The 117,235-nt window shown below is 45.7% G+C and overlaps 3 protein-coding genes across 10 annotated transcripts; all 3 read left to right on the forward strand.

Moving 5' to 3' along the window:
* The first annotated feature begins 1,452 nt into the window (after positions 1-1,452).
* SPATC1L (spermatogenesis and centriole associated 1 like) lies at positions 1,453-16,973 on the forward strand. 5 transcript variants are annotated; one of them, XM_067469946.1, is made up of 6 exons: positions 1,518-1,582; positions 3,461-3,602; positions 7,883-8,146; positions 10,761-11,099; positions 14,223-14,374; positions 16,361-16,973. In XM_067469946.1, exons 2-6 carry the CDS (start codon positions 3,584-3,586, stop codon positions 16,685-16,687), a joined length of 1,101 nt encoding a protein of 366 aa, XP_067326047.1. In that variant the 5' UTR covers positions 1,518-1,582; positions 3,461-3,583; the 3' UTR covers positions 16,688-16,973. The 5 variants fall into 5 exon arrangements, with proteins under 5 accessions (XP_067326041.1, XP_067326047.1, XP_067326036.1 ...); XM_067469935.1 differs by lacking the exon at positions 3,461-3,602 and adding an exon at positions 3,230-3,429 and having other exon boundaries at positions 1,522-1,582; XM_067469950.1 differs by having other exon boundaries at positions 1,544-1,582; positions 3,464-3,602.
* Positions 16,974-18,222: 1,249 nt separating this feature from the next.
* On the forward strand, positions 18,223-66,943 carry FTCD (formimidoyltransferase cyclodeaminase). 2 transcript variants are annotated; one of them, XM_060783541.2, is made up of 16 exons: positions 18,223-18,360; positions 20,211-20,394; positions 23,960-24,088; positions 25,444-25,532; positions 26,504-26,683; positions 29,277-29,414; positions 30,137-30,268; positions 32,658-32,719; positions 33,166-33,295; positions 34,092-34,253; positions 35,260-35,303; positions 37,258-37,396; positions 38,724-38,819; positions 63,472-63,511; positions 65,520-65,797; positions 66,834-66,943. In XM_060783541.2, the coding sequence occupies exons 1-15, from the start codon at positions 18,307-18,309 to the stop codon at positions 65,768-65,770; spliced, it is 1,830 nt and encodes a 609-aa protein (XP_060639524.2). In that variant the 5' UTR covers positions 18,223-18,306; the 3' UTR covers positions 65,771-65,797; positions 66,834-66,943. The 2 variants fall into 2 exon arrangements, with proteins under 2 accessions (XP_060639524.2, XP_060639532.2); XM_060783549.2 differs by lacking the exons at positions 63,472-63,511; positions 65,520-65,797; positions 66,834-66,943 and adding an exon at positions 40,423-41,148.
* A 4,491-nt stretch (positions 66,944-71,434) lies between these two features.
* On the forward strand, positions 71,435-103,627 carry COPS8 (COP9 signalosome subunit 8). 3 transcript variants are annotated; one of them, XM_060783514.2, is made up of 8 exons: positions 71,436-71,607; positions 81,162-81,232; positions 81,660-81,708; positions 84,178-84,310; positions 89,008-89,115; positions 92,876-92,938; positions 97,032-97,073; positions 102,339-103,627. In XM_060783514.2, exons 1-8 carry the CDS (start codon positions 71,521-71,523, stop codon positions 102,416-102,418), a joined length of 633 nt encoding a protein of 210 aa, XP_060639497.1. In that variant the 5' UTR covers positions 71,436-71,520; the 3' UTR covers positions 102,419-103,627. The 3 variants fall into 3 exon arrangements, with proteins under 3 accessions (XP_060639513.1, XP_060639497.1, XP_060639505.1); XM_060783522.2 differs by lacking the exon at positions 71,436-71,607 and adding an exon at positions 71,849-72,058; XM_060783530.2 differs by lacking the exon at positions 89,008-89,115 and having other exon boundaries at positions 71,435-71,607.
* The last annotated feature ends 13,608 nt before the right edge of the window (positions 103,628-117,235 follow it).

Here is a 117,235-nt window from a genome sequence, read left to right on the forward strand (position 1 = left end):
CTGCGCCCGCCGCCTTCGGGGGACGCCAGAGGCGACTGGGAGGCCCCCTCCATGGCTGAGGCCTTCTCCGCTCGCCTCCTGCGCCCGCCGCCTTCGGGGGACGCCAGAGGCGACTGGGAGGCCCCCTCCATGGCTGAGGCCTTCTCCGCTCGCCTCCTGCACCCTCCGCCTTCGGGGGACGCGAGAGGCGACTGGGAGGCCCCCTCCATGGCTGAGGCCTTCTCCGCTCGCCTCCTGCGCCCGCCGCCTTCGGGGGACGCCAGAGGCGACTGGGAGGCCCCCTCCATGGCTGAGGCCTTCTCCGCTCGCCTCCTGCGCCCGCCGCCTTCGGGGGACGCGAGAGGCGACTGGGAGGCCCCCTCCATGGCTGAGGCCTTCTCCGCTCGCCTCCTGCGCCCTCCGCCTTCGGGGGACGCCAGAGGCGACTGGGAGGCCCCCTCCATGGCTGAGGCCTTCTCCGCTCGCCTCCTGCGCCCGCCGCCTTCGGGGGACGCCAGAGGCGACTGGGAGGCCCCCTCCATGGCTGAGGCCTTCTCCGCTCGCCTCCTGCGCCCGCCGCCTTCGGGGGACGCCAGAGGCGACTGGGAGGCCCCCTCCATGGCTGAGGCCTTCTCCGCTCGCCTCCTGCGCCCGCCGCCTTCGGGGGACGCCAGAGGCGACTGGGAGGCCCCCTCCATGGCTGAGGCCTTCTCCGCTCGCCTCCTGCGCCCGCCGCCTTCGGGGGACGCCAGAGGCGACTGGGAGGCCCCCTCCATGGCTGAGGCCTTCTCCGCTCGCCTCCTGCACCCTCCGCCTTCGGGGGACGCGAGAGGCGACTGGGAGGCCCCCTCCATGGCTGAGGCCTTCTCCGCTCGCCTCCTGCGCCCGCCGCCTTCGGGGGACGCCAGAGGCGACTGGGAGGCCCCCTCCATGGCTGAGGCCTTCTCCGCTCGCCTCCTGCACCCTCCGCCTTCGGGGGACGCGAGAGGCGACTGGGAGGCCCCCTCCATGGCTGAGGCCTTCTCCGCTCGCCTCCTGCGCCCGCCGCCTTCGGGGGACGCCAGAGGCGACTGGGAGGCCCCCTCCATGGCTGAGGCCTTCTCCGCTCGCCTCCTGCGCCCGCCGCCTTCGGGGGACGCGAGAGGCGACTGGGAGGCCCCCTCCATGGCTGAGGCCTTCTCCGCTCGCCTCCTGCGCCCTCCGCCTTCGGGGGACGCGAGAGGCGACTGGGAGGCCCCCTCCATGGCTGAGGCCTTCTCCGCTCGCCTCCTGCGCCCGCCGCCTTCGGAGGACGCGAGAGGCGACTGGGAGGCCCCCTCCATGGCTGAGGCCATGAAAGAGGCCTTCCCCGCTCGCCTCCTGCGCCCTCCGCCGTCGGAGGACGCGAGGGGCGACTGGGAGGCCCCTTGCATGGCTGACGCCTTCTCCGCTCGCCTCCTGCGCCCTCCGCCTTCGGGGGACGCGAGAGGCGACTGGTAGGCCCCCTCCATGGCTGAGGCCTTCTCCGCTCGCCTCCTGCGCCCTCGAGCCTGTGAAGGGGCGAGGGTCTCCCAGCCGTCTTTCCCCTGTCCAGGCAGCAAAGAAGGCTCTTCAGAAACTGAAGGTAGGACAAATCTAATCTTTTGTTAATACCTCCCCCAAATCCCTCCAATATTTTCTGTGGGTCATGGAAGTCCTATATGCCAAGTTTGGTTCAATTCTATTGTTGGTGTAGTTCAGAATGCTCTTTGGTGCCTGGTGAACTATAATTCACACAATTGCAATTCCCAAATGTCAGGGTCTTTTTTTCCCAACCCCTCCAGTATTTTCCGTGGGCCATGAAAGTCCTGTATGCCAAGTTTGGTTCAATTCTATTGTTGGTGTAGTTCAGAATGCTCTTTGGTGCCTGGTGAACTATAATTCACACAAGTGCAATTCCCAAAAAGTCAGAGCTGAATCGGTTGGCGGTAATTCCAATCCCTTCATCCATTGTCCATACTCCCCCAATCATACTGTTTTTATCATTAATCACTATGCTTTAATTATGTTCAATTTGTAACAATGGAAATACATTCTGCATATCAGATGTTTACATTACAATTCATAACAGTACAGTTATGACGTAGCAACAAAAATATGGTTGGGGGTCACCACAACATGAGGAACTATATTAGGGGTCATGGCATTAGGAAGGTTGAGAACCACTGGTCTAGAGGCATTTTCTCCTGACGTTTCGCCTGCATCTATGGCAAGGATCCTTAGAGATAGTGAACTCTGTTGGAAGTAGGAAAATGGGTTTATATATCTGTGGAATGACCAGGGTGTGACAAAGGACTTTTGTATGCTGGAACTAGGTGTGAATGTTTCAACTGACCACCTTGATTAGCATTTAATGGCTTGGAAGTGCCTGGGGGAATCTTTTGTTGAGAGGTGATTTGATGTGCCTGATTGTTTACTCTCTGTTGTTTTGCTGTTGTAATTTTAGAGGTTTTTTTAGTACTGGTAGCCAGATTTTGTTCATTTTAATGGTTTCTTCCTTTCTGTTGAAATTGTCCACATGCTTGTGGATTTCAGTGGCCTCTCTGTGTAGTCTGACATGGTGGTTGTGAGAGTGGTCCAGCATTTCTGTGCTCTCAAATAAAATGCCATGTCCAGGTTGGTTCATCAGGTGCTCTGCTATGGCTGACTTCTCTGGTTGAAGGAGTCTGCAGTGCCTTTCTTGTTCCTTGATTCGTGTTTGGCCAATGCTGCTGCGTTTGGTGGTCCCTATGTAGACTTATCCACAGCTGCATGGTACACAGTAGACTCCTGCAGAAGTGAGAGGGTCCCTCTTGTCCTTTGCTGAACGTAGCATTTGTTGGATTTTCTTGGTGGGTCTGTAGATAGTTTGTATGTTGTGTTTCCTCATCAGCTTCCCTATGCGGTCAGTGGTTCCTTTGATGTATGGCAAGAACACTTTTCCTCTGGGTGGATCTTCATCTCTACTCTCGTGTCTTGTTCTTGGTCGTGCAGCTCTTCTGATGTCTGAGGTGGAGTATCCATTGGTCTGTAGAGCCCAGTTGAGGTGGTTCAGTTCATCTTGCTCAACTTAAATCACCCTGGCAGAGTGATTGAAGTTGAGCGGCAGCATTCTCTTAAGTGTTCTGGTGACCTCATAATGTTGTAGAAACATTCTAATCTGGCTGAGTTTTCTGTGAGCCTTTAAAAGCACTGGGACAAGTGACCTGTCCAGCTAAGGTCCTCTCTTAAATATTGACCCTTCCTCACCAAGGAGGAAGAAAAGAATGTCTGGGGAGAGAGAGTGGTTGAAAAGAATTCAGGAAGAAAATGCACACCTGAAAAATCAGATCAGGCTGTTTAAAGAAAACTACGAATTACGCTTATTGTTGGGTCAGCAGGGCAACCATGTCCAGTCATCAGCACCTCAGAATCCTTCTGTGTATCCCGAACCCGGTTCAGTGTTAAAAGGAGGTGAGAAGTAACCCTTTTGATTTTCTCAAAGCAGTACCTATCAAGCTTTCAATGAAGAATTTAAAAGCCAAAGAATATAGAAATGGCGGCAGTGCCATTGGTGCCACTTGTCTATAGTCAAGGTTCAAACCAATGGCCCACACGTATGAGTTGAATGCTACAATGCCTAGGAAGTAAGTCCCATCAATCAACATACATTGGTTGGGCTGTGAATAATCTGAGGGATCATTGCTCACTTTTGGCGTTATGATTTGAAACGATCTTAAAGTTTGGATATTTAATAAAACAATAATGTTTATGAAATTAAATTTCAATAAAATAATGACATCACAACTGTGAAAGCAAAGAAAACAAAATACACACAGGATTAAAACACAGAAAACAGATACAGGGCATAGGGTTACAGCCTGTGCTGGATGGGGTCGCACTCCCCCTGAAAGCGCAGGTTCGCAGCTTGGGTGTGATCCTGGATTCATCGCTGAGCCTGCGGTGACCAGGGGAGCATTTGCACAGCTAAGGCTCGTGCACCAGCTGCGCCCGTACCTTGGGAAGTCTGACTTGGCCATGGTAGTCCACGCTCTGGTTACATCCCGTTTAGACTACTGCAACGCTCTCTACGTGGGGTTGCCTTTGAAGATGGCCCGGAAGCTTCAATTAGTCCAACGTGCGGCAGCCATGTTACTTACAGGAGCGGGACGCAGGGAGCACACAACCCCCTTGTTGTACCAGCTCCACTGGCTGCCGATTTGCTACCGGGCCTATTTCAAGGTGCTGGCGTTGGCCTATAAAGCCTTAAACGGTTCCGGCCCAAGATACCTATCCGACCGCATCTCGACCTACGAGCCCACCAGGACTTATCTTCCGGGGAGGCCCTGCTCTCGATCCCGCCTGCTTCACAAGCACGGCTGGCGGGGACGAGAGATAGGGCCTTCTCGGTGGTGGTCCCTCGGCTGTGGAACACCCTTCCCCTGGACAGGCTCCTTCCCTGTTGATATTCCGCAGAAAATTAAAAACCTGGTTGTTCAAGAAGGCGTTCGAACAAGAAGTGCAATGATTGGTAATGACTATAGGAATGGAATAACGGAAATGATATGGGATTGTGGTTTGGACGATGAGACGACGCTGAATGGTTTCGTAGTAATGACAATGTTTTGTATAATGCTTTTTGTAGAATGTTTTTTGCATAATGGTTCAAGAATTGTTTTTATACTGTGTTTTGTATTTTGTTCTTCCCATGTTGTACACCGCTGTGAGTCGCCCTTGGGCTGAGAACAGCGGTATAGAAGCAAAGTAAATAATAAATAAATAAATACAAATACTTACACAATTTGGGGGGGGGGGAGAATAAAAAAGAGCACTTTTGTACTAGTGATAGTTGAACGATTTAGCATTAATTTTGTGCATTCTTTTAATTTCTCCAACTCTTAATTGTTAGAGTTATTTACAAAACCCATAAAAGTCATTCTATTTGTATTCTATCTCAAATATACAAGAAATAACAGGATAATTAATCTATCAATTTCTGCTATCTCAAATATTTTTGTTTACAATTATTTGTTGAGGGGATCTTTGTATCTTTTCTACAACTGTGCACCAAAAGTTTATATGACCATATATTGAGGATTTTGATTTTGAGTGTTTTTTTTTAATTCTCTATAGATTTACTTTCAGAATTTCTTTGGTTTAATGTATTGTCGAAGGCTTCACTGGGTTGTTGTAGGTTTTTTCGAGCTATATGGCCATGTTCTAGAGGCATTCTCTCCTGACGTTTCGCCTGCATCTATGGCAAGCATCCTCAGAGGTGGTGAGGTCTGTTGGAACTAGGAAAAGGGGTTTATATATCTGTGGAATGACCAGAGAGGGGCAAAGGACTCTTGTCTGTTGGAGCTAGGTGTGAATGTTTCAGCTGACCACCTTGATTAGCATTTGAGGCCTGGCAGTTGTTTGGTGTGGCTTTTTAGTGCCTGGAGCAATCTTTTGTTGAGAGGTGATTAGACAAGAGTCCTTTGTCCCACCCTCAGTGGCGACTCAACCCATTACGCAAAGTAAGCATTAGGAGTATTGTTGATTTTGCCCAGGGGCGCTCTTGAGGCACTCTTGGGGAAAAATAGACCTTGACATATGTGAGTTGTAGTTACTGGGATGTATACTGATTAGGTTATTAGGTAATAAGCACAGTTAAGGCATAAATGTATAGCCTCAAACATTTATGCCTTAACTGTGCTTATTACCTAATAACTATGGTGATTGCCAATGGGATTTTGGCCTGCATCAATAGGAGCATAGTGTATAGATCTAGGAAAGTAATGCTATCCCTCTATTCCGCTTTGGTTAGACCACACCTGGAATATTGTGTCCACTTCTGGGCACCACAGTTCAAGAGAGATATTGACAAGCTGGAATGTGTCCAGAGGAGGGTGACTAAAATGATCAAGGGTCTGGAGAACAAGCCCTATGAGGAGCGGCTTAAGAAGCTGGGCATGTTTAGCCAGAAGAAGAGAAGGCTGAGAGGAGATATGATAGCCATGTGTAAATATGTGAGAAGAAGTCACAGGGAGGAGGGAGCAAGCTTGTTTTCTGCTTCCTTGGACACTAGGACGCGGAACAATGGCTTCAAACTACAAGAGAGGAGATTCCATCTGAACATGAGGAAGAACTTCCTGACTGTGAGAGCCATTCAGCAGTGGAACTCTCTGCCCCAGAGTGTGGTGGAGGTTCCTTCTTTGGAAGCTTTTAAACAGAGGCTGGATGGCCATCTGTCAGGGGTGATTTGAATGCAATATTCCTGCTTCTTGGCAGGGGGTTGGACTGGATGGCCCATGAGGTCTCTTCCAACTCTTTGATTCTATGATTCTATACAATCAAAGAGCATTCTGAACTCCACCAATAATTGAATTGAACCAAATATGGCACACAGAACTCCCACGACAAACAGAAAATATATAACAGTGATTGGTTGGAGGTGGGGGGAGGGGGTTCCAAAATACTGTTTGCTTACCGTTGAAAATTACCTATGGCCGCCTCTGCCCACCCTGGTCATTCCACAGATATGTAAACCCATTTTCCTAGTTCCAACAGACCTCACTACCTCTGAGGATGCTTGCCATAGATGCAGGTGAAACGTCAGGAGAGAATGCCTCTAGAACATGGCCATATAGCCCGAAAAAAACCTACAACAACCCAGTTCTTTGGTTTATTTTTTTGGTTTTCCTGGTTTTGGCATTTCCAGCAAACATTATCTATCTTTATTAATGTTGCTGGCAAAATTAAATATCTTTTTATTAAATATCTTTTTATTGAAAAAAATAGAATGGGTGTCACTTTTTCTAAAAACAAGATTTCAGGTTGCATTTAAACTGTCAAATTAATGCAATTTGACATTACTTTATCTGCCTTGACTGAGGCCGTCATCACATGAGGTCTAGGCTTCATTCTAGGATGCTTTCTAGACGGAACCAGGACGCCAGAGGCCATCACATAACACAGGACTACTTCTGGTGGGGCTCCATCCTGGCTTCTCTCCTGGGATGTAGCCCAGAGAACATGGGAGGCTTCCTGTGTTCTTATTTGGTAAGCCAGGGAAAGCATGGGGGGGGGGGGGGAGCCGGGCAGCAACGGTTTCCTCCGTGGGATGGGTAATGGGGCAATGCAGGCAATTGCAGAGTGCGAGGAAACGGTTTTTCCCCTTGCCAAACACAATTGCCCTGCTGCCCTAAGGATGCACCTACTGTGATGAGATCCACTATGCTATTGAATTCTGGGACTTGGCAGAGAAGTCTAAAGACCTTGTAAAACTACCGTTCACATTAAATAAGGCAGAGTTCCACAGCACTGAGCCATGGTGTCAAACTGCATTGATTCTACAGTATTTACCCATCATCAGATTTCTTTGGGTTCCTTTTATGGATTGATGCCTGTTGGAAATATTTAATAGTAATAAATGTTAGTGTACCTTTTCAAATGTCAATGAATAATTTAAACAGTATGAAATAATTGTTCCATAGATTCTGCTAGATTCTAGTCTATTTTAACTGTCTGTACGCCCCATTCTTTTCCAAAATTCTATCCTGGTTATATTTCACCTGGTCTTGTCCAGCATTATTTTTAAAATTTTAACTATGGTCTTGTCCAGCATTATTTTTAAAATTTTAACTATTACATTTGGCCCAGCCATTGGTTTTTAAATGTTATTGTGTTATTGACGGTGTTTACTGCCTATTTTTTGTTTATGAGCTTTATTTTATTGTTTTGTATTATTGCTGTTGTTGTTTTTTGCTGATGTATTGTGGGCTCAGCCTCATGTAAGCCGCACCGAGTCCCTTGGGGAGATGGTATCAGGGTATAAATAAAGTTTTATATTGTTATTATTATTATTATTATTATTATTATTAAATAAGCTAAACACAATTCCTAGCTGTAGCTGGTGACACTGTTATTTTTGTTGTTGCTATAGCACAGTATTTTGGAAGAGATCATTTAAATTACTCTCCACACATCATCTCCAAAGATACCACAGTTCTGCCCAGTCCCAGTGCCCAGACAGAGGTGAAGCGGCTCCACAATGACTCCCTCTTTTTTCATCCCAGAAGTGGGGAGAAGAAAGCCACATACTTGTCAAGCATGTCATGCTCAACCATAGCAAGAAAACAGATTGAAGAACCAGCAGAGCTTTCTGCACTCAAGAAGGCTTGGCTCACAGATGGGGATTTTCCTGGAGGTGAGAAAGCTAACAATTCATTCCCAGTCCTCTTGCATTCTTGTTGCCTCTTGCTTTTGGCTATTGCTTATCTTGGTTCATTATGTGCAGAAAGGGCCAATTTGAATCATAGCAACCCATGTTGTTTATACTACATGGGTTTGTACCCTGAGTCGCCTTCGGGCTGATATGGGCAGGATAGAAATAATGTAAATAAATAAATAAATACTACCAGCAGTCTGCAAAACTTACCATTTGTGTTTATGGCTAAAGCATCTCAGGACAAGTCTACACAAATAGGTGGACTCACTGTGCTGGCAGTTTCCGTAATATATAGTGATTTTATTTATTTTATTTATTTATTATTCGAACGTATATACCGCCACTCCCCTGGGGCTCGGAGCGGCTTACAAAAACAGGCTAAAATCTAACACAATTTAAAAACAATTTAAAACAATTTAAAACAGCAATATTAAAAGTCAAAGGTCTGTCGGATCAGATATGTCTTACATGCCCTGCGGAAAGCTGATAAGTCCCGCAAGGCACGGACTTCAGGTGGCAGAGTATTCCAGAGTGATGGTGCCACTGCTGTGAAGGCTCTGCGTCTGGTTGCTGTTAGACGCAAGGTCTTGACATTGGGAATTTCCAATAGATCTTGGTCCTCAGAACGGAGGGATCTCTGGGGTTGGTAGGGGGTGAGGCAGTCCCTCAGATACATCGGCCCCAGACCATGCAAGGCCTTAAAGGTGAGTACCATCACTTTGAAAGTGATCCGGTGCTCAATTGGTAACCAATGCAGCTGCAGTAAGATTGGTGTTATGTGGCATCTCATCGGAATTCCCGCAAGAAACCGAGCAGCTGCATTTTGTATCAACTTGAGCTTCCGGATCGCCGACAGAGGAAGGCCAATGTAGAGGGCGTTACAGTAGTCCAGTCTTGAGATGACCGTAGCCTGGATCACCGTAGCTAGGTTGTCCCTGGACTGGTAGGGAGCCAGCTGTCTAGTCTGCCGCAAATGAAAAAAGGCAGTTCTGCTAACGGTGGAGATCTGGGCCTCCATCGTCAGCAGAGGGTCCAAAAGGACTCCCAGACTCTTTACCAGTGATGACGGGCGTAGCGCCTCGCCATCCAGGGTAGGCAGCTAGATATCCTCACTGCCCGGTTGACCCAGCCATAGGATCTCCGTCTTTGCTGGATTCACCCTCAACCTGCTGGCACGCAGCCATCCAGTAACGGCCTCGAGGCAGTGATGGAAACAATCGGGTACAGAGTCCGGTCGGCCTTCCATCTTCAGCACCAGCTGAGTGTCATCGGCGTACTGGTAACACTCAAGCCCAAAATCTCGAACCAGCTGAGCAAGTGGTCGCATATAGATGTTAAACAACAGAGGGGAGAAAATGGCCCCCTGAGGAACCCCACAAGATAGAGGGGACCTCTCAGAGACCAGGCCTCCCCTCTCCTCTCGCTGTCCACGGTTGTGAAGAAAGGAGGACAGCCAATTTAAAGCTGTCTGTCTGACTCCAGCAGCAGCAAGGCGGTGGGTCAAGAGATTGTGGTCGACTGTGTCAAATGCTGCTGTGAGATCCAATAACACAAGCAGCGCTGACCCGCCCTGGTCAAGCTGGCATCGAAGGTTATCCGTGATGGAGACCAGCACAATCTCTGTCCCGTGCCCCATTGACCGTTCCAGATTTTCTTGCTTTAATTTGGCTTTGCTCCATTTTAGTGCTAGGGAATCACCCTATATGCAGGTGTTCTTCCCCTGGAGACGGAGGAAGAATGGTGATGTATGTATGCATGATCAAGGGTGAATGTATGTGAATGATTAGTAGATATGGTAAAATTCCAATGTAGCTGTAATTTTTTTGTGCATCCAATGTAGTCATAGAGAATCTATATGTCTAATGTTGTTCTTTGTGTAAAACTGTAAAAGTTGTTCTGATATACCCTCCCTAACTGAAATTGCAATAAAAATAATCTTTTTTTTTTTAAAAAAAGTATTATTGACATAGGCAGTCCCCAAGTTACAAACATCCAACTTACAAATGGCTCATTGTTAAGAACAGGGGTGAGACAACAGGAAGTGAGAGAAATCTGCCCCCTAGGAAGAGAAACTCACTCCTGAAAGACTTATGGGGAAAAGGTGTCTCCGCTGAAGCTTTCTCACCAATCCTTGCTTCCCAATTTTTCAGAATCCAATTATCACAGGGGGCTTTATCAGGCACCTGCTTTCTTGGTGTCTTCTGTCATCTCCAGAATTCTGGGAAATGTAGTTTTGGGTGGGGCCTTTGGTATTCTCAGCTAGAGATGTTCTCATCTTCCCAAATTACATTTTCCAGAGTTCTGCAGGAACTAAAATATGCAAGAGAGTCAAGCGTAGCTGTGCAAAATCAAACATCATAATTAAAATAACAAATAATGTGAAATCATGTAAAATCAAATAATCAAGTACGGATAGATAAAGCTATTAGCAAATTATTTATTACCTTGGCCAAAGCCTATATAGTCTGCTCACAGAGGCAAGGAGGACTCTGTGATGATCTTGTATGTTACTTATGGGTACATTTGGTCATGTGTGAGGTTCTGCCAGATGTTTGTCTTGCTGAAATTCATCAAATATTCTCTGTTGTTATAGCTCACAACAAAGCTGGACGAACACTTGGTTCAAAAGACCTGCTAAATCACTCACCATCATGGCAAGAAGAGCTAGCTTCCTCAAAAGCGACCAACATATCAACCAAAGAGGATGCCCTCACACAGAGTTCATTTCCTGATGATCTTAAAATATGCAAAGGAGGTTCCTCCTCAAGGATTTCTGAAAGACAGTCTTATCATCTGTTCAGCACTGCCCAGGACTCTAGTGTAGATAAAACACAGCCAGAATCACAAGAGTTGTCTAGGAAGAAGAAAGTTTCTTTTTCGGATGGGCCTGATTCAGACAAGTTAAGGAAGTTCCATACATTCTACTTAAATGGTAATGTTAAGATGTTGCTGAATGTGAAAACCCTGTGATAAATGGAAAGCATTTCTTCTGTAATAAGGGATCTCAAAGAAATCATTTTGGTACGCTTACTGTGTGGGAAAAACTGTCTTGTCCTGTAGATTCCTGTACAAAATTGTCAGTGTCAACACAAGTGAAGATGGCCAAACCTCTGTTTCACACAGGGGGGCTACAATTACAACTTCCTGAGAGTTTTGTTTTTCCTCATCAAAAGCCAAGCAGGAATGAAGGTCAGAGAATTAGTGCTCTATAATGTGCTGAGAATGGTAAACCCTGGTTTCCATAGTCATAATTCAACACTCAAGCCACTACAGCATATTGGCTACCTATGGGCTGTCTAATTCAACAATCTGCCTTCTCTGGGTGTAGGTTTAGGGCTGTTAGGGTCCAGTCACCAAATAATTTCTCTGATTTCCTATTTTGACGGCTGATATTAGTAACACAGGGTGCTACGTTGTTGGAGAACAAGAATCCTTTCCCGCTGAAATGCCAGTTATTATAGAATTCAGGTTCCCATGAAAGCAAGACTCTACTCAAGTAGGGCACATGTTCATTCGTTCAGTCGTTTCCGACTCTTTGTGACTTCATGGACCAGTCCACGCCAGAGCTCCCTGTCGGTCGTCACCACCCCCAGCTCCTTCAAAGTCAATCCAGTCACTTCAAGGATACCATCCATCCATCTTGCCCTTGGTCGGCCCCTCTTCCTTTTTCCTTTCATTTCCCCCAGCATAATTGTCTTCTCTAAGCTTTCCTTTCTTCTCATGATGTGGACAAAGTAGTTCATCTTGGCCTCTACTATCCTTCCCTCCAGTGAGCAGTCAGGCTTTATTTCTTCAAGTATGGACTGGTTGGATCTTCTCGCAGTCCAAGGCACTCTCAGCACTTTCCTCCAACACCATAGTTCGAAAGCATCTCTCTTCCTTCGCTCAGCCTTCCCTATGGTCCAGCTCTCACATCCGTAGGTGACTACGGGGAATACCATTGCTTTGACTATGCAGATCTTTGTTGCCAGTGTGATGTCTCTACTCTTCACTATTTTATCGAGATTGGTCATTGCTCTCCTCCCAAGAAGTAAACGTCTTCTGATTTCCTGGCTGCAGTCTGCATCTGCAGTAATCTTTGCGCCTAGAAATACAAAGTCTGTCACTGCCTCCACATTTTCTCCCTCTATTTTCCAGTTGTCAATCATTCTTGTTGCCATAATCTTGGTTTTTTTATGTTTAACTGCAACCCAGCTTTTGCGTTTTCTTCTTTCACCTTGATTAGAAGGCTCCTCAGTTCCTCCTCGCTTTTGGCCATCAAAGTGGTTTCATCTGCATATCTAAGGTTGTTAATGTTTCTTCCAGCAATTTTCACCCCAGCCTTGCATTTGTCAAGACCCGCACATTGCATGATGTGTTCTGCATACACAACCCTGCCGTACACCTTTCCCAGTCTGTTGTTCCATGGTCAGTTCTTACTGTTGCTACTTGGTCCTTATATAGATTACACAGGAGAGAGATAAGGTGATTTGGTATGCCCATACTACCAAGAACTTGCCACAATTTATTATGGCACATGTGACATACTAAAGACCTCTTAATACGTGCCATTGGAATCACCACTCCTTTTAGAGATTATGCATGGTTTCCAGACCCTTTTTCGTTTTAGTTGCCCTTCTCTGGACATGTTCCAGCATGTCAATATCCCGCTTGAATTGTGTTGCCCAGAACTGGACACAGTATAGTTATCTTCTATTTTGTCATTTTCCTTGAACAAGTCCCCATAGGAAAAATGACATTGTGTTCTTAGGACTATGTTCTTAAGATATTTCGCAGTGTTTTATTAACTTCTATTATTATTATTATTATTATTATTATTATTATTATTATCTTTATTTGTACCCGGCTAGCATCTCCCGAAGGACTCGGTGTGGCTTACAAAGGCCAAGGCCTCAAAACACAACATAACAATACAAAACCTAAAGCAAATTAAAACAATTAAAGCAATATTAAACAACGAGCAATAAACAATACATCAAGACACAATAAAACTGGGCCGGGCCAGAGTAATGGGTACAGAATTAAAAGTGCTGATGTGACAGGTGATATGTAAGGATTATAGGGTAAGTGCAGTGTGCAGCAATCTTAATTCTAATAAAATGCTTCTGGGACTTGTTGGAGTTTTCCTATTCTGGAAAGGCACATCGGAATAGCCAGGTCTTCAAGTTCTTTCTAAAGACTGCCAATGTAGGGGCCTTCTACAAAGGGTTCTGCAGATGTATTGCCCTAAGGATCACTTTACATCTATAATGGATCTGTTTTGGGTACAATAAAAAAGTTGGCATGGAGCTGTTATAAAGATGAGCAAAAACTATTGGAAATGAAATTCATTTCATTTCAGATATGTCTATTTGAATACTAAAATCAAATCTAAATATAGAATCATACTCTTGAAAGGGCTTCGTGGACCATCTAGTCCGTAATCTGTCTCCCACCGAGGTCACTGTAGGAAACCACAGCTAAAGCATTCCCGAAAAATGACCATTTAACTTCTGTTTAGAGACCTTCAAAGAAGTAAAAGCTACCAGCCTCCAAAGCAGTTCATTCCATTGCCAAATACTGTTTACCATCAATACTCTTCCAAATGTTTAGATGGAAGTAGCCACAAACTCCATTTTCTACGTTGTGTTTGTGCTTTCAAATCATTTGTTTACTTAAGGCAACACTATGAATTTCATAGGGCTTTCTTGGGTAATGAATACTCAGAGGTGGTTTTGCCAGTTACTTCTTCTGAGATATAGCCTATAGCACCTGGTATTTGTTGGTGGTCACTTATCCAAACTCTAATCAGAACTGCCCCTGCTCAGCTTCTGAGATCAGATGGAATCTAATTACTTCAAGGTTTTAAGCTGATAATACATCTCTTCAGATATTTAAGGATGGCAGATCCTGCATTTGGAACATCTGAGCAGAGCAGTTAATTGCCAGGGCTCATGGAGGTTTCTCATTCAAAAGTTTGCCATCAATCAAACTTGACTTTGTCGCAAATAACTATAATATTATTTTCTTCTCCAAGCTAAATATGATCTATTTCTATTTCTTCTGCTCCCAACAGATATAGAAATTGCTGAAAACAGTAAGAGAAATGGTCGCATAGTGGGAGAGATTGCCTTTCAATTAGACAGGCGTATCCTTGCACACGTGTTTCCTGGCATCACACGACTCTATGGATTCACAGTATCTAATATTCCTGAGAAGATCAAACAGGTAAGTGACAGACTTAGTCCTGCAATTCAAAGATAAATGTGTCAAAACAATTCCTTCATTGAAGCTGAGAAATTTAGGTGGTAAAGCAGCTACCTAAAGCCTTCAATATACTATTTGTTGATATTAATGCTTTCTTCAGGGTCTTCCTTACAGTGTTGTTAACAAAGTTGTAATGTATAATCTTTGAAGTGCTCAGTGCACTTTGCTATGGGGAGTAAACCTCCATGTAAATGAGAAAGTCAGAGCATTTTTGTCTAGGGCTGAATGAGATAAATTGATGCAAATTTCGCTCAACTGCCACTTAGTTCACTATATGCAAGATGAACTATATGCCAAAATAATGTTGTTTTATCAGGAAAAAGAAAAACCCAAACATGCCTGCAGCATCAAGCAAAATGTTTAACAGGGCCTAGAGTGACCAATGCATTGCCTATGGGAAACCCACCAGGAAGGCATGAGAGCAATCCCGGTTGTGTTCTTCAGCAGCTGGGACAAGACTGCCTCTTGTCCCAGCTTGGACAAAATTTGTATAGTAGCCACAGACAGCCTTAACCATTATAAATGTATGTAATTCCCTTTTAAGGTTGTCTGGCCATCAGTATATTTTGGGGTGCCAAATTATACAATATTAATACCTGTATTTAATTCAAGTGTTAATAAACAGTGAAAATCTCAGTCTCTCTACTTTCTCCACATTTCCCATAATTGTATATACCCTGAAATTCTGTAATTTTAGATTTAGGGATCCTTTTATTGTAATTTTGAGCACTCTTTGAGCCATGGTCTGATTGACTTTCCCATTCAATCTACTTTTCATCAGTCTAGTCCAGTGGTTGCCAACCTTTGATCCTATAGGTGTTTTGGACTTCAACTCCCAGAAATCCCAGCCAGCTTACCAGTTGTTAGGAATTCAGGAAACTGAATCCCAAAACACCTGGAGAGCCAAATGTTGAGCACCACTGGACTAGACTGATCTAGTCAGTTCCACTTTTGGCGTCAATCCTGTGTCCCAGAGTGGTGTTCCATCAGAAGTTGAACATAGTAAATGATAGTGCTGGGATCCAGTTAGCACAGCTAGTTCTTAGAAACGTTTCTGAGGTTTTGTACATGTTTGTTCACTACCCAAGTAAAATATACACCTCCAGATAAAGAACTACCATGTTAATGAAGTAGAAATAATGAAACTGAATAGCATTATGAGATATGCTAATGCTGTCTACCAAATATGCATGTACCAAAAATGTGATCCCCTAATTGGTGATGTAGCTGTGATGCTTCACCTTTTCTGTACAAATGCTTGGCCCTTTGTTTTGTTCAGCATGTTTGTCTGTTTTGTAGCTTTGAGACCCCAGCCACCTTTTTTGTTGTAGCTAAAATAAACAGTTGTGACCTCCTACTAGGTGTTCTTATCTGGCTAGAGTACTCTGAGGACTAAACCCCATTTTTATGAATGACAAATTAGCAATTTTGTTGATTTGATAGCATGGTGCTCACTCATCTCTAATGGGTTCAACAACACTTTTATTATGCTGGTTTGTAGTTCACTATTGCATTCTGGTTCTCTTCCGTTCTGGCTGGCACATTACCCACTGTTTTAGGGGACAATTATATAAAATATTTAGTAATTGTACTTGTTTGGCATGACCTGATTATGAGGAAAATCAGGTCTACCTACTACTATTAAAAATTGTTCTTAGTGTCTCTGGAATTTAATTCTCTATCTCTAGGCCACCTCCACAGATGTTTCCCATGTATGAAATTACTATGAGGGCTTAGTATTGACAATGCGGAAAAATCAGCTTCTGGGGAGGATTCTACTTAGATTCTGACAATGTCCTTTATAAGGACATTGCAGCACCCAAACTGCTATAGAGGAGGAAAATGACATGTTTCTTCTACTGCTCTTCTTTGTGCTAAATGTAAGTTAGTCATAGGAGCATTCCCATAAATTACTAACAGTGGGGGGGCACATTTGAAAATCCCCAGGTCTCCATGAAATCTCTAGATGGCTCTGTGGATGAGAAAAAGTATCGAACCTTGACCCAGCGCTACCTAGACCTGACTGCCCGCCTGGAGAAGATGGGCTATCAGGTAGATATTCACCCGGTGTTTAGCGAATTCCTCATCAACACCTATGGCATCCTAAAGCAAAGGCCCGACCTGAGCTCCAATCCCCTACACAACAGCCCTGCGGACCTTAGGAAGGTGGTGATTGACATTGTTCCACCAAAATTCCTTGGAGATACCTTGCTACTGCTGAACTGTTTGTGTGAACTTTCTAAAGAAGACAACAAGGCCCTCTTTGCTTGGTAGTGCCCTTCTGTAACAATTGCTCTCAGATATCAAATAGAAGGGATACACAGACACAGCATATATGTAATAAAAGGATAACTGCTAAAAATGGGCACGGAATAGTGTGTACGATTTTGTGTTGGACTGTTTCTAGCTGATTGGTTTATTGGAAAATTTACTGTTTTCTAAAGTGATAACTGTATTTTTATATTTGAATTGTTGCTAGCTGCTACAAGCTGCCTGGCTTGATGGTGGTACTTAATGGTGAAATGTCAGTATAAGTGAAATAAAATTAATCGTAATAAAATAGTCCTAATTTTACAAAAAGTCAGATTGAATGCTGTATCATATTCTTTTTTTTAAAAAAAAAGGAAAGAGAGAGGCCTCCTGGCCATCTTTCTCTCATCCCACTGAGATAACAATATTTCAGCAGTTCATGCAAACTTGAACTCAAATCCCACTGCTGTTCCTGATTACAGTTTGGTAAGTCAATAGTTGGAATTAATATTGGTTGTATCTGCACCATTGTATTGCCTGTTCATGCTCCTTTTCTTTCACAGAATTAATCTCCCAAGGAGCTTTTATTGTGGGACAATCTGATCTGCTTCTCTCTTTTTTGTGTGAGGGCATGGCCCTTCTAACTGCTATATTTCACTGAATATATGACAGGTGTTGTGTGTCTTATGATGACATGACAAGTTCTGCTTCCTCATCCTGAAGCTCTCTTCTCCTATTTTTATTACTTGTGGTTATGCTTTGTCATTGGAAAAAAAAAGCTGTGTTTAGCAGTGCTAAGCATAATACTTATAGTTTCATTGGCCTTTTCTGGAGCCCCTGGTGGCACAATTGGCTAAACCCTTGTGCCGGCAGGACTGCTGACCAACTGAGGGTTGAGCTCCCTCTGTCGGTTCCAGCTCTCCATGCAGGGATATGAGAGAAGCCTCCTACAAGGATGGTAAAACATCAATCATCCGGGCATACCCTGGGCAACGTCCTTATAGACTGCCAATTCTCTCACACCAGAAGCAACTTGCAGTTTCTCAAGTCGCTCCTTACACGAAAAAAATTAGCCTTTCCAGGTTCTAGACCCAAATTATTCATGTTGTTTCCTCCAAAAACACTTTATTTCCTTCATAACATTTGGCATCTAACATCATCACTCAACAGGCTCTACATATAATTGATAATATATTAACTACACTGGTGCCCTCTACCTAAGCATTACGAAGATCTTCCTTATGGAAAGAGCTGTTCAATCATGGAATATACACGGCCTCAGAGTGTAGTTGAGCCTTTTTCTCTGGACATTTTTTAATAGAAGCTGGATGGCCATCTGTTGGAAGTGCTTTAATTATATGTTCCTGCACAACGTTGAATTACATGGCCCTTGTGCACTCTTCCAACTCTGTGATTCTATCATTCTAAAAACAAGTAAAACAGACACAGTCCAAAGGGCCATTCTGGTGAAGAAAGTTTGGGGTAGTTAATGAAAAACCCTGGTAACTGAGAAAGGTTGCTGGCCGTAAACCTGACCTCCTTCCATTTTCCAGCTTACTGTTCTCTATGAGTAGGGCAGAGGGGGAAATATCAAAGAATCCCACAAATCTAACCAGGAACAAGGGAGAATCCCAGACTAAATCATGTCAAAATTAGTGGAGTGTGTCCCCAATTTTTCCGAAGGAAACAACAAAGAGGTAAGTTCTGAATTATTTTCTATATAATGAGATACAACATCTTTATTAATGACTTAGACGAAGGGTTAGAAGGCAGGATCATCAAGTTTGCAGATGACACCAAATTGGGAGGGATAGCCATTACTCCAGAGGACAGGAGCGGGATTCAAAACGATCTTGAGAGATTAGAGAGATGGGACAAACGAACAAAATGAAGTTCAACAGGGACAAATGCAAGATACTCCACTTAGGCTGAAAAAATGAAATGCAAAGGTCTATAATTTTTTGGATCTTTTGTGTCAGCTCACAGCAGCCGGGTTTAATGATGACACAAGACCTCCTTCAGTTATCAACAAAGAACTTTACTGGTAGATGCATAGACATAGGAAAAGCCGAGATTGTCCAGCTACGGCTGGCAACCCCTTATATACACACCCAATTATTTGAAGTGTGGATTCCCGCCGAACTCAAAACCCCGCGTAAATCTTCCCGCCACTAGGCAACTGCCTCTCCCCAAGGTCACCAGCTGCACGGTCCTTATCAGGGCGAAGCGTCAGGACTCTAGTTTTCGGCGCCAAAGCCCAGGCTCCGGAAACTGGATCCTGACACTTTTGTGCACCTTTTTTGTAGATAGGGATAATTATTACGAGTTTCCAACCTGTAGGTATATTAGCAGCGTTATTTATATGATTACATAGACCTGCTATTAGGGGGGCCCACCAGTCAGGGTTGGATTTAAATAGTTCTGGTGGTAAGAAATCTTCTCCAGGAGCTTTGTTATTTAGGCTTTTAATTATGCTCTTTATTTCCTGGACAGTTGTTGGGGGCCAGTCTGGCAGCTTTTCGGGACTGTCTATACTAGGGGTGACATGATTCTTTGGAGGTGATGAAGGGGCAAACAGTTGTAGATAATAGCTCTCCCAATTAGCTGCTGGGATAGGGGCATCATAGTAAATCTTCCATGCATAGATAAACACTTGTGAACAAAGTTTCTCCAGTAGCCCCTGTTCCAATGCAAACAAATATCAGCATGGTTAAAGTACAACAATACCCATTATCCAGTATAAATATTACAAGCATGTACAAACAAAGAATAAACATGGGCAGGACTCTAGTTCTTGAGACCTAGAGAGGTTCAACTGACACCCACCTTGCTCTCTGCAGGCAGGTGAAGTTTCAAACCTTTATATTCTGTTAATTTTTGACTATATCTTCATCTGCTGTACACCCCCTCTAGTTCTGAATTGGAAAAAAGGCCTACAACACCAACTTTGGCAGCAACTTGGTTATTCAAACAATACGATCATGTCTGTAAAGCTGTGCTCCTTAGTAACTGCATGCTCTCTCTAAATAAAGGGAAAAGTTTGCTCCCATTTGGACCAATGTAGAATGAACCAAGACTGAATAATGTATTGTCGAAGGCTTTCATGGCCGGAATCACTGGTTTGTTGTAGGTTTTTCCGGGCTATATGGCCATGTTCTAGAGGCATTTTCTCCTGATGTTTCGCCTGCATCTATGGCAAGCATCCTCAGAGGTGGTGAGGTCTGTTGGAAGTAGGAAAATAGGTTTATATATCTGTGTCCTTTGTCCCACCCTGGTCATTCCACAGATATATAAACCCATTTTCCTACTTCCAACAGACCTCACTACCTCTGAGGATGCTTGCCATAGATGCAGGCGAAACGTCAGGAGAAAATGCCTCTAGAATATGGCCATATAGCCCGGAAAAACCTACAACAACCCAAGACTGAATAGTAAGCATGACCTTTTCATCAGTTTACAGCTTTCCAATTTAAAGTCATTGATTTGCAATTTTTTAGCACTGAGGTCAATCTGTTTCAGACCATCTAACAGCTGTCCTTTTGAGCAGGTGATAGATGAGATTGGCAGGGCCATCTCCCAGACTGAGGGCTGTGTGCTCCTGGATGTGGATGCAGGTCCTTCCACCAATCGAACAGTTTATACCTTTGTGGGAAGCCCTGAAGAAATCATTGAAGGTGCGCTGAATGCAGCCAGGAGAGCTTTTGAACTCATTGACATGGCAAAACATACAGGTAATTGCAACAAGATGAAAGGAACCGTCAGAGAACAGAAGAACCAAACAAGGCTTTTATGGCATATTATAGGAATACTATACAGTCTTTCTACTTTCTAAACAGTTCATTTGGCCCTTGATGTGGTACAATCTTTTAAGAGAGAGTCAATATTTGGAAAGTCCTGAGATTTTTGAATTTGAGGCTCGAGTTTTGGCAGTTGGGATTTGTCAGTTGGGAGTTAGGTAGACGGTTGGTGTTCACAGTTGGATAGTGCTAGATAGGAGAACTGGGTTAATCTTTTGTAGTATTCAAGGGCTAGAGGAACTAGCCAGGAATAGTCAGTGGGAACAGGACCTTGCTTATGGTCTGTTTCTTTTATTCCTGAGGAAGGCTAGGCCAAGATTGTTTGGCTAGATTCCAGAAATGGGAATTTGGTTTGGAATTATCATCAGAGATTAGTTTCCTGAGGTAATCTCCTGTTTGTTAACTCTAGATTTGAACCCAGTACCCGTCTAAGAATTGTACATCAAATGTAACCAAAAGCTTTTGTGCCATTAACTTACAGAAACCATTACACAGTTGTACCAGAAGAGTTTAAGCCTGTCAAATAAACATTTTATTATAGTTAACACTTTACAACAGCCTGTGTGTGAACGTCATTGGTATTTAAACCCTCTGAAGAAAATAAACACTATCATAACACAGAAGTGTGTTACTAAGTATCCTCTCCACACATATAATTCAGCCTGAATATTAAACCATAAGGTGGCAGCGTACTCAATTGAAGAAGCCTTTTAAAAACCTCTCAGTTTAGACGTCATTCAAATATATCTATACACAGTTATATCTTTCCCTGTTTTATCAATTTCCTCCTGTGATCCTTAGTGTGAAGTTCCTTATAACTGCTGGTAGCTTGTTCCTTCTACCTGGTAAAAGAAGCTCCTTGGTGAGTGGCTTCGTTATATATATATGCAGCCTTGTTGCAAATCATTGCACAGACTCAACCATGAGCACTGGTTGGCTCTCCAGTCTAGCAAATGTCGTCAGGCTGTGGTAAGGATAATATAACTCCCAGTTCACTAGTCTGACAAGTGAAATGAGAAGATGTTGATATGTGTTCCATTCTTCTGTAATTCTGAGACTCTTGGCCACATATAAACTTAATGTTGTCAACATGGCTAGAGGATGTGTGACCCTCCAAATGTTTCAGATGTCAGTTTTCATCAGCTGTAGCCCATTCCCAGACAATGCTGGGAGTGTTACATAGAAATCAATGGGGGGAAACTGGATAGGGGATGCTTCTCCTTGTGGAATGAGGTAGGAGGGAAGTCAGCAATACTGGGTGTGGGGCAATGGGTTCCTCATGCCCCCCACTGGACATTGCCATATTTGCCATGATGCATGGCAATTCTGGCAGCCAGTATGATAAGGGATGGGAACACAGGTCTGGTGGAATTTGTAAATGTGTGCTGATGCACCAGTTCAAAATCGGTCAACTGGCTTCTGATGTCTAAATTGCATATTTTACAAATTATTGCAAAAATTTAGCTTGCAGCTAGCAGATGATGTTTTAGTAAGACTTGTTACTTTTTGCTGTCAGAGATTGGTCTTTAACCTGGTGATCATCACAATAAAACTTGAAGGTCAAAATTCTTATACAGACATGAAATCTTGAAGGTAGGGTATCCAGTGAATTTGAAATCAAGCTTCTGATATGAAAATTCCAGCAATATATGTATGATTATATTAAATTTGTGGGGTGAGCAGGGGGAGCTTTTGAATCCCAAATAACACAACATACTCTTGCTATATTTTAATATTAACAAGGGTGAATGTGCATTCATTTGATCTTGTTTTTAATCTTTAAATGGGTATTTAGGACAAGGCTCTAAAATATATGTAGAGAGGAATAAAGGTCCAGGACACACACATATTTATTTATTTATTTACTTCATTTCTCTCCCTGCAAGAGACTCAAGGCAGCTTACAACTCCGGCAAAATTCAATGCCACCTAAAATATGATGATAAAACATATCCCATCAACTAAACAATTTAAACACTTGAACAAATGAAACCATATAACAACAGACTAAACCGATTAAACCATATACATAGCATAATTCCATTCATCCATAATCCTTGTTCATGATCCTTATTCAGATTGTGTTGAATTCTGTAGTATCTTATTCTTCAAACACCTGTGTACAGAGCCAGGTCTTTAGCTTTTTTCTAAAAACCTGAAGAGATGGGGCCTGCCTCATGTCACTGGGGAGGGAGTTCCATGGTCGAGGGGCCACCACTGAGAAAGCCCTGTCTCCGGTCCCCACCAATCACACTTGCAAAGGGGGTGGGACCAAGAGCAGGGGCTCCCGAGCTAGTTGGGTCATGAGGGGAGGTGCGTTTAGACTGGTAAGTTGGACCAGAACCGTTTAAGGCTTTATAGGCCAAGGCCAGCACTTTGAATTGGGCTCGGTAGCAGACTGGTAGCCAGTGGAACTGATGCAACAGAGGGATTGTATGCTCTTTATACACTGCTCCAGTAAGGAATCTGGCTGTTCAATTGAGTGGGGTCAGTGATGGGTCTTGCCTTCTTGTAAGGAGGCATTAACCACTACTTTCATGCACTCCGTCAAATCCCTTCTTGCTTCCTTTATCAGCCAGGATGGGCAGGGGTCCAGGATGCATGTGGTTGTCCTTGCCTCTCCAAGGATCTTGTCCACATCCTCGGACTGCACAAATTGAAAGGAATCCATTAAAACCTGACAATCAAGTGCTTGTGCTACATCTTCAGAGTCTGCCATTAACATGGCATCCAGGTTGGAATGGATCAGAGCAACTTTGTCCACAAAATAAAATAAAATAATAGAAAGCAGTTTTGTTAGGAAATGATTTTAGGAATGGGAAGTATACTTACATACTTTATTTCCATACAGGCCAAGATTGCCAAGAGCACACTCAGTCTTGTCTGCTAGTCTTGCCAGATTTTTTAAAATAGCAGGACAGGACAGCTATCCTTGTTTTCAGCTGAAAAGAGGCCACTACACATATGGCAGTCTATAACTCTTTCCTGAACTTTCACAAGAATGTGTGTGTTCTCACAATACTTCCATGCACCCATGGGATAAAATCTCTTATGGGTCTTGGAACTTTTGTGAGAACTCTCCACCACAGCAGATTTGAAGCAAGTACTAGTTACTGTAACCTAGGCCTGGAGGACAAAGAGCAGGATGGGTTCTCAAAGGATTATCCACAGCATCCAGTGTGTAAACTATTTTGCTGTCTACAAAATACTTATAGGGCCAGCCTGTTGCAAACATGGGTGGTACTTGCTCTTATCTCACTCAGTCAAAAATGCTGCTTTTAAACCTACTAAAACAAATATATTCAGTTTAACCAGTCATTATTTGCAGAGATGTCATTGACCTTGGATGTTAGCTTGGTCTTCAAACATTATTTATGAAACATGTGGAAATTTAGTTTTCTCTACATTTTAGCTTTTCTTTTCTACAACTGTCCCTTTGACCTCTCTCTCTCTCTCCTGATTTTACTGACAATTTCAGAAGCTGTGTTTTCTCGCCCTAGGTGAGCACCCCCGAATGGGTGCCCTGGATGTCTGCCCATTTGTCCCAGTGAAAAATGTCACTATGGAAGAATGCATTCACTGTGCCAATCTCTTTGGAAAACGCTTAGCAGATGAATTGAGTGTGCCAGGTAAGTTGATCATCACCAAAGAGGAAGGACCTTGAATCTGAAAGCCACCCTATACAATGGTATTGTTACCCTATACAGTGATATTGTTGTTTATTCGTTCAGTTGCTTCCGACCCTTCATGACCCATGGACCATCCCCTGCCAGAGCTCCCTGTCGGCCATTGTCACTCCTAGTTTGAGTAGCAGTCCCCTAGCTTGCTTCTGCGGGGTTGTGTGAACAGGGCTAGTGAATTTGCAGGAGCAACAGGCATTAAGAGCTGTCAGAGCTCTTTCATGAATGCCCTGAGCTAATAGTACTCCAGCAGGGAAGGAATATGGCCACTGACCAATTTGTTCCACCTGGTTTCCAGTCCTCATCGCCTACTTTCTGTAGGTTGCTGCCCATACTGCCTAAACACCCTAAAAGCCAAGGTAAGGGATTCATTACACCATGTCATAGGGTTTCCTTAGGTAAGAAATACTTAGACTTGGTGATGCCAGTTCCTTCCTCTGGGATATAACTTAACAGTTTCTGGGAATTTTTGGCAGTCTCTCATCTAAGTACTAAACAGAAGTGACCCTGCCTAGCTTCCAAAATCAGACAGATCTGGTCTGTTCTTTTCCTTAAGGAAGGCTAGTTCAGGTTTTGGCTAGTTTCCTAAGGGGGATTTTTGTGGGAGTTACTTTCAGAGATTCATTTCCTGAAGTAATTTTCTGTGTGGAAACTTTAAGACTTGTAACCCAGAAGTTTTTAAGATCTCTTCTCAAACATAACCACAAACTTTGTATGCCAGATTTTTACTGAAACCATCAAGCATTTGTACCTGAAATATCTAAGTCTGTTCAATAAAAGTTCTTGTTATTTTTACTAACTTATACCAGCCTCAGTGTGAAAACCTTTGTGGTAAAAGGGTTATTCAAGTCAGTTTTTTACCAGCCTCTAAGAAAACTAGAGTAACACAGAGTGTGTTACTGAACAACCTCTCAATAGTAACACAGCCTATTCTTTAGTAATATGGTGGCAGCGGAAACCTTTTAAAAAATCCTTTTAAGTCTCTCAGTGCCAGTGGTTCCCAGTTCCTAGCTTTTAAATATACAGTTGGTTTCAACAACTATTTCTCCCTCTATATTTTTGATGAGCTATTCTGGAGTGGTGTCATTGTTATAATTTGGTAGGTTGCTGTGTGGTTGTTATAATTTTAATGAAGCAGTACTGGGACTTTTATTATCGAATAGCTTTTCCTACTTTTCCCCACGGATCATTATAATTTTGATCTTTATACATGGCATCTTGAAAGTACAAACTCACTCACTCAGGTTGCAGTCCAGAAGCCTAGGTCTCACGGTGCATTTCTGTAAGCTGCCCTTTCTTTGCAGTGTACCTCTATGGAAAAGCAGCTCGGAAGGAGAGTCGGCGGTCCTTACCAGCCATCCGAGTAGGAGAGTATGAGGCCCTCACTGTGAAAGTAAGACCTTTAATATTGTTATTATAGTATTTTTGCAGCTCTGAGAAGATGTGCTATAGCTTTGATATTATTGTTATTATTACTATTATGTTTATTTATACCCTGCTTTTTCTTTCCACAAGGAAACTCAAAGTGGTATAGGTGTATTCAAAACCATACTGTCCAGATATGGCAGGGACAGTTTGAATGAATCCTATGTCTTCCCACTTTTAAGTTGTTTATAAAATATAGAAATTTCTTTTTCCTCCTCCCAATTTCACCTTTGTTTCATTGTTGCAAGCTGGGTTCAAATTGCAAATGTGTGGTCAATTAACTCAGCAAAGTGGAGTGGAAAGAAGAGGGCAAAATTGGGAAATACAAATTGCTGAAGTCTCTTCTAGCTTGTGTGTTCTTCTTCATTCACCAAGATGGCTGCCCTATGATGTTGCTTGGCCAGACATGTCCCTGTTTTCATTGGTGAAAAGTTTGAGGATGTGCGGAAGGGAAATTTGGATATTTTACTGGACTTGCCTCCAGGTTGTATAAGACCAGGATAATTGAATGAACACTTCCAACACTTTGTGCTCTGTTTGGTTGTTGTACCCGTTACTTAAAGGAATGACAAATTCTGTAGTGAGCCGATTTCACCTTAATTTGGTTACAGAGGCACGAGGGCCTGGTCTGGATTAACTTTCCTCCCGACCCACATGTTTAAAAATATATCTTTCATGGGGACTTCAAAGAGAAGGAAAGTCTGCTAATGTGCAGAGAAAGGAAAATTGCGCCCTCTTGCCATAATATTTCTGGAAAATGAAAACCCAAAAAGCTTGAAAGATGTTGCATATCATTGTTTGACTTTCTGGGTTATTTCAGTGTTAAATGCTATTGAAAACCAGCTATTTTACTCTGGCGTCCTTTTAACACAGGTGTAATATTCTTCATGTCACTAGAATTAAGCCATTCTTCTCTTTTTCTTCTCCGTTATCCTCAAGCTCCAAAAAGCAGAATGGACTCCTGATTTTGGCCCCGCAAGCTTTGTTCCAAGATGGGGAGCAACAGTGACAGGGGCACGGATGTTCCTCATAGCATATAACATCAATTTGCTGTGCACAAAGGAGCTGGCACACCGGATTGCCTTGAACATTCGAGAGCAGGGCCGTGCCAAAGACCAGGTATTCCAGCACATAGGGAAGAAATAACTTGTGCCTCTCTCCTGCCTCACTCCCTTTTAAAACCTTCAAAACAGAGGCCTAGGCATGCAGGATCTACTTTGGAGCTTGGTTTCACTATGGCCCCATCTACACTGCCATATAATGCCATTTGAAGTTGCAGTGTATCAATTTAAAATTAAGGAATTTTATAACTCAGAAATTTGTTTTCTCTACCAGAACTGAATTGAATTCCCAATCTTTTCATAAATAACCTGGTTACTTCCTGCCCCATGTTTTTCTTTGTTTTGTCTGTGCAATTTCCAGAGAATATATATTGTTAAACAACTGTGAAGTCAAACATGATGCCCCCCCCCCCCATAAGAGATAGTAACTTATAGTTTTGCTAAGGGCAAGGACACCAGACTGGATAATAAGGGTTAAGCCTTGGTCAAATTGGTGTGTATCATTTAATCAAGGCTTTATGTATTTGACTTTTTCCATCTGAGACACACCTGGGCTCCTGATGGTCCCCATTTCACAAACAAGGGACTCTCTTTCCCCCTCATGGATATATTTCCCTTTATGGATCTTCCTATGAATAATATGAACTATGGACGCTGGGGGAGGGTAGTTGGGTTTACTCTATGTATTATGATTTTTTATATTTTCATATTTTCTCCTGTATTTCTATATTTCCCCCTCATGTATCTGACCTTGTCCTGACCCTTTTTCCCCCTTCCCCTCTCCTTGAGGAAATTACATAAGGAAGTTGCCCTGCCTCTGAAAAAAGCAATCAGCGATCATGAAAGCCTCTTATCTTAGGACATTGCTTGCATGGAAAATATCAAAGAATTATCTTTCTTGACTTCGGAGTCGGGCCATCTTTTGCTTGGCAAACTTTTAATCATATAACAATGGGGAAAAGATGACCTTCGAAAAGTCCTTCTTCCCCCAACCCGTTTTTCTTTCAAATCTCTCCACTAAAGACATTCACCAAAGCCTCACCCTTTGTGCCCTATCTGATCACAAGAGGAAAATCCAGATTAAGTAATCAATGCTTATTGCAGACCCATCTCAAGACAATAACCTTGGTTTTTCTGGCAGGCCAGTTCCGGACTCGTTAAGCCTCCAGGACATTAAACTCCATAATCCACTCAAGAATGCATTGTATCCCTTTGTCCCGCCTCCCTTCCTTCTGATTCGCTGGAGCGTCGAGGTGACAGGAGCCTCCTGATTGGCTCTGGCACACTGCGGAAGCCCTGTGATTGGCCCTGATGCATGGGGGACGGCCAAGCCTCCTCCCAGCTTCTCTTTGCTTACCAATGTAGCGACCCCTCTTTGGTGGGGCCGCAGGGTCTCTCCTCCTGGGGTAGACCCCTCTAAAGTTCCTATCGACTTCAACTAGAAATTGGACATCCTTGCTAATATATTATGTATGTGCTTTTTCAGAACATGGCAACCTCATGATTCTGAGGGACACTTTAAATTTCATTATATAGGATTTGTGTCTCCTTAGTAGCATCTGGGTGTCCTGCAAAGCCAGGCCATTCCATGCCCAGGCTGAAGGAACTTTACAATTCCTTTGACTTCAAAGTGCCATTGTCCTTCAGGCTTGTTCTTTGGTACTCTTTTATCATCATAATGAGGATAATAATCCATGAGTGCATATGCCATGATAAACTTTAAAATTTTAAGGAGTGGCAGGATTCTTCATTAGTAACATCATTATTATTATTATTATTATTATTATTATTAAACTTTATTTGTACCCCGCTAGCATCTCCCAAAGGACTCGATGCGGCTTACAAAGGCCAAGGCTTCAACACACAGTATAACAATACAAAACCAATACAAAACATTGCACTAAATTTACATTATTATATTTTGAACAGATGCTGAAGATGCTCAGTGTAATTAAACTATTTTGGGAGCCTTGTAGGATCTCCTCATGCTTAACAGGCTGTTGGTGGCTGGGTTGAAGACACAGCCTTGGGCTTATACAGGATGAGGCAGCATAACTTCCTTTTTTCAAAACTTAATAAAACCCATTGTTTGAATCAGAATTTTTAATTTTTTTTTATAATGTAGGCGCATACCTAAAGTTTTGTTTTACGTAGTTTTGAAGCTCAAAGGTAGGTGACGTCCCCCATTCTCCATACACTGAGTAAACCGATTTCTGGCGTTTGTCATGACTCTTGCCAGCATAGCAGTCGTTATGTTGGCAATTTCTTCCTGGATGTTGGTCTTCAAATCTTGTAGGGTCCTTGGACAGTTCACAGAAACACGGGATTTCAAAAAAACCCCATAGAAAAAAATCACAAGGGGCCAAATCTGGAGAGCAGGCCGACCACTCCAAATCCGCTCGAAAAGTAGGCCTCAATGGCAAAAGCATGCTCTTCACTGTTCCAACTAATGATGGCGACTGAAATGTGTCAGGACAAAATGTTATACTCCCGCCTCTCGAACGAGACCACTAGCGCTCCACTACGTCTTCAACTGACTGAATGGTGCGCATTTTAAAAAAGGAAGTTATGCTGCCTCACCCTGTATTTGTTGGCATTCATAGCTGTATGTGTACTTGGTTGAAACAGTTATGTCTCGTTGTCCTTTGTAGCCTGGTCGGTTGAAGCAGGTGCAAGGCATGGGATGGTACTTGGATGAAGAAAATATTGCCCAAGTCTCTACAAATCTGTTGGATTTTGAAACCACTCCCCTTCATGTGGTATATGAAGAGGTTTGCAATGATGCCAAGGTGAGTTGTAGAACGGAAGTGATAATCAATTAATCAAAAAATTCTTAGCTCTTTGGATCAAAGCAGGGAACAACAACAAATAACACATCATATTTGTTAAAAGAGTATATAAAACCAATACAAGTTGAACATCTCTTATCTGGAAGTCTGAATCCTCAAATCCTTCAAAATTCAAAATTATTCACATAGGTAACTGAGCTATATTTTGATGGTTCAGTGTACACAAACATTTGGTTCATATGGAAACATTTTAATCTGGAAACTAGTTTTAATATATATTTTAAACTAATTTAATTTATATGAATGTATTTATTATATGTGTTATAACATGTTTGGCACTGAACTGTTGCCTGTTTGAAAGCTGTTCTGAGTCCCTCCTCGGAGGTCGAGAAGGATGGGGGAAATAATAAATATATACAGGCTATGTGTATAGGATGGACATTCTATTAAATATGAAGATGAAACATAAATGAAGTATATCATTTTGAGCCTTGGGTTCCATCCCCAAGATATCACGTTATGTATGTATATGCAAATATAAGTATTCCATTATGTCTCATTTCTTCCAGGAAGTTATTTGCCCCTAGTAATAGGTTTTTAAATCCCTGAAGTGGCTCATATGGATTTACTTGGAGTAGAAGTGATCCCATTAGGACTTGCTGGACTCCAAATGAATGTTTTGCCATATCTTCATTGTTATGAAGTTCCCATTTTCCTTCTAGGATCTCAATCTGCCTGTGGTGGGATCTCAGCTAGTGGGTCTGATCCCCAAAAAGGCCATGTTGGATGCAGCAGAATTTTATATTAAGAAAGACAATCTTTTCATCCTAGAGGAGGATCATAAAATCAGACTGGTAACTTTTCATCATTCATTGATAATCATTTTTTGGGAGACTGAAATAACTAGAATGTGGATCCATTGCATATGTCATGATTGTGATACAATTGCCACAACTGTAACTGCCCCTAAGAACTATTATACTGGGTATCAGCCACACAGAGACAAGGAAGTCCATTCTACAGGCAGCTGGGGCATAAGCAGATGAAATTTTTACCCCTCTCTCACCAGTCGGCAAAGGTGAAAACCTTTGCTGACTGGTGAGAGAGGGGTAAAAGTTTCATCTGCTTATGCCCCAACTGCCTGTAGAATGGACTTCCTTGTCTCTGTGTGGCTGATACCCAGTATGATCAGACTTTGTGGTAGCAGACTTGCTGGCTGGGAGGAAAAAGGTGAGCTTTCATGCACCGACATCTCAGTTGCATGGAGAACAGACTCCTCACCTTTCTATATGCCTGATGTGCAGGCTGAAAAAACTTCTTAGCTTTGCAGCTAAGTTACTAGTTACATAGCTAAGTAGCATATGTAGAATTTTGGCCAATGTCTGAGATATAAAGGCAGTCCCTGAGTTACAAACATCCAATTTACATGTAACTCCTAGTTACAATAGGGGTTAGACAACAGGAAGTGAGATGAAATTCTTACAGAGACAGAAAGTGCAGTGACATCTTCTGAACAGGGGTACAGATAGCAAAATAAACAGCACAGTTAACCCTCCCCTATGCTATCCAAAGCTTACTCTTTTTTTTGGCTGGAGTCATATTAAAAATGTACTTGTTCTAACTTCCATACAAATTCAACTTAATAACAAACTTACAGAACCTATCTTGTTTGTAACCAGGAGACTGCCTATAATATGGATATTTTCTGCTTACAGATTGAATAGGTCTCCCTCACTTTGTTTTTAGAGTTTGAGTGTTTGTGTGGCCTCATATCACTCCAATTAAAAACATTAGAAAATGAGAAATGGACATAATGTGCAAAGTTGGGAATGTGGATATCAAGGGGAGAATGTAATAGGAGAGGATGTTGAAATGGAAAGAAAGCATGCCTACACCACAGCTTAACCAGGCCTCAAGTGGGAAAAAAGAGAAAAGTGTGGGTTCTGAATAGTGCTACAACAAGGCTCAAAACCCCAAGATATTTATGGCATAACCATTACATTGTATAAAATACCAAAACAGAAACATTTACCAAACGGGAATCCTACATAAAGATAGGCAGGAGTGGGCTGAAAAAATTGTCTGGGAAATAGGATAGTTTCAAATCTCTTTCTGCATTAATTGTACAAAGTACAGTGTTTTGTACAAAATGAAAAAAATTGGTGACATGTGCCAATTTAGCCCAATTTTAGCCTTGAGCTGGCTGGCTCCAATCACATAATGCTGCCATGGGTCTGTGGGTGAAGGAGGTTGGAGTCAGTGCATACCACTTCCAGGGCAACATGGGAGGGCTCCAGTGTTGTCATTGGAATCCGGGGGGGGGGGGAGCCACACACTCCATGCGCTCATGCTTCCCCCATCTGATCGCCCTTAGTTGGAGCCAGGCTATGTGGGGTATAGATGTGGTAGAACTGAGTGATAGAACTGAGTACCCAGGATGGCAGATGCTGTTGAACACCAGGTCTGTCAATGGAAAGATAGCTATCATCTGGGACTTAATTCTGGATGAGCATGCAGACCTGGTGTGCACCCTGGTTGGGTGAAGCTGGTGGAGTTAATCTTACCCAGCTTTGCCCACTAGGCTTCTCTGTACAGCACCAACCGAGATCTGGGGGGGGGGCAGGGAGAAGGGGTCACAGTGGTCTATAAGGATTCCATCCCTCTGAGCAGGTGCTCCATCCAGCAGTCAACCATTTTTGAAAGTGTCCACTAGAGGGTAGGAGACCAGGACAGAATAGGGATTCTGCTAGTGTACCGACCACCCTGCTGCACTACAGTCTCCCTACCTGAGCTAGCCAGAATGGTCTCGGACCTGGTATTGGAGTCCCAATGGCTCATTGTGCTGGGGGACTTCAATATTCACTCTGAGCCCACGCTGTCAGGAGCGGCTCAGGACTGCCTACCTGTGTGACCGCATCTCCGTATATGAACCCACACATTCCCTCCGTTCATCTGGAGAGGCCCTGCTTGCGATCAGGCTTTTGGAAACTAGGGCAATGCAGTATTCTGAATTGAAACTCTGTGCAATTTGACCTCAGAATGGACTCAGATCATGAACTTTGGATAGTGTGTTTTTAACTTCAAATCTGTTTTAACTCAATTTAATATGTTGCAATTTTTAGGTAATTGTGGTTGAGGCATGATGTATGTCCCACTGTAAGCCGCCTTGAGTCCCCCTTTATGAGATAGAGAAGGTGTGGGGTATAACTATGGCAAATAAATAAATAAATTTTTTGTCCTCAGGTAATCAACCGATTGGGATTAGACTCTTTGTCTCCATTCAATCCCAAGGAGCGCATAATTGAGTATGTCTTATTTTGTCTTTTAAAAATGGTTTTATTTATTTATTTATTTTCTGGGCTTGTTTGCTCTCATACCCTTCAACTAGAACAGAGTTAAGGCATCAGTCTTAAGGAACCACTTTTTCTGGGTCGTTTGCCCTCAACACCCTTCCAATGAAGCTGAGTTAAGGTACCCTTTTAAAAAACTTATTTCAGTGGGAGCCACACCAGCTAAAGGGGCATTCACCATTGTTAAATATATATATAAATTACCTCCTCAGTTCTAAAGATTATGACGGAAAAAAGGATTTTATACTGCCCATCTCGGCTCCTCCCCCCATGATGATGTCATCGCTTTATTTACAAACAGATGAGAGGGATTCAATCACATGTTAAATTGGGTGTTGTTACATATTCTAGTGTGCACGCATCCAGAAGTGGTCTCTCTGTATCCCCTTTTTCTTCTGAAGGTACATGGTGGAGGACAACAGAGAAAGCGGCAGCCTGATGTCTTTACCTCTCTGCACCTTTGTGGAGAAAGTTGGAGCAAGATCAGCTGCTCCTGGAGGAGGATCAGTCTCAGCAGCCATGGCTTCTTTGGTACATAGTCACTTGGGTCTTTTGATCTTGGAGAATCCCTCCTAAACACATTGCCCCACAAATCTTCCTTTGGGTTCTAGATCTAGCTCCGTGCCACCTAAGTGATTGTTGTTTTTTCAAAATGGTTTTCCAGTCTTTACACATGAATCCTAAAGTCCACAGACCAATAGAGGATAATTTGCACCTATTTAATTTTACACCTAAAGGCTGATAGTGGCATATGTTGGTGTTACCAGTGTATGCCATGTGAACCAGTATATAGCAATGTATATCATTTTGGGGGTCTTGCAGAAGGCATACCTCTTCATGCAATGATTTCCTTACACAAAGTTTTACAGCACATTTAGTGGCTAGGATGGCATGCGGATAGCATTCATATGTAACTCCACAGCTGGGGAAAAAGAACAGTATTGTCCTCCAGGCTTTCAGCCTAAGCTGGCAGAAGCATTGGCTTAATAGTACTGTGCTGGTTGAGCTTCATTTTCCATCAGAAAATGGGCTCTCTGCCTTAGTTGACAGCTATTTGATCTCAGAAATGTACCTACAAGAGAGTCTTAGGAAATGGCCATTTCTTTTCACCCTTCCATACAACCCCAAACAAACCACTCACGTTCTTGGCCCCTGGGTTGAGTTCAGAGAAGAAGATCTGTGTACTTCAGATTCCCAGGAAAGGATCCTCTCTCCGGATTTATTCTTCAGGAACATAATTGGGTAGCTTTATTACATCTGTAAGGATGCATAAATAGTGGCTAAATAATATTGAAGGAGTTTTAATGTATAGTGTGTCTTCTTCTAGGGGGCAGCACTGGGCCTCATGGTGGGGTTGATGACATATGGGAAACGCCAGTTTGAAGCACTGGACCCAGTTATGAGGAAGCTCATACCTCCATTTCACCAGGCCATGAAGGAGCTGGTAGTCATGGTGGACACTGATGCTTCAGCTTTTAGTGGCTACATGGTGAGTAAGATTTAAAAACATGTTGCATTTCTCTTTATGTCTTTTCTTAGCTTTCCTGTCACCTTTTTGTCTGGTTTGCACAAAAAGGCAAAAGTAGTAGCAATTAATGTCAGAATTTAACATAATTTTTAGGAGAGTATGTATTGATTGAAAATGTGCAAGATATGTACTAGGGATAGGAAGGGATTGACATACAGTATGGCCTCCCATATCTGTGGGACTGTCTGACCAACTATGTTTTCTTTAGGCATTTTCTGGGTCCCCCCGTGTGATGCCATGGTATTATTGAGCCAAAGGTCATTCATAGTTTTGCTTAACTATTATTGAGCCAAAGGTCATTCATAGTTTTGCTTAATATTTTGCTTAAATATTATTGCACCGGGATTGTGGCGCAGCTGGCTGAGTGTCAGCTGCATTAAGATCACTCTGACCAAAAGGTCATGAGTTCGAAGCCAGCCCGGGCTGGAGTGGGTGTCCAGCCATTGTGTAGCCCGTTGTCGACCTTTGCAACCTGAAAGACAGTTGCATCTGTCAAGTAGGAAAATAAGGGACCACCTTGTGTGGGAGGCTAAATTTAACTAATTTATGAGGCCATAAAGAAAGAAGACTCCGGGGAATGTGGAATGCGGAAGAACTTCATCGGTGTCGTTGATGGACGATGAAAAGCAGCAGCTCCCCTGGCGGCCAGAAAAAAAAAAGTTACATAACCTTTGTCTGTTAAATGTTGTTTGTCAAACTGGCATTGAATGTTTGCCATATATGTGTTTACTGTAATCCGCCCTGAGTCCCCTGCGGGGTGAGAAGGGCGGAATATAAGAACTGTAAATAAATAAATAAATAAATAAATAAATAAGTAAAGTCTGGGATCCAGAGGCATAGTTTGCACCCAAATTCACAGAGGTGGCTGTGTTTAGATTTAAGAAACAGGCAGAGGGAAAGATTTTTGGACTGGGGATCTCACAGTCCTGATGACTACTGAATTGCATATTTTTCTTCATTTTCATAGGCTGCTATGAAGCTTCCTAAGACAACACCTGAGGAGAAAGAAAGGTACATATCAATATATTTTTGACATTATTTTGTAAAGGTCCTATCTACACAGCAAACAATACTGTTTGCATCAAGAATGAGAGCTGGATAACTATGCTTTGAGTCTGAGAAACCACAGCATTTATTTCCAGCATTCATATATAAAAATCAGTAGTGGAGGGAGTGACCTGTGCAGATTGCTGACCCCTTTTAAATTCATTATCCCCTGGTTTCTGGCATTAGCCAGACAAATTGAGACTCCGGCCCCAGTTGTGTCAAAAACTGGTAAGTGTTCCTCAGCAGCCATCCTCCCCTCATTCTGGGCCCTATAATAATATAATAATAACTTCATTTTTATTCCCCACCTCCAGCTCCCTGAAGGGACTTGGGGCGGCTTACCCAACAGAACATAGCACATTAAAATGCACAGCAACAAAATAATAACAAAAAACAATATAACAAAATAGAAACAACAATATTAAGCAATATATAAAGCAAACATCATCCACTGGTCTTCCCTATTATGTCTTACAACTGCTGGTTGTGATGGGTGATGATTATTGGACTATTTAACTATTGTAGTTGCAGCGACACAGATCCAATTAGAAAACCACAAAAATATGCCATCACCTTCACCCAGGATATTACTGAGAGAGGCAAAAAACACGTCGGGTGCCTGACCACAGAGAAAGGATGAAGGTTGCCATTTGCCTGGTGAAAAAAGATGGGTGGCCGGGCCACAGGTCCTATATAAGTCATCTTGTGAGATGAAATGTCTCACTAGATTATTGTCCAAGTCTTGCTGGTCCAGAATGCCCATGAGACGTGGTCTACTCATGAGTCTTGGAAGGACTCCAACAACAGCAGCCATGCACCACTGTTCTCTTCATTTGACAAACTGAGCTAGCAACTTGGTTGGGGCTGATACTGATTCACTCACTGTAAAGAAGCCCCCAGGAGGGGGGATTTATATCATTTTGACCATCATGGTTTCATTCTGTAATGTACATGTGAACACCTGTTCAGATAACAAAAACCCTCAAAAGCAGTGGTTCTCAACCTGATGTTATTGGGAAACTCTATAAACTAATTTATTGTCTCTCACATAAGTTTGATTAGGAAAGGAATAAGAAATACCTTTATTTTGTTGGGAAAGGAACCTCAATGCTGATAGCAATTTTGCTAGAGGGATTTTTGCTGTAGGTTGCCACCATGAATTTATTAGTCTTTGAGAGCCAGCAGGGTTTAGGAGTTTAAGTGTTGACCTAGAACAGGGGTCCTCAAAGTAAGGCCCGGGGGCTGGATATGGCCCTCCAAGGTCATTTACCCGGCCCTCGTTCCGGGTCAACCTAAGTCTGAAATGATTTGAAAGCACGCAGCAACAACAACAATCCTATTACATCAGCCAAAAGCAGGCCCACACTTCCCATTAAAATACTAATAAGTTTATATTTGTTAAAATTGTTCATTTTAATTATTGTATTGTTTTTAAGTGATTTTTGCACAACAAATAAGATAATGTGCAGTGTGCACAGGAATTCATTCATGTTTTTTTTTTCAAATGATAATCCGGCCCTCCAACAGTTTGAGGGACTGTGACCTGGCCCTCTGTTTAAAAAGCTTGTGGACCCCTGACCTAGGACTTTAGGTCAAATCCGTGCTTAGCAATGGAAACCCACTGAGTAACCTTGGGCAAATCATACTGTTTTAGCCCTATTATAGGAAGAAAATAGCAGGCCTCCTTTGAAGAAATCTTGCAAAAATAACACTAGGAGAAGTGTCACCATTGGTGAAAGTCAACTTGGTTGAGCTACATAGAGCTACATTAAGGGCCTCCAAGACTCTTTGCTTTTGTTACAATATACTGATGTACAGACCCCTCTTGTTGCCCTTATGTATGATGTACAGACCCCTCTTGTTGCCCTTATGTATGTCATCCAGTAATATTTTCCCCTTTTTTATTCCTTGTCTTTAGACGCACAGCAGCCATGCAGTTGGGACTGAAAAATGCAGTTGGTGTCCCCTTCTCATTGGCAGAAAAAGTTCATTCCTTATGGCCATTCTTAAGAGAAATAGCTCAGTATGGAAATTTAGCCTGCCAATCAGATATTCAGGTACACTAAAGATTTTATGGATGCACAGGTTATGAAAAGATCCAGTCTGAAAAGAAGGGCTTGTAGCAGCAAGGACAGCTAGATTGAACTGTGTGTGTGTGTGTGTGGAGGGGATATCTATGTGTGGGCGGTGGGGAGGTTGCATGTCATACACTGCATAGAGTGGATATTTGCGTAGAAGAAATGGGCTACAAATCCCTGTTTAGTCCCATAGGTTAGTGGATGATTTTGTATGCATCTCCTACGCCAGAGCTTTCCAAACTCTGTGTCATGACACTTCAGTATGTCGCTGCAGTGTGTAGATGTGTCACACAGACATAACGAGAAATTTCAGAAATCTTGGAAATATATGGTGTGTTATTATCTTACAAATCGTATATTTTTAAAAATATTAATGAAAAATGTTTATATGTTGTATCCCCATACATTTTGTTATTACAATTTATATATATATGTCCGTATCACTTTTAAGACATTGCTTTAACCTCTGGTTTTCCAGTAAAACTGAATTACTGTATCACAAAGTGATGCATGCCTAAAAAGTGTGTCATCGGCATCAAATATTTGGAAAGCTATATCCTAGACAAATGTAATTCTTAGGTTTGTTCTAATATTAAATAACATAACTAGTATATAGCATTGACAACTGCCTTAGTTGGCAGAGACCTCATGGGCCATCCAGTCTAACCCTCCTGCCATGCAGGAAAAAAACACAATCAAACCATTATAATAATATATATAATAATAAAATAATATATAATAGTAACAAAAATAATAAAGTTAAATTATAAATGTAACAATAATAAATAGACTAAAATAATAAATATGGTAGTAGTAATAATAATGACAGAGTAAAATAATAAATAACCTTGAGTATAAGCCAAGGGGGGTTTTTTTAGCCTTAAAAAAGGGCTGAAAAACTAGGCTTATACTCGAGTATAAGGGTTAGGATTAGGGTTAGTCCTTTTGATGAAGCCCAAAATCCCATTGGCTTTTTTAGCAGCTGAAAATGGCAGACGACTGGAATTCTAGGGTGGGGGTAAGATTCTTGTTTGGTTTTAGTGTGCTGCTTCTAAAGAGCAGACTCCTGCTATATATATAGAACAAAAAGGAAGGGCCAAATAACTGGCTTCAAACCAGTTATAAAACTAACTGGAGTTGAATGGAATAGAACATAATAAAACATAAATAATTTTTGACTTAACTCCAAAATGCAGTTATAGAGAACTGGTGTTTTCTTATTAGTTTTTCCTGGTTGCGATCATCAACAGTTGTTTGAAATAGAACTCATGGGGACATATACCCTTTTCTTATTCTTTGTGTGTAGGTGGCGGCTAAAGCTTTAGAAGCTAGTGTGTTTGGGGCCTATTTCAACGTTGTTACCAACCTGAAAGATATAACAGATGAAGGCTTTAAGAAGCAGGTAAGATGTGCTAAAACACAACACGCCAACAGCACTTTTCTTGAGAATACCAAAACTTCAAGACTCCACAGTGATGGCAAAAAAGAAATGAAATAAAAAAAACACAGCATGGATTTGGTGAACATGGGTTTGGTGAACAAGCTGATGTGTTTTTTTATTCCTGGTATGTTTGGCTTAATGAAGAGAGAGAGCAGGAGAGGGAGGGAGGCTGGAATGAGTTCAGTATGAAAAAAAGGATGCTTCTGCCTCTTCACTTTGTGCTTCCTTGCCGCAACTTTGTGTTCTTACCATTTTGAAGTTGATTGTTCCATGTGAATGCACATTTAGACATTATGTGTTATTTATAACGTACACTTTCTTATTCAAAAACACGTAATCAAAATGGGGAGGCGGATTTGAGGTACCAGAACAGATTAATAGCATTTCAGTGGGAAAATTTACTTTGAGATAAAAGTGTTTTTAATTTAAGAGCTGGCCACGGAACAAACTAAACTCTTTAGTCAAGGTATCACTGCAGTTCAAGAGGTAAGGTATACTCGCCAAAAATTTAAAAATGAGGACCTTTTATTCCCACTTTGGAGATTTCTAGTCTGAAATTAAGCTGCTCATTTTCTGCCCCCTTCCTGCATTACTAGATTGAGAAGCTATCCTAGGTGTTCACTCTTAGTTGCCACACCTTCCTTTGTTTTAGGTGTGGCAAAGTGAGATAACAGCAAGTCCCGGACAATGGGAGACCTCAACTCGGTGACTCAAACACATAGGTATTGTTGGCTCATAGCCAGAAGATACAGGTGTTCTCACTCACTTTAAAAGCTCCATTACTTCTCAAAAGTATTGTTCTTCTTGGAAACAAAGGCAAAATTCGTGGCTGTCAGAATACAGCCCTTTTCCTTAACAAGAAACATTTGCTCCCGGTGGCGCAGTGGGTTAAAGCACTGAGCTGCTGAGCTTGTTGATCAAAAGGTCGCAGGTTTGATCCTGGGGAGCGGCGTGAGCTTCCGCTGTCAGCCCTAGCTTCTGCCAACCTAGCAGTTCGAAAACATGCAAATGTGAGTAGATCAATAGGTACTGCTCTGGTGGGAAGGTAACAGCACTCCATGCAGTCATGCCAGCCACATGACCTTGGAGGTGTCTACGGACAACGCTGGCTCTTCGGCTTAGAAATGGAGATGAGCACCACACCCCAGAGTCAGACATGACTGGACTTAATGTCAGGGGACTACCTTTACCTTTACCTTGGAAGTAAATATTATATATTTATTATATACATGCTGTAATCTGATTTCATTACCAGCAAAGGGGGTGAGCACACACATAACTTTTGCACCTCCCCATCTTTGGTGAATCAATTAATCAAACAAATAAAAACAAAAACAAATCTTATCTATCTCTTGGCCTACACAAGCTGATTGTACCTTGAAGTTCAGCCCAAGGTCAGGTGGACAGGATGCGAGGGGAGCAGCATTTAATGAGCAGCAAAGCACAATTTTGGTTTTATTCCACATTCCACAGAAAAAGAAAGAGAAGTAAGAAGCTTTTCCTTTGGGCTACCCTCCTATATCAGGTTTAGGACTAAAGTGTATTATTAAACTGTTTTGTGCAGGTGCAGGAGAAAGTCTCTCGCTTCCTGGAGGAGTCCAAGAAAAGTTCAGCATTCGTGCTAGAACAACTGGAGAAGCGGACAATGTGAATGTTTGTGCTGGCACCTGCTTATCTGAGCATGTGCAATCCTGATTTGCAAAGCGCATAAGCATCATTTCTTATCTGTCTTTCCTAAAACTGTAGGAGTTTGTTTACATATACAGGGTTCGGTGGGCAACAGTGTGCTATATGGTGAATATTGTACCGTTAATGTAGTGCTAAGGGTTTGATTTCTGATTTTGGTTACTACTATGAACTGCAGTGGCCTCATTCTGACCACCAAGGTAACAGAACAATTCAAGTGTCTGTGACTCACTGCTTAATATGTTTTATAACTTCTATTAAAATGTAGGCTCCTATATGAAAAAGTAGCTGGGTCTCATCCTCTTTCAATCAAATTCCTCATGCTTATATAGCATGTTCAATGTATTAGGGAATAATCAGAATGCCAGGCACATTTGAAAGGTTTTATTGTAAGTCATTTTAAGTATTGTGTCTTCTAAATAATAATGGTTATGAAAACTCTGACTGCGTTTTTTTTGCTTTGTACTGTGGTAGTTATTGAATTTGTGAATAACTGTACCAATAACTTTGAGGTCTGTCTCTCCCTAGTTTTATTCATATCTCTCTTCCTGAATGTGATAACAGCAAATATAGAATAAGGCAATAAAGGGGGAATGCCTTAAGAGACCCAGAACTGTCTTTGTTCATTGATGGAAGATCTGCATGGCCCCAAGAAAAGATGTCTCAGAGTCAAATGTGTCCAAGGCAGGTGCTCCAGGGAGTGGCTGTTTTCGCAGCCCAACATTATCGCATGTAGCAACTGCATTTATTGATTATGCAACCACTGTAGTTAATTTTACTGTATTTACTCAGGTATTGAGCTATCAACACTTAGTTCAGTAGACTCTCCTTTCACACGTGCAATTTCACTCCTCTTATAACTATACTGGGCAGCTTAACCTGGTGTAAATATGTCCCAAAACAGCCCCAGATCCATCATCATACCAAATTCAGTTCCACTGTTCTTCTACTCCAGTACAGTGGTCCACAACTCACCTCCTCTCTCTTGCTGCCACTCCTAGCCTACCATGGTGCTCCAAGATGTTGTATGAGCATCTCTGCTGACATCAGAGCGGTTTGCTGTGTAACCAGCATGCCCTTCTTGGTTATGTGAGTGCCTTATTCTGAGATTGGCAGAGCCACCAATGCAACCAGAAAGGAGGAGGGAGGTTCTGCCCCCTTCCTTCGTGGTGGTCATGTGTGCACCCCATTCTGATATCAAGAGTGGTGCCTCCAATGACCCAGATCTTGCACAGCTCTCTTTGGCTGACCATGAGGAGTGGTACCAGCTACAATCCAGTCCGTTTCCAATCCAGTTGATGAGTGCAAGGGGAAATGATTTGTTGGTGTCCAGTCTGGATTGATCAGAATTAGACCTGGCTCTGCTGTCCAGATTCCCCAGAATTCAGGGGACAACTGGGAGTTTTCACCAAACTACAGATTCTCCCCCAAATGACAAAGTCATTTTAAAGCAAAATAACCCAGGATACTCCAAAGATATAGCTTGCATCTTAAAGACAGCCTAGCTACCATTCTTGGTTATTCTCTCTTGTTGTTGTTGCCCATGTAGAAAATCCCCTGATCTGTTTGTACAGGGTGGTATCTTGGAGAATTGCTATCTAGACTTTCATTGGAAGAGTGGGGGCAATGTATTGTCAAAGACTTTCATTGCTAGAATATGGCCCGGAAAGGCCCGGAAACCACACAACACCCTGGTGGGGGCAATTTTCACGGATTCTTCCCCACCTTGTTTTACATCCATCCCCCTGAAGGGAAAATAGAGTGGGGGATAATAGAGCACCTAATATCATCTTCCGCTTACAGAAGTTTCTCTTGGGTGGAATTCTGGTGAAGGGAGATGCTCCTCTTACCAATTGAGCATTAATATGGATTCCTTCCATTGGATTTTGCCCTCTAGTACTGGACTGGGGCAGCTTGACTGGCAAGAAGGTGGCTTGAAAACCATAAATTGCCCATCCTTTGCTAAGCGTATCTTTCAGATTTCAGGAAGACGGATGAATCCGGGATTTGCAGTGATCCCATGCCATTGGCTTCTAGGATGCTATTCCCTGAGGAAAGGCAAGGGGTTTTTGTGTAGTCAAAAATTTAAAAGCAACCTATCTGGAAATGAAAGATAATTCAGATTTGATTTTAATTGGATACTCTAGCTGGAAAGGAGTACCTTGTGTCCAGGACATCAGAACCAAATTTTGTTGCCCTGGACTATCTTCTGCCAAATACAGGAACACTTGCCTCAACATTTTAACCCTGCTCTTATATAGGTTTATTTTTAATTTTGAGACACATCACATAATGGATTCGTTTATCAGTGAAAAAGACTCAGTACTAAGTTGGAAGACAGAGAGTCTGTCTTCCCAACAGTCTAGCTATGCAATGGTATTTCCCCAATCTCTCTCCCAACACAAGTGTGAAAATAATTATAGTTCACCAGGCACCAAAGAGCATTCTGAACTACACCAACAATAGAATTGAACAAAACTTGGCATGACTTCCATGACCCACAGAAAATATTGGAGGGATTTGGGGGAGGTATTAACAAAAGATTAGATTTGTCCTACCTTCAGTTTCTGAAGAGCCTTCTTTGCTGCCTGGACAGGGGAAAGACGGCTGGGAGACAGGCTGGAGGGCGCAGGAGGCGAGCGGGGAAGGCCTCCTTCATGGCTGCAGCCATGGAGGGGGCCTCCCAGTCGCCTCCCGCGTCCTCCGAAACCGGAGGGCGCGGGAGGCGAGCGGAGAAGGCCTCAGCCATGGAGGGGGCCTCCCAGTCGCCTCCCGCGTCCTCCGAAACCGGAGGGCGCGGGAGGCGAGCGGAGAAGGCCTCAGCCATGGAGGGGGCCTCCCAGGCGCCTCTCGCGTCCTCCGAAACCGGAGGGCGCGGGAGGCGAGCGGGAAGGGCCTCAGCCATGGAGGGGGCCTCCCAGGCGCCTCTCGCGTACTCCGAAACCGGAGGGCGCGGGAGGCGAGCGGAGAAGGCCTCAGCCATGGAGGGGGCCTCCCAGTCGCCTCTCATGTCCTCCGAAACCGGAGGGCGCGGGAGGCGAGCGGAGAAGGCCTCAGCCATGGAGGGGGCCTCCCAGTCGCCTCTCGCGTCCTCCGAAACCGGAGGGCGCGGGAGGCGAGCGGGAAGGGCCTCAGCCATGGAGGGGGCCTCCCAGGCGCCTCTCGCGTACTCCGAAACCGGAGGGCGCGGGAGGCGAGCGGAGAAGGCCTCAGCCATGGAGGGGGCCTCCCAGTCGCCTCTCATGTCCTCCGAAACCGGAGGGCGCGGGAGGCGAGCGGAGAAGGCCTCAGCCATGGAGGGGGCCTCCCAGTCGCCTCTCGCGTCCTCCGAAACCGGAGGGCGCGGGAGGCGAGCGGGAAGGGCCTCAGCCATGGAGGGGGCCTCCCAGGCGCCTCTCGCGTACTCCGAAACCGGAGGGCGCGGGAGGCGAGCGGAGAAGGCCTCAGCCATGGAGGGGGCCTCCCAGTCGCCTCTCATGTCCTCCGAAACCGGAGGGCGCGGGAGGCGAGCGGAGAAGGCCTCAGCCATGGAGGGGGCCTCCCAGTCGCCTCTCGCGTCCTCCGAAACCGGAGGGCGCGGGAGGCGAGCGGAGAAGGCCTCAGCCATGGAGGGGGCCTCCCAGTCGCCTCTCATGTCCTCCGAAACCGGAGGGCGCGGGAGGCGAGCGGAGAAGGCCTCAGCCATGGAGGGGGCCTCCCAGTCGCCTCTCATGTCCTCCGAAACCGGAGGGCGCGGGAGGCGAGCGGGAAGGGCCTCAGCCATGGAGGGGGCCTCCCAGTCGCCTCTCGCGTCCTCCGAAACCGGAGGGCGCGGGAGGCGAGCGGGAAGGGCCTCAGCCATGGAAGGGGCCTCCCAGTCGCCTCTCGCGTACTCCGAAACCGGAGGGCGCGGGAGGCGAGCGGAGAAGGCCTCAGCCATGGAAGGGGCCTCCCAGGCGCCTCTCGCGTCCTCCGAAACCGGAGGGCGCGGGAGGCGAGCGGAGAAGGCCTCAGCCATGGAGGGGGCCTCCCAGGCGCCTCTCGCGTACTCCGAAACCGGAGGGCGCGGGAGGCGAGCGGAGAAGGCCTCAGCCATGGAGGGGGCCTCCCAGGCGCCTCTCGCGTACTCCGAAACCGGAGGGCGCGGGAGGCGAGCGGAGAAGGCCTCAGCCATGGAGGGGGCCTCCCAGGCGCCTCTCGCGTACTCCGAAACCGGAGGGCGCGGGAGGCGAGCGGAGAAGGCCTCAGCCATGGAGGGGGCCTCCCAGGCGCCTCTCGCGTACTCCGAAACCGGAGGGCGCGGGAGGCGAGCGGAGAAGGCCTCAGCCATGGAGGGGGCCTCCCAGTCGCCTCTCGCGTACTCCGAAACCGGAGGGCGCGGGAGGCGAGCGGAGAAGGCCTCAGCCATGGAGGGGGCCTCCCAGTCGCCTCTCGCGTACTCCGAAACAGGAGGGCGCGGGAGGCGAGCGGAGAAGGCCTCAGCCATGGAGGGGGCCTCCCAGTCGCCTCTCGCGTACTCCGAAACCGGAGGGCGCGGGAGGCGAGCGGGGAGGGCCTGAGCCATGGAGGGGGCCTCCCAGTCGCCTCTCGCGTACTCCGAAACCGGAGGGCGCGGGAGGCGAGCGGGGAAGGCCTGAGCCATGGAAGGGGCCTCCCAGTCGCCTCTCGCGTACTCCGAAACCGGAGGGCGCGGGAGGCGAGCGGGGAAGGCCTCAGCCATGGAAGGGGCCTCCCAGTCGCCTCTCACGTCCTCCGAAACCGGAGGGCGCGGGAGGCGAGCGGGGAAGGCCTCAGCCATGGAAGGGGCCTCCCAGTCGCCTCTCACGTCCTCCGAAACCGGAGGGCGCGGGAGGCGAGCGGGGAAGGCCTCAGCCATGGAAGGGGCCTCCCAGGCGCCTCTCGCGTCCTCCGAAACCGGAGGGCGCGGGAGGCGAGCGGGGAAGGCCTCAGCCATGGAAGGGGCCTCCCAGGCGCCTCTCGCGTCCTCCGAAACCGGAGGGCGCGGGAGGCGAGCGGGAAGGGCCTCAGCCATGGAGGGGGCCTCCCAGTCGCCTCTCGCGTCCTCCGAAACCGGAGGGCGCGGGAGGCGAGCGGGAAGGGCCTCAGCCATGGAAGGGGCCTCCCAGGCGCCTCTCGCGTCCTCCGAAACCGGAGGGCGCGGGAGGCGAGCGGGGAAGGCCTCAGCCATGGAAGGGGCCTCCCAGGCGCCTCTCGCGTCCTCCGAAACCGGAGGGCGCGGGAGGCGAGCGGGAAGGGCCTCAGCCATGGAGGGGGCCTCCCAGTCGCCTCTCGCGTCCTCCGAAACCGGAGGGCGCGGGAGGCGAGCGGGAAGGGCCTCAGCCATGGAGGGGGCCTCCCAGGCGCCTCTCGCGTACTCCGAAACCGGAGGGCGCGGGAGGCGAGCGGGGAAGGCCTCAGCCATGGAAGGGGCCTCCCAGGCGCCTCTCGCGTACTCCGAAACCGGAGGGCGCGGGAGGCGAGCGGAGAAGGCCTCAGCCATGGAGGGGGCCTCCCAGGCGCCTCTCGCGTACTCCGAAACCGGAGGGCGCGGGAGGCGAGCGGGAAGGGCCTCAGCCATGGAGGGGGCCTCCCAGTCACCTCTCGCGTCCTCCGAAACCGGAGGGCGCGGGAGGCGAGCGGAGAAGGCCTCAGCCATGGAGGGGGCCTCCCAGTCGCCTCTCGCGTACTCCGAAACCGGAGGGCGCGGGAGGCGAGCGGGGAAGGCCTCAGCCATGGAAGGGGCCTCCCAGTCGCCTCTCGCGTCCTCCGAAACCGGAGGGCGCGGGAGGCGAGCGGGGAAGGCCTCAGCCATGGAAGGGGCCTCCCAGGCGCCTCTCGCGTCCTCCGAAACCGGAGGGCGCGGGAGGCGAGCGGGGAAGGCCTCAGCCATGGAAGGGGCCTCCCAGGCGCCTCTCGCGTACTCCGAAACCGGAGGGCGCGGGAGGCGAGCGGAGAAGGCCTCAGCCATGGAGGGGGCCTCCCAGGCGCCTCTCGCGTACTCCGAAACCGGAGGGCGCGGGAGGCGAGCGGGAAGGGCCTCAGCCATGGAGGGGGCCTCCCAGTCACCTCTCGCGTCCTCCGAAACCGGAGGGCGCGGGAGGCGAGCGGAGAAGGCCTCAGCCATGGAGGGGGCCTCCCAGTCGCCTCTCGCGTACTCCGAAACCGGAGGGCGCGGGAGGCGAGCGGGGAAGGCCTCAGCCATGGAAGGGGCCTCCCAGGCGCCTCTCGCGTCCTCCGAAACCGGAGGTCGCGGGAGGCGAGCGGGGAAGGCCTCAGCCATGGAGGGGGCCTCCCAGTCGCCTCTCATGTCCTCCGAAACCGGAGGGCGCGGGAGGCGAGCGGAGAAGGCCTCAGCCATGGAAGGGGCCTCCCAGTCGCCTCTCATGTCCTCCGAAACCGGAGGGCGCGGGAGGCGAGCGGGGAAGGCCTCAGCCATGGAAGGGGCCTCCCAGGCGCCTCTCGCGTCCTCCGAAACCGGAGGGCGCGGGAGGCGAGCGGGAAGGGCCTCAGCCATGGAGGGGGCCTCCCAGGCGCCTCTCGCGTACTCCGAAACCGGAGGGCGCGGGAGGCGAGCGGGGAAGGCCTCAGCCATGGAAGGGGCCTCCCAGGCGCCTCTCGCGTACTCCGAAACCGGAGGGCGCGGGAGGCGAGCGGAGAAGGCCTCAGCCATGGAGGGGGCCTCCCAGGCGCCTCTCGCGTACTCCGAAACCGGAGGGCGCGGGAGGCGAGCGGGAAGGGCCTCAGCCATGGAGGGGGCCTCCCAGTCACCTCTCGCGTCCTCCGAAACCGGAGGGCGCGGGAGGCGAGCGGAGAAGGCCTCAGCCATGGAGGGGGCCTCCCAGTCGCCTCTCATGTCCTCCGAAACCGGAGGGCGCGGGAGGCGAGCGGGGAAGGCCTCAGCCATGGAGGGGGCCTCCCAGTCGCCTCTCATGTCCTCCGAAACCGGAGGGCGCGGGAGGCGAGCGGAGAAGGCCTCAGCCATGGAAGGGGCCTCCCAGTCGCCTCTCGCGTCCTCCGAAACCGGAGGGCGCGGGAGGCGAGCGGGAAGGGCCTCAGCCATGGAGGGGGCCTCCCAGGCGCCTCTCGCGTCCTCCGAAACCGGAGGGCGCGGGAGGCGAGCGGGGAAGGCCTCAGCCATGGAGGGGGCCTCCCAGTCGCCTCTCATGTCCTCCGAAACCGGAGGGCGCGGGAGGCGAGCGGGGAAGGCCTCAGCCATGGAGGGGGCCTCCCAGTCGCCTCTCGCGTCCTCCGAAACCGGAGGGCGCGGGAGGCGAGCGGGGAAGGCCTCAGCCATGGAGGGGGCCTCCCAGTCGCCTCTCATGTCCTCCGAAACCGGAGGGCGCGGGAGGCGAGCGGGGAAGGCCTCAGCCATGGAGGGGGCCTCCCAGTCGCCTCTCGCGTCCTCCGAAACCGGAGGGCGCGGGAGGCGAGCGGGAAGGGCCTCAGCCATGCAGGGGGCCTCCCAGGCGCCTCTCGCGTACTCCGAAACCGGAGGGCGCGGGAGGCGAGCGGGGAAGGCCTCAGCCATGGAAGGGGCCTCCCAGGCGCCTCTCGCGTACTCCGAAACCGGAGGGCGCGGGAGGCGAGCGGAGAAGGCCTCAGCCATGGAGGGGGCCTCCCAGTCGCCTCTCATGTCCTCCGAAACCGGAGGGCGCGGGAGGCGAGCGGGAAGGGCCTCAGCCATGGAGGGGGCCTCCCAGGCGCCTCTCGCGTACTCCGAAACCGGAGGGCGCGGGAGGCGAGCGGGGAAGGCCTCAGCCATGGAAGGGGCCTCCCAAGCGCCTCTCGCGTACTCCGAAACCGGAGGGCGCGGGAGGCGAGCGGAGAAGGCCTCAGCCATGGAGGGGGCCTCCCAGGCGCCTCTCGCGTACTCCGAAACCGGAGGGCGCGGGAGGCGAGCGGGAAGGGCCTCAGCCATGGAGGGGGCCTCCCAGTCACCTCTCGCGTCCTCCGAAACCGGAGGGCGCGGGAGGCGAGCGGAGAAGGCCTCAGCCATGGAGGGGGCCTCCCAGTCGCCTCTCATGTCCTCCGAAACCGGAGGGCGCGGGAGGCGAGCGGGGAAGGCCTCAGCCATGGAGGGGGCCTCCCAGTCGCCTCTCATGTCCTCCGAAACCGGAGGGCGCGGGAGGCGAGCGGAGAAGGCCTCAGCCATGGAAGGGGCCTCCCAGTCGCCTCTCGCGTCCTCCGAAACCGGAGGGCGCGGGAGGCGAGCGGGAAGGGCCTCAGCCATGGAGGGGGCCTCCCAGGCGCCTCTCGCGTCCTCCGAAACCGGAGGGCGCGGGAGGCGAGCGGGGAAGGCCTCAGCCATGGAGGGGGCCTCCCAGTCGCCTCTCGCGTCCTCCGAAACCGGAGGGCGCGGGAGGCGAGCGGGGAAGGCCTCAGCCATGGAAGGGGCCTCCCAGTCGCCTCTCGCGTCCTCCGAAGCCGGAGGGCGCGGGAGGCGAGCGGGAAGGGCCTCAGCCATGGAGGGGGCCTCCCAGGCGCCTCTCGCGTCCTCCGAAACCGGAGGGCGCGGGAGGCGAGCGGGAAGGGCCTCAGCCATGGAGGGGCCCTCCCAGTCGCCTCTCGCGTCCTCCGAAACCGGAGGGCGCGGGAGGCGAGCGGAGAAGGCCTCAGCCATGGAGGGGGCCTCCCAGTCGCCTCTCGCGTACTCCGAAACCGGAGGGCGCGGGAGGCGAGCGGAGAAGGCCTCAGCCATGGAGGGGGCCTCCCAGTCGCCTCTCGCGTACTCCGAAACCGGAGGGCGCGGGAGGCGAGCGGAGAAGGCCTCAGCCATGGAGGGGGCCTCCCAGTCGCCTCTCATGTCCTCCGAAACCGGAGGGCGCGGGAGGCGAGCGGAGAAGGCCTCAGCCATGGAGGGGGCCTCCCAGTCGCCTCTCGCGTACTCCGAAACCGGAGGGCGCGGGAGGCGAGCGGAGAAGGCCTCAGCCATGGAGGGGGCCTCCCAGTCGCCTCTCGCGTACTCCGAAACCGGAGGGCGCGGGAGGCGAGCGGGAAGGGCCTCAGCCATGGAGGGGGCCTCCCAGTCGCCTCTCGCGTCCTCCGAAACCGGAGGGCGCGGGAGGCGAGCGGGAAGGGCCTCAGCCATGGAGGGGGCCTCCCAGTCGCCTCTCGCGTACTCCGAAACCGGAGGGCGCGGGAGGCGAGCGGAGAAGGCCTCAGCCATGGAGGGGGCCTCCCAGTCGCCTCTCGCGTACTCCGAAACCGGAGGGCGCGGGAGGCGAGCGGAGAAGGGCCTCAGCCATGGAGGGGGCCTCCCAGGCGCCTCTCGCGTACTCCGAAACCGGAGGGCGCGGGAGGCGAGCGGAGAAGGCCTCAGCCATGGAGGGGGCCTCCCAGGCGCCTCTCATGTCCTCCGAAACCGGAGGGCGCGGGAGGCGAGCGGGGAAGGCCTCAGCCATGGAGGGGGCCTCCCAGTCGCCTCTCATGTCCTCCGAAACCGGAGGGCGCGGGAGGCGAGCGGAGAAGGCCTCAGCCATGGAAGGGGCCTCCCAGTCGCCTCTCGCGTCCTCCGAAACCGGAGGGCGCGGGAGGCGAGCGGGAAGGGCCTCAGCCATGGAGGGGGCCTCCCAGGCGCCTCTCGCGTCCTCCGAAACCGGAGGGCGCGGGAGGCGAGCGGGGAAGGCCTCAGCCATGGAGGGGGCCTCCCAGTCGCCTCTCATGTCCTCCGAAACCGGAGGGCGCGGGAGGCGAGCGGGGAAGGCCTCAGCCATGGAGGGGGCCTCCCAGTCGCCTCTCGCGTCCTCCGAAACCGGAGGGCGCGGGAGGCGAGCGGGAAGGGCCTCAGCCATGCAGGGGGCCTCCCAGGCGCCTCTCGCGTACTCCGAAACCGGAGGGCGCGGGAGGCGAGCGGGGAAGGCCTCAGCCATGGAAGGGGCCTCCCAGGCGCCTCTCGCGTACTCCGAAACCGGAGGGCGCGGGAGGCGAGCGGAGAAGGCCTCAGCCATGGAGGGGGCCTCCCAGTCGCCTCTCATGTCCTCCGAAACCGGAGGGCGCGGGAGGCGAGCGGGAAGGGCCTCAGCCATGGAGGGGGCCTCCCAGGCGCCTCTCGCGTACTCCGAAACCGGAGGGCGCGGGAGGCGAGCGGGGAAGGCCTCAGCCATGGAAGGGGCCTCCCAGGCGCCTCTCGCGTACTCCGAAACCGGAGGGCGCGGGAGGCGAGCGGAGAAGGCCTCAGCCATGGAGGGGGCCTCCCAGGCGCCTCTCGCGTACTCCGAAACCGGAGGGCGCGGGAGGCGAGCGGGAAGGGCCTCAGCCATGGAGGGGGCCTCCCAGTCACCTCTCGCGTCCTCCGAAACCGGAGGGCGCGGGAGGCGAGCGGAGAAGGCCTCAGCCATGGAGGGGGCCTCCCAGTCGCCTCTCATGTCCTCCGAAACCGGAGGGCGCGGGAGGCGAGCGGGGAAGGCCTCAGCCATGGAGGGGGCCTCCCAGTCGCCTCTCATGTCCTCCGAAACCGGAGGGCGCGGGAGGCGAGCGGAGAAGGCCTCAGCCATGGAAGGGGCCTCCCAGTCGCCTCTCGCGTCCTCCGAAACCGGAGGGCGCGGGAGGCGAGCGGGAAGGGCCTCAGCCATGGAGGGGGCCTCCCAGGCGCCTCTCGCGTCCTCCGAAACCGGAGGGCGCGGGAGGCGAGCGGGAAGGGCCTCAGCCATGGAGGGGGCCTCCCAGTCGCCTCTCGCGTACTCCGAAACCGGAGGGCGCGGGAGGCGAGCGGAGAAGGCCTCAGCCATGGAGGGGGCCTCCCAGTCGCCTCTCGCGTACTCCGAAACCGGAGGGCGCGGGAGGCGAGCGGAGAAGGCCTCAGCCATGGAGGGGGCCTCCCAGTCGCCTCTCGCGTACTCCGAAACCGGAGGGCGCGGGAGGCGAGCGGAGAAGGCCTCAGCCATGGAGGGGGCCTCCCAGTCGCCTCTCATGTCCTCCGAAACCGGAGGGCGCGGGAGGCGAGCGGAGAAGGCCTCAGCCATGGAGGGGGCCTCCCAGTCGCCTCTCGCGTACTCCGAAACCGGAGGGCGCGGGAGGCGAGCGGAGAAGGCCTCAGCCATGGAGGGGGCCTCCCAGTCGCCTCTCGCGTACTCCGAAACCGGAGGGCGCGGGAGGCGAGCGGGAAGGGCCTCAGCCATGGAGGGGGCCTCCCAGTCGCCTCTCGCGTCCTCCGAAACCGGAGGGCGCGGGAGGCGAGCGGGAAGGGCCTCAGCCATGGAGGGGGCCTCCCAGTCGCCTCTCGCGTCCTCCGAAACCGGAGGGCGCGGGAGGCGAGCGGGGAAGGGCCTCAGCCATGGAGGGGGCCTCCCAGTCGCCTCTCGCGTACTCCGAAACCGGAGGGCGCGGGAGGCGAGCGGAGAAGGCCTCAGCCATGGAGGGGGCCTCCCAGTCGCCTCTCGCGTACTCCGAAACCGGAGGGCGCGGGAGGCGAGCGGAGAAGGGCCTCAGCCATGGAGGGGGCCTCCCAGGCGCCTCTCGCGTACTCCGAAACCGGAGGGCGCGGGAGGCGAGCGGAGAAGGCCTCAGCCATGGAGGGGGCCTCCCAGGCGCCTCTCGCGTACTCCGAAACCGGAGGGCGCGGGAGGCGAGCGGAGAAGGCCTCAGCCATGGAGGGGGCCTCCCAGGCGCCTCTCGCGTACTCCGAAACCGGAGGGCGCGGGAGGCGAGCGGGAAGGGCCTCAGCCATGGAGGGGGCCTCCCAGGCGCCTCTCGCGTACTCCGAAACCGGAGGGCGCGGGAGGCGAGCGGAGAAGGCCTCAGCCATGGAGGGGGCCTCCCAGTCGCCTCTCGCGTACTCCGAAACCGGAGGGCGCGGGAGGCGAGCGGAGAAGGCCTCAGCCATGGAGGGGGCCTCCCAGTCGCCTCTCGCGTCCTCCGAAGCCGGAGGGCGCGGGAGGCGAGCGGGAAGGGACTCAGCCATGGAGGGGGCCTCCCAGTCGCCTCTCGCGTCCTCCGAAACCGGAGGGCGCGGGAGGCGAGCGGGAAGGGCCTCAGCCATGGAGGGGGCCTCCCAGTCGCCTCTCGCGTACTCCGAAACCGGAGGGCGCGGGAGGCGAGCGGAGAAGGCCTCAGCCATGGAGGGGGCCTCCCAGGCGCCTCTCGCGTACTCCGAAACCGGAGGGCGCGGGAGGCGAGCGGGAAGGGCCTCAGCCATGGAGGGGGCCTCCCAGGCGCCTCTCGCGTACTCCGAAACCGGAGGGCGCGGGAGGCGAGCGGAGAAGGCCTCAGCCATGGAGGGGGCCTCCCAGGCGCCTCTCGCGTACTCCGAAACCGGAGGGCGCGGGAGGCGAGCGGGAAGGGCCTCAGCCATGGAGGGGGCCTCCCAGGCGCCTCTCGCGTACTCCGAAACCGGAGGGCGCGGGAGGCGAGCGGAGAAGGCCTCAGCCATGGAGGGGGCCTCCCAGTCGCCTCTCGCGTACTCCGAAACCGGAGGGCGCGGGAGGCGAGCGGAGAAGGCCTCAGCCATGGAGGGGGCCTCCCAGTCGCCTCTCGCGTACTCCGAAACCGGAGGGCGCGGGAGGCGAGCGGGAAGGGCCTCAGCCATGGAGGGGGCCTCCCAGTCGCCTCTCGCGTCCCCCGAAACCGGAGGGCGCGGGAGGCGAGCGGGAAGGGCCTCAGCCATGGAGGGGGCCTCCCAGTCGCCTCTCGCGTCCTCCGAAACCGGAGGGCGCGGGAGGCGAGCGGGGAGGGCCTCAGCCATGGAGGGGGCCTCCCAGTCGCCTCTCGCGTCCTCCGAAACCGGAGGTCGCGGGAGGCGAGCGGGAAGGGCCTCAGCCATGGAGGGGGCCTCCCAGTCGCCTCTCGCGTCCTCCGAAACCGGAGGGCGCGGGAGGCGAGCGGGGAAGGCCTCAGCCATGGAGGGGGCCTCCCAGTCGCCTCTCACGTCCTCCGAAACCGGAGGGCGCGGGAGGCGAGCGGAGAAGGCCTCAGCCATGGAGGGGGCCTCCCAGTCGCCTCTCACGTCCTCCGAAACCGGAGGGCGCGGGAGGCGAGCGGAGAAGGCCTCAGCCATGGAGGGGGCCTCCCAGTCGCCTCTCGCGTACTCCGAAACCGGAGGGCGCGGGAGGCGAGCGGAGAAGGCCTCAGCCATGGAGGGGGCCTCCCAGTCGCCTCTCGCGTACTCCGAAACCGGAGGGCGCGGGAGGCGAGCGGAGAAGGCCTCAGCCATGGAGGGGGCCTCCCAGTCGCCTCTCACGTCCTCCGAAACCGGAGGGCGCGGGAGGCGAGCGGGGAAGGGCCTCAGCCATGGAGGGGGCCTCCCAGTCGCCTCTCGCGTACTCCGAAACCGGAGGGCGCGGGAGGCGAGCGGAGAAGGCCTCAGCCATGGAGGGGGCCTCCCAGTCGCCTCTCGCGTACTCCGAAACCGGAGGGCGCGGGAGGCGAGCGGAGAAGGGCCTCAGCCATGGAGGGGGCCTCCCAGGCGCCTCTCGCGTACTCCGAAACCGGAGGGCGCGGGAGGCGAGCGGAGAAGGCCTCAGCCATGGAGGGGGCCTCCCAGGCGCCTCTCGCGTACTCCGAAACCGGAGGGCGCGGGAGGCGAGCGGAGAAGGCCTCAGCCATGGAGGGGGCCTCCCAGGCGCCTCTCGCGTACTCCGAAACCGGAGGGCGCGGGAGGCGAGCGGAGAAGGCCTCAGCCATGGAGGGGGCCTCCCAGGCGCCTCTCGCGTACTCCGAAACCGGAGGGCGCGGGAGGCGAGCGGGAAGGGCCTCAGCCATGGAGGGGGCCTCCCAGGCGCCTCTCGCGTACTCCGAAACCGGAGGGCGCGGGAGGCGAGCGGAGAAGGCCTCAGCCATGGAGGGGGCCTCCCAGTCGCCTCTCGCGTACTCCGAAACCGGAGGGCGCGGGAGGCGAGCGGAGAAGGCCTCAGCCATGGAGGGGGCCTCCCAGTCGCCTCTCGCGTACTCCGAAACCGGAGGGCGCGGGAGGCGAGCGGAGAAGGCCTCAGCCATGGAGGGGGCCTCCCAGTCGCCTCTCGCGTACTCCGAAACCGGAGGGCGCGGGAGGCGAGCGGAGAAGGCCTCAGCCATGGAGGGGGCCTCCCAGTCGCCTCTCGCGTACTCCGAAACCGGAGGGCGCGGGAGGCGAGCGGAGAAGGCCTCAGCCATGGAGGGGGCCTCCCAGTCGCCTCTCACGTCCTCCGAAACCGGAGGTCGCGGGAGGCGAGCGGGGAGGGCCTCAGCCATGGAGGGGGCCTCCCAGTCGCCTCTCACGTCCTCCGAAACCGGAGGTCGCGGGAGGCGAGCGGGGAGGGCCTCAGCCATGGAGGGGGCCTCCCAGTCGCCTCTCACGTCCTCCGAAACCGGAGGGCGCGGGAGGCGAGCGGGGAAGGCCTCAGCCATGGAAGGGGCCTCCCAGTCGCCTCTCGCGTCCTCCGAAGCCGGAGGGCGCGGGAGGCGAGCGGGAAGGGCCTCAGCCATGGAGGGGGCCTCCCAGGCGCCTCTCGCGTCCTCCGAAACCGGAGGGCGCGGGAGGCGAGCGGGAAGGGCCTCAGCCATGGAGGGGGCCTCCCAGTCGCCTCTCGCGTCCTCCGAAACCGGAGGGCGCGGGAGGCGAGCGGGAAGGGCCTCAGCCATGGAGGGGGCCTCCCAGTCGCCTCTCGCGTACTCCGAAACCGGAGGGCGCGGGAGGCGAGCGGAGAAGGCCTCAGCCATGGAGGGGGCCTCCCAGTCGCCTCTCGCGTACTCCGAAACCGGAGGGCGCGGGAGGCGAGCGGAGAAGGCCTCAGCCATGGAGGGGGCCTCCCAGTCGCCTCTCGCGTACTCCGAAACCGGAGGGCGCGGGAGGCGAGCGGAGAAGGCCTCAGCCATGGAGGGGGCCTCCCAGTCGCCTCTCATGTCCTCCGAAACCGGAGGGCGCGGGAGGCGAGCGGAGAAGGCCTCAGCCATGGAGGGGGCCTCCCAGTCGCCTCTCGCGTACTCCGAAACCGGAGGGCGCGGGAGGCGAGCGGGAAGGGCCTCAGCCATGGAGGGGGCCTCCCAGTCGCCTCTCGCGTCCTCCGAAACCGGAGGGCGCGGGAGGCGAGCGGGAAGGGCCTCAGCCATGGAGGGGGCCTCCCAGTCGCCTCTCGCGTCCTCCGAAACCGGAGGGCGCGGGAGGCGAGCGGGGAAGGGCCTCAGCCATGGAGGGGGCCTCCCAGTCGCCTCTCGCGTACTCCGAAACCGGAGGGCGCGGGAGGCGAGCGGAGAAGGCCTCAGCCATGGAGGGGGCCTCCCAGTCGCCTCTCGCGTACTCCGAAACCGGAGGGCGCGGGAGGCGAGCGGAGAAGGGCCTCAGCTATGGAGGGGGCCTCCCAGGCGCCTCTCGCGTACTCCGAAACCGGAGGGCGCGGGAGGCGAGCGGAGAAGGCCTCAGCCATGGAGGGGGCCTCCCAGGCGCCTCTCGCGTACTCCGAAACCGGAGGGCGCGGGAGGCGAGCGGGAAGGGCCTCAGCCATGGAGGGGGCCTCCCAGGCGCCTCTCGCGTACTCCGAAACCGGAGGGCGCGGGAGGCGAGCGGAGAAGGCCTCAGCCATGGAGGGGGCCTCCCAGTCGCCTCTCGCGTACTCCGAAACCGGAGGGCGCGGGAGGCGAGCGGAGAAGGCCTCAGCCATGGAGGGGGCCTCCCAGTCGCCTCTCGCGTACTCCGAAACCGGAGGGCGCGGGAGGCGAGCGGAGAAGGCCTCAGCCATGGAGGGGGCCTCCCAGTCGCCTCTCGCGTACTCCGAAACCGGAGGGCGCGGGAGGCGAGCGGAGAAGGCCTCAGCCATGGAGGGGGCCTCCCAGGCGCCTCTCGCGTACTCCGAAACCGGAGGGCGCGGGAGGCGAGCGGAGAAGGCCTCAGCCATGGAGGGGGCCTCCCAGGCGCCTCTCGCGTACTCCGAAACCGGAGGGCGCGGGAGGCGAGCGGGAAGGGCCTCAGCCATGGAGGGGGCCTCCCAGGCGCCTCTCGCGTACTCCGAAACCGGAGGGCGCGGGAGGCGAGCGGAGAAGGCCTCAGCCATGGAGGGGGCCTCCCAGTCGCCTCTCGCGTACTCCGAAACCGGAGGGCGCGGGAGGCGAGCGGAGAAGGCCTCAGCCATGGAGGGGGCCTCCCAGTCGCCTCTCGCGTACTCCGAAACCGGAGGGCGCGGGAGGCGAGCGGAGAAGGCCTCAGCCATGGAGGGGGCCTCCCAGTCGCCTCTCGCGTACTCCGAAACCGGAGGGCGCGGGAGGCGAGCGGAGAAGGCCTCAGCCATGGAGGGGGCCTCCCAGGCGCCTCTCGCGTACTCCGAAACCGGAGGGCGCGGGAGGCGAGCGGAGAAGGCCTCAGCCATGGAGGGGGCCTCCCAGGCGCCTCTCGCGTACTCCGAAACCGGAGGGCGCGGGAGGCGAGCGGGAAGGGCCTCAGCCATGGAGGGGGCCTCCCAGGCGCCTCTCGCGTACTCCGAAACCGGAGGGCGCGGGAGGCGAGCGGAGAAGGCCTCAGCCATGGAGGGGGCCTCCCAGTCGCCTCTCGCGTACTCCGAAACCGGAGGGCGCGGGAGGCGAGCGGAGAAGGCCTCAGCCATGGAGGGGGCCTCCCAGTCGCCTCTCGCGTCCTCCGAAGCCGGAGGGCGCGGGAGGCGAGCGGGAAGGGCCTCAGCCATGGAGGGGGCCTCCCAGGCGCCTCTCGCGTCCTCCGAAACCGGAGGGCGCGGGAGGCGAGCGGGAAGGGCCTCAGCCATGGAGGGGGCCTCCCAGTCGCCTCTCGCGTCCTCCGAAACCGGAGGGCGCGGGAGGCGAGCGGGAAGGGCCTCAGCCATGGAGGGGGCCTCCCAGTCGCCTCTCGCGTACTCCGAAACCGGAGGGCGCGGGAGGCGAGCGGAGAAGGCCTCAGCCATGGAGGGGGCCTCCCAGGCGCCTCTCGCGTACTCCGAAACCGGAGGGCGCGGGAGGCGAGCGGGAAGGGCCTCAGCCATGGAGGGGGCCTCCCAGGCGCCTCTCGCGTACTCCGAAACCGGAGGGCGCGGGAGGCGAGCGGAGAAGGCCTCAGCCATGGAGGGGGCCTCCCAGGCGCCTCTCGCGTACTCCGAAACCGGAGGTCGCGGGAGGCGAGCGGGAAGGGCCTCAGCCATGGAGGGGGCCTCCCAGGCGCCTCTCGCGTCCTCCGAAACCGGAGGTCGCGGGAGGCGAGCGGGGAGGGCCTCAGCCATGGAGGGGGCCTCCCAGTCGTCTCTCGCGTCCTCCGATGCCGGAGGGCGCAGGAGGCGAGCGGAGAAGGCCTCCTGCATGGCTGCAGCCATTGTCAAGGTGTAAGTAGTCAACCACCCAGTCAGATGATTTTCATGCTTGGGCATGGAAATATTACAAGGAAATGGTGAAAAATCTATAAAAATTGCCCTTTAATACTGATTGGCTAGCCCTTTCATAGAAGCAGCTCACATTGGCCCTGTGGCTGGCAAGAAGGCGTGACATGGCCGCAAGTCTGTTTGTATAAGTGTCGAATATTTTAATGAGATCCAGGACAAAAGAAGGCAGACACAAGGACAACGAACTGCCACAAAGAACTAGCTTTTTGGTATTGTATGCAAACTTTAGCTTTGTTATTTAAAAGAAAAATAGTTCACTTTGGGAGAAAAAAAGATGGATTTTATCTCTGATTTTGGCAAAGGGGTTGGGAAGCAAAATTATGTCAGCACTTAAAGGATACAGTTTGAAGTTGATGAAATAAGATTAGCTGGGGAACTAGCTATGTGTTTCTTTTGGAGACAGATACACTCTATTTAAGGCTGGGCATTCCTCTTGAATATTTTCTCTTTGAGGATAAGGTTATAATTCTAAATGAGACCATGTTGAACAGCAATAAGAACTCACTACCTAAAATCAATCAAGTTGTTAGTTAAAAGTATCCAAATCAGTGGGTTGTTGTAGGTTTTTTCGGGCTATATGGCCATGGTCTAGAGGCATTCTCTGCTGTAGTTTCGCCTGCATCTATGGCAAGCATCCTCAGAGGTTGTGAGGTCTGTTGGAACTAGGAAAAATGTTTTTTATATCTGTGGAATGACCAGGGTGGGACGAAGGACTCTTGTCTGCTGGAGCTAGGTGTGAATGTTTCAACTGACCACCTTGATTAGCATATAATGGCTTGAAAGTGCCTAGAGCAAACTTTTGTTGAGATGTGATTAGATGTCCTTGTTTGTTTCCTCTCTGTTGTTGTGCTGTTGTAATTTTAGAGTTTTTTAATACTGGTAGCCAGATCCCGTTCACCCTCATGTCCTCCTCCCCTCTGCTGAAACTGTCCACATGCCATGAGGAGGCCATGAGGGTGACCGGGATCTGACTACCAGTATTAAAAAACAGCAGACAAGAGTCCTTCGTGTCACCCTGGTCATTCCACAGATATAAAAACCCTTTTTCCTAGTTCCAACAGACCTCACAACCTCTGAGGATAATTGCCATAGATGCAGGCGATACGTCAGGAGAGAATGCCTCTAGACCGTGGCCATATAGCCCGAAAAAACCTACAACAACCCAGTGATTCCAGCCATGAAAGCCTTCGACAATATATCCAAATCAGCTTCATAATTTTTCTATCTTGAACTCAGAAGTGAAGCTTCAGACTACATTTTAATCTTGGTGCACAACTGGATGGGCATGCTATTAACAACTTTCATTTCTCAAAATGTCTACAGTTATGATCAATGGTAGATATTCCTATACCTCTCTGGCTCTCCATTTGAATCTTCGTGGGGCACCAGAAATTGAGGATTTGCCATTTTATTTGGTTCCCTACATTCTATATTCTCACAATGTTTCAGAAAAGATTTTCTATTTCCTGTAGGAAACCAATTCTTATGATGACTTGGGCCCCTTCCACACTGCCATATAAAATCCAGATTATCTGCTTTGAACTGGATTATATGGCAGTGTAGACTCATATAATCCAATTCAAAGCAGATGGTGTGGATTATCTGCTTTGATAATATGGAGCATATGGCAATGTAGAAGAGGCTTAACAAGAGTTCTCTGTTCACCTTGGCAGCAATGAAAATTTAGGTAGAAATTATCATACAATTTGCAATTGATTGTTTAGATCTCTTATCTAATTTAATTTTAGCCAATCCAAAAAGTTGAATTGTTGTTTATAGGCAATGTATTTTGTTGAATTTTTAAGATAGGTACGATCCATATGCTATTTTTAAAAATATAGGACTTTTATGTTACATTTTTATATTCTATTGATTTATTTTGTATGTGAATGGACTAATATAATACTCCAGAAGACAGAATCAACCTTAACAAATTAGAAAACTGGGCCAAAACAAACAAAATGAAGTCTACAAGGAGAAACATAAGCTACCAGACTTAGGTAGAAAAGAAAGCAAAGATACAGGATGGGTGATGCCTGGCTCGGCAACAGTCCATGTGAGAAAAATCTTGGAATCTTAGAACCTCTTCGCACTGGGCAAAATAGCCCTATTTTGCCACTTCTATTTGCGGCTTGGATGGGGTCTGCCGAGCACCATCAGAAGTGCCAGAAGGCATTTTTTTCCCCCACCATGGGGAGGAGAGTGGGTTTTGAGTAGCTCCTCCCCATTTCTCTGTATGATGGGGGAAAGTGGTGGGGCAACACACATTGCTACCTGTTGCTGCCCTTTCTCCCATTTGATGGGGACCAGATGGAGATATCCCATCCTCACTGTATGATGGGGGAAGGAGGGAGGGTGTGTGGGGTACCATGCACTGCCCGCACTCTTCTTTTTTATTGGCAACTGCCAGTGAAATGGCATGGCCCGAAAGAGTTGTGTGAAGAGGTCCTAAGTGGACAACAAGTTGAACATGAGCCAACAGTGTACTGCAGCAGCTTAACAGGCCAATTGGACGTTGGGCTGCATCAAAAGGGGTACAGTGTCTAGATCAGAGGTCCACAAACTTTTTAAACAGAGGGCCAGGTCACAGTCCCTCAAACTGTTGGAGGGCCGGATTATAATTTTAAAAAATGAATGAATTCCTATGCACACGGCACATCTATTATTTGTAGTGCAAAAAACACTAAAATGCAATACAATAATGAAAATGAAGAACAATTTTGACAAATATAAACATATTAGTATTTCAATGGGAAGTGTGGGCCTGCTTTTGGCTGAAGAGATAGGATTGTTGCTGTTGTGTGCTTTCAAGTCATTTCAGACTTAGGTTGACCCTGAGCCAGGGCCGGGTAAATGACTTTGGAGGGCCATATCTGGCCCCTGGGCCTTAGTTTGAGTACCCCTGGTCTAGAGCAACACTATTCTCTCTATTCTGCTTTGGTCAAATCTCACCTGGGATACTGTGCCCAATTCTGGGCATGACAGTTCAAAAGAGATATTGACAAGATGGAAGGTGTCCAGTAGCGAACTAAAATGCTCAAAGGGAAGGGTGAGAGGGGACATGATAGCCATGTATAAATATTTGAAAGAGGGAATAGGCTTGTTTTCCGCTGTTTTGGAGATTAGGAGTCAAAGCAATGGGTTCACATTACAGAAAAGGAGTTTCCACCTGAAGATTTGGAAGAACCTCCTGATCATAACAGCTGTTCAGCAGTGGAACTCTCTGCCTGGTGGCAGCTCTTTGGATGCTTTTAAACAGAGGCTTGGTCATATATTGGGGGTGCTCTGGTTGTGCAGCTTTTCCTGCATGACAAGAAAAAATGCCCCTGTGGTCTCTATAATTCTATGAACTATGGTCTAAGGAGCATTAATAAACAATGACTATTATTAATTAAGTTGAAAACTTGGCAGTCAAAAGAACAACTTAACTGTATTAATTTTTAAACATTAAAATAATAGATTTAAATTGGAATTTCAGCATAAACTGTCCCTAAATATTTTTTTACAGTAAATTAAATGAAACAGTATGAAACACTAACAACTTTTACATTGTTCAGTAGGTTCGAGGCCGAATTCTCCTAAATGTTTGTGAAAATAATCTTTCTATTAGCAAAAGTGATTTTTGGTGTAATAAATTAAACTAAGAGATTTCAAACATTCATGGGAAATTCCAATTGTTTCTTCCTCTTCCTTAGTCACTGCAGTTGGAGCACGGACATGGATTACAATTATATTGATAGCTTTTCTATGAAGACTTACTGATATTATTTAATTTGTTTCAGTTATATCTTTTGACTGCTTTTGCTACACAGACACAATTGAATCAGATTGTTGCTTTATTAATACTCAGATTAATGTAATAATTCTTTGTCCCAAACTTGTTCATATGTAAAATTATTACTCAGTTACATTTGGCGTGTGTGTCATGTATAACAAAAACAGTTACTAAAGTATATGATAACATGTTCTTGCCAAGACAACCCAGTGTAACTCTCATTACTGTGAATTTCTGTGAATTTAAGGTGCATTTCTGTGAATGTTTAATTTCTGGGTCTTGGAACTGTTCTTATCTGCAACACGGTCAATATTTGCTCGTACAACTAAGGATACAGTCATGGCCAAAGGTTTCCAATGAATCAAACGAATTGTTTTGAGTTCAAACAGGAAATGAAACTTACCTTTGGCTAGAGATGATTCTTACAGCTTTCATATAATCACATGTGGAAGAGACCACATGGGCCATCTTGTCCAACTCCATGCCATGAAGGAAAGCAAAATCAAAATATCCCTAACAGATGGCCATCCAGCCTCTGTTTAAAAGCGTCCAAGGAAGAAGCTTCCACCACACTCTGAGGTGGAAATTTCCTCTGCTGAACAGCTCTTATCGTCAGGAGGTTCCTCCTCGTTTTCAGGTGGAATCTCCTTTTCTGTAATACGAACCCATTGCTCTGAGTCCCAGTCATATGTTGATTTCTGCTGCTTCCCACTCTTAGAGTAAAAAAGAGCAGTGCAACATGTGAGCTGGAAAGTCATGAGAGTTTATCTGCAGTGGCTTGATGATCAAGGTAATTCTGAAACATCAGCCTGGAGAAGATAGTGATGAGGAGATATTGGAAATATATATTTATTGATTTATGTGTAAATTGTATGTACTTTACAAACACAGAAATGCATAGAAAAATCTAATTCTCTCTGTGTGTAGAAAGAATGCTGAAGGAGATCTGTGTCCAAGGCATGGCAGGAGGGAGGAGAATGTTATCTCTACATTGGCAAGGGCATGTTATCTCTACATTCCAGGAGATAAGCCCATCCTAGCTGGTACAACTAGGCTCTAAGAAAGGAGCCAATCCCCCCTCCCTCCTGACAACTCAAAGTGGGCCTCTTGACTGATGGATGCAGGCTGCTCCTAGAAATATACAGACATGCCTTTTTGCATGTTGAAGATTGAACTTGATATTTCTTAGATGCTAAGATGACGTAGTGAATGAGATTAATGAATGTACTAGCATGTTCTTTGTTTGCTTGAACCTGGAATCTATAAAAAGGCAGTCAGCCCCTTGATGGGGGCTCTGGCTTTGCTTTTAGGACGCGAGTCCACTCCAGAGCCCCAGCTGGATAAATAAATCCGTGCTTTTCAGACCTCCAGGACCTCTCTTTGTGTCTCCTTTCCTCAAACCTATTCCTTGCCATTTCAATAGCTGTATGAGAAATCCACCATCATATCTTCACTGATACCATGAAGAGATCTTCTACTGCTTTCTGATTTGAGATTCATTAATGGACAATTTGTCAAAAGTGTAATCTCTACATATTTAGGGACCAATTGGTTGATAATTTCAAATTGCATGATCACCGCCACCATCAAACATAGAACTTAAAATATGCGGGGAATCAGACTTGGGAGAAAAGTATAATGCAGAACCTTGCCCAAAATTTGGTCCCAGAATCCATTTTGATAGTTTCATTCCATATTCAGAAAACCCCACGAAAAGGACTGCACAAATGGTATGGAAGACCACTCCAGACCTCCAGAAGTAAAAGTGTCACTTTCCTTTCATTGAACACTTTTACTTGTAGTCATGATGAAAGGCACCAAACCTTGGCTCGATGGAAGGAAAGGAAGTGCATGACTGTTCTAACTAAGTTGTATTACTCTGTTGCAGACTGAGTCTTTTGCTTTGGATATGTGGAATACTAACCCAGGTAAATTTTGCATTTTGTTGATGTTACCTATTTGACTTAAAATTATCTCATGCGTTTTCCAGCAAACATTAATAAACACGTATCAAGCAACAACAGGCTAAAATTAAGGAGGGGAGGGGAAGAAGGCCCCTATGCAAACTAATTCAAAGATAAGTGATTCAATAGGGTGGATAGAAACGTATAATAGAATAGGAAATAGCATGGAACAGAGCAATTGAGCGGAATTAATTCAACTTAAAACTTAGAAAATGTATATAATAATGTGATACAGGAATTCCAAGGATGGATTCAGATCATGACTCAATCAAATGCAATAAGAAACATCCACATTTTTAATTCCTTGCGGAAAGTGGGTAGGGAGAGTGCCAGCCTAATCTCCCTGGGGAGAGAGTTTCAGAAACGGGGGGCCACCACTGAGAATGCCCCCTCTCTCGTCCCCACCTGAGATGGGGGTGGGAGCAAGAGAAGAGCATCCCTGGAAGATCTTAGGACGTATGTGGGCTCATAGGGGAGGATGCGGTCACCGGGTAGGCAGGTCTTGAACCGTTTAGAGCTTTATAGGTAACAACCTGCACCTTGAATTGGGACCAGAAACTTACCGGCAGTCAGTGGAGCTGTTTAAACAGGGGAGTTGACCGCTCCCTGTAGCTCACTCCAGTTAGCAATCTGGCTGCCGACATTTGCACCAACTGGAGTTTCCGAACCGTCTTCAAGGGCAGCCCTATGTAGAGTGCATCACAGTAGTCCAATCTTGAGGTAACTAAGGCATCGTGTCTAGATCTAGGGAAGTCATGCTACCCCTCTATTCTGCTTTGGTTAGACCACACCTGGACTATTGTGTCCAATTCTGGGCACCACAATTGAGGAGAGATATAGACAAGCTGGAATGTGTCCAGAGGAGAGCGACTAAAATGATCAAGGGTCTGGAGAACAAACCCTATGAGGAGCGGCTTAAGGAGCTGGGCATGTTTAGCCTGAAGAAGAGAAGGATGAGAGGAGACATGATAGCCATGTATAAATATGTGAGAGGAAGCCACGGGGAGGAGGGAGCAAGCTTGTTTACTGCTTCCATGGAGATTAGGACAAGGAACAATAGCTTCAAACTACAAGAGAGAAGATTCCATCTGAACACGAGGAAGAACTTCCTGACTGTGAGAGCTGTTCAGCAGTGGAACTCTCTGCCCCAAAGTGTGGTGGAGACGCCTTCTTTGGAAGCTTTTAAACAGGCTGGATGGCCATCTGTCAGGGGTGATTTGAATGCAATATTCCTGCTTCTTGGCAGGGGGTTGGACTGGATGGCCCATGAGGTCTCTTCCAACTTTTTGATTCTAAGGCGTGGACCACCATGGTCAAATCAGACTTCTCGAGGTATGATCACAGCTGGCGCACAAGTCTTAATTGTGCAAAGGCCCTCCCGGCCACTGCTGACATCTGAGCATCAAGTGTCAATGCTGAGTCCAGGGGAACCCCCAAACTGCAGACCTGTGTCTTCAGGGGGAGTGTAACCCCGTCACACACAGGTTGCCACCCTATACCCTGTTTGGCCAAGTGACTGACCTGGAGGACCTCTGTCTTGTCAGGATTCACTTTCAACCTGTTTGCCCTCATCCAGCCCATCACAGCGGCCAGGCACTGGTCCAGGACCCGTGGGACTTCTTTGGATTTTGGTGGAATGGAGTAATAGAGTTGCATGTCATCTGCATAAGTGTAGAAAAACCTAATGATAGGCTGCTGATGGTTCTTTGTGTAACTATTTAGTTTCTCTGGAGAAAAGTCTATTATTTTCTCAAATCTTAAATGCTAACAACAATTGCTTCTTGGAGCGGGGAGAGATGGCCATTACTATAACCGTATAAGAAATCTAAAAAACAATGTTCCATGTTCTGGGTAAACTTTATTTGATTTTTGGATTCAGGGTTCTGTGTTTGTTTAATGTTCTCCCACTGCCATTAGAGGAATAACTAAACAAGGGCTTAAATGTATCTGTGTTCATTTTGTTCCCTGTCAGGAATGCCGCCTCAGCAACCCTGCCCGCCTGGACCTAACACACCACCCTACACTGGGCCTGGCATACAGCCATACCCATACCCAGGCAACCCTAGCCAGCATCCTCCACCCACTGGGTATCCTGTGCCATGTGAGCCCCCTTGTCATGGACACCACCATCATGGGCACCGACACCATAGGCGCCACCACCATGGGCCCCTCCACCGTGTGTTCCATATCCTTGGGCGCCACCGTCACCATGAACATCATTAGCATGGACACAGCCATCATGATAAAAAAGTAAGAGGCAATTTGGCTTCTGTCCTGAATATCCAAACTTGTAAAGCAGCAGTTTCAACACTGAGATCTTCAACCTCATCACACTGATGAGGTTGTGCAGAACGATTCGTCAGCCTCTGTGGCGTATCAGTGAGGCAGCTGAGTAATCCTGGCATCCCTCACCCTGCCTTGCTCACAGCGACACTACACTATCACATGTAGGGAAACATTGCAGTGTGGCTTCTCTCTGCGCTGACCCCCATGTTCTGGGTGCAGCATCATAGGATGTTTGTACCCTAGTTGATTGACATAGCCCCACCAGAAGTCAGCGTGCTTCGTGTGATGGGTGGCATGGGGCTCCATAGATCAACTGGGGTGCACACATCTTATGACGCTTGCAGCCCCCTATGTGATGAAGTAAGGGGCACATCTATACTGAACATTTGATGGGATTCAAAGACAGCTTGACAGTGTGATGTCTACATAATGCACACTGTGAATCAGGCCTGTAGCCAGGATTTTGTTTGGGGGGGGGGGGGTGAGTCCGAGTGAAAGAGGGTCTACCCTAGCAAACCTTTTGTATCGTTACCCCAATACCCCCATGCATATGGGATATATTGAGTATGGTGATCAGATCATGATATGAATAAACATAACAGTTTAAATAATGCACCAGTAAGGTGCATTGGTTTGAGGTGCGTGTAAGCATCATCCTGGCCCCAAACTGCTTCCAGGGATTGCAATGTAATCATCTGCACTTCTATGTTTAACCTTGGATTTAATAATCGGTACAGATGTGCCCAAAGACAGAACAGGCCACCTTATTTGCTGCAATGTCAATGAAGTAAGTGGCTCCTTATCTTTAAACACCTACCTCTTCCTTTACTTGAAATATTCTTAGAAATGATAGTAGAAAGAGAACCAAGGAGATAAATACAAAGTGTGGATTGAAAAGGCAAAGGCTAACTAAGGGAAAAGGCAGGGATATAACATAAATGAAGAAATAATAAGAAATGACAATGTTTTTAACATGACAATCCATTTATTTTCTTTTCAGCTCCAGTAGCAATTAGGAGTCAAGATGAATTGTCCTTTCCTGCTCGCAGGAGCAGCTCAGCTTTCCAGCACTTTAAGCTACCATTAAAATGACTCTGGAGTTTGTCTATATCTTGCTTGTTGTTATCCACTTCTAATTCATCTGCACCATTAATTAAATGTGATTGAGTAAGTTCAAGTTTTAACAATTCAAACAAGATAAGATTTAAAAAAATCACAGTAGCCCAATATAAGCTTTCATTAATTATGATCACTGGTGTTAGGGGCAATTAAAAGTGGGCATTCCAGCTTGTCAATATCTCTCTTCAATTGTGGTGCCCAGAATTGGACACAATATTCCAGATGTGGTCTAACCAAGGCAGAATAGAGCGTGGGTAGCATGACATCCCTGGATCTAGACACTATACTCCTATTGATGCAGGCCAAAATCCCATTGGCTTTTTTTGCCGCCACATCACATTGTTGGCTCATGTTTATTTATTTATTAATTATTCGAACTTATATACTGCCACTCCCCTGGGGCTCGGAGTGGCTTACAAGAACAGGCTAAAATCTAACACGATTTAAAAACAATTTACAACAATTTAAAAACAGCAATATCAAAAATCAAAGGCCTGTCGAAACAGGTATGTCTTACATGCCCTGCAGAAAGCTGATAAGTCCCTCAAGGCACGGACTTCAGGTGGCAGAGTATTCCAGCGTGATGGTGCCACTGCTGTAAAGGCTCTGCGTCTGGTTACTGTTAGACACAAGGTCTTGACATTGGGAATTTCCAACAAATCTTGGTCCTCAGAATGGAGGGATCTCTGGGGTTGGTAGGGGGTGTGGCGGTTCCTCAGGTACATCAGCCCCCGACCATGCAAGGCCTTAAAGGTAAGTACCATCACTTTGAAAGTGATCCGGTGCTCAATTGGTAACCAATGCAGCTGCAGTAAGATTGGTGTTATGTGGCATCTCATCGGAATTGTTGTCCATGAGAACTCCAAGATCTTTTTCACACATACTGCTCTCAAGCTAGGCGTCCCCCATTCTGTATCTTTGCATTTCATTTTTTCTCCCTAAGTGGAGTATCTTGCATTTGTCCCTGTTGAATTTCATTTTGTTAGTTTTGGCCCATCTCTCTAATCTGTTAAGATCATTTTGAATTCTCCTGTCCTCTGGAGTACTGGCTATCCCTCCCAATTTGGTGTCATCTCAAAACTTAATGATCCTGCCTTCTAACCCTTCGTCTAAGTCATTAATAAAGATGTTGAACAGGGCCCAGGACAGAGCCCTGCTTGTGGCACTTCGCTTGTCACTTCTTTCCAGGATGAAGAGGAAGCATTGGTGAGCACCCTCTGGGTTCGTCCGCTTAACCAATTACTGGTCCACCTCACCGTAGTTTTGCCTAGCCCGCATTGGACTAGTTTGTTTGCCAGAAGGTCATGGGGGACCTTGTCGAAGGCTTTACTGAAATCCAGGTACGCTACATCCATGGCATTCCCCACATCTGCCCAGCTTGTAACTCTATCGAAAAAAGAGATCGGATTAGTCTGGCATGACTTGTTTTTGCTAAATCCGTGTTGACTATTAGTGAACTCTCATGTTTCCACAGCACTGAGCCATGCCAATCAAAGTTGTATCATACAACACTATTATTTGACTGACACAAAAACACAGTATGTCACAGCAAATGAGAGATATATGCTGCATTATTATTATTATTATTATTATTATTATTATTATTATTATTTCTTACCCTCCTCTCCTCATGGCTTGAGGTGGGTTACAACATTGTTAAACCATACTTTCATCTAAAAACATTCTTTAAAATACCCATATTAAAACTTGTCTTAAGAAGGAGCCCCTGGTGGCGCAGTGGGTTCGAATCCGGGGAGAGGCGGATGAGTTCCCTCTATCAGCTCCAGTTTCTCATACGGGGTCATGAGAGAAGCCTCCCACAAGGATGATAAAAACATCAAATCATCCGGGTGTCCTTGAAGACTGACAATTCTCTCACACCAGAAGCGACTTGCAGTTTCTCAAGTCACTCCTGACATGACAAAAAAAAATCAGGTGCCTAAAGCAGATCGCTGTCATTTCCCTGCAACCAGCTCTCCATTTCTCCTTCCTCCAGCTCAACCTCTTCGGCAGGGAGATGGGCGGGAACTAAAGCCGTTGCTGTTGCAGTGGAGGCCTTCCCTTTTGCAACTTTGGGAGCAGGTGATGGTTTTTGGCTGGGGGGTTTATCACCCATGATCAGGCTTGTTCCTTTTGGGCATTCTGCCACCACCGGCCCTCGCACCCACATGTGAAGCATGTCCCTCGCCTTCCCTTCCTCTCTCTGCTCATCGACCAGCCTCTTGGGGAAGGGTGTCACATCCCTCCGGCTTGACCCACCGCTGGATGCCTGGTACGGCCCTCCTCTCTGGAACGACGCGGCATCTGCTCTTTGTTGTATTTCACTCTCCTGGCCAACATAATCCAATTGTCTAAGTTGTCTGGATTGCCAGGATACGGAAGAAAATGTTTTTAAGTACAAGAGGGAACTTTCTTACACAGGATGCTTGTGGTTAACTTCAAATGTTGTTTTTGAAGCGCAGAGGCTGCATATACAAGAAGGTACTTTCCATCAAAAAGTCAAGAGAGGGGGGTGGAAAGGGAGTACTTTTCCATGACAAAAAATGTTCTTGTTTACTTGAGGTTATATATTTGGTGGTCAAAAGCCAAGGGGGCACGGCAGTCATTTGAAGGGTAGCATCTGCGCATGCTGCCCGGCTGTCCGTCTTCTTCATGAAGAAACTAAAATAAAACCTTGTTTTTTAATCTTTCATTGGGACTGTCTTCTTCCTTCCGTGCTCCTGCAACGTGGACCTAAAACGACCCAATTTAGGGTTTCTAACACTACAAAGCGTAGAGCTTTTTCGACCTATGCTCCAATTCTGTGGAACTCATTGCCTCCATACATTAGAGCAATGTCGGAGTTGCGACCTTTTGTAAAGGCACACAAGACTTGGTTGGTTGTGCATTTAAGTAATCAGATCTAATTTGCCAAATAGTCACTGTTGTATGTTTTTATGTTGAATGTTTTTATATTGTGTAAATGCTATTTTAGATTGTAAGTCGCTCGGAGCCCCTTGGTGGAGAACGACTAATTAAGAAATAAAGTGAAGTGAAGTGAAGTCACAGTGAATTCTATAGTACAGGGGTCCTCAAACTAAGGCCTGGGGGCTAAATACGACCCTCCAAGGTCATTTACCTGTTCCTCGCTCAGAGTCAATCTAAGTCTGAAACGACTTGAAAGCACACAATAACAACAATCCTATCTCATCAGCCAAAAGCAGGTCCACACTTCTCATTGAAATACTAATAAGCTTATATTTGTTAAAATTGTTCTTCATTTTAATTATTATATTAATTTTACGTGTTTTTTGCATTACAGTTAATATATGTGCACTGTACATATGAATTCACTCATGTTTTTTTTTTCAAATTATAATCCGGCCCTCCAAGTTTGAGGGACTGAGGGAGACTGAGGGTCTGGAGAACAAGCCTATGAGGAGCGGCTTAAGGAGCTGGGCATGTTTAGCCTGAAGAAGAGAAGGCTGAGAGGAGATATGATAGCCATGTATAAATATGTGAGAGGAAGCCACATGGAGGAGGGAGCAAGCTTGTTTTCTGCTTCCCTGAAGACTAGGACATGAAACAATGGCTTCAAACTACAAGAGAAGAGATTTCATCTGAACATAAGGAAGAACTTCCTGACTGTGAGAGCCGTTCAGCAGTGGAACTCTCTGCCCCGGAGTGTGGTGGAGGCTCCTTCTTTGGAAGCTTTTAAACAGAGGCTGGATAGCCATCTGTCAGGGGTGATTTGAATGCAATATTCCTGCTTCTTGGCAGGGGGTTGGACTGGATGGCCCATGAGGTCTCTTCCAACTCTTTGATTCTATGATTCTATGTGTCCAGAGGAGGGTGACTAAAATGATCAAGGGTCTGGAGAACAAGCCTATGAGGAGCGGCTTGAGGCTCATGTTTAGCCTGAAGAAGAGAAGGCTGAGAGGAGATATGATAGCCATGTATAAATATGTGAGAGGAAGCCACGGGGAGGAGGGAGCAAGCTTGTTTTCTGCTTCCTTGGAGACTAGAACGCGGAACAATGGCTTCAAACTACAAGAGAGGAGATTCCATCTGAACATGAGGAAGAACTTCCTGACTGTGAGAGCCGTTCAGCAGTGGAACTCTCTGCCCCGGAGTGTGGTGGAGGCTCCTTCTTTGGAAGCTTTTAAGCAGAGGCTGGATGGCCATCTGTCAGGGATGCTTTGAATGCAATATTCCTGCTTCTTGGCAGGGGGTTGGACTGGATGGCCCATGAGGTCTCTTCCAACCCTTTGATTCTATGATTCTATGACTGTGACCTGGCCCTCTGTTTAAAAAGTTTGTGGACCCCTGCTATTTTAGATGCACTATCAACCGGCTAAAACTTTAAATGCGGGTCACGCGGCATTCTTCCCTTTTTCTATCTCTATGGTCCTGAGCGTTCTCCTAAAGCGGGACCCGCTCGTCACAAACTGGCGAATCGCTGGAGAGGATTGGGGAGACGTCACCACGGTGAGGCCGGAAGTACGTAGCAGCGTGCGGTGGTCCCACCTCCGTCTCCAGGAAGCACCCGTCTTCCCGCTTCATCGGCGGGAGTGGGACAGGGTGCGAAGATGCCAGTGGCCGTGATGGCGGCGGCGGCGAGTGGCGCCTTCAGCTACCGGAAGCTGCTGGAGCAATGCGAGACTCAGGAGCTGGAGGTCAGGAAGGGAACCGGGCGTGGAATAGGCTTTCCTCGCCTCTCGCTTTCGAGTCTGGGACGGGGCCCTCCTCGTCACCCTCACAAACCCAGGGTTTGACCGTCTCGCCTGAAAGCCGGGGTTTCCCTAGGCCGAAGGAGCAAAGTGGGAATGAATGGGCCGCCCTCACCAGTTCCTCTATGGACACATGCTAGAATGAGTGCGGTTGGCTACCATGGCTTAATTCTGGGACGCATGGAAGTGGTAGTTCTACAAGGCCTTTTAGCCTCCTCTGCCGAGTGTTTCAATAAACTACAAACACTGTGATTCCAGAGCATTCAGCCATGTGGTGTCCCCTTCACTGCTATATAATCCACATTATCAAAGCAGATAGTCCACAATATTTGCTTCGATTATATGAGTCTACATTGCTAAATAATCCAGTTCAAAGAAGATAGTCTGGATTTATATGGTATTTATTTATTATTATTTGTCGTGTCAGTGCAACCAATCAATTATATTACATTTCTAACATAACAAAGCAAACAAACAGACAAAATACAAAATTTGTGAGTTTGGTAGTTGATTAAATGTCCTTTGACCAGTATCTGGCCACTTGAAGTGCTTCTGGTGTTGCTGCAAGAAGGTCCTCCATTGTGCATGTGGCAGGGCTCACGGTGCATCACAGCAGGTGGTCAGTGGTTTGCTCCTCTCCACACTCGCATGTCGTGGATTCCACTTTGTAGCCCCATTTCTGAAGGTTGGTTCTGCATCTCGTGGTGCCAGAGTGCAGTCTGTTCAGCGCCTTCCAAGTCGCCCAGTTTTCTGTGTTCCCAGGGGGGAGTCTCTCATTTGGTATCAGCCATCGGTTGAGGTTCTGGGTTTGAGCCTGCCACTTTTGGACTATCGCTTGCTGAGGTGTTCCAGCGAGTGTCTCTGTAGATCTTGGAAAACTATTTCTTGATTTAAGTCGTTGACGTGCTGGCTGATACCCAAACAGGGGATGAGCTGGAGATGTCTCTGCCTTGGTCCTTTCACTATTGGCTGCTACTTCCCGGCAGATGTCAGGTGGTGCAATACCAGCTAAGCAGTGTAATTTCTCCAGTGGTGTAGGGCGCAGACACCCCATGATAATACGGCATGTCTCATTAAGAGCCACATTTTATATGGTAGTGTATAAACTTTCTCAAACTGCATTCCTTCCACAGTATGGATGCACCTATAGTTTTTAAAACACAGTTGCCGTGATTTCAAAGAAATTCATATGAATGAAGAGCAGCGTTTCTCAAACTAGCTCTGCTCTTCCAGGTCTTTTGGACTTCAGATCTCAAAAATGCTAACAGTTTACCAGCTGTTAGGAATTGTGGGATCTGAAGTCCAAAACATCTGGAGGAATACAGTTTGAGAAACTCAGATTAGAGAAAAACATCTCATGAGATGTGATCTTCTTGGTATTTGTATAGCTGTGCCCTGCCACGCGTTGCTGTGGCCTATAGTAAAACTTATCAAAGTTGAGGTAGATATCTGGACTATTATGAAAGAGAGGTCCCTACCTATTCCTTCCCCCTTTTCCTCCCCCTTTCTCTCCTTTCTTCCTTCTCTACCTCTTTCTTTCTTTCACTACTTGGTTTCATCCTTCTCTCTTTCCTTCATTCCCTCCCCCTTTCTTCCTTTGCCTTTCTTCCCTCCCTGTTTGCTTCCTTCTTTCACTTTTTATTTCCTTTTATTTCACCAGCATCATAACAATAACAATAATGCAATGCATTGCCTCCGGGACCTGACACCTCTCCCATTCCCCCTAAAAGGGTCTCATAGGAATAATAGCATCATAATAATCATAGAAATAACAACCTTTACCCGCCACGTGTTGCTGTGACCAACCTTCCCTCTTTCTCTCCTTCTTTCCCTCCTTCCTTCCTTCCCTCCCATCTTTCCTTCTCCTCTTCCTTCTCTATCTCCTTCCTTCCCCCTTTTTCTTTCTCTTCTGGCCTCTTTCCTTCCTTCTCTCTTTCCTTCTTTCCTTCCCTCCCTCTTTCTCTACATCTTCCCCCTTCCTTCACTCCCTCTTTCCTTCCTTCATTCCCTTTTTTCTTTCCTTCTCTCCTTCCTTCCTTCCCCCTTTTTCTTTCCCTCCCTCTGTCTCTCATTTCTTCCTTCTCTACCTCTTTCCTTCCTTCCCCCTTTTTCTTTCTCTTCTGCTGTCTCTCTTTTCTTTCCTTCCATCTTTCCTTTTCTTCTTCCTTCTTTCTCTAACTTTCCTTCCTTCCCCCTTTTCTTTATCTCCCTTTCTCTTTCTTCCTTCTTTCCTTCCTTCCTGTCTTTCCTGGATTTTGACAGGGCGGGAAGGGGTGCGGTGGGGTTTGGAGGTGGCATGAAGTAAAAGGAGGTAAGATTGGGGCAGGCGAGTGATGGAGCGTGAGGTTGTGTGTGTGTGTGCGGCAGCGGGGGGAGTGATGGAGCGTGGGGTTGCGTGTGTGTGTGCGGCAGCGGGGGGGAGTGGGGTTGCGCGTGTGTGTGTGGCGGTGGGGGAGTGATGGAGCGTGGGGTTGCGTGTGTGTGTGCGGCGGGGGAGTGATGGAGCGTGGGGTTGTGTGTGTGCGTGCGGCGGGGGTGTGTGTGCGGGAAGCGGCGCGGCGGGGCTTGGAGTGGGCATGGCTTCCGCAGAGGGAACTGTGTGCGCGCGCCAGGGAACTTGCGGCTGGGCACCAATGCGCATGCTCAGTTGTTTTGCCATTTTGTGAGTGTGTTGTTGTGTTGTTTTTCATTTTGAGTAGATATGTTTGTACCTTATGGGTTGTGTTATGGGCATGGGAATTTTGGTTAAGTTTCGTTGGGGGGTTTGTGAGTTTTGTTGATTTGCCGTTTTGTGAGTGTGTTGTTGTGTTGTTTTTCATTTTGAGTAGATATGTTTGTACCTTGTGGGTTGTGTTATGGGCATGGCAATTTTGGTTAAGTTTCGTTGGTTTTTTTTTAGTTTTGTTGTTTTGCCGTTTTGTGAGTGTGTTGTTGTGTTGTTTTTCATTTTGAGTAGATATGTTTGTACCTTGTGGGTTGTGTTATGGGCATGGCAATTTTGGTACAGTTTCGTTGGGGGGTTTTGAGTTTTCTTGTTTTGCCGTTTTGTGAGTGTGTTGTTGTGTTGTTTTTCATTTTGAGTAGATATGTTTGTACCTTGTGGGTTGTGTTATGGCCATGGCAATTTTGGTACAGTTTCGTTGGGGGGTTTTTGAGTTTTGTTTCCTCGTTGGAGGCCCCTAACAAATTTATATATATAGATATGTTATTTATTTCCGTCATTTATTTATTTATTTCCGTCACTTTTACCCCGCCCTTCTCACCCCCAAGGGGGGACTCAGGGCAGCTTACAGAAAAAGGCACAATTCGATGCCTTGTCACATATACATACATATATAAAAGCAATTAAACAATTACAAATTAAAAATTAAATCATCAATACACAACAACACCATAAACACAGTAGTAGGCTAATCCTGAGCTCAGCGTTATGTAGAGTGTGGGTATCTGTTATCTGAACTCCAAAATTACAGAGAAGCCATTGAAATCCACAAGCATGTGGACAATTTCAACAGAAAGGAAGAGACCATGAAAATGAATAAAATCTGGCTACCAGTATTAAAAAACTCTAAAATTATAACAGCTAAACAACAGAGAGGAAAAAACCAGGCACAGATTAACACCTCCCAGCAACAGATTTTCCCAGACTCAGGCAGGCCTTCAAATGCTAATGAAGGTGATCAGCTAAACATTCACACCTAACTGCAGCAGGGAAGAGCTCCTTGCCCCACCCCAGCCATTCCACAGATATATAAACCCATTTTTCCTACTTCCAACAGACCTTCTCAACCTCTGAGGATGCTTGCCATAGATGCAGGCGAAACGTCAGGAGAAATGCCTCTAGAACATGGCTCTATAGCCCGAGAAAACCCACAAGAATCCAAAATTATTATTGTTATTATGTTTATTTATACACTGCTTTTCTTTCCACAAGAAGATGCAAAGTGACTGAAGTTAAAATAATTTTTGTTACAATATAAAATTTACAACTATACAAACATTAAGGCAGAATCAAATATCATTGATATTTTTAAAATTCAATTAAGATTCATAAAAACATATTCAAAACTTTATTCAACTTGTCTTGATGGGTGGCAGAGAGAGTGACAACTTTGTTTTCTGATGATTCAATGCACACATACTTTTATTGTGTATACATTTACTACCAGGCTATGTGTATAAGACCCATGCGAAGCATACAGTAAATAAATTTAATGTTTAAGGCCCCTTCTACACTGTCATATGAAATCCAGATTATCTGCTCAGAACTGGGTTATATGGCAGTGTAAACTGATATAATCCAGTTCAAAGCAGATAATGTGCATTATCTGTTTTGATAATCTGAATTATATGGCTGTGTAGAAGGGGGCTTAGGATCCTTTTACACTGTCCTTATATCCCAGGATCTGATCCCAGGTTATCTGCTTTGAAGTAGATTATATAAGTCTGCACTGCCAGATAATTTAGGATAAACAGATAATCTGGGATCAGATCCTGGGACATAGAGGCAATGTAGAATGGGCCTCAGACTCTTAGAATCCTATCTCATGAACAGTTTTCAAGTCAGTTGTCGTACATCTTGTATCACAGCTGTATTTGGCATCCAAGTTTTTAGAAGGGGCCAAACATAGATTATCTTACTTGAACTGGTTAATATGGCAGTGTAGATGCATATAATCCAGTTCAAAGAAGACGTGGATTTTATGTGGCAGTGTAGAAGGGGACTAAAAGCACAATTGTGATCTGTGTTTGTTCTAAGAGGTCCCAGGACCTGATATTAAAACAATTCTCTATCAACGCTTGTCCCACACCATCTGTATCAGTATGTTGAGAGCAACATGTCATCAGAGGGGTCTGAAAATACGAAGTACATTTATACATATACATGTATTCTAGAATAATAATAAAATCAAAACTCTTCAGATCTGAAGCCTTTTGGATAAGGCATACTCAATGTAGAGTCCTTTTACTGTGTTGGAAGTTTTGCAAGCAGTTCAAGCACGTTGGTTGAATATGTGGACTTACTTACATGGCCTCAACTGAAAAAAATATAGGTAGATTTGTCTCTTCCCTGCTTCATGAGAAATAGGGCTCAGTATCACAACCCTGACTATTTGTGCCCGGGTTCTGCATCCCTAAGAGTGGTATTAATGTCAGCTAGCAAAGTCTCATAATTTAGGGAATGGTGGTTCTCTTTCAAAATGCTGAGTTCATAGTTGTTTATTTGCGAAGCAGCCAGCTTATAGCTCCTGCACGTGTGCTTTTCTCAAAAAATAATATATTCCTAAATGTATCTTCTCACAGGAAAAAGGCTGCCCTCTTGACAGTTTTTCAGAACTGCAGTAAATGCAATGGTGGGGGTTCCTTCTTTGAAGGTTTTTAAACAGGCTGGATAGCCAGATGGCTATCCAGGGGTACTTCGATTATGCTTTTCCTACATGGCAGAGGTCAGACTGGATGGCCCATGTGATCTCTTCCAACTCTTATAATTCTATGAAATGACCAACCAGCCATTGATGAGATTATTAAGAAAGGAACTCCATGGTCTTTTCTGGTTTGGACCAAGGAGAAAACTCAGTGGTAGCTATCTTAACCATTTGAATGTGCAGGTTAAATGTGAGGATGAAAGAGTTTTGAGTTCTGAAAGATTTTTCCCAACAGACACACAAGAGACCTTTTTCGTGAAAAGGAAAAATGCAGGCATTTATTTATACCAGCTGGGATTGCCAGAGGCCTGCTACAAAATAATTCTGACAACCACCAATAGTAACAAGCCACCTTTGGTAATTAAGCATTATCACCAGAGATCAAAAGGAACATACCCTCTTTTGTATAAATAAAATGAAGTGTTTGTTTGTGGGATTAACATAACTAAAAAACCACTGGACAAATTGACACCAAATTTGGACACAATACACCTATCAGGCCAATGAGTGACCATCACTCATAAAAACACTGAAAAGCACAGTGGAAAAGGCTTAAAAAGCCAAAAAATAAAATAAAAAATACATTACAATGCATGTGCTAAGCCATATACATAGATGCAAACACACACATATATACAAATATATACACACACAAAACACATATATACAGATTGGGCCACAGCAATGCATGGCAGGGGACAGCTAGTAGAAGATAAATTGCCAGTCTTGTATCTATGCCAGCACGTTAAGATGTGCAGCTGTTATTACAAATAGGTGGGGAATATCAACTACAATGTTAGCTCTCCCAAGAAAAAGAAAATTACAGCTGTGCTGCAGCTGTCTCGGCTGTCTACCTTTCCGGGCCTTGTTATCAGAGAGGTTTTGCATTTCCAGCTGCAAGCACACTGAACAAAAAAATCTACATTTTGCATTTGATTTGGGGTGCTAATACAGAAAATTGCATTGAATAGACCATATCAGCTCTAGTTTCTGATACGGAACATATGCCATGGTCAATGATAGGGAAGAGGTGGCAAGAGTTGTCTCTCCTTCTGTGGCGGCAAAAAATGCCAATGGGATTTTGGCCTGCATCAATAGGAGCATAGTGTCTAGGTCCAGGGACCTACATTTGGCATCCTGACAATTGATGGTTAAGTGATTTTAGCTGATGGATTCACTATTTCAGTCCCTGGATGTAGTCCCGAAATCCTCTAAAATTTAATCCCGACTGCAGTCTTCATTTTTCTAATTTACTGATTATAAATGGCTGCTTACAAAGGCCCTTTGTCAGATGCTGTTGAACTAGTAGATATCCTTGTTCCCATATTCTCTTTTGAAGTTGGGGAAGTAGAAGCATTCTGAAGCCTCAGAGACAAACCGAACCTCCTTCTCTGAGTATAGCTGAAGATGGCGTGTGGTACACAAGTAAGAAATAATTTCTCAGGCAGTCAAAACACAAGACCTTTTGATAGATCTGAATTTGAGGATCATATCTGTAATTGTGCTTTTAGGCCTCATCTACACTATCACATAAAATCCACATCTGCTTTGAACTGGATTATATGTGTCTACACTGTCATATTATCCAGTTCAAATCAGATAATTTTGTGTAGGGACTCTTCTAAAATCTTGGATGCCGAACACAGCTGTGATATAAGATGTGTGACAACTGGCTTGAAAACAATTCATTTGATAGGATTCTAGGAGTCTGAGGCCCCTTCTACATTGCCCTATGTTCCAAGATCTGATCCCAGATTATCTGTTTATCCTAAATTATCTGGCAGTACAGATTTATATAATCTACTTCAAAGCAGATAACCTGGGATCAGATCCTGGGATATAAAGACAGTGTAAAAGGGTTCTAAGGCCCCTTCTTCACTGCCATATAATCCAGATCATCAAAGCAGATATCCCACATTAATTTGCTTCGAACTGGATTATATGGGTCTACATTGCCATATAATCCAGTTCAAAGCAGATAATCTGGATTTTATATGGCAGAATAGAAGGGGACTTAGTAGACCATAAGCTGAACATGAGTCAACAGTGTGATTCTAGGCTGCATCAACAGGAGTCTAGTTTCTTGATTGATTTCTCATAATCCCATTCAATTCCGCTTTTACCTCACCTGGAATATTGTGTCAAGTTTTGAGCACCACAATTAAGAAGGATAGAATTGTTCAGAGGAGAGAGACCAAAATAATTCAAGATTTGGAAACCAAGAGGAACACCCTGTTTAGTTTGAAGAAAAGAAGCCTGAAAGGGGACATTATAGTCATGCTTAAATACTTGGAAGAATGTCACATTAAGGAGGGATCAAGATTGTTTTATGCTGCTCCAGAGACTAGGGGCCCTTCTATACTGCCATATAGTCTAGAATATCAAGGCAGATTTATTTATTTATTTACTTACTATGTTTATATACCATTTTCTCCCCCTCAAGGAACTCAGAGGTTTCCTACATTATAAAGGCAAAATTCAATTCCATACATACACGTGAAAACCAAAGGATAATAGCAAGACAACATTCAACTATAAATTAACCAAACCAAATTAAAACATAAATATAAAATGTTCTGTGAAAAAGAAATATTTATGTGATGTCCCGGCTTCAAACTGTGCTTCAGGTGGGTAAATTGTCCCTGATCTTAGTCTGAAATGCATCGCCCAATTCTCTGAATTCCCTACTCTAAATTAAATTACACTTTTGATGGGCCATGGTAGCACAGCAGGTTAAATGGCTAAGCTGCAGAACTTGCTGATCAGAAGGTCGGTGGTTCAAATCCACTGACAGGGTGAGCCCTCATTGTTAGCCCCAGCTTCTGCCAACCTAGCAGTTCAAAAACATGCAAATGTGAGTAGATCAATAGGTACCACTTTTGTGGAAAGGTAACAGCGCCCCATGCAGTCATGGGGTGCAGGCCCAAAATTAATAAGAACATCAGCCCTAGTCTTGTCTGTTGTTTTTATAATTAGAAATACCTAGTTAATGTTTAGTATTTTTGACATCCTTTTGCGTGAAGGCATCTTAAGAAGTTACACAGTTGTGAGGAATCTAGGTCCTTTTCAGCCAATATAAAAAGAAACATAAATCTTTTAACTAACCCATTTGTATTCTTCATATGACACGGATGTTCTGTACTTTGGATGTGTAAGGGGAACTGGGAGTTGGGACCTTTTGTCCAGCCCTGACCAGACTTTCTCTGAGTGAGGTTCCTGTCTCGGTCCTTTTTCTTTGTGTTCTCTCCTGGCATTGTGGTCCTTTCAGGCTTTTCATTACTTCTTTCCTGGAAGCATCTCCCCAAGGCAGTCATTCTCATTATTCAGATGTCTTTCAGTCTCTGACTCTTTCGTGCTCAGCCCAATAAAGGTAACCTAACGCAATCCATCATTAACTCTTGGTTGCAGGAGAAGAGACTGTACCCATCAGTTGTGTTGCCCAGATAATGGGGAAACTGATTATCACAACCAGATTTTTAAAAATCAGCAGATGCCAAGTTGCATAGTTTTACAATGTATTAGGTGAGGATAAGCTTCAGAGATTAAAGAACCAGCTTTAAGTTTTATAAAATGTTCTTTCAATACTTTGAAGTCTCATTATAGTGGCACCTTGGTATCTGCTGGATTTTGGTTCCAACGTCACATGTGGATGCCAAAATCTGTGGATTCTCAAGTCCCATTATATACAACAGTGTATTAAAATTGTTTCACCATAGACGAAATGATAAAAATCAGTTCTCTTTTGGGGATTTAAAAAAAATTCCCAAGCCCAGATTGTTCAATTTGGGGATACATAGAGCTCATTGTAGATACATTTGGTAGTCTCCACACAAAATGAAGACGTTTGCTCTTGCACACTTTTATTTTTTGGGTATGAAGAAGTGCAAGTCTTCCTTTGTTGGTTTTCTCCTCCACTGGAATCACAGCTATAATGGCGGAAAACACTTTTCTTTTTTAAATGGTATCTAAATGAATATAATTGAGATGAGGAATTCATGTTTTATTTGTATTGTGGGAAAAGGAAGGACTATGAGTGTTGCATTATCTAAAATAAATCACTTTGATTTTTTAAAGGCCCCTGGCGGAATAGCAACACCACCTGTTTATGCCCAACTCCTTGCTTTGTATCTTTTGCATAATGACATGTAAGTAATTATTTTTAATGTCTCTAATATGGGATTTGAAGAGAGTATAGTAGCATGCTGTATGCTTATACATTTATTTCCACTGTATTTCTTGCTAGATTGAAATATGGTAGTAAGATCTGGCAGAAACAAGTCAGGGTTATGAACTACTTCATAAGATCATGATTAATAATAGTTTGTTTAGTCATCCAGCAGTGTTCGCTAATATACTTAGTTTTACACAACAAGCCAGTATTCTCCAGAATTCTGTCTGTCTTTGATGTGGTATTATGTACAAAAAGTTAATAATTTACTAAAAATGCTACTGCAATTTATTAATCTTCTTTGTCCCTTTGACTGAAGTTCTGTATCTTTGATTGTAGTTCTTGTGTTTGTCTTTAGTAGATGACAATATTATAAAATTATAGTGTTATTTTTATATTTTCAGGAATAATGCACGGTATTTGTGGAAACGAATCCCTCCTGCTATTAAGTCCGTAAGTACTTTTCACTACTATAAAAAGGAGAAATATTATAGACTTCTGCATTTTGTTTCCTTGTGGTATTAAAAAATAGATAGTAGTTGGGTCGCTCTTGATGTTATTATCTTGGAATGTTATTACCATTGTGTCAATAGATACGTTATACTTTGTGGATTTCAGTGTGATAACAATATGATCACACAATGTGATAACAATATGATTAAAATTCAACTGTTTCCTTCAGTACTCATGAAAGAAGATGTAGTCGTTAATAGGGTACATCCTGAGTTCAGCTGCTTAGGGGTTGGTTTGTGGAACTCATATGGGAAGAAACACAGAGGATTGTGCTTAATCTTACTAAATGGCAGGTGATTGAAATTGCTGATCTGGAGCTCACTGTATGTCATAGAGGCAGGAGAAGATGTCTTCACTATTCCACACATGTGTATTCCTCCCTGTCCAACTTTCACTACAACAGTGTCTTCATTTTCAGTTTGTTCATGGTGGATTTTGCTTCTGTTTGGGAAGGATGAGAATTATGTCAGGATTGAAATGCGCATGAATCCTAGATGGATAGTTTCAATGGATTACTGGAGCCATGAAGCCAAAAGCTCTGCCATGCAGAATACATAAGTTAAAGTCTTCACAAGAGATGGCCATCCAAACTCTCTCTAAAGACCTCCAAAGAAGTAGAGTCCACCATCCTCTGAGGCAGTACATTTCACTGTCCAATAGCTGTTCTATTAAAATGTTTTTTCCCCCTAATGTTTTGGTGAAACCCATCCTCTTGTAGTTTGAGACCAGTTGGTTTATGTTCTAATCGCGAGCAACAGAGAACAAGCTTGCTCAGCCTTCTAGGTGATATCACTTCAAATATTTAGATATGTGTATTGTATTATCTCTCCAAGCTATGTACTTTGATTGTGCTTTTCATGCATGGCAGGAGGTTGGACTGGATGTTCCATGTGGTCTTGTCCAACTCTTTTTTTCTATGTTTCTATGAAGTACATGATGATTTAGCTTCATAAACAGAGTTTGGAAATCAGTTGAATGTTAAATCTTTTGGATGGGTTGTACTTTAATCCAGAATCAGATTATTAGCTGTACAGAATTTCTGTGAAAATTCATAACATTTCACATACTTTTCTCCTGAACATTAGGAGAACATTTCTCTTTACATTAGGATCTCAGTTCAGATATTCTAGAAAGTGGTGTAAGTTTGAATCTTTTCTTTAAGTCTCAAGTCTTGGGATAACCATGCTGAGAGACAGAAGGTATTTTCCCAGCCACTCTCTGAAGTAGGAATTAGGGATAAAAGGACACATCTAGGAGCACATTCTTTTCCGCACTGCACTTGACAGGAGAGGATTAGGTTTGAGGAGGAACTGGAAGAAGATTTCTGCTTCAGTGTACAGAGAGAAGAAAAAGACAAAAACAAGCACAGGAGTGAGAATAAAAAGAGACGGTCACTTTCAAGGTCACATATCACTGCATGACATGAGTTATGGTAATTTGTGGGAAATCGTCACAGTTCTGAGAATAACAGACCATTTAGGATGGACTGAATACCAAAATGAAGATAATGAGCTGTGCTACAGAAGGCATAAATAGGAGCAGCAAAGACACTGGAAATTGTGGCAGAAACATGACTTGGAGCCCATCTTTTAACTAGTAAAAGCAACATTAACTCTGCAGGCAAGTTGTAATTTTATTTAGTTAAGACCACCAATAAATACCAGGTGCTCTATGCTATATTTCATAGGAAGGAACTGGCAAAACCACCTGCAAATATTCCTTATCTCAGGAAACCCCATGAAATCCATGGTGTTGGCATAAGTCAACAGGCAACTTGAAGGCTCAAACTTTATACAATGTTTTTATACAGTGGTCTCATGAAGTGAGTGAAGGTACTGCAAGTCCCATCATCCATGGTCCATCCTCCTCCATACAGCACCAGGATGTAGAGTGGATCATGGGAGCTCTGTGTGCCAAGTTTGGTCTCTATCGGTCTCTGCTGGGGGCAGAGATTTCCACTACTCAACAGCTCTCACAGTCAGGAAGTTCTTCCTAATGTTCAGGTGGAATATCCTTTCCTGTCATTTGAAGCCATTGTTCCACATCCTAGTCTTCAGGGCAGTGAAAGACAAGCTTGCTCCCTCCTCCCTATGACTTCCCCTCACATATTTATACATGTCTATCATGTCTCCTCTCAGCCTTAGGAATGGAAGTAAACATGACTTGTCATAGATACTGCAAGAGAAAATGCTTATTTCTTCTTTCCAGCGGCCTTATATCTGTGGTCAATTGAATACAGCACAAAGTAGGATGTTTCCTGCTGAGCATCTCAGACAAGTTTCCATTTGTATATGGAAAAGCGGTAGTTTGCATGACCAAACATGGACTTTGATTAGGAAAATTGCTTTGCAGTTAGTGATTTCTGAAACAGATGTGGCTTCCTTCTGAATCATTTTTTTTATTTTGCAGGCAAATCCTGAACTTGGTGCAATTTGGGCAGTAGGGCAAAGAATTTGGCAGAGAGATTTTCCTGGAATTTATACAACAATTAGTGCACATCAGTGGTCGGAGTCTATTCAGCCAATCATGGAAGCACTGAGAGGTACAAACGTTGTTCTATTAGTTCTGTTTCATTCTATATGATGACTGTGATTTCATGGAAGTGTTTTGCCCATCTTTTCTTTTCTTTTGTTTTAAAGAAATGCCCAGTTGCATTTCCTGTGGACATGTAATTACCCAATTCAAACTTTATCAAATGAATCTTTATCAAATGATAAACCCTCATGTCGCCGTTCTTGCAGTGCCCCAGAGGAGTGCTCAGTGTTCATTTGATCAGGTTTGTTGAGATAAATTTCACTTGGGATGTCTTGATGATGTAGACTAAGACTTATGAATCAGTCTGCCTCAGAATATTCTTTTTGTCGTTTTTTAAAATGCCTGTGGACCAACAAACAAAATGTAGCATGCTTCTTACGTATATGGTTAGAAATGCAAACATGACATAGTACAAAAATATGATATGAAATGCAGGAGAGTAAAATGCTATAGAAAGATATAGAAAGATATTGCCTGCCTTGATCCAGAAGAAGTGGACTGATTGAATGAGTCCAAGAGGTGATAGAAATTTTAATATGTAAGAAAAGCTAATTGCCCTTTTGTGGGTGGGGGCAGCAGTCCTCCCTTTCCTAAAGAGGACTTCCTGGTCCCAGAAAACTGGATGAAGGATAAGGGGAGCCCTACCTGCATATTTTGGCGGCCTTTGATGCTAGGCTTGTGCACGGATTCATTTGGTTGGTTTGATTTGGCCAATCCTGTTTGTTTAGCTGGCCATAACAATAAGGGCTCAGCCAACATGTTTTTTCGGCTGAACGGGCCATGTGGCAGCCAGTCATGGTTCCTCCTCTCCTATTCGGCATCACACAGCACATGAAGAGGCTGCTGCATGCTCACATGGTGTTTCCGTGTGAGCCCTGCCTGTTGGGCCAATCAGAATAGAAGAACACAGTGACGTGTCTGCAAGCTGTGTCTGTTTAAAAGGGCAAGCACCTCCACTGCTCTCCGTTGCAACCTGGCTCTAGAGAGGTGCTTCAGGTGCTTGCTCTCAGCTTTATTTTTTGGCTTGGCTTCACCTCTCTCTAGAATTGAATGTTTTCAGTTTTCCTATATTTTCTTGATTCTCACAATTTAGTGGGACTGGGAGTTGGGAAAGTGCAGGACAAATGGTTGTGTGTGCATTTGGGGACTTGGGAGCATCTCAAATGGCGTGTGTGCATTTGGGGACTTGGGAGCATCTCTTTCCTCTTGGTATGCTTTTCTTTGAAAATATTTGGGTGGCTCTGAGAGCCTTGAGTCACCCTTTAGCTTCTTTTTCCCCTCCCCTCTCCTTCAGAAAATACTTCTAAAAGATATTATTTTTAACAAACAAACAGAAAAGCCTCATTCTCAGAAAACTGCCACCTAGTAGCCTACCTACCTATAATTTCATTCCTTTGCAAAGAAATTTTCTCTGTTTATATTTCTCCCTGCCTTCTGAATTTCAAGTAATAATAATAGGTATTAGTAATAAGTAGTAAGAAGAACGACAAAACTTAGTTTTGGGCTTAAATCTGTGAAGAAACTTTGCCGGAACCACCATCTTCACCTTTATAAAATACTTTTAAAAGATAATAATAATTAATAATGATCATCAACAACAAACAAACATTGCATAATGTAAGCAATATTTGGTGGTGTTTAGAACTGGGAGATTATGGGATGTAGGAGGCAACTAGTGATTGCCTGGGAATTTGAAGTGGAATATGGGAAGAGTACATTTGAGGGAAGGATTTGAGTTTCTCATTCGTGGTCTCTGAAATAACACATATGGTAGTTTGATGTGCATGCGCTGCAGTCTCGGAATCCTCTTAACAGTTGTTTGAGCTTTGGCTATAACCTCGCCCAACTTCCCCAGAAGGCATATAGGTGCTGGGAGGGGCTGTAGCCTCAGTTCCTTTTTTTTTTACCGCAGCCTTGCAACAGCTATTAGGAACCTCTCTTACTTTACTCACATTTACCTACTTACTTCATTTACCATGGACTGCTTTGACTACGATTTTGTACTTTTTTCGTATTTTGACCTTGGATTGTGTTTGACTATCCTGAACTTCTGGCTCCCCCAACCTCTGGCTTGTTTTACGGTTATGCTAGGTCTGCCCCAGGATTTAAGAAGTGTCTTACCTGTGGGAGGTAAACTCCCAGATGCCAATGGGCTTGACAAGTGCCTCCTCTGTTTGGGCTTCCTGCTTGGCGTTCACACCACAGCCAAGGAAAAACAAGAGAAACACATCTGAAGGTGCTACTCTATGAACGGGCCCTCCTCCCTTCAGCGAAGCACAAGCGGGCGGCTTTTGCCCCACCCCGCTGCGCATGCTGACTCCACAGGTAGACTTACCAGCATCTTCTCTGCCAAAGAGACCTCATTCAAAGTCCTCAAAGCAGCTTCTGGTGTGGAAGCACTCCAAGAAGGAAGGACAGAAGAAAAAGAAGAGGAGGAAAAAGGAGCACAGCACGCACAATGCTCCATACGCGGCCTCCACTTCAGCGGCAACCGAGGCCTTGCAAATGCAAGTGCCATCGATGCTGCTCAGCTTTCGTGTTCGGTGCATAGTTGCTTTTGGCTCACTCCTAGAATACTGGCTCGTGGAGGCATAGACTTGCTTCCTCAGAACGAGCCTGGAATAGCCCTCCCTCTCTCCATACCGATGGAGATGTAGGCTCTGCCCAGCAAGGGCGAAACAGCATGGACGGCTCCCACTGAGCCCTGCCTGCTCATGTGGGCCTTGAAGCCCCCTCGACCCGAAAAACAGTATCAGCAGTGAGTTATTGCTCATGCTTTCAGGCACTCTGCACTGGACTTAAAGTCTTTGCCCATAGGGACAACCTGTCTTCCCTTCTCCACCGAGGAGGACAGAGGCTCATTGCAACCTCTCAGCATGGGTGAACATGAATGTGCCTCCTCAGCCTCTCCCACTGGATTTTGAGCACATCCAAAGCTTGCCAGGAGGCAGATATTATTTTGGAGCACTTTCTGCTGTGCACCGACAACCCCTAGTTCTATCCACACAAGTCTTGCCTGTACAGGAAGAACCCTTGATGCAACATCAAGTTGTTGAACATCACTCTGATTTAGCATCAGACTCAGGTTCATCTCATATTTCAAGAAGCAAATGACCCCTCTCTATCACCGGACTTGCCAGTGTCAGAGGATATGGTGGGGGTTTTGGCTCTTATGACTTGTCTGGCATGAGCTCTCAGCTTGCCTGGAGTTCTGTCTGAGCCACCAGTGGATGACCCACTTTTTCCTTCTGACCAATGACAGCAAGGTTCAACACCATCAGCATTGTTCCCTGCATTGCCATACCTGCTTAAGCTGGCACAAACTCCGGATATTTCTCCACTTTCAGTGGCCCCAGTTTCACAGAGAAACTGCCCTCTACAAGGTGGACCTGGCACCAGCACCTTGGGCAACAAAACCACCAAAACTCAAATCGGTAGTGGTGAATATGACGCATGGCAAGTGATCCTCTAAAACGCATACTACATCTGCTGATAAAGAAGGGCAGAGGTTGGAAGGCTTAGGCAAAAGGTGCACGTGGCTGCAGGTTTTGTAACCCCCTAGCACATTATGGGACATACATGGCCTCCTGTCAAGATTATCTTTGGTGAAAGGTCAGCCCATATCTCCAGATGCTGCCTTAAGAACACCAGATGTTCATGAGGGTTTTTAAACAAGAAGCGTTGTCCCTGTGACAGGCCCAGAAAGATATTGTGAAACATATGACTGACATGGCAGGGAAGTTTTTCACTAAAGCGATGCTTGGCTGTGGGCCTCTATTTTCTCCAAAGAAGGAAGGGACCTTGTACAGAACTTACCTGTTAGTGATACAGGTCTGTTCAATTCAGAAACTGAAATGCAGCTCAAGAGTACACATGGCCCAGAAGGTAGAAGAGGCAACAAGGGGGTCGGCTACTCTCGATCTCATCCTAACAAATACGGAGGACTTGATCGATGCAGTTGAAGTGGTCGGATCCTTAGCGGCAAGTGACCATGTGCTTCTGTAGTTTGAGGTACAAAACTAAGACAAGTCCAACCCGCATTTTGGAGTTTAGGAGAATGGACTTCCGAAAAATGAAGGAAATACTGAACAGCATTCTGTGGACACAGATACTAAAAGACAAGGGAGTTACGGATGGATGGGAGCTATTCAAGAGTGAAATACTCAAGGCGCAATTGCAAACAGTACCAACGAAGAGAAAAATAGGACAAGTGCAAAAAAGCCAGAATGAATGTCAAAAGAACTTCTAACTGTGCTAAGACTCTAAAGAGACATACACAAGAAGTGGAAAAAGGGAGAAATCACCAACGAAGAATTCAAACAAATAGCCAACTCCTGTAGGGAAAAGGTTCACAAGGCTAAAGCACAAAACGAGTGCAGGCTTGCCAGGGACATTAAAAACAATTAAAACGACTTCTTTTCTTATGTCAGTAGAAAAAGGAAGAACAAGGAGGCCTCCCCTCTTATAAACCTCCTCCTTTCTCGCTGCCTTTGCAGCATAGGAACTGCGGAGTGTGCACGCAGTGTGCCTTTTATGCCCTGTGAGGGGACTGGGCGGGGTTACTGCCAAAACTTGCAATTTTAAACTTGGGAAGTTTCTGTTGGGGCCTGCGCAGGCGTAGACACTCCACATGTGTGAATTCACAGAGTTCCACTCAAAGAAACATGGTCACGGGTATGTAACCCACCATTATCCCTCTTACAGATGCAACTAGGCAACGAGCCTTTGGATTGGTGTCTCAAGCGTATACCTCAATAAGTGCAGATGACTTTTCAGCGTTCGTTGGGCTTCCTGTCGAGGAAGCAGTGAAAGGTACTGAAAAGCCTCTTACTCAAGGAGTGTGCATGCACCAGATTGACCTTGTGTTCATTCGCTATAGATAACACTATGTAACAAAACTGAAAATGTTTCTGTTCCTGGTTTGAAAGTATTGTTTCCTGTTTAATTGTGCAGTACTTGCTTTGAAAGTAGTTATTACGCCCAGTAACTTTGTTTTTGTGGCTGCCACAAGCTATGTTGAATTGGTTGAGAGTCTCAGAGATATTCATTGAAAAATTATAGCAAAATGTGCTGCAGGATGTCTCACAAAAACTAAGTTTTTGCAGTTTAAAAAACCTTTTCATGATATGATAAAAACCTTTCTGTTTTATGATAGAACCAATTGGGAATTGACATTTATAACCCAGGAACAAAAGTGTTTCATCGTGTAATACTCGTAGGTGTTCCATACTCTGTAGTGATTCTGACTGATGATACTCACATCTCACTCCTACACTGTTTTGCTATGTCTCAATAACAACACGAATATTTGTGTAGTTTTAGAAATATAAAAATAAGATGCATAAAAGTTGTAGAGAGAAGTGAGACACTGTTATATCAGAGCATATGTGTATATTCATGGTTTTCAAATGTGTGCATGTTTGAAACATAATAAGGAATTGCACACAACTCCTTGAGTCATCGTTTTAAAGCAGTAGGGAAGCTCATGAAGCATGATGTCAGAAGCATTAATTGGCCTTCTTCTCATATGGGCTGGGGTAGCTTTAATTAACTATTCACATGTACTTCAGTTCACAGGAGGTATGGGAGATTCAAATTATTAAGGAAAAGGAGTGCACTGCATAAAACATATAAAATATATCCTATTATGATTATAGGGTGTTCACAGTAAAATAAAATATTCAGGTTGAGCTAGCTTCCTTCTTTAGGCAACACAAAATGAAAGACTTAAATTATAATGAATTTGTCTAACACTTCACTCTTTCCTGTTATCAAGGTAATTAGGCTATTGTACTTCCATTTTGCTTATGCTTTTCAAATGACTCGGGTCCCTTCTACACTGCTATATACAGTGGGGAGAAAGTGTTTAGTCAGATACCAATTGTACAAGTTCTCCCACTTTAAAAGATGAGAGAGGCCTGTAATTGACATCATATGTAGACCTCAACTATGAGAGACAACATGAGAAAACACATCCAGAAAATCACATTATCTGATTTTTAACAAATTTATTTGCAAATTATGGTGGAAAATAAGTATTTGGTTAGCTACAAACAAGCAAGATTTCTGGGTCTCACAGACTTGTAACTTCTTTTTGAAGAGGCTCCTCTGTCCTCCACTCATTACCTGTAGTAATGGCACCTATTTGAACTTGGTATCAGTATAAAAGACACCTATCCACAACCTTAAGCAATCACACTCCAAACTCCAGTATGGTGAAGGCCAAAGAGCTGTCGAAGGACACCAGAAACAAAATTATCGTCCTACACCAGACTGGGAAGACTGAATCTGCAATAGGCAAGGAGCTTGGTATGAAGAAATCAACTGTGGGAGCAATAATTAGAAAATGAAAGAGGTACAAGACCACTGATAATCTCCTTTGATCTGGGGCTCCACGCAAGATTTCACCCCGTGGGGTCAAAATGATCACAAGAGTGGTGAGCAAAAATCCCAGAACCACACGGGAGAATCTAGTGAATGACCTGCAGAGAGCTGGGACCAACGTAACAAAGACTACCATCAGTAACACACTACGCCGCCAGGGACTCAGATCCTGCAGTGCCTGATGTGTCCCCCTGCTTGAGTCAGTACATGTCCGGGGCCGGCTGAAGTTTGCTAGGGACATTTGGATGATCCAGAAGAGTATTGGGAGAATGTCATATGGTCAGATGAAACCAAAGTAGAACTGTTTGGCAGAAACACAACGTGTTGTGTTTAGAGGAGAGAAAATGCTGAGTTGCATCCAAGCAATACCATACCTACTATGAAGCATGGAGGTGGCACCATTATGCTTTGGGGCTGTTTCTCTGCAAAGGGACCAGGGTGACTGATCCATATACAGGAAAGAATGAATGGGGCCATGTATCGTGAGATTTTGAGTGCAAACCTCTTTCCATCAGCAAGGGTACTGAAGATGAAACGTGGCTGGGTCTTTTCAGCATGACAATGATCCAAGCACACCGCCAGGGCAACAAAGGAGTGGCTTCGTAAGAAGCATTTCATGGTCTTGGAGAGGCCTAACTCTCCAGAAACAGCCAGAGGGTGAGAACTTTACCTTGGAACTCCTGCCTGGGGCCAGCCTTTCCAAACATACTGGGTGTGGCCCCCACAGCTGTGCCATCTCACCTGACACCAGCAGCAGATAAAACAGCCAGCACTGGACCCAGAGCCTGCTTTGCAATCCAACTATGTTAAGCCAATCGATAAGATCTTGGCACTATGGGACTTTTACCAACATGGATAGAGACACCTCACCATCACGAGAAAAAACACCCCCCATCTGCCTCCCCAAGGACCTCATACCATAGTTTATACCCCCCATGAAGAGCTGGGTTGCATTCCTGTGTTTAAACAGTATTCAGAGGACTCCTTAATTGTGAGGATCTGGGAATCTCTGGGAGAGCATAAAGAATGGGGGCGCATATTATGGGGAGGCGGGTGTGGGAGGGGGATGGTAACTAGACCCCTATAGGTCATTTTTAACTTGTGGAATTGTGCAATATAATAATTTTATTCGGCCATCACCTCAATCACTCTGACTTGGACACCACCTCAGCCCTGTTGACTTGTAAATGCCTTTTTTACTTTTAATGTTTTGACTGTTTGCTATTATTAGATCTAGTAGTAAACATGTTCTAAATGGTTGATTTACATATTTAAATGTCTAAGTTTGTTAATTTTGAGTTGTTCTATAAGTACACCTGATGTTGTTTATTTTATTGTTTATGATTTGATTTGTTTGTTATCTTATGCCAGCATTGAATGTTTGCCAATTTTCTGTCGTAAACCGCCCTGAGTCCCCTCAGAGAGATAGGGCGGTATAGAAATAAAGTTTATATATATATATATATAACTAGTCTCCAAATCTCAACCCTATAGAAACCTTTGGAGGGAGTTGGAAGTCTGTGTTGCCCAGCGACAGTCCCAAAACATCACTGCTCCTGAGGAGACCTGTATGGAGGAATGGGCCAACATACTAGCAACAGTGTGTGCCAACCTTGTGAGGACTTCCAGAAAACGTTTGACCTCTGTCATTGTCAATAAAGGATATATAACAAAGTATTGAGATGAACTTTTGTTATTGACCAAATACTTATTTTCCATCATAATTTGCAAATAAATTAGTTAAAAATCAGACAATGTGATTTTCTGGATGTGTTTTCTCATGTTGTCTCTTATAGTTGAGGTCTACCTATGATGTCAATTACAGGACTCTCATTTTTTTAAGTGGGAGAACTTGTACAATTGGCATCTGACTAAACACTTTTTCCCCAATGTAAAATCTAGATTATCTGCTTTGAACTTTGCAGTGTAGGCTCAAATAATCCAGTTCAAACCAGATAATGTGGATTATATGCTTTAATAACCTGGATTATATGGCAGTGTAGAAGAGGCCCTTGAAGCTTGAGTAGTGTGATTCACAACAAAAATAAAGAACAAGTTTAGAAAAAATATATGAATGATTTCTTTTTGTATTGATAAAAAGATAACTGAATGTATAGTACTTCTTCCTTATCTATAAGACTTCATTCCCCTGGTTGTAATAATAAGAGAAATTAAATTATTCTTTCAGGCGTGCTTGATCAGGGTTGGCAAGCAGATTCATCCACTCGCATGGTTATGCCTAAAAAGCCAGGTAGGTGGAGCTCTTGTTCTATGAGGATTTTTATTTTTGTGGAAAAAATGGGAGGCGGCAGGACATTTTTGATCAACATTGCCTTCAGTGAAAAATGTTTGAAACATAATTAGAAATTGCACACAACTCCTTGAGTCAAAGTTTTAAAACAGCAGGGAAGCTTATGAAGCATGAAGTCAGAACCATGAATTGGCCCTCTTCTCATATGGGCACAAGCATTTTTAATTAAGTAGACATTTTAGTATGTGAAGCTCTTAGATAGAGTTGAACACAATGTGCCTTAAACCTTTTTCTGAATTCTTGGCAGAGGATTCAGCCAAACAGGTTTTCCAGTGACCTTAACTGACATATCAGTATCAGAAAATAGGGTTGCCTAGCATAAAACTTGATCTTCCTTTCATTTTGTGCTTGCTGTATTAATGGAGTAAAGCACAAGAACACGTGGGCTGTTGTGTGCTTTATTTATTGGTTTAAAATGATGTGATCCAAACTAAATAAAATATCTCTAGTGCATGTTGGCTGTTCACTTTTTATGTTAGTGCCTTCCCTTTGGCATACCAGAATATCCCCTGCAGATGTTCCTTTTAAAAACAACAAAAAAGAGCAGCATGATTTGCTGCGGTGAACTCCCTATAAAGGAACGTGGAACCAATTTGTAGGGCATAAACACACAATTGTACTATAGCAAATAGTTGATTTTCAGCTGAGATGGGTTAATCAGGACAGACTGACACTCTTGGAAATATGGGGAAATGTTTGTGCGTGGGCACATACCAATACACCTTAAAAATAGGTTATCACCACCAATTCTCTTCATGTGTAGCAATGCTGAAATATTGCTTCCTGTGAAATGAGATTTCCCTCACCTCCAAGGTTTTTCATCTTAAAACAGCATCCTTTAAAATGACTTCAAAGGTGGCTGTTTTAAGGTATGAACAACAATTTTTTAATTTTTTAAACATCCCATTTAGTCCAAAACAATATTGATGTAATGCACTCTGTGGAAAATTATTTTGCAATGATCAAAAAGGAAATGAATTTATTGTGAAGCTTGTAATTCAAGTATAAAAAGACAGAGTGGTCAAGCACCAACACTTGAAAGTGGAATGTTTTTTCTTCTTGGACTCTGGGAATTCACACATATGGAGTGTGTGCACCTGCGCAGGCGCCAACGGAAAACTTTCAAAGTTTAAAACCAAAGTTTTGGCGGTAACCCCGCCCAGTCACTTCTCCAGGGCATAAAAGGCATCCTGGCCGCATGTTCCGCAGTTCCTGTTTTTCCTCACAAAGCTTGCTTTGGAAACTTCTCTGCGATGTCTATGACTTGATTTAAGCGGTGTACTTAGTGCTCCGCTAAATTTCCAGACTCTGACAAGCATGTTAAGTGCTTTCTTTGCCTGGGCGAAGCCCATGTTATTTCTTCCTGTTGACATTGCCAGTCCCTGATGACCCAGACTCGTTTCTCTACGAGCGAACTCTCGCTCCTTCAGCTTCTCAACCTTTGACTTCAGCTCCTTCGATCTCCAGCCCTCAACCTTGACTGCTGGTCTCGTCGGCTTCAAAATCATTGAGACCAACTTGACAGACCAAGCCGCCTTGACTATGGTAGCGGTTCTGGCAAGAACTTTGACCTGGAGCTCGATAGCTTCCGTTTGTTCCATGAGGTCAAACGTGGTGCCGCCGCCATCTTCTTCATCACTGAAGATTGCGTTTAAGAGGACGCATGAGGAGACTTGTCAATCTCAGTCGATCTCAACGTCACCGTCGATACCACCGACCTTGGGTAAATCCCTGGAACCACCGGGGTAATACCCAGACGCCGGCTAAAAAAAGGGCTCCTCCATACTCTTCTTCTTCCTCCTCGTCCTCCAAAAAGATGGTACCAACCTCCTCGGCCTCCTCGTCTGGCCAGTCTTCTCCGCTTCCAATAGCTCAACCTGCCAGGCCTTCTCAAGACTCCTCCATCCAGGCCCCCTCAGACGGAGAGCTCCAAGATTTGCCAGCCCAGTCGGAGTAAATGGTGGTGCAGGTTCTTCGGCAGCAACCTCTCCCACCACAGTCTTCTGCCAGACAATAATTCTTTCCACTGACCTCGACACCGGAAAGGGGCAGTCAGACCTCTTGACTGCCAAAAATGGCTCAAGCCTTGGCTTCCAAACAGGCCCCACCGCCTGCCTCTCCAGAACAGGCTCCTAGGCCTCCACCGCCTCCACTGCCAGTCCCTTCCTCTTCATCTTCTCATCAATCAGAGGATGGAGATAGCTGGTACTGCACCACCTGACATCCGCCAGGAAGTAGCAGCCAATAGTGAAAGGACCAAGGCAGTGACATCTCCAGCCCGTTCCTTGTTTGGGTATCAGCCAGCACGTCAACGACTTAAATCAAGAAATAGTTTTCTAAGATCTACAGAGACACTCGCTGGAATACCCCAGCAAGCGATAGTCCAAAAGTGGCAGGCTCAAACCCAGAACCTCAATCAATGTCTGATACCAAATGAGAGACTCCCCCCTGGGTACACAGAAAACTGGGCAACTTGGAAGGCGCTGAACAGACTGCACTCTGGCACCACGAGATGCAGAGCCAATCTTAAGAAATGGGATTACAAAGTGGAATCCACAACATGCAAGTGTGGAGAAGAGCAAACTACAGACCACCTGCTGCAATGCAACCTGAGTCCTGCTACTTGCACCATGGAGGACCTTCTTGCGGCAACACCAGAGGCACTCCAAGTGGCCAGCTACTGGTCAAAGGACATTTAATCAACTGCCAAGCTTGCAAATTCTGTGTTTTGTCTGTTTGTTTGTTTGTTTTTGTTAAAAATGTAATACAAACGTCTAGTTTCTGATGACACGATAAATAGAGGATGGAGATCATGACAAAGACATTGCTGAATCCATCCACTCGGGTTCCGTCCTATCATTGGGTCTGGACCGCTCTCCGACCCATGATGCCTACGAGGTCAACCTTCAGTCCCCTACGGACAATGTCAGGGCCTTTGCTAACTAGATGGACTGAATGGCTGATACCTTAGGTCTAGAGATTAAACAGACCTCCAAAGTTGTCACTGATCCTGTCTTTAAGAGGATACAGTCAGAGGCTCCCCCAGCTCCTCTTCTACCGTTCCTCCCTTATCTTCTCAACGTCATCCAAGTGTCCTGGAAGACTTCCTCTTAAACACCTCCAACTTCAAAACGCATCAAAGCTTGGTATCGTACTGACGATGAAGGACTCGAGTGGCTTAAGCACCACCCTGACTCCGTGTTGGCAAAGTCTGCACAATCCTCCGGTAGATAGTCCAAAACTATCTACCGGAGGAGCACAATCCTCCGGTAGATAGTCCACAAAGAAAAAGGACAGGTTACTCACCTGTAACCATGTTCCCTTGAGCGGTACTCTGTGAATCCACACAAACCCGCCCTGCCTCCCTTCAAGCAAACCTCCTTTCTCGTTGCCTTTGTGGCATAGGAACTGTGGAATGTGCGGCCAGGGCACCTTTTATGCACTGGAGAGGGGACTGGGAGGGGTTATCACCAAAACTTTGGTTTTAAACTTTGGAAGTTTTCTGTTGGAGCCTGCACAGGCGCAGACACTACATATGTGTGGATTCAACAGAGTATCACTCAAAGAAACATGGTTACAGGTGAGTAACTTGTCCTTATCCATACTATTGCACAGTATCTAACTTGATATGCTTAAACACTGGCTCTGTACAATTCTTAATGAATGACCTGATACTTGGTATTTTCTTGGATTTTTAGAGTACTTCAATTTGATTTTCTTAAATTATTGTGGCTATTACTGTTAAATTATTTTTTTATTAAGTAATATTATATACTGTTATAATTATTATTACTCCAGTCATACATACTGACTGCGATGACAGGTAAATAATTCTCCAATTGTGTAGGCAATATTTTGTCAGGCATTCTTTTCTAGCCTTATCTAAACATAGAACTTGCCATGTTAGGAAGCAAAATTTGGGTGACAGTGATTGCAGATTTTTTTCATAAAATTAGATGTTAATATCTAGAATTATATTATTAAGGTTGATGTTCCATGAAAACATAAAACATTTTGTGTATATATGTTTTAGGTCCCCAAGAGCCTTCCTTTAACAGATTTCACCCATTATCAGGTATGTGTTTATATTTGTGTGCTGTCTACAGATACTCCACATTGATGGTGGAGTCTTAATTCAAATTTGTCTTTAGACAAGGACAGATACAACAACTTGGAAGTGGATCCTTCTAGAATGTAAAGTCTGCATTCTCAATTGGATGTCTCCTGGGTTGCAAAATAATACAAATACAGTTAGCCCCCCATATCTATGGATTTTGTATCTATAGATTAAACCATCAGTAGCTTTGAAATATATATATATATTTAAAGATTTCAAAAAGCAAACTTAGATTTTCTTGCTTTATAGAATGATGCCATTCTACTACTCCGTTGTACATAATGGGATATGAGTATCCATATTTTTGTGAACCAGATTTCAACAGATATTAAGTGCTGCTTGTAGCTGCTACCTTCTCTTGTGTATGTTTTTAAATTTCTTGCAGAATGCCACGTGGCATCTACTATAAGAAATGCGAGTATTTATTTATTTATTTATTCATCAATTTTATATACTGCCACTCCCTGAAGGCTCGGAGCAGTTTACAATAAACACATGTAATACATTACATATAAGATCATGAAAAACTTCGATCAGCAAAATTCAAATGCCAGCCTAAATAAATAAGTTTTACAAGCTCTACGAAAAGAAGGTAAATCTCGGAGAGCTCGTGTTCCTGCTGGCAAGGCACTCTACAGATAGGGAGCCACCACCATAAAAGCTCTATGCCTATGAAGACATCAGGTGAAAGATCCTAAAATTGGGAACTTCAATGAGATTTTGATCGTCTGAACGAAGTGATCTTGGGGATTGGTAGGGGGTGAGGCGGTCCCTCAGGTACTCCGGCCCCAGGCCATATAAAGCCTTAAAGGTAAGAATCAGCACTTTGAAGGTAATCCGGTGCTCAATTGGAGTTTTGGGGCCCTATTCTAGCATCACTTTTTACCTGCATTGACAGGTATGGTCAAATTCCTATGGATGGAGGCTTGCAATTATAGTCCTCATTTACAAAAAGAAAGGAAAAGGGGATGACTCAGCTAACTATAGACCAATCAGCCTATTTAACATCATCAGCAAAGTATATGACAGACACCTAAAATGGAAACTACAGAATTGGATAGAACAAGAAAGTATGTCAGCTGACAAACACGCTAGATTTAGGGAAGTCTAATCTACCATAGATCAATGCCTAGTGCTCCAACATCTGATATTCCACCAGTAGCAAAACATCACCATGGCCCTTATGAACTTTAAGGCAGCCTTTGACTTCATCTCTAAGACAGTGCTATGAGAAAAATTAGAAGCCACCTCAATCAATAGACAGCTACTTCATCTTATCTGTCAACTCCATGAAGGGACGTCTCTCAAAATAAGATGCAACCCTCAAGGCCACCTCACTAATGCTGTTAGAAGGGAGAAAGGTGTTAAGCAAGGCTACATCTTGGTCCCATTATTATTTAATCTTTACATCAATTCCATGGTGGACCACCTTCTTAATATGAACTTTCACCCACCAAAACTTGTGGGTAGACATACCTCCACCCTTCATTTTTTGCTGGTGATGCTACTCAACTTTCAAGAAGACAAGTTGGACTTAAAAGAACATTGAGAACTCTGGCACAATACTAACCAGTTACAACTTAACTAACAAAAAACTAAAATCATGGTGTTTCCCAAAAGACCCAAGTTTCACCTCTGGAAAATAGATGGAAATAAAATCGAGTAGGTCTCATGCTTCAAATATCTGGGGATAGTCCTCCATTCCTCCAACAGCAGAAATGCCCATTAAGTTCATGTGGCTTTACACTAATGCACAGAGCATGGGAAATAAACAAGACAAACTCCAACTTTTAGCACAACACCGCAAGTATGATGTCATAGGCATCACTGAAACCTGGTGGGTTGACTCCTTTTGCTGGAATGTCAACATCGAGGGCTATACACTTTTTCACAGAAACTGAACAAAGGGGAGGCAAAGTAGCCTTATATGTCAAAAACTGTTATGCTGCAGCAGAGATGCAAGACAGCAATCCAGGAAACCAGTTTGAAAGCATCTGGATAAGAATCAAGGGAACTGGGACTCAAAAAGTTCTCATCATAGGCATCTACTACAGACCTTCAAGCCAGGATGAAGAACTTGATAAAGTCTTTTGCCATCAACTCTCCAAACAGGCACAAAGAAGAGATATAGTAGTCATGGGCGATTTGAACTATCCCCATATTTGCTGGGAAACAAACTGAGCTAAGAGTACAAAGTCCAACAAATTCCTCGCTTGCCTTGCATGGTCCAGAAGGTAGAGGAGGCAACAAGGGGGTCGGCTACTCTCAATTTCATCCTAACAAATGTGGAGGAACTGATTGATGCAGTTGAAGTGGTCATATCCTTAGGGGCAAGTGACCATGAGCTCCTGCAGTTTGAGGTACAAGGGAAACTAAGACTAGTCAAACCCGCATTTTGGACTTTAGGAGAGCTGACTTCTGAAAAATGAAGGAAATGGCTGAGCAGCATTCTGTGGACACATGCTAAAAGACAAGGGAGTTACTGATGGATGGGAGATTTTCAAGAATTAAATACTCAAAACGCAATTGCAGACAGTGCCAACAAAGAGAAAAAATAGGACAAGTGCAAAGAAGCCAGAATGGATGTCCAAATAACTTCTAATTGTGCTAAGATTCAAAAGAGACATGCACAAGAAGTGGAAAAGGGGAGAAATCAACAAAGATTAATTCCAACAAATAGCCAACTCCTGTATCAAAAAGGTTTGCACAATACGAGCTCAGACTTGCCAGGGACATTAAAAAACAATAAAAGGGCTTCTTTTCTTAATTCAGCAGAACAAGGAAGAACAAGGAGGTGATAGGACCTCTTCGAGGAGAAGATGGGGCAATGCTGACAGGGGATAGGAAAAGGCAGAACTACTTAATGCTTCCTTTGCCTCGGTCTTCTCACAAAACATGAGACAACAATGTGATGCGGTGGCAAAAAAAGCCAATGGGAGTTTGGCCTCCATCAATAGGAGTATAGTGTGTAGATCCAGGGAAGTCATGCTACCCCTCTATTCCGCCTTGGTTAGACCACACCTGGAATATTGTGTTCAATTCTGGGCACCACAACTGAAGAGAGATATTGACAAGCTGGAATGTGTTCAGAGGAGGGCGACTAAAATGATCAAGGGTCTGGAGAACAAGCCTTATGAGGAGCGGCTTAAAGAGCTGGGCATGTTTAGCCTGAAGAAGAGAAGGCTGAGAGGAGACATGATAGCCATGTATACATATGTGAGAGGAAGCCACAGGGAGGAGGGAGCAACCTTGTTTTCTGCTTCCTTGGAGACTAGGACGCGGAACAATGGCTTCAAACTACAAGAGAAGACATTCCATCTGAACATGAGGAAGAACTTCCTGACTGAGAGCCATTCAGCAGTGGAACTTTCTGCTCTGGAGTGTGGTGGAGGCTCCTTCTTTGGAAGCTTTTAAACAGAGGCTGGATGGCTATCTGTTGGAGGTGCTTTGAATGTAATTTTCCTGCTTCTTGGCGGAAGGTTGGACTGGATGGCCTATGAGGTCTTTTCAAACTTTATGATTATATGATTCTAAGATTGCACAAGGGAACTCATCAGCTGTACTAAAATATCTCAAATCAAGAGGGGTACACTCCATACCCGCAGCTCTCAAACTATTTGATGCCAAGCTAGTTGCACAACTCCTATATGGTGCCCAGTTAGACCACTTTCTTGACTTTACCCCATTGAGGAGTGTATAATCCAAATTCTTAAGATCGGCCTTCCAGGTGCCAAGGTGGGTCTCCAATGTCACCCTGTGTCTGGAAACTGGCTTCCTGAGTATTGAAGCCAGGGTATAGGTGGTTATACTGAACTATTGGCTCTCTCCCCTGGCCTTCCACCACTTTACTGTGTTGGATGACTTTCAGTCCAGATGGAAAAAGGCTGTTTATTTATTTATTTACTTACTTACTTACCACATTTATATGCTGCCCTTCTCAGGGGACTCAGAGCGGCTTACAATTAGAAAGTAAACACAATGTATTATTATTATCATAGCACAATATTAATATTATATATTACATTGTACTATAACATTATACTGTAATATTATTAGTAATATTACCTTTAATATAAAATATATAATTATAATATCATTTTATTAGTAGTAGTAGTATATTATATGTATATACAATATATTATATTATATTATATTATATTATATTATATTATATTATATTATATTATATTATATTAAGCACAGTGCAGGAAACAAGATGGAACTGCCTTCATGGCCCCTCTCTTCATTCTGATCTCAGAGCAGTTGGTGCAGGGGGGGGCGGTCGGGCTCCCATTTGATGACTCTGGAGGCAAGACGGAACTGCCTTCATTGCCCCTCTCTTCATTCTGATCTTAGAGCAGCCAAAATTTCATCCCTGGGCTTCCCTCTAGGACGCCTAACCAGTATGGGCTACGACCAAACAAAATCTCTGATTAAACAACAAATAACAGACATCGAGTGCCAGTCAGACTTAGCCAGTGCCCCGTCCTTTATCACCAATGGAGTCATTAGGCTTTGTACCTCCCCTATGAAATATCCAACCATGCTGGAGGTTTCCAGCCATAGGAGGGCCTTCACTCTGGCACTCTACCATGCACTCCCATATTGGAAGGCAGTTACCGGAAGACTCTGAGAGACTCTGCCCTTGTGACTCAGGACACATAGAGACAACAGAACATGTGCTCCTTCGGTGTCTATAGAGATATTCGATTCTGTCATGGCTATACAAACACCCAGGATGCTCTGGACGATTTTACCCTAGTGGTTTCAGACACTAACTCAATTATAACATAATGTCGCCAGATTCTGCACGGCAGCGATTAAAATCCGGCAGTTAATGACTGATAACACAAACTAGTACATGGTAGGACTTCATACTAGCAGAAAATTGAGATTACAGACTTTTAATTATAGTATGAATGTTGCTCCCTCCTATGTTTGACTGGACTTCCCTTCTCTGTCCCAAATGAGCACCCCTCTTCTCTTCCCTTCAGTTTCCCTTCCATTTAATTCCATAAAATGTGTTAGACTTTAATCCTTTATATGGCTTTTACCTTAGATTCTTAAGTAAATTATCTTAATGTCCTAACCATGATACACTTTTTAAAAAGTTTTAACTCTCTTGACCCTTGGCTCTGATATGCTTGTGCAGGGCTCTTCTCTTGAACTGGTCATTGACGATAATAAAATGAACTAATAAAAACTATGTTTCTTCATTTTCAGAACCTGCTCCAGTACCACCAATCCCTAATGAACAGCAGTTGGCACGATTAACTGACTATGTGGCTTTCCTTGAGAATTGATGACTCCACTCACTCTTTCATGAGAGCTGTGTTGTCCTAGACCCCTTTGAGATTATTTTTGTCCTATTAAATGTTGCAGTGTATGCACTATTATAGAATATGCTGGTAAAACATCATTTTTTATTTCATCTATGTCTATGTTTTGCTGGAGGAAGGTTTTGGTTCACTTTAACTCTAATAATTGTCAACTGGGTGCAGAGCAGCTTTAGATTTTCAGTTCTTGCTCTTTATTGTGAAGAAAGCAGCAGTCTATTAGAAATGTTGAGAAGTCTTGGTGATTGCAGTTAATAGATAAGAAATCAAATACTGAAGGAGTATAGAAGAAACTTGTTTGGGCAAAAAAACCCCCAAAGTTGTCCTTTTCCCAAGAATGATCTTTCCATAGGTACTGGAATCTGACTTCTGTGTAGAATACTGCAGCTTTTAATTACCTCCTTACTTAAAGCAAAATATGTCATCCTTTGTTCAACATTACGTGTTCTTTCAAATATAATATTTGAGCACCAAATAGGTCTTCTGCAGAGCCACAGGTATCAAAGAATACCTGTGAGAAGAGAAGGAAATGTGGAGGTTAGAAAGCTTCGTGGTGAATGGCAACAGTATGATATCTGCATCAGGGTTTTAAGTATGTAAGCTTTTAAATAGTGTCAACTGTTACTTCTTTAAAACAGGTGTCTCTTTCCCCTCTTTTGGTCAACAGTTTTTCATTGCCTGTCCTTCTGGCATTTGGAAGATGTTTATTGTCATTGGAAAATCAGACCTATGGTACAAATGTCTGCAAGTGTACTGCAACTTTGAGTCTGATAGAATATTGCTGGATTTGGATTGCTGTGACCTTCATTGTGCATTGTGACCTTCATTTTTAATGTTGAAAGAAAAAAAAGCTTACCATTCTCCTGCATTTAAATGTCCGTCATTCTTTTTCTCTCCCCCTTTTTCTGTCAATTGTTAAATGGCTCACTTCTCAGAAATAGTTGCTGTTTGCTTCTATAGTGACACCTTTCTCTTATTTACTACTATATCCATCTGTCGATGTTTCAGGTGCCCTTGGGTGCAAAAAGGCACTGATAAGTATATATTTTTTCAAGAGCCTCTTCCTGAGCAAAATCGCTGATCTCAATCCATTATTTATTTGAAAAGAAATTTAAGCCTCAGCTCTGTAAGTATTTGTAAGCTTAATATTGGTAATATTAAAACATGTTTACACCACTCCAGTTTCTTACATCATTCAACTTCTTGTTTTCTTTCTCAGGTTTTTTTAGCGTTAATATTAACACAGCACATAGACTGGTATCATGTCTAGCAGTAAAAATCCTATAGGATCTATATTTAGTACAGTATGCAAATTAAAAAAGTTTCTTTCCAAAGGAATTGTCGTAACACTGAGATCTTTATGGACTTTCTGTGCATGCGTCGGAGAGACTAGATGTCTGACAAACCCTCTCCCCAGACCTTATTTTTTTTAGCCCAACTGAAGGTAAAGAGAACAAAGTAAAAGCCATCTACTTAATTGGGCAATAAAGGTCAGCTGAAACTCTGAGAGACTGGAGGAGAAATTATTTATAACTCCAGAAAGAAAAGAAGAGATCCCTGGTGACCGGTTGCTGAAGAGAAATAAAAAGATGGTGCTCAGACTAAAGGAATTGGGACAATTCATCTGAGAAATTGAGAAAAATATTAGATCTCACATCAGACATCTCCAAAACCAGATGGAAGAGGTGGAGGAGGTATGTTCAGTAAAAAAAACTGCACAGTCAGCTCAGAAAAATGGCTGATTGAAGCAAAGAGATCAGTCAACTTGCGAAGGAGTTAACTCAGCTGAGTGATAAGACAGTGTAGGGGGAATATAAAGCTGGCTGGAATTCCCAAGGAGATTCAGGTGACAGGTAAAGAACTAGATAAACTTTTGGCAAGTTGGTAAAAGAAAACAAAATAATATTACAATATAATGGTATAGTACAATATAGTAATATTTGATACTGATATTGTACTATGCTAATAATATAATGTTTGTATATATATCTTGTAAGCCGCTCTGAGTCCCCTTCGGGGTGAGAAGAGCAGCATATAAATGTCGAAATAAATAAAATAACCAGGCAATAGACCAGACCTACAGAGTGTCCACTAACTACGCGAGGAAAAACAAGGATAGCCGGGAGCCCCCGGTGGCGCAGTGGGTTAAAGCAGTGAGCTGCTGAGCTTGTTGATCGAAAGGTCGCAGGTTCAATTCTGGGGAGCGGCGTGAGCTTCCGCTGTCAGCCCAAGCTTTTGCCAACCTAGCAGTTTGAAAACATGCAAATGTGAGTAGATCAATAGGTACCGTTCCGGCGGGAAGGTAACGGCGCTCCATGCAGTCATGCTGGCCACATGACCTTGGAGGTGTCTACGGACAACGCTGGCTCTTCGGCTTAGAAATGGAGATGAGCACCACACCCCAGAGTCAGACATGACTGGACTTAATGTCAGGGGACGACCTTTACCTTTACCTAGAGACGTTATCGTCAAATTCAACAGAAAGCCTACGAGACGAAATCCTCAAAAAGAACAGCGAGAAACCGTTCCTATACAAGGAAAACAAAGTGGCCAAAGTGACCACCCTGAACAGAAGAAGAAAATACTTCTTTCTAATGGAAGAACTAAAGAGATTACAAATCAGATTCAGGTGGGAGAAATTTGAAGACATAATGGTCACCTATAAAGATCAAAGATATTGGCTCACCTCTGAAGAAAAAGCAAGGGAATTCTATAAGCAAATGAAAAAAACCAAGAACAAAAGTCACCAGAACAACCAAGAAAGACAGGACATAATAAAAAGCGCTGCTTCTCGTCCCCAGAATACGAATACCAAAGGGCTACTACAAGCTCAGTAATTTTACCTGCACATAAAATGTTTAATAAAGATAATGATAATGACGAGTGATATGCAAATTGAAATAAAATGTTTTTCCAACAATGTCAATGGCTTTGACTAAAAGGAAAAAAGTTTTTTAACCATCTCAAAAATGCCAATTATGACTGTGTGGCCTTACAAGAAACCCACATAAAACAAAAACATTAGACATCTAACCAACAAAAATCTAGGAAAAGATTTCCACTCACTAGCATCAGAAAAAAAGAGGGGTAAGCATATATGTTAAGGAAAAGATCCCAGCTGAACTAGTGTTTAGAGACCAGGAAGGGAGAATGGTGGGGGTACTTCTAAAAACGGGATGGCAAATGACCCTAATATGTAATATATATGCCCCTAACGCGGCCAAAACAAAATTTGCAATAGCCCTTAAGAAATTGATAGAAGAACAAACCTTCGATAATACTTGGTGACTTTAATAGAATTATAGATAGTAAAATAGAGTCAACTTCAGTTAGGTAAAACAGAAAGAACGAGGCATTTAGCACCCTTCCAAGCACCTTTCTAGGACTGAAAAAAGAATTCGACCTTCAGGACGCGTGGCGATTACATAACCAACAAGAAAAAGACTACACCTTTTCGAACAGACATCAAAGCTGGTCAAGAATCGACATGGTCTGGATCTCAAAATCACTAACTCCAAAAATCACTCAAATAAAAATTCTGGCCAGAGACCTATCAGATCATTGCCCCATTGATAAATCATAAGAATATCACGAGGAGAGGGAGACTTATAAACCTTTATTTATACCCCGCTAACATCTCCCGAAGGACTCGATGCGGCTTACAAGAGGCCGAGGCCCAACACATCAATAAAACAATAGCATAACAAATACAACAATAAATAAACTCATAAAACAAGCAATAAACATTAACACAATCATAATAAACATTAGACAGTAACACCACAACGCATTTAAAACTAAGGCCGGGCCAAATGTAATGATTAAAATTTTAAAAAATGCTGGACATGACAGGTGAAATGGGTAGGTTTTTGGAGATAGGTGCAGTGTGCAGACAATCTTAAACCTCTAGTAAAGTGCATTTGGGACATGATGCTTGGAGTCCTAAGACCCTTGTGAAACAATTGCTTTCATTTTACATTAACACTTTAGGTTCTAAAGATGTGCATGTTGGTGGTGATTTCCTGATTTGTTCTATAGCTGTATTAGAGGGAGACAGTCATTGCCACTTTGTAAGATAATGGTTGTTCTTGAAAGGTTTTTTCCCCTTTGGATGGTTCTATGTTGTACAGAAAACTTGCTATGTACATTACAGTTATGTGTGGTTGGAACTGTAGGCTTATGGGAACATAAAGGATCTAGACCAATGTTTCTCAACCTCTGGTATACTAGTGATGTTGGATTTCATCTCCCAGAATGCCTCATCATTACTGCTTTCTGTTAATGAAAACTGAAAACAGGAAGTTTCTGTTTAAGGACACTCCAAAACACTTCATTTGAACCAGGGATCATCTTGGAAAGGGCTACTACTTTTTCATATCTTTTGTGTGCCATAGCTGATGTGATCTCTAGTATGTTAGCTACGTAATTTTATAATGTGCTTAAAATCTTAAATCATAGCTTTCCTGCATTGTGCCATGTGAACCATGTTGCCAATTATTTTTAACAGTTGCATTCAGGGAAAGCTCTGCAGAATTCTATGGTACTAAATGGGTTATAAGCAAAAACAAAAATGGCCAGACTATAGGCCCCCAGCTATGATTATTTACCTTTGGAAAACAAATTGCTTATTACTGCTTTAGACAAAAAACTTTTGGCTGCATTTCATACCTCCCCCTTAGAATTTGTTTACTGCAATCATTGAAAGAGCAAACAATGTTAGAGACTGTTAGAAGAACAGGAACTATAATCACTGGATATATAACTTATGGTAGCCCTATATTTTTGAAAACTGGACACACGGCCATAAACAGGATATTATTGAACTGGAAAGTTACTGGGAGAGAAACAAACAAAAGTCATTTGCTGTTCATTAAAATCTTGCTGAGATTTTTTAAAAAAATGATCCACCATTCTGAAAGTCCCTTCCAAAGTCTTCAGCATGACCACTGGGATTTCCATACTGCATCAACATTTATTCTGAGATTTCTTGAAGAGATATGTTAAAAGATGCTATGTTAGATACTACGTATCCTAGATACTGCTAATTGTTATAGAATTGAGGGAACTTCAGATCCATCTGAACTATTTGACAAACTAATTGTTCCTAATACCTTTTGGAAAATAAACTATTACAGTTCCCCAATGTAAATGAAGAAAACTTAAAGCTTTCTGGTCAGAAAATTAGGGCAGGCTTTTGTTCAGAGTTCTGAATGTTCTCTTTTGTTACCTTCTCCTTGCCACCTTCTCCTGTAAAGCCATTAGAAACAGTTCTCCCTATGTCCCAACATAAAAGTTCTGGATTTTTTTCATTCTGGGTGGCTGGGGGTTAATGGTGGAAGGTGGTTTCTGTTCATTCTGTTGGAATTCTGCAGGGCTTGCCCTGTCAGGAAGTTTGAAGCAATATGGTTTGTGTTTGGGAAGCTATTAGTGGGGAAGTTTTAAAACTGCTAGCCATTTTTGCATTCCAGCGTACAGAGAAGGGGTGATTAAAATCAACATCTGATATGAGGCGGTTAAAATGGAAGATAACTATGAATCATTGACTTCAATGAGGGTTGAGTTGCTTGACTCAACAGATGAAGTCCATATAAGTCAAAGCTGGCTTTGCCATGATGGTTCTCACGAAACAAATGTCAGTAAATATGTCTTGCTGAGCAAGAGGAATTACAGCCTGCACATCAAACGAGTCTTCCCTACTACTCTGTTTCTCTTCACAACTTCAACTACATTGCATCATGCCATTTTTTCATGTACATATTGCCTGTATCTTGTGTACCTGTTCAAAACTATGGACCAAGATGGTCAAAGACAGCATTCAGTGCTGGGAGGCAGGGAGAGAAGGCACGTGTGTGTGAACCGGCAGAGGGAACTCCCAACTAAAGCCGACTGATCTTTCATTGGAATCTTTCAGTAAAAATGATTGCATTTACTTCCAAGTTTTTCCCCTGCTCTTTTCCACATGAAAAAAATGAGCCAAGCTCTGAATTAATATTAATAGGTCCCAATGACATGTATGACAGCACACATACACCTTTGCTTGGACTACAGTATCAGAAAATACCTTTACACCCAATTTCTCCTTTTTCTTTCCAATCTGACTTTTATACCTCCCCTCCTCCCCCAGTATGTGTGTGGAAAAAAATTGCAAATGCCATACACATACATATAAAAGAAAACTATCTATCCATCCATCCATCTGACATATCCAATTCTTTTTCCACATACATACTGGTGTGTGTGTGGATATAAAAGTCGAGTAGGAAAGAAAAATAAGAGATTGGGTGTAAAGGTATTTTCTGATACTGTAGTCCAAGCAAAGGTGTGTGTGTGTATATATATATCTTTACCAAATTAAGTGGTAGAATATATAAACATGTAAAGCCCATAATAAATTGCCCCCAAACATACTTTTCCCCCCAAGCTCCAAGAGAACTGGACTTTGATGGTTGAAGGTCATATTGCCTTTCTGCCTTTCTCTGTGCAGGGGCATCCAAATAGACCATGAACTTTAGATGGCATGGTTTTAACTTCAAATCAGTTTTAGCTCTATTTAATATGTTCCAATTTTAATTTTTTTAGGTAATTGTGGTTGAGGCACGATGTATGTGCCACTGTAAGCCTCCATGAGCCTCCCTGTATGGAGTAGAGAAGGGGCGGGGTATAAGTATGGCAAATAAATAAATAAATAGTGCCTTGCTATCTACTAACTTCAGAGCTTACCTCAATTTTTACTTTTATTTGTATAGTTGTGAATAAAGCAAAGGTTACAACAGTACTACACACCTCTAGTGAACTTTAATTGAAAGAGAACACCTGGAACACACAAAAAAAAACACACATTTCCTCAGGCTAGGGATGGCAAAATGGGAACTTTATTCTCCAAAGTAAGAATTCTGCCCCCATTGCAAACGTGTCCTCAGTGTTATAGAATTAAACATTTACACGAAATTACTGTCACTCAAGAGGTAAAGAACTGCTCTTGCCAGGCATGTAGCCGGGGGGGGGGGGGGGGGCTTGGGGGGCTTCAGCTCCCCCCGAAATTCTCATGGTGGTCCACGAGAAGGCCTTACTGCTACATTATTTAAACTGTTATGTTTATTCATATCATGATCTGATCACCACGCTCAATATATCCCATATGCAGGGGGGTATTGGGGTAATAATACAAAAGGTTTGCTAGGGTAGACCCTCTTTCACTCAGACTCAGCCCCCCCCCCCCGAATCAAACTCAGCTCCCCCCAAAACAAAATCCTGGCTATGGGCCTGGCTCTTGCCAATATACAAATGCTTCCAAATTCTATTTAGTTAATGCCAAGGAGGCTTTTAGCTTTTGCCTGAAGTGGAATGAATAAACCGAGGTTCAGCCCAAGCATGATAAAGGTCATATTGATAAATAGTCTTATACAGGATTGAGGGTATAAACTGTTTTCAAAGGTTTGCTTCAGGATGTTCAACAGCACAGTTGTCTCCAAGAGTATCTTGGACCAACTTCAGCTGTTGCTCTAATTTTGTTATTACGGCAGAACTTTCCAAACTTGGGGTGTCTGCTGTAGTGTATAGGTGCGCCACACTACTGTAATGACAAATGACAAAAATCTTGGAAACGTATTATTTTTACAAATAATCTATTTTTAAAAGTATAAAAGAAAGGTTTTCATGAGATATGCTGTGTCTCCATACATTTTGTTACTACAATTAATATATCCTTGGTTTAACCTCTACTTTGCTATAAAACTGAATTACTGTACCACAAAATTATGCATGTGTCTCACAACATAAAATGTTTGGAATGCTCTGCATCAGACAGAATGCACCGGGGACACCATTTATCGGAACCCAGATGCCTTAAAGAACCAGACTCAAGAGTATGTTCAAAAGATTAGTTTATTAATACAAAGCAAAAAGAACTCAGAGACACTTTAGTGTCCCTGGTCAAAACTCAAAAGCAGCAGCAAGTTCCAGCATAAAAAGCAACTAAAGCAATAACCCGGATTATCCAGCGAAAAGATCCAGATTAAACTGAAGTGCTTGCAAAAACACACAAAATAACACAGCGAATGAAGGATGAACAAACAAAGAGCCGTGAAGCAAAAGCCGTAGTCAAACGAAGTCCTAAGTCGAAGAAAGCCAAGCCCAAAGTTGCGAGGTTCCAAAGTCCACCTAGGCAGCGTCGCCGTCAAAAGCAGTCCGAAGTCAAGGAAGGAGAAATCCGCATTCACGGGAATCCAAGCCGAGTTGTAACACGAACGGAAACAGCAACCTGCAGATCCAGGACCCAAGCCCAACACAAAAGCGGCTGCAACAAAACCCAAGGCACGAAACCAACACTTTGCCTTCTGCAAAGTTCTTCCATTTCAGTGCCTACTTTTATCTTACAACTCATCATCCAATGATGAGCTGACCTCCATCCCGTTGTCATTCCCTACAGCTGTCCTTGCCTCTGCACGTAAATACCCATCCCTCCAACTTTTCCACCTCTTGTCAAGACTTAGCTCTCCCCAAGACTCCTCAGTATCTCCTGATTGCCAATTCCCACCACCAGAAAACTCCGCAAGCGTGTCACTAGATGTTGGAATGAGTACATACATCTCGAACCTCTTGCACCTTGGTCCAATCCAGTGTCTCATCCCCTTCCCCATCACTCCCAGACCCATCACTCCCAGAGAAACCCATGAAAGACTCTTCATCTGTGGGAGCAGTAAGTATATCCCAGATCTTCTTTCTCTGTCGCTCCTCATCCGATTCCTGCTCCCGAGTAATCCTCTTAGTTCCCCTATTCACATCAATTGCATCTCCATCCTCCTCCTCACTCATTGACCCTTCGCTATCAGAAAACCTTTCGAAGGAATCTTTGTCAGTAGGTGACATAAGTACATCCTGGATCCTTTTCCTCTGTTGTTCCTTATCTAACTCTTGAGCACTCCTTTTCCCTCTTCTGACACCAGTACTACCACTTAGAATCATAGAATCAAAGAGTTGGAAGAGACCTCATGGGCCATCCAGTCCAACCCCCTGCCAAGAAGCAGGAATATTGCATTCAAATCACCCCTGACAGATGGCCATCCAGCCCCTGTTTAAAAGCTTCCAAAGAAGGAGCCTCCACCACACTCCGGGGCAGACAGTTCCACTGCTGAACGGCTCTCACAGTCAGGAAGTTCTTCCTAATGTTCAGATGGAATCTCCTCTCGTAGTTTGAAGCCATTGTTCCGCGTCCTAGTCTCCAAGGAAGCAGAAAACAAGCTTGCTCCCTCCTCCCTATATATATATTCTGTAGCCACAAAATCATTTTTGTAACCCAGCTTACATGTACTGTATCAATACATCTATGCTCATTTACTTTTAACCTCATAATGCACACATACTCTGGTCAGAGCTGTCATTGTTACCCAAATACAGGGACACTTTGGATCAAATGGGTTCATCTGCATGTTCTCCACATATTTCATTGACATTTCTGACATTTTAGCTGTAATATGTGGTATGATCTACACGGGACGATGTCCATGGGGATGACATCAGTCCTAGGAATGACACAGTGGTGCTCTAACTATCTCTCTTTTGGACTAGATATTCTTCAATCATCTCTTGTTCAGATTATTTCAAAATGCCTTCTTCAAAGCTATTTGAAAAGTGTTCAGAAATGTACAGCCAGTGCAGCATGTAGCAGCTAGTATTTTGAAAAGCCACATTCTAGTCATCTTGGACTAATGCCACTGGTTCCCAGTTGTTACTGTGTCCAGTTCAAGATGCTTCTTTTAATGTATTTAGCAGGAAATGTAGCCAGGATATGTGAAAATCCTGTTTATAACTTAAAATTGAAACTGGAGTCAGGATAGCTAATGAGGATAGGGTGAAGGGAACATGAAACAGGACCTTTTATGTGGCACTACTCCACTTGTGGAGGTTCCTCTGAAAAAAAATATGGGAAGATCCTTTTCTTTAGACAGACCATGGTTTTGTTCTGTGTCTGATACTGCATACATTCCTTAAATATAATTGTATGGTGTGGCTTTTGCTACAGCATTTATTGTTTTTATCATATCTTTATTGAACTTTGATGTGTTTGCTTTGTAGACAGGAGGTAGCATTTATAAATTCAAAGAATCAGTGGGTTGTCCTGGGAAAGGGTCCTCTGACATTCTACTTTTCTGTTATGAAGAAATGTCTATGATCCTTCAGATTCAGGTTTCTAATCCCTATACTGTGCACCTGATGTTTTATAGTTGGGAGACATGTTGGTTCAGTGAAAATCAGATTCATGTTTGAATACATCATTGCAGCAGCTCAAGGAGGAGATAATGCTTTTGAGGAGGTGTTGACAAAGTGTTAACATGCCAGAAGAGATGTAAATAATTGCATCAACCCAGAGATGGAAAACATAAGACCTTTAATGGCTTCCTAAGCAGCTTTCCAATTTGACACAATTATTCTTTCAAAGTACAGATAGCTTTGCTCCTCCAGTTTTAGCAAACAAGAACCTAGATCTACCCTGAAAAACTGAAGTGACCACATCCTTTTTGTGAATGGAGACCCATCATGATGTGATATGTGTGTGTGTGTGTATGTATGTATGTATGTGTGTGTGTGTGTGGGGGGGGACTAGCAGAGCGGAAGGTAACGAATGATCTTATCACATGGAGAATCCCTCCCCCCCTGTGCTATTTCTCTAGGAAGCATGGCAAAATGGCAGGCGCAGTGACGCTTCCCCCATCACATAGGGGAAGCATCACCTAAGTGGCGCAGAAATGTGCTGGCTCCAATGGACAGGCTCCTGTATTTGGAGGGAAGTGTCATACAATGCTTCCACCGACAGGCACCCGTATTTGGAGGGAAGTGTCATACAATACTTCCACTCCAGTTGTGGGCAGGGCCTCCACCAGAAGTCCAGTAATGTCATGGGATGGTCAGTGTGCCCATCTGTCACAGGACTGGTGGAAAAGCATCCTAGGACACTTCCCAAACCCCCATAAATGTTGAGATTCATCATATTTGTTTGATCAGTTTGTGTAGAAGAGGGGATGCAGGAGCGATGTAAACACATTATGTTTTCCTAGGTGTCAATGCAGAGTCCTGGTTTCGGATACATGTGTGCTCACCTATAGATATGGCATGCCCATTTTTCTGAAATGGCTTCCTGAAGTGGCTCTGGTCATGATTGCCCAGTCAGGCTGATTGTTGAGGATATTTGGTTGGTTAATCTGTTCTCCATCCTTTCTCCAATAGCTGTTGTAGATGTACTCTGCCAGTAATGGCCCAGCCTAGCTTAACTCTGAATAAAAGTCCCTTCTATTTAGATCTCAATGTACCAAAATCTAATGTATGTGCTATTAACAAAGGATGTGCCATTTTGATGATACACTTACTCCAAACCAAGTGAGATTATTAGCACACCTTCCTTAAGAGCTATAATAAATGTAACAACAACAACAATAGACATTTTATCAAAGAAAAGTCTCGAAACTCTCAATTCTAAGAGCAGCCTAGCAAAGTCTTTTAGAGCATGCTATTAGCTACTAACAATGTGGATGACTATGCTGTCTCCTGTGTCCTGACCCAAAGGGATTGTGGTTGTCTATATTTGGTCACTTGCATATTTCTTCCCAGATGGAAGTCATGCTAGCCAGTTGTCTTCTCAGACTTTTCCTCTGCCTAACCCTGGAAGCCACTGGAATGGAACCCAGTTGATTGAAGTGGTTAAATGAACACTTGATGTTTGATTCATCTGAGGATGGGGTTGGTGGGAAAATGAGATGCTGAGTCTCATGCCAAATCCATGATGCATGTATGTTTTCCATCTGGGAAGAGTGAGTCATCTCAAGAAAGAGCTTCCCTTTCTTAAGGATAAAATAAAATGGGATCAAGAGTCTCCAGTACAGAGATATACACTCTTTATTACCCCTTCAGCAAGGGTTCTCTACTAGCTACACTCTAGAATGTGAACAGATTTATTGAACAGACTTCAATTAGACCACCACTTGTCATTTTGGATAGAAGTCCTACACGTTTTGGGGGGTGGGGGGTGGGGTAATATGAAGTCCGTTTTGTAATTTGTTTATGTATGTAGGTTTTGATTGTAAACTCTGTAGAGATTTGTCAGTTTCATTTAGGCTGAATGATCCAATGGGCACATCACCAGTCAGTAAAGAAGTGCAAATAATAATGATACCAACATAAATATATTACTGAAGGTAGTGTGCCAAAAGACACACCAAAATGTTGAATGTTTAAGTCTTGGAATTTAGAGCTAAAATTTGGCAACCTTGTCTTCATTATTCAAATATATTTCAGTTCTAAACAAAATGTAGGCCACGATACTGCATTATCAGATGAAGCTATGTTTGGCAGAGCTCAAATATAGCTAGGTCTGTTCATGATACCCTCTAAAATTGTGCCTCATAACTTCAGCAGCACCCTAAATGAATCCAATTGGTTTCACATGGGAGCATGTGCAAGGACAACTTCAGTGCTCTCCTGGGACCTTATCCCATGAACCCCCCCCCCCCCCCATTTTAAACAGTTTTAATCCATTTAGGGAATGGAAAACAATTGAGTCCACCACACAACGCAGGTGGACTTCCTGTCTGTGCCCATCAAGCTCCGTAATGTAAATGTTTAAAACAGTCTAATAAAGGGGGGGGGGGGGGGGAGAAGATGATCAGAGATTGTCTCAGAAGCCTAGAATGTGTGATGGGATCTGACAGAATCTGTGAATCACCCATGTTGAATTCTTTCAGTGACATCAAGGAATGCAAAGTGGTTTATAATTATGCTGGCATAATGGAGGGAAGGAAGGCATGAGAAATAATCATGGCAAAGTGGTTTAAAATTATCCCGCTTTCCCCATTAAATGAGATGACGAGAGGTTCATAGTAATCTTGGGTTTTGATTTTGAAGTTTTTCCTGATCAAAAAAAAAAAAAAACCAGAGAGGGCAGAGAAAAGGATTCTCCGTGTCTTGGTTCGGAACACCAGAGAAAACCTGAACATGTGTGAAGGGAAGACAGAACTTGAAATGATTCCCTTTGATAAAGAGACATTCCACAACCCTTATCAAGTTCCATGTGATACTGTCCCTGGTCTCAGTATATATTAGAAAACAAACAAACTGGAGTCCTGCTGCAGCTGCTCGACTCAATGTGCTCCTTAGTTGGGAGAACATTAAAGTTTGTCCTATCCCAGTTTGTCTGCAGCACCTTGGAAACCCTTAGGTTGGGCCACTACCTGGCTTAAGAGGTATGTTTCTGATGTCACATTTGGCAGTAATGATTATAAACAAGAACCCCAAATGTTAAGAAGTTGTACTTTTGCTTTATAATCTCATAAATGCTGAACAGGATGGCAACTGCTCTTTTGTGACTCAAAACTCTGCCAAAACTCCAAGTGGATGCCTAATTTTATTGGCCTAAACATACATTATTACATTACATTGCATTGCATTACATCCATACATTATTATTGGACAAAGTATTATTTACATTTTTCCATTAGAGATTCCTTAATTATTGGTCCAGGTCTTTCACATCTGGATCTTCTGAGGACCTGGGATTTTGGGATTATGGATACAATCAATTATATCTGAAGTTCTATTAACTCAGTAATAACACCAGCAGAAGAAGTATCAATGGGAAATAATGGTATGGCAACTACTTTAACTGCCAAGAGTTGATATGGCTAAAAGAGAGAGGAATTCTCTTAACTTCTTGCTTACTATTCACTTCTTAGCTTTATTGAGATTTTTGGGAACTTTGAATGTAAACCACTCCATAAATGTCAGGTGTATGGTAATTAATAAAAAGTGTGCAGGGGCTGCAGTGTCTCTAGATACATGAAACAGATGATTATGACATAGATGCATCTGCTATCATTTGGAGTAGTGGTAGTAAAACTGTTTCTCAGCTGCATCTAGATTTAAAGCACTTATAAACAGTTTAATAATGGGGGCAGTTCTGTTTTGTGGAGAGATTAATGCTCTTATTTAAAATGTCCCATGAAGAAAATGTGTGTATAAGATAGCTTACTGCATTGGTCATAATTTTAATGAATGTTTACTGATTTGGGGTTCCCATTTGTTACAATTTAAATTATGTGTGTTCGGTAAATTTCAGGAACATTTCTTGCTTAATGTTTTCTACAAAATGGCTGCAATAGTACAGGCTAGGTCAGAACCAGTGATTTCATGCAAATACATTCAAATTCCTTCTCATCACAAGTCTTTAAAACTGCCTCTAGTTTTAATCTTTCTCAGCTAAGGGTCAAAAGCAAATACATATTTACATTGTGACATGAATATAATCATCACCATCTGTAGGAGATTCAGGGCAGATTATAAATGCACCAAAAGAGCATAGGCACCTCAAATGTGTGCCTTGCAGACAATTTCATGGTCCAGAAGGTAGAAGAGGCAACAAGGGGGTCGGCTACTCTCAATCTCATCCTAACAAATGCACAGGACCTGATTAATGCAGTTGAAGTGGTTGGATCCTTAGGGGCAAGTGACCATGTGCTCCTGAAGTTTGAGGTACAAAGAAAGGCCGAAACTAAGACAAGTCAAACCCACATTTTGGACTTTAGGAGAGCTGAATTCTGAAAAATGAAGGAAATCGTGAGCAGTATCCACAGGGACACAAATACTAAAAGACAAGGGAGTTATGGATGGATGGGAGTTTTTCAAGAGTGAAATACTCAAGCACAATTGCAATTGTAGCGATCTACAAGGGTGTCAACAGGATCATCAGTCTCCTGGAGAGGAAGATCCCCAAGAGACCTCAGGAGTCCTTCTGGATCC

The sequence above is a fragment of the Anolis sagrei genome, chromosome 1 (genome assembly GCF_037176765.1).
Source record: "Anolis sagrei isolate rAnoSag1 chromosome 1, rAnoSag1.mat, whole genome shotgun sequence".
NCBI classification, from domain to species: domain Eukaryota; kingdom Metazoa; phylum Chordata; class Lepidosauria; order Squamata; family Dactyloidae; genus Anolis; species Anolis sagrei.

Bases quoted from the DNA above. Each gene is read 5' to 3' on its own strand.
- COPS8 (XM_060783514.2), top strand. From the start codon at position 71,521: ATGCCAGTGGCCGTGATGGCGGCGGCGGCGAGTGGCGCCTTCAGCTAC. The intron at 81,233-81,659 runs GTAAGTAATTAT...TTATATTTTCAG, and splicing joins TATCTTTTGCATAATGACAT to GAATAATGCACGGTATTTGT. The intron at 84,311-89,007 runs GTACAAACGTTG...TCCCTCTTACAG, and splicing joins AATCATGGAAGCACTGAGAG to ATGCAACTAGGCAACGAGCC.
- SPATC1L (XM_067469935.1), top strand. From the start codon at position 3,243: ATGTCTGGGGAGAGAGAGTGGTTGAAAAGAATTCAGGAAGAAAATGCA. The intron at 8,147-10,760 runs GTGAGAAAGCTA...CTGTTGTTATAG, and splicing joins AGATGGGGATTTTCCTGGAG to CTCACAACAAAGCTGGACGA. The intron at 14,375-16,360 runs GTAAGTGACAGA...GAAAATCCCCAG, and splicing joins TTCCTGAGAAGATCAAACAG to GTCTCCATGAAATCTCTAGA.
- FTCD (XM_060783541.2), top strand. From the start codon at position 18,307: ATGTCAAAATTAGTGGAGTGTGTCCCCAATTTTTCCGAAGGAAACAAC. The intron at 37,397-38,723 runs GTACACTAAAGA...CTTTGTGTGTAG, and splicing joins CCTGCCAATCAGATATTCAG to GTGGCGGCTAAAGCTTTAGA. The intron at 38,820-63,471 runs GTAAGATGTGCT...ACTCTGTTGCAG, and splicing joins ATGAAGGCTTTAAGAAGCAG to ACTGAGTCTTTTGCTTTGGA.